Source organism: Pezoporus flaviventris, unplaced genomic scaffold, assembly GCF_033815535.1.
Source record: "Pezoporus flaviventris isolate CSIRO_AGI_PZ_B2104156 unplaced genomic scaffold, CSIRO_AGI_Pfla_v1 ptg000007l, whole genome shotgun sequence".
Classification (NCBI taxonomy): domain Eukaryota; kingdom Metazoa; phylum Chordata; class Aves; order Psittaciformes; family Psittacidae; genus Pezoporus; species Pezoporus flaviventris.
In genome coordinates, this window is record NW_026892555.1 from 17,679,803 (window position 1) to 17,823,981 (window position 144,179).

Sequence of the window (144,179 nt, forward strand, 5' to 3'; positions counted from 1 at the left end):
TGATTTAATCTGTGTGCTAAAAATCCCCAAAACTATAGCAATGGTAGGACTGCCCTGTAAATATCAAGAAGTAAGGACATTACTATTGCTCTTACAGCAATATTGTCCTCACCACACTATGCATTCCCAAAACTAACTGGCTTTCAGAACAGCATAGCTAACTACTTTTACATCTGGCACAAAGTCTGTGGGAGGTTTGCTGCAGTGTTTACTCAGATCATCAAGGCATAGTGTATAGTGTTCATTTTTAATTTGTTTTCAGCCATTATTCTATTGATGAAGAAACCAGCAGGAGGAGATGTGTTAGTTAGCACAGGAGGTTGTGTTAGTTTAACAGGCAGAAATGTGTAAGAACAGTCGGTATTGAACCATCTTTCTTCAGCTGGGTGGTGGGATCACAGTAACTGGGGAATGACTTCAGTAACCATTAGACCATTTGTCACCAGTAATGTCCCTGTGTGACCCTACAGGATGTATTAGTAATAGAAAATCCTCCTTTCATGTGCAGGTGCCTACGAATTTAAACCTGCAATGCCTTCCAAAGCTGCAATCTAACCCTTGAGACTTCTGAATACCCCCATGGCTACATTCCCAGTGTCGTGTGTGCAGGCTGAGCTTTGCAAGAGCTCACTGTGTTCTTTCACCTGGAGTCCATCCTGCATGGTAGGCTCTCTCTGAACCTATTTGTGAGAGCTGGCACAGCAGAAAAACAAAAAACAACAGAGGGATGTCTGCAGATAGCCTGAGTCCATGCCCAAGACATGCAGTGGCAGGGTTATGTCTCTCTGATTCCTGATTCAGATCTAGGATTTGAACCTCAGCATCTCACCTCTCAAGAAAGCACCAGGGTGACTTCTCCTTCTCCTGTTTTTACACTTCCTGAATGATTTTTGGAGCAGGTCTGCCCCAGCAAGCTTGAGATTTGTTCCCTTATAATCAACATTTAAGTGCTTTGTTCAAAGCAAGCCAGCTATCTCAAAGAAAAAGAAGCAGACTGTTGACTGAGAAGCCAGAAACCCAAACAGAAATATTTTCTATACCTTGTGTACAAAACAGTGCAGTTTATGGGAAGGTTTTGGTTTACCAGAACTCTCCACCAGTGTAAACAGAGTGACAAAGTGGATTTATTTTGACTGAGGTATCAGCTAGTGATATCTGAGACATATGAGATATCTGCAATGGGAATCATTCTTAGCATAGCTATGCTAATTGCTAACCTCAGGTGGTTGGCTCAAAGGATGGCTTTCTTCTACTATTTGTTTGAACAATTTACACAGTATTGCAGAATTTTTCTTATATATCCAGGTCTCATGCTGGACACGTATGATATATGGACTTGAAATATATATATATATTTACCTAAAATATTAAATTATTTTAGCTGCTCTGGAATGTCTTATCTGTTAAGCTACTACTTGCTTTTGTGAAAGCTTTCTGCTTCCAGAGTATGTTGCTGGAAGATTGAAAAAGCAAATCATAGAAATCAATAAATTTCTCAGTCAGTATTGCATGTATTGCAGTGTCAAATGCAAAACCAGTTGCAGACAATTTGGGGTTTAATTAAACACACTGCAGCTACCTCAGCCAAATTTCTGTCCCAGAATAAACTGACTCTACCAGGTTAGATAGTAAAATAACATTTGTCATGTAATTTTGATATGGCCTCTGTTCTGCTGGATCTTGGATTGTATGTTCACAACAGTTTATCAGCCCAATTACATTGTCCATAAACAGGCCCAGATCTTCTGTCCTCAGGCTTCTTAAGCAGTTTTAGGCCTGTGTCCATCTCACTTGGCCTTTCTGTGCCAGCTCAGAAGAACCACCACTCATTTCTCCAGCTCAGGAGAGGTGTGGATTTACTGGGGTGAGTTCACTGAAGCGCCACAAAGATGATTCAGAGACTGGGGAGCATCTTGCATATGAGGAGAGGCGGGGGGATCTGAGACTGTTCAGCACGGAGAAAAGAGAGCTTAGGGAGATCTTATCCATGTGTAAAAACAAGTACCTGATTGGAGGGAATGAAGAAGAGGGAGCCAGTCTTCTCAGTGGTGTGCAGTGACAGGGTGAGAGGCAGTGGTCACAAGTTAAAAACCATTACATTAAATCTGAACACAAACTCCCTAATTTTTAATCTGAGGATGATGAAACACTGTCACAGGTTGTCTAGAGAGTTTTTGGATTCTCCCGCCTTGGAGATATTCAAAAGCTATCTGAGCAATCAGCTCCAGGTGTCCCTGCTTGAGCAGGGTGGTTGGAGTAGATGACCTCCAGAGGTCCCTTCCAACCTCAGCCACACTGTGATTCTGTCATAGTGCCCTTGTACATGAGACTGCTGACTGGAAACGTGCCAGTACGAAACAGTGCAACTTGCCAACATTTAATAAAAAGTATGACATGGCCTTGCAGCTATGGCAGAGCTAAGTCAAGCCCCAGAACTTGCTCAGAGTGCATTCTCCAAGATCGGCATGATACAGTGCTTCTTGCCGTGGATGGAGGTCCAAGATCTCCACTAGTACAAACCATCCACATAAGGACAATAGTTTGGAATGTCAAAATAAGTTGCTCCCGGCAACTTATTAATAAGCAAAATAAGTTGCTCCCAGCAACATGAATGTGGCCAACATGTGGCACAGCAACATGATGAGCTCTAATGAAGGTCTGGAAGCAAGTTTGGTTTGGTGCATCCTCTGGAGACAGAGGAGAATCCTGCTTCTATTGTGAACATCTGAGTCATACCCTGGGCACTAATATGAATGGAAGGGGTTCTGGAGGAGTCATCTTCATTCAAAGATAGTTTGTGTTTTGCAGCTCTCATGAGGGAAGCATAATGTAAGAATGACGAGCACAGTGAATGAGTGAGAAAACCATCAGTGGTACGGAGAAATCTGCTTTAAGTCTTGTCAGCAGTTTCATGCTTCCACTCTATTGCTATTACTGCCACTGGTAAGAAAGATGATTTGCTGCCTTCCCACCTCATCCAGCAAGCAGTCACATTACCGTATCAGTGTTTCAAATGAAGCAGATACCAATACAAAGCATCTTGGTCTGGGCTTCCTTTAGCTTGGGAGATTTTCATGCCCCAGGGTGTTACACTGCAATCTGAGGGTTGCCTAAGATGCATGCAAGTGGGTGAGTGAAGCTCAGGAAGCACATTGGTGAGTGTTCTCTTTTTGACCATTTTCTTATCATTGACTTGTGAGATATTTTTTAAAAGCCATGAAACAACAAGTAGGTCTAAGCCAGTGATGCAGAGGCCTCTGCTTCCCCCCAGAATGCCCAAAAGCTGACCTTGTGTGTTCTATGGAGCTGCTCAGGAAACTGTTGAAGGAGTCCCACTGCGGGTTACAGTTACTGCATCCTAAGCAAAGGTATTGAGGTGGCAGTGTAGTGTCCCAGCTGCTCTCCAAAGAGCCACCATAAGCCAGATACTGCTCCCACCAGCAAAGGGTTTGGAAAAGTATGGTCACCACGTGCGCTTACCTACAGCCACTCTGTCAAAGAACAGACCCACATTCACCATTTTCTTTTAAACAAAGCCTGGAAAGTTCACGTCTTTCTTCTGGGGAACAGTTGGACTTCATGATCTTAAAGGTCTTTTTCAATCCAGTTGATTCCATGATTCTGTCATTCTGTGCAGTAATTTACAGGCTTGGCCATTCAGCCAGAGAGTACTCAAACCCATCTTTACCCTCTGTGTTTAGTCACATCCACATTTCCTGGACAAAGCCGTGTGTTTTCCTAACTGGAAACCAGCAAGAGATGCATTGTTTCTTTCACTCACAGCAACTTAATCATTATTCAAGGCCAGGTTGGACAGGGCTTTGAGCCCCTGGTCTAGTGGAAGGTGTCCCTGCCTGCGGCAGGTGGCCCTGTGGCAGGGCGGCTGGAACTAGATGAGCTATAAGATCCCTTCCAATGCAAACCACTCTGTGACTCTATGATTGATTATGGACAGAGTGTGTCATGGGATGATTGCTCCAAATGAGCTATATAGCTGTGGGCTCTCAGCCTCCTGTTCTGAAATGTTTTTGTGGCTTGACGCATGTAACATTTTATGCAGTAACTGATGAATGTATATGCACATCTTCTGGGGGGGCAGAAACCTGAAACCTGAAATCCAAGCATGGCTCTTTCCTAGGCTGTGGGTTCCTTTCTCCTGCTTCTCTCTAATTTGACAAATCCTGATTTCCTTCCTGCATAGGGGTCCCGATGCCATAGGGGTGGTATAGATCGCCTCCTCTCCACCCTGCCTTTCTGTTCTAATTACTTAGGACACATTCAGAGATGAAAGTTTTCGTATACTTGGGCAAAAGAGGGAAAATTGTTATTGTGTGGTATGAGCATATTGTTGCGTCTGTGTCTTTGCAAAGAAGTCACCACAGTTGGGTTTTGCAGGGAAACCATTCCCAGCGATTTTCTCAGAATGTGTCTGATAAATCACAGAGTCATGGCTAGGGAGATAGACTGAAGTCATTGATACACATTTTGCATTTAAGATTTGAGAATGCTTGTGTCAGTGAGGGCCTCAGCCTTCCAGATTTGCTGGTTTGAGGTAGAAGCAAAGCTTTGTTCCTCCAGGATCTTTGAAATCAGGCTAAATGGTGCCACTGAGTTCAAAGTCTCTAGATGAGAAGCAAGCTAAAAAAGGGGGGGTTTAAATTATTGTTATTTCCATTTTGGATTTAGGTGTATTGACTCAGGTGAGATTTAGTTGCAGACATTCAAAAATGTTCCACTTGACTGATCCTTAAGTAGTTGTGAATGCTCCATTCCTGACAGTGCTCAAAGCCAGGCTGGACAGAGCCTTGGGTGACATGGTCTAGGGTGAGGCATCTCTGCCATGGCAGGGGGATTGGAACTAGATGATCTTAAGGTCCTTTATAACCCAAACCATCCTATGATTCTATGATTTAGCCCTTAGTTTCTATCCCACATATATATATATATATATGTATATATGGAATAAGATACAGCATCTTATCTTTTCCTAATATTGAAAATGCATTTTAAGTTTTGAAGGTGACCCTTTGGTGAGGACACAGCAATAGCATAAGATTAATTCACTTTTAAAAACCCCTTGCCTGAAGCTTTCCCAACCACATCCCTCTGCATCCCTCACACTAAGCAGATAAAATGTGGATTTTGATACTGGCACAATTGGTTACTGTGCAAGAGGCTGTTCCCCAGAAGGACTAAACAGTGAGGAGTGGACTCAGGCCCAGTGTTATTATTAGTTGTATTTACCAAGCCAGCTATCAGTCAGAAAATATTCAACTGCCAGCTGTGGGCCAAACCAGGACTGGGGTGAAGGAAGGTTTGGGAGTGTCATGAAGGCACTGCAGATGATCAGTAGCTTTTTTTAGACTGGGGCATGTGATATGTAATATTCCATTTGTTAATTGTCATGCTGGCTTAAACCCCAAACCTTGAATTTTCCCCAGGGAAAGAAGCTGACATTCAATAATGAAAATCATCACTGAGGTCCAAGTGAGCTGAAAATATCCATTAAAGCGATGATAAAACTTCAGTGTTAAGTTCAGGGAAAGCAAAGTGAAATATCTGCATTTGGCATGCCGTCACTTACTCTCCTGTTTTAAAGGGCTCAGTGGAGGAAAAAAAAGCTTCTAAACAAAAGTAGAAATTAAAGGTAGACAACATCTAGATTACCATACGTTTCATTCTGCCAGTGCATGACTGAGTTCTTTAATTCTTATTTAAGTCTTTCAGTCTGTAAGGCGCATGATTTATAGGTTTTTCTGCTGATCAGCAGAAGATAGGCATGGTTAAAGACTACGGCTACTCACATACTGTGGTTCATGCTTTTGGCTCCAGCCAGGGCTTCTCAGCCCTTGGGGTGTTGTTGAAATGGCAGACATCACAGTTTCTCGGCCCTATTTTCTAATTTAATTTTACTCTGAAGAATGGTGACCTTAAATTTGCACTTTTTTCTGCTTATGGCTTAGCTCTAACTTACTATAAGGACAGATATAAGTCAAATTTTTGTTCCAGAAGAAAGGTATGATACACCTTTCCAAAACTTGCAATGAAGCAAAAGCTGGCATTCAGCTCCCATGGCGATTAGCAGGGTATAGAGCCCAGACAAAGCAGGATTCTAATGTGGTTTATGCACTTCTTAAAATTAAAAGCTGTATTTTGCGGCTCTCAACTTCTGAAAATATGTCCTTGGGTATAACTGTGCAGTTCTTCTGACAAAATAGGATGTAAGCTCTTTTCTTGCCCTTTCACTGGAAACCTTCATTTCTGGGCTCAGGTATTTGTCACAACAACATGTGAAGGGCTGGTAGCCTGAGCGCAATGAGATCATGCACCCGTTTCCTATTGGTGTCACTATCTACTGATCCTTTGCTGTAGGATTATCTACGGATCCAGGCTTTCTTCTGAGCTGAGCTAAAGGAGGTCACAGTGTTTTGGAGAGAATGCTCATGTGTTGCCTTTTAATATTTTCTTTCCTGAACTTTGTTAGATATATAAGACAAGGGGTAATCAATGATGTGACAGTGGAAAAGTATAATATTCTGCAGATTATGAAAGTTTCTTGAAGATAGGCTTTTATATTAATGGATGCAATTTCACTTCTGAATTTCACTGTAGATTAACTACACAAATTGTGGGATTTTATCTGGGGATTCTTAACTGTCCAAAATTCTTTTTAAACTCACTTCTTTATTATCATCTGGCAGAGATGCTTCTTGTATAATCCAACAAATATTGCAAGCACTTTATTGCTGTATAGATATGCTGAAGAAAGCATGTGCTTAGCCTCACAATATTTAACACTTAGCCTTTATTAACATTAACCAGTAAAGGTCTCTAAATTGTACTTGGAAGACACCTCCAAAGCCAGTTTCTAAATTAGAAGGTTATTCAGAAAAGATGTTCATAAAATGAATCATAGAATGGTTTGGGCTGGAAGGGTTGTTAAAGATCATCCAGTTCCAACCCCCTCCCTGCCACAGGCAGGGACACGTTCCACTAGACCAGGTTTCTCAAAGCCCTGTCCAACCTGGCCTTGAACACTGCCAGGGATGGGGCAGCCACAGCTTCTCTGGGCAACCTGTGCCAGTGTCTCACTACTCTCACAATGAAGAATTTCCTCCATATATCTATTCAACAGAAACGGTGGGAAAACAGGGTAGATGTCTTGAAGAGATATCCTTAAAACAGATGTCTGAAAGAGACATCCTTTAAAAGAGACATCTTTGATCTCAAGGATGTCTTTTTTAAAAAATATCTTAAATATGTTCTTTATCATCTGATTTATAGGTGTTAAAGAAACAGAGGAAGTGCAAATTAGAAATAAAAACTAAACCATATGTTTAAAACAGAATATACCATCAACATATAATTCAATATATTAAGAGATGCATACAACCAAACATATAAATATATTTAGATATAAAAGGGAGCTTATAAGAAGATGGGGTGCACAGAGAAAAACCAAGGTGCAATGGTCACAGCTTGTGAAGAGGAGAGTTCTCTCTGAATATATGGGACAAATTTTCACCATGAGGATGGACAAGCACTGGAATAGGGCACCCAGAGGGGCTGCGGAATCTCAAAACTCAACTGGAGAAGGCCCTCAGGAATCTGACCTCACTCTGAAGGTTAGCTCTGCTTTGAGCAAGAAGTTAAACAGATGGTATTCTGAGGTCCCTTCCAAGCTCAGTTACTCTATGATCTTGTGCTGATGGGTTTATATGTGTATCAGAGATAAAGCAGTGAGATTGTGTACATCTTAGGGCATAGGATGTAAAATCTACGTATAAGGGTGTAAAAACTTATGTAAAAACCAATTCACATTACATCTTTGCATTCCACGTTCCTTGTAAAGCCATTTTTCTGAGGCCATATTAGAGCAAATTTAAACTCATATATACATGTTGCAAACCTCTACTCTATGGTTAGGGTGCAATGAAAAGTGCTGCAAACCAGAAAGCCTGAACTGTCCTGGTATAGGTTAGTTTTTCAGTAATTTTCTGATACAAGTTGATGGCAAACTGAAATCACCATTCTCCAAAAGAAGTGAATTATCTGCAGCTGACAAGATGGAATTTGAACTTCACCTTCAGAATGTGATATCCACAAATGAGCACACTGGCTCTTGCACACTCCAAGAGAAATACTGTGTCCACCGCTGGCAGGCAGGACCTGATTGTCTTGTGCTGGTCCAAATGGGGAGAGGAGGATACATATCATTTCGGGCATGCCTTTCTCATTACTTTTTCTGCGTTCCCTTTTTTTTTTCTACAGAAAAAAATTAAACTCAAGAGAGCTACAAAAGTTATTTTAGAGATGTTACCCCTTCTTTCCATTTGCTTCTCTGAGCTCTTAATGAAAACCTCCAGCTTTAATGGATTTTTTCTTCTCCAGGAAAATGCTCATGGATACTGCTGGAAGTGTTGCATGAGCAAAGCCTGCACAAGCCTGTGAAAAAGTAGGAGTTGGATTGTGTTTCAGGGAGGCATGAGAGTTAGAAGGAAGACAGTCTTTCTATGTAAGAGAATTTAGTTAGATTTGCTTCTAGTCACAATCTCTTCATAACTACAGTCTTCCTCCATAAGGCATTGGGTATTTTTGCTGAGACAAGACTTTTTTTAAAATTAGCCTAGTTTGAAATCTCTGTAGACAGAAGAATTCAAGGTAGTGAATTCACTGGCTTAAACAGATGATAACTTTTAAAGAACATTGTAGCTTAACATTAAAACCAGACTAATTACTTCAATCATTTTATTTCTTCAAACTATGGAGGATTTTATGAGAGTTTGAGGGGTTTTTTTTTGTGCACTGCGTTGCAGAGATACCAGGTGGCTAGGTAGTGTTTGAGGGGAAGCTACGTGAGTGCCTAAAAGGTGCATGGGCCAATCTTGTTTTGGGAACTCATGGTTTTTATAGGATTGCCAAATCATCCAGACTGGCAGGGATCTGGGGAAGGCCCCCATGCAACCTCTTGCTAAAAGCAGGATCAGAAGAGTCCAGACTAGGTTGCTCAAGACCTTGTCCAAGGAAGGCAAGTCCACAACTTGGACCGGTGAGTATTCACCCTCACAAGGAAAATTACTGTCTTCTACAGCCAGTGCGAACTTTTCTCCTATTTCAGTTCATGACCACTGTCTCCCATTCTTCTGCCCAGAACCTCCATAAGGATCTTGGCTCCACCTGCTCAGTAACCTCCTCATAGGTATGGGAAGGAGCTATTAGGCCTCCCTCAAATCCCCTTGTCCTGGTTTTTGCTAGGATAGAGTTAATTCTTTCCCTAGTAGCTGGGGCAGTGCTGTGTTTTGGCTTCAGTCTGAGAATAGTGCTGATAACACACCAGTGTTTTAGTTGTTGCTCAGTAGCATTTACCCTGATCAAGGACTGTTCAGTCTTTCATGGTCTGCCACTGAGGAGGGGTACAAGAAGCCATAAAGGAGCAGAGCCAGGACACCTGACCCAAACTAGACAAATGGGTATTCCATACCACAGCACCTCATGCCCAGTATATAAACTGGGGACAGTCACCCAGAAGGGGCTGATCACTGCTTGGGTTGGGCTGGGTATTGGTCAGTGGTTAGTGAACACTTGTACTGTGCATCACTTGGGGGTGTTTATTTATTTTTTTCCTCTCTCTATGTGTTTCCTATTATTATTATATTTTAATTTATTTCAATTATTAAACTGTTCTTATCTCAACCTGTGCTGTTTTTACCTTTTTTTCCAGTTCTCTTCCTCATCCCACTGCAGATGGGGGGAAGCGAGCAAGTGGCTGTGTGGTACTTAATTACTGTCTGAGGTTAAACTAAAACACTCCCCTTCCTCAGAGTGAAAAAACCCAGGTCCCTCAGCCTTCCCTCACATGGTTAGTACTCCAGCCACCAAACATGGTGGCTGTTCATTGGTCTTGCTCCAGTTTTGGGAGACCCAAAACTGGGCACAATGTTCCATTATTGTTATTTATTATTTTAGATCACTTTTGAAAGAATTAATGAATAACATGCATTTAAACAATTTAAAGGAGGTAAAGATTATCTTGGAAATAAAGAGTTGGAAGCTGGATTGTGTATAAATTTATTTCAAGTTTAGATGTAAAACTTGCCAGGATCACTCATTTCTTCCACTGAAAATAAAGATACATCTCTTCTACTGCAGTGTAAAGACTTACATATTATTGCTGAAACTGGCCTTAGGAAAGGTCATGACTTCAGTTCAAAGGAGATGAGTTGCCCAGCTACAGAAATAAGGAGAAATCTCTTTTAAAATAAACTTTGGTATTGTTCATTTTAAGATCTTTCTCTGCTATGTGATGAAGTTAGGATACTTACAGATCACATCATATGGAGCCCAATAAAGAATGGAAAGGTTCAATTACTTTATATTGCAGAAGCAGCAGTACTTTGGCTTTAATACAGCCGAAGTGTAGAAGGTAAGGTCTTTTACAGTCAGTGAAACATCTGTGGAGCACAACACATAAAACTGAATTTTCAATGAACAGAACTCTAGTCCTATAAAATATTATGATTTTTGAACACTGTAACGAATCGTCTCAGCACTGCTCAAGTACATTAATTTGGTTGCTGAGACTTTTGAATAAACTACATAAAATACACCTCTACTGAGCTATCCCCACAGCTAAAGCTGTTGCCCAGACTCTCATCATCTGGTATTTCAGTCATTGCCACACCATCTTCTTGGGCCTTGACTAATGCTTTTTTCTATGATCATGTTCAGTGAACACACTATTGCTCAGGTAGTTTTCCCAGTTCCTCACTTTGACAAATTCCCCCCTAGAATGCACGCAGGGTTCATTAGTGCCCCAGTGTTGCATGACGGTACACATGCTGTGCCATGCCTACAGTGAACTCCTCTCTGTTGATTTCAGGGGGACTACAGGCACAAAGGCCTACCACATCCTATGGAACCCATCCCAGTGCTTTTTCCTTGTCTGCTCAAGCCCACTCAGTCCTTTCCTTGTGACTGTAAACATATTCTGGGCTCCACAGACTTTAATTTGGCTTCTGAGCCACTGGCACCATTCTTCCCAGGATTTTTAAACACTGTTTCTTAATTATATCTCAAAATTACTTTCATTCTTCTTGATTTACTGACCATCCTGAACAGCTACCTATGTGCTCGAATTCTTTTTCTACATTAGTTCTTGTTCTCTTCAGTGTTTGCTTCCTCTTAATATTCCTTCAGAAGATAACCCAAAAGGGATGCTCTGGTGATCCTCACCCACTTTCCAGCTGCCTGACAGGGGCTGACTGGTACTTCAATGTCCTGTTTATCTCCTCCTTCTACCCTCTACCTCTGGGTAGACTTCTCTGAAAACACAAGTTCAGATATTATTTCTGTAATGGTGACTAATCATCTGAGACCTACCTGCAGATTTAAGAACCAAACTATATTTGATCTGTATCTAGAAAGAAGATTCTTTCCATGCAACCTATTTTAAAACATGAATTTTCCATCCACTGTACTGTCAAAACTGTGATCCATATTCTTACTGCCAAATATCTTGCTTTTTGCGACATTCTGTGAATTTAAATCCAGTTTAGCTTGCTGTCTGTCTAGCTTTGTGTTCTTAGCCATTAACTTTGATTGTAATAAATTTTCTTGCGTACTTCCACTGATTCTTCCTCATAATATGAAGCATAAGCTGCTTGTCTTCTCTTTGAAAGCAGTTCTTGCCTATCATACCTCATGCAGTATTGAGAGTTCACCTCCAATCACCATTTGATCCAGGATGCAGGTGTCCACCACTCAAACTCTGGATCTTTCATACAAGTGCTTTCATACTGTCTCCTTAACAGTCCAACACACCTAGAAAGATCTCTTGATAAATAATTTTAAAATAAATAAATAATTATATTCCTTTAAAGTTGTCATAGCTGTGTTTCCTCCCAAAGTACTGAAAATGCCACTCCAGCTCAGATGCCTGCCTGTTACAGACCGACAGTGTCTCACTGTCTGCAGATGTTCCCTGCCTGCTGTCCCTTGATGTAAATCACATGAAACAGTCACAAGGAAGTAGCTATGTCCTGTACTTACACGGCGTGATAGGATGCTAGCCCATGGCTAGCCGTGCCAGGTATAACAGGGGCTGCCTGTGGGTGATCTAGCCTGGATGCTGAAATCCCAGCAGCTCCTGAGGCTCTGACTGCAGGCTTCCTCCGCAGAGCTGGCTTCTGCCTGGGCTACTCCCTACCCCATTACACATAGGAAAATCTCAGTGCTGAGGCTTACTCCTGCTCTTAGAATCTAAGACTTTCACTTGGAGATACCTTCCTCATATTTACTTTTCCACGTCTTGGAGCCCAGGGGGGGAGAAGGGTGACAGGCTTCCTCCTTAAGAAATGGGGCAATGTCTGAGACCTGTTTCCCCTGAAACCCAGTACTACATGTTGAGGGACTTAACGTCAGCGTCAGCAGGGCACCTTTCTGAAAGTCCATTTATATTTTTATGCATTTCAGACACATCCAGAAATGGAGTTGTGTTCATGGTGAGGTCTTGTTATCACTGTTTAAACAAAGGACTCTAAGACACATCTCCAGGTAACTGTTGTAGACAAAGCCCTGTAAATATGGGTTTGTAGACCTGAAAACAGTAAAGGAGACAACTTCCTGGAGCACTTACAAAGCTGTGGTTAATCCCTCTGATTTCCCCTTCTTCTTGTAGTCTGATGTCTCTCTCCCTTGCACTACAGCTTGGGGGGATCTCTAGGGTGGTCGTATGCTTTTTATTTCTGCATCAGAAAAGTGTAACCATGTGCTGTAAAGACAGTGCCAGTGCAAAAAGTGTCAGTCGCAGGTACCTGTGGCACACAACCTGTCACGTGAAGTTAGAGTGGATATGGGGACTACACATCTTGGAGAACTCTGGTTGCCAGTAAACTTCATGCACTAAAGTAAATTATGGCCTCTGTTGCAACAAGATATATTGTAAAGTTTCACTGTGTAAGTAGATAGGGGAAGTAAAGACCACAAACCACATTTAGACATGCCTTTGTTTTTGCACTCTTTCCCATAGCATCCACTCCAAATCCAGTCAGAGACCACTGACACTGAGCTAGGCTGACCTTGGCTGACCTAGTTCTTAGGTCTGTGTTAATTATTTGACAGGTCACATCTCTAAAATTCTTAGGTTATGACAACACTGAGAGGTACAGGTGCTCTGTGTAGCTCAGTGGGATCTCGTACACTGTAACCCCGTAATGACAGTTACAATAAATAAAGACTTGACATCAGAAGATGCTGTAATGTGACTTTACAAAACGTTTACATTTCATACTAGCGATTAAACCTGTACATCACTACTATTGTACAGTAAGTAAGTGTAAAACAGGGCAGCCAAGGGGTTATTTATAGTAGTGTCTGAGAAGTTGGGAAACTCAGGACTGAGTTTTGATGCTGTCTCATACATCCTTTTTGATTTCAAGGGAGTTATTTAGCTTCTTTGTAACTCAGTCTTCTGTCTGGAAACTGAGGGTACTGATGCTTCTGTGCTTCAGAGGGATATTATACTAATAAATACAGTCAAAATTTCTGGGGTCTCAGGATGGGATGGTAAACACCATTTATCTGTGGTCAAATTGTCTGGGCCACGGACGCAAAGCCAGCTGGGGTCTAACATGATTTATTAGCTCAGGCACAGTGCCATGTGAACACAGTTACGCTCCTTCTAGAGTCAGCTCTGGTCTGGAAAGCGTACATCTGCTCTGGTGAGAACCTACCTGGCTCTATCCTGAGGCAGCTCAGGTACTTCGGCACCACATGCCCACAATCAGAATTGTCGGTGGGTGTAAAGGAGCAGAAACACCAAGCTCAGAGCCAGTCTGGATCCAGCTGGGTTTATGAGACCTGGCAGCTCTGTCAGACCCAAGCTGCCTCCCCAGCTTCCACACCTTCTCTGTGGTGTCCTAGGTCTTCTGGGGCTCATTATGTCCAGCACCACAAACAAGAAGCCATGGTTTGTTGATACCTGCAGTGCTGGGGTACAGGCTATGAGTGAGGAGCAGAGAAATCAGATAGCTCTGTGGGGTCAGTGTAATAGATGCTATGAGAATTAACAGGCCCTCCTTCATCAGAGCTAAGTTCACCTGGAACCACTTGGATGGTCACTCGCTCCATCCTCTCTCATGTGCATTATTGGAGCTCCTGCTTTACCAGCTCCACAGTACCTTTGCCAAGTAGAGATGTGGCTAGAAACAGCTAAAAATAAAAAAAAGTTGTACTTCAGGAAGACAAGAGCCATGTTCCCAGGACAATGAAAATGGCACTTTATTTGGAAAGTATGAGCTCAGATTTTAAGAAGCCAGAAGAAAAGGAGGGGAAAATAAATGGATAAAGGTCTTAAAGCCAGGGATGAAAGAAGGAAACAGAGTTAATTACCAAACACTGCGGGAAGAAAAATAAAATAACAAAAAAGGAATAAAAAAGTGGGAGAGCAGCGCTGAGGATCAGCTTTCCCGAGGCTATGAGCAGTGCAGGGAAGCGGCGAGGAGGCTTTGCTGGAGCGGGAGAAGCGCGCCGAAGGAGGTAAAAGCCTCAGCAGCTGCCGGGGGGGGGGGGGCTCGGGGCGGGCGGGCGTTAGGGCCCGGCGGAGGCAGGGTCGCGGGCGCGGCGGCGGCGGGCGGCGCTAGGGCCGGGCAGGGAGGGTGGTCCCCCGGCGGCGGCAGCGCTACCAATGGACCGCGGCCCCGGAGGAGCTGGAGCCCGGGGGGGAGGAACCGGCGCGGACACCGCCTGCATGCGGCCGCCGCCCGCCCCGCCGAGCCCGCAGGGGGCTGCCCCGTGGCGCGGAGCCGGTGTCCGGGCCCGGCGGCGGGGCCGTGACGCCGAAGGTCGGGTGGGGGGGAGCGGCTGCGCCCCGCCGTGCCCGCGACCTGAGCGCGTGTGGGCGGGGTGCGCCCTGCGCCGCGATAAATAGCGCTGTGCCGCGGCTGACAGCCCGGGCCGAGCGGCACCGCTGGCCGCCGAGCTGGGGATAGCTGCGCCCCGCGGTCTGTGCGCGCCCCGCGGCAGTGCTGCTTCTCGTTTTGTTTCTCGGGGAGAGCCGGAGCAGGGGGCGGACCGGGAGAGCCGGAGCCAGGCTCTTTCCCCTTCTCCCTCCCTGCGGCGCACGGGAGATGCTGGAAGCTGCAGCGAGTTTGCAGCGCCTGAGAAGTACGGCGAGAGCCGTGTGAGCTCCTGCCGGTCCCCGCGGCTGGCAGCCGCTCGTAGTTCCGTACGCAGTCGCCCCCAGCCGCCCCTCGCTGCCGCCGGAGCAGGCTGCCCACCCCTCCGCCCAGGATGCAGTTTCGCCTCTTCTCCTTTGCCCTGATCATACTGAACTGTATGGATTACGGCCACTGCCAAGCCGGCCGCTGGAGACGCAGCAAGAGAGGTGAGTAGCGCCGCCGCTCTCCCGGGTCGCCCCCCCGGGTCAGTGGTGCCAGCGGGGCACCAGGACTGCGTGTGCCCGTCCCCTCCTTCCGCGCCGGGGCAGCACCGGCAGGTGAGCTGTGTCCGCTCCGCGCAGGCACGGCGAGAGGGGGCGCGGGGCTGTACGGGCGTGGGGACCCTTCCGCGGGGCTGCTTCCCGCTCTCCCGCTGGGAGGCCGGAGCGGGCAGAGCGGCGTGGCCCCTTTCTCGATGGGAAGTCTGCTCCGCGACGCGCTGCCGGGGCCGTCGAGCGGTGAGTGCAGTTCCCCGCCATTCCAGCTCCTTAGGACGTGTCGTCCTTCTCCCCGCGGGGCCGGCCGAGCCGGGGCCTCTCCGGGAGCTGCCCGCCGCGGGAATGGAGCTGCCGGCCCCTCTGCTGCCGTGAGCCGTGGAAGCGGCCGGTCCCGCCGTCGTAGCTCACGGCGGCCCGAGGTTCGCTGTTTGCCCGCGCCGCTCAGGCTTGTGTCCCCATGCGGCGAACTTTGAAGAGCATCCCGTGCAGCATCCTTGGGGTGACCGTGTTCCGAGGCAGGAAGGCGGGCTCTCCCCTGTCCGCCCGGTCCCGGTCCCGGTCCCGTCCCCGCCGCTCCCGCAGTTCTCGGCGGCTCAGCTCGGGATTGCCTTTAAGGCGGAGCGAACCGCGCCTCTCCCAGCAGTAAGGGGTGCCTGTGCCGCCAATTTTGGCTAAAGCAGGCAGATCCCTCTGAGTTAAAAAGAGAAACGGTGCGTTAGAGTTTAATCTGTTTTTCCTTAAGTGCTGGTGTCGGGATTACTGGAGTTCAGGAGTCGGAGCGGTGAGATGTGCCAGTACAGCACCCATGTGGACGGAAAGGTTACTGCAGCTCTCCCAGCTGTCAGGGCCGTCTGATGGGCTTTTCTGCTTCTTTCCTTTTTTTAAATTTTCTCTTAATTTTTTTTCCCTTCCTGTTTTTGGGCTTACACGTTCAGTATAAATATTTTAATAATACAAATATTTCGCTGACCCCTTTCCTATTATTTTCTCAGCCATGTCTTCCCATTTCTAAAGTTAGCTGAGGTTATCAGGTGTCTCAGCTGCCGAGACATTCATATTTCTGAAAGAACTGGACTTTTGGTGAAGTTATTTGGAAGGGGAAGGAGCTAATATCTCCTGTGTTAAGCCAGTACATATAGCACTGAAAGTGTGAAAGGGCAGTAGTCTGCACTTTTATACAGATGTCACCCTTCAGAGTACATACAAATAAAATTGTGAAGCAGTTTAATTTTGGTGTTTTTTCAACAGATGGTTTCCGGAATTTAATTTTTTTGTGTGTGGCTAGAACTCTAGCAGTCCTTTAAAGTGACCAGACTATCTGTGCTAACAAAGGGTGTACTGTTTCTTTAATTAAATGTGGAACTACTTAGAGTGCTGGCTAGACTGTGGAGGGTGATAGTGGTATTTCTGCTTTACAACAGAGCTTAAGGATTGCATTGTGGGAGTACTGAAATGAATAGACATCCAACTCGAGTTGTGTGAATTGTCCTCCTACAAAAACTTAAGCTGGTTTTAATTGATCTCATGTTCGCTGATTGATCTTAGACCGATTGTTGCGCTTGTTGAACAGTTGGCTTTTCCAAAAGAGATTGATTTAAATTAGGTTTTAGTTTAGTTATTGGGTAAATACCATCAGTATTGACAGTTGACTTACTGGTGCTGTTTTATGCTGTCACCTAAGGGTTCTGTTTTGCGCTTTGAAGAATGCAGTCTTTCAGCTAATAAGTCTAAAGAAGTAAGCATAGCCAGTTCTGAGCACTGAAAGCAAACCCTAAGAATGTATTCAAATTATAATAGACATTTGCTATGACACATGCAGTCTGAAGTAATGCTTTCGTACAGGACCCAAAAATTCCAATAATTTCACAATTTTTCCATATCCCATCTGCAAATAATCAGGCATTCACTGTGGGGTACTGGCAGTTAAAATTTCTCTGGCATTCTGTTTTTGTCTGTTACATGATCTCAGATGCTCCATAATATCATTTTCTTAATGAAATAAAATTTTTGGCATAGATCAAGTCTCCTGTGAGGTAGAAATCAATTGCATTCAGTGGAATTGTGGGCAACTACCATGTGTAGCTGACTTCTTCAAGCAGCTAAATGTACAGTAAGCTTCAAGTATATACGCCTATATTGGAGTTTGAGTGGATTTGTATCTGATGTAGGATATTCTAGTGAACAAGAATTTAGTAAATGCAAGGCGGTGTTCCCAGTCATCTTCAACCCTTTCCCAAACCAAGGCATGCAACTTTGCAGTAGAAGCGGAATGAAAAATTGAGGTTTAGAGTGTGGTTTCTACCTGGCATTGATTTGTGTTTTGTTAGTCAGTGTTATTTCATTAAACATTATTTGCTAAATGCATTATAATCAACAGATTCTAACTCCACTGCTGCTTTTAGTTACTTTTGCAACTCATTAGAATATTTCTGTCCCTAGCTGGCTCAGAACCTTGATTCCGTTGAAACATGCCAGCAAATTCTCTCTCTGCAAGTCTCTGTCCTGAGGAGGTAATTATGATTATTTGCTTTTCGTGCAGAACCTATTCTAAAATGGATCTAAGGGTTACTTACATAGCTTGAAGGTCAGTGGTGTAATCTCACACCTGATATCAAAGCACTTCCTTTCTCTTTCTTGTCTAATTGTACAACTTTATTTTTTAATTTCTTGTGGATACCTACTCACTTTTTCATTTCAACTAAAATTTCCTTCAGATTTCTATTTAGCAGTCAGTACAACATGGAAAAGTACATAGGGTTCACTGTAAATAGCTGTCAAAATCTAGAGGTTGACAGAATTCCCTGGGCATAAAAAAAGTCAATGTGACAGCAGTGCCAGCACTGATGGGAAGATTCAATTGTAGTACCTCCAGTGAGGCCCTTTGGGGTTGGTGAAACCAGCTCTGGAATAATGAGTGATGTGAATGGGACACATTAGCACTAGGAAATTGGAAGTTACCTATATCCAAGAACTCAAAGAAAAACTATGGGTGTTGAATACTTGTCTTTCTGTTTAGCTCATGTTCAAGGAGTGTCATAAGGGTTAAGGTGCGTACTTGTCTTCTGGATGCTATTCTGTGATTTTATGCTCTCACTCAGTATTAGATGTACTTAAAGAAAGGGGTACTATCTGTGGCAATGGGTGAATAGTACGTGACAGTGGCCATGGCAAAATATCCACAGGTGGAAATAGCAGGAATGCGTGGGGAAGATTTACCCAGGTGTTTTTTTGGAGCTCACTATAGCTCTGTGTATGGCACTCGTAGCTGTATATACATGTATGGAGGAACATGGTAGCTGGAATCAAAATTATGTAGATGAAATCTGTATCACCTTTATGTAAGATAGGAATCTTGACCACAAACAAGTTATTAATATTATATATAGGCTGTTACATGGATTTTTCAGCTACAGAAAAACCCTGTTCAGATGTTGGGGACTGATTTACCTTTCCTGACTAGATACTTATGAGATGGTGAGAATCTTGGAAACTGTCTCAGCTGGATTGTGCAGTCAGGCTTTTGGAAATACTGATGATTTGAGCACTAGGAAAAAGGAATCTATGTTGGAAGTACTCAACTGAAGTAAACATTACATCTGCTTTTATAGGGACTGTACTACCTCCAAAAGAGTAATTTGCAATCTCAAAAATCCCAAACCTAATATATGACAAAGAATATCTTTGAATTGTCCAAATATTTTACCTATTCTTTTTCCCTTTGAACTTGAAACATGTTTTACATTTGGAGGACAGTTAACTTTTTGTCTGTGGGTTAAGCCTTAAAAGGAGGAAGCTGTACTTTGAGATATCTGTTTTTCTCAGGTGTTACGTTAAATACTTTTAACAGAATTTGTAAAAGAGCTGAGACATGCTAACACTTCCTGGAGCAATTTCCAGGCCCTTGTGATTAGTTGTAAAGCTTTGGAGGATAGCTTCTGTACCTCAGCCCCTTACTACTTAGGATAGTTAGTTATTAAGCATTCTTTATATACATATCATTACTACAGCAGCAAGAATATGGTAACACTGTAACCACTGAAAAGTAAAAGCTTTTAAACTTTTTGGCTACAGCCTATGATCTGTTAAGTTTGAGAAAGTTTCTTACATTAAAATACCGGCACAAATCAGAACTTCTCTGTCAGTGACTGAGTACCAAACTAGGTAATGGTGCAGAGTTACTGAGGATAGTTGATGCTGAAGTGGATTGTGAAGTTTTGTAGAAGAGATGATCAAAGCACCAAGAGCAGATGACTCGCCATGAAATCAGACACCTAAGTTTAGGGGCTTGGTTCAGTTTCCTGAAGTACATTTCTAGTGCTGCTTGTGATATTTAAAGACAGCCTGGGCTTGGCATGTATTTGATCTTGAGCAAGAGGAGGTCAGGCAGGATACCCTGGAACAACTTGTATACACCTGACAGATGTCTCAAGGAGGCCTGTTATAGTGGAAACTAAAAGTTGGGAGTGTATGCTGGCACAGTGTTGCTGTGTGTATGCTTTCCCTCGCCTGAATCCATCCCCATAGCCTCCATTCTGGGCCACTTAGGGTCAAGATGCTGGACTCAATGGCTGTAGACCTTGAAGTCTATGCTTATGGAATCATAGAATGGTTTGATTTGGAAAGGACCTTAAGATCATCTAATTCCAACCCCCCTGCCACATGCTTATGTGCTTTTTGTTTTAAAAACTGCAGCATGATTTACATTGTGATGAAGAATTTGGCTGAAATCCGTTACTAGAGCAGCTCAAAATGCATGACAAATACCAAAAGTGAGTTTGTACTCTAATATAGGGAAGCTAAGATGCTAACAGCAAGAATGCAATTTCTTACTTAAATGTGTCATTTACAATACACAGGCCAGCATACAGCATAATTACTATGACAAAGTCTGTTTGCATGGTAGTGTTTGGATAAGCTGCTTTTAATGAAAAATGTGATGTTATTTAAAAGCTAGAAAGTGGAAGAGGTGTTGATTATCAAAACTCAAGGCATAAACAACGGTCTTTCTGCAAGCTGTATTTGGTTGTTTTTTTTTTAATTTCTCTTGCTATTTCTGCCAAGAGTCTGACTGTCCCATGGGGGTCTGCATTTCATTTCTGATCACTTAGCTATTTTTCAATACCCAAAACCCTTAGCTAACCATACAGTAGAGGGGACTGTCTAGTTAAACCTGCAGACCATCACAGGCTGCAAACTTTTCTCCCAGTGCTTTACATCAAACTCTGAAGCATACAACTGACCATAAAATCCCTTTCCAAAAATGAATCCTTGATTATAAACTCCAGGGGTGGCATTTGTGTAATATTTCTTTAATAATTGATATAGTGCTAGTTGGTACAGTCCATGGAGCTGGTGGTACATTTTAACTCATCCTACAGTAGGTACTTGCTTTTGATAAGATAAAGCATACCCCAAAATTAGTAAGCATAAGATGACTTGACTACCTCTATCTATAATTGAAGATGTGTACATCTGAACTACACTTTACTGTTAGCCCCTGTAATAAGCTGAAATGAGCCCCAAATGAGAAGGGAATCACCACATCCAATCTTATCACCTACATTAAAATTGTGTGTTGGTGCAGTTGTTTAACAGATAAGGTTCCTGAAAGTGATACTTTCTCTTGTATTAGAGATTCATTTAGTTTCAGGTATTTTTGTAAGGACTAAATTAGATTCCTCAGACGTGCCTTCTCTTTTTCTTTTCACCTTAAAGTTTTGTTTGGTCACAGTTGGAGAACTTTCTGTGTTTGCCTAGGCTCCAAGTGTTTGCTAATCCTTTTCTTGGTGAAAAGAATGACTTCATATGTATTGGCTGTTGATAATGCACAAATGTAACAGCTTAATCCTTTCAACATGGGCTGCTTTAGACACCAAAATTAGGTGCTGCCATGTTTTTCATACTCATTGTAGTACTCGTTTAGCAGATGCAGTGCTTTGGAAAGCATCAGTCACATGCTGCAAAGTCACTTGGTGCATGCAGAGTAAGTCTTGTCACTTTTTGGGACAGTCGTGTTGAGTTTAAAGCCTATTCCCAAGTAATTTTAGGTGTAGAGCATGGGATAGACTTCTAGTATGACTTCTTGATATCTGGATTCTAACTAAAACATCTTGGGAAGTGAAGTATCAAGGGTATCTTGTCTCTGAGCTCTGTCAGGGAGATGAAGAGTTTGGGTCATACAGCTGTTTCTCCTGTCTACATGATGGATTTATCCAGCTAGCTCCATACATAAAGGCCACTTGCTGACCAGGATTTGCCATTACACTTGTTGAAGTGTGTGTATTTGTGGTCAATAGTGTAGCTTGTAAACCTGTCTTGAAACCTGTCTGCATCACTTCATTCTCTGGTTCTTCCAGCTCTCACAGGGTTTAACATGAGATGCACTGTCCTGTTCATCTTCACTAATGCCTTTTCAAAACTCTGAGGAGAAATTAAGTCAAAAGGGATTGCCCTTCTGGTTTGTGCCCCCAAAAGCAGAAAATTGTGTAATACGATGTCAAACACAGGAGAAGGAAGAGTGAAAGAATGAGTCTGTTAGACACTCTGATGTCACCCTTGCAGTGCAGTTTCTGCATTGAGGTGGCAGGAGGAGAAATTCTATGGAGTTGGTGTTTGTACATAATCCTATTTCAAAATACTTAATTGATGTGAAAATCGATGTTCTGAGCATGGGCTAGAGATGACAACTGTAACTCACCTAAAATGGTGGCATATCAGAATACTTTCCTTTGTATATAATCCTCTGAGACTGCAAGGTTTTAAGACCATAACTGTATGTCTTTACTTTGGCATTGCTCCATTTGAGCACCCTGGTTAGCACATCTCTGATCTTTATCTATTAAACTGTGGATCATGGAGCAGGTGCTAGCATTTTCTGGATGTGTGCAGGTCACCCTGTCTCATCCTTGTGTTTGTACCTAAATACTCTTGAATGCAACGCTCCAATGAATTTATATAGCTTTGCTTTAATCTTATTCTATTTTGATGCAATTGCTTATTGCTTAAATGCAAACTTGTCACTTAAAATTCGTTTTTAGGTAGTAGCGTGCAGAAGATTGGTGATTAAATTTTCTGACCTTCTTGTTTATGGAATTGAATGTACAAACTGTGAAGAGCAAAAAGACTTAAAAAAAAAGGATTAAAATTGTAGCGTGGGGGCAGAAAGAGACTATTTTCTTTATTCTTTCAGGGAAAGCAGAAAAACAACTGGTGTTTGAGGTACCTCGATTGTGTGATCAAGGGGAGGTTTTCAAGATGCCACCTGTTAAGATCTGGTGAGCAGTGCAAAAAAATGTTCATGCTCTTTGTTTCATTGTAATAGGAGAAATATCTTTTGATAGCAGGCAGTTTGCAAATCTCGGCATCCAGTAATTAAGCAGTTATGTATTTCCTTTTGAAATGCAAATTTCAGTAGAGCCAAGTGCTTGATGTATCTGTAAGACTTTGTCCTTGTATGAGGGAATGGAATTTATGCTATCTGCTTTCATTCCTTTCTTTTGTTTTGTTTTTATGGGATGTTTCCATGACTGTAACAAGGGAAGTGTAAGTAATTACAGGTAATATTTAGAAGAGGCACGCAGCTCTGTAATTACGTTTCAAAATAAACACTTCTAATTGAATTATGAATGTTATTTGAAGAGGGTAATAGCAAATCTCGGGTATGGTTAACATAGATCCAGAACATTATGAAAATCCTTCTAGTATGATTTTCTGTTTAAAAAAAAAAAGTTTTTACTTTTTAGGATTTAAAAAATGTAAATCTGAAAATAATCCAGAGCATATGGTTTAGGGAGCATGAGTCTCAAACTTAACTCGCAGAACTTTTGCCTTTTTTTTTGAGAATTGTCAAGATTTTCTCCATCTTGATGAAAACCAGACCCAAACATAAATGTAGTGAGGCAGAGGAAGGGGCCTAAAAGATAAATGGTGTTTGTGATGTTGGCTTTTAGGTACAGCCTAAATTGGTGCTTTTTTAATCAGTGGGCAGTTGCATGAACACTAACTCCCAAGTAGACCATGTGCAGCAATGAAGACAATGTTTGTGCCTTCTTATATATTGGGAGAAACTTGTACTGCTTTACACTGCAAAGGGACAGCAGTATTTCTGTTAGGGCGTTACAATGGTGCAACAAAATACAAGCTTTCTGAAGAGATATTACTTTCTTTTTCAGGTTGAAATGCTGGCTGAAATATGTTACACACAAATACTCTGCACTAATGTATGGTCTCTTCAGCTGTATGGTTGCCACCTTTGAAATACCAAAAAGCCCCCCAAACTAGCCACAGAAAGCCATATCAGACAGATGGCTGTTGTGCATGCACAGATTAATCTGCACATGTATAGCAGCGCTGACAACACCCAGTGCATCCACACTGAAACTTTCTGGGCAACTTGGGAACCACTGGAACAGCAACTGTGCTTGGCAAAGATGGGTGTTAGTGATTTGCTCTTGCTTTCTTGGATTACTCAATTAAAAAAATTGAAGTGGGTATGATACGTTTTGATTTTAAACCTACCAGCTTCCCAAGAGATTCCACTTCAAATGTGTAGCTACAGCTCTTTAGAATGGGAATTAAAGCTTCATCATCTTTCACTTTATCTATATTGAGGTGGTACTTAAGAATCCAGACTGAAGTGAGGCCCAGTAATGCTGGCCCTGCTTAGACAACAACCTTTGAATTAAGGTTGCCAGAGCAGAATCTGTCCCAGATTACCCTCCACTATCAGAAATGTTCTTTGGCCTTTCATTATAGCTGGTTCATGGCTGGTTTAGGCCTCACTTTACACAGTGTGTGCCAATAACATGATGAAGCCCATCAAGGGGTGAGAGAGTAAGTCTTATATATTTTATTTCTGGATAAAATTAACTTGCATCATCAGCCATCACTGTCAAAGTGAAGTCCAGAAGAGAGGACAGCCTGATGCAACTTCCTGAGAGGAAGCCGGAATGTAAAAAGCACCTCACTCTTTAGAAAAGACTTTGTTTCGGGATCTGCCTTAAGAATCCCATGTGTTACAGCTCTGGAGAGAAGAGGCATCTGAGAAAGCTGGTTGATTTTCAAGGATTACAGTGTGGATGAGGCCCTCAGTGACACAGTTTAGTGGTGGACTTGGCAGTCCTGGGGTAATGGTTGGACTTGATGATCTTAAAGGTCTTTTCCAACCTAGCTGATGCTATGATTAGGACATTATGACATGGATTAATTTTTGACTCTGCAAGAGTAATTGTGTCTTGACAGGATCACTGCAGTGCACCCAAGGTGTGTTAGGTTGTGTTCACAGCACAACACCACAGCAGCTACTTGCTTTTAGCTTGCTCAGACCTATTGCTAAATATTGCAAAATACAAATATGCGATGCTTCACTCTTGCAAGGGACCTAAACCGAAAGAACACTTCGTCCTCATTGAATTATATGCTTTAATGCTTTCATTAGGAGCATTCTCAGGAGGTGGTTTTACTTCTAAATTTAGTGTCCTCTCCTCTCCAAAATGGTCAGTCTCCTCTCCTCTGCTTTGTTGAATGGTCACTTGTGAGGAAAGCTGTTTTTCTGAGGAACATCAGAGGGAAAGCACATTTTGGAGTAGGGCAGTTTTGTGCCTTTGCTGTTGTGGTCTACTGCTGTAGCTACAGCTGATGACAGAGCATTTCTTCAACATATAGTCCTTGCTTGAGCCATCAAAAATATACCTGGCCTGTATGAGTTTTTGGTGAATTTATGATGTTCTGTAAATATTCATTGCACATGGGCTGATCACCTGTTTTGTGGTGTTGTCTACCTGTCATGGTTCAGTGCAGGGAAGTCTGCCCTCCTGGTGAGAGGGTACCTTCAAGAAGTCGGAGGGATTGCTTGCATTACTAGTCTTTCCACACGCATAACTTTTGCTTAATACGTATGTGTGCCAATGGCAATGGTAGTAGAGAATAAATCCTCCTTTTTGTGTAAATGCTAAGTGGTGTGTGTGAAATTTCAGTGTCAAATATTAGTATTATGGCTGTATGGGAGTTAATAATGGAAGCATGTAATTGAAATGGAAGCCAAAGCACCTGCCTCAAAGCACCAGCTGTGTTTCTCACAGCACTACTGCAGTATACTGGAGTTCAGCGGCTGCACTTTAGCTAGTGAAACTGCAGAATTACAAGTGCTTACTATAACTTTTATTCAGTCCTAGATTTTGCTGAACTTGATCTTTTGTCTTTGGCCTTCAGAGTTGCTTGGAGGTTTTTTTTTTTGGAGGGGAGAGGGGAGAATTTAGTTTTAGGAAACACTTGCAATTGTAGTTTGGAAGTAAAATGAGAAATATCCCCAGCATCTTTGTAGTGTTTGAAGTAACAATATTTTTCTATAAAGCAAACTTTGATTCAAGTTTACAGTGTTATGTTTGTGAGGTTTTTTTTTTTATATATATTGTTGTAGAAACTGAAAACTAAGAACTGCTTCAATGCAGTATGTGTGCTGTGAAACTGAGAAGTGAAATCTTCTTCAGACACTTAGGTGAACAGAGCCTGCAGGCCACCTAGTGCTACACAGTATGTATCTCTACTGCTTACAGATGTGTAGTAAAAATACTTTTGAAGATTTCAGGTGAGCAAAACAGTCTCAGGGTAGAAGAGGAAGAGGAGGCACAGAATAATCTGGTGATTAAGAGTTTGGGATAAAGCTGGGTATTTGATCTCCAGTTTTGATTCTCAGTTGCCCATGTTAACTGGGTTATGTATCACCTCTGTGTTGAAGGCATGTGCTAGCACACACACAAAAAGGGTATTTCCTTCATTTCAGATAGCAGACTTCAGCCTCATCTGTATCTCTGTCAGCAAGGAAGCCAACAGTTTAACTGCTCCTGTATTTGTGCTGCACATGCTCTCTTTTTTGCATAATCTCTGTAACCCAATACCGACATTTCTATACTGTGTCAAAGAGAATCTAGTTTTGCTCTACTTAGGGTACAGGAAGAGGAGGATGTTGTCCTGCTAAAAATGGCTTGTTATTTGCATCTTGTGCCAGCAGTATTCTGGAAAGTACCCCCCACCCCATGCAGGAGGACCTCAACAAGCTGAAGAAATTGAAAAGAGCCTCATGAAGTTCAAAAAGAAGTGCAAAGTCCTGCACCCACGAAGAGAACAACCCCATGCATCAGTGTCTGCTGGGACCACCCATCTGGGAAGGGCCCTGAGAGTCATGGTGTTGCTATGTTGAACATGAGCCAGCAATGTGCCCTTGCTGCGGTGAAGGCTAATGGTGGGTTGCATTAGGAGGAGTGTTGCCAGCAGGTGATACTTCCCCTGTAGCCAGCACTGGGGAGGCCACACGTGGAGTAGTGTGTCCATCTGTGGGCTCCACAGGCACATGGACATACTGGGGAGAGTTCAGCAAAGGGTCAAACAGATAACTGAGGGACTAGAGCATCTCTCCTGTCAGAGAAGGTGGAAAGATGGGACTGTTCAGCATGGAGAAGGCTCAAGGGGGGTCTCATCAATGTAGCTGAAGAAAGGGTGCAATGAAGACAAAGCCAGGCTTTTTTTCAGTGGTGTGCAGTGACAGGAAAAGAAGTGGTGGCAACAGACTGGACCATAGGAGGTTCCCTCTGAACATCAGGAAACACTTTTTTACACTGAGGGTGACCAAGCATTGGCACAGGTTGCCAGGGAGATTGTAGAGTCCCTCTCCTTGGAGATACTTAAAAGCTGTCCAGACTTGGTCCTGGGCAACTGCATCTAGGTGTCTGTGCTTGAACAGGGTGATTTGACCAAATGACCTCCAGAGGTCCCTTCCAACCTCAGCCATGCTATAAAAGTGGTTAGAAATGTATCAGGTGCCTAGCTTGTGCCTTGCCTGGCTTTTAGTAATAGCTGCGGAGAGGAAACATGGCGATTCCATTCCATTTAGGAATCCTTGGAGTACGTGGCCAAATCATGTGCTGTTGCCATCACCTTAAATTTGTTGGAGTACTGAGATCAACCCAGAGAAGCTTTCTGATATTTAGCAGTGACACAGGACTGCCCAGCTCTGACCACTTCCCTTCAACGAGGCTCCCAGTCTAGCAGAAGTCTTGCAATTTGCACCTGCTCCACCTCTTACTTCCCTTCTCTGCTTTATACTTCCATGCAAAAACTGCTGATGATGCACAGTGGAAATGAAAGGTGAAATCAAAGGGGAGACAAAAAATCATGTTTGTGTGGGTCATCTGAGCCATTTAAAGTTACTGTAAAAATAGGGGTTTGCATTGCACTAATTTTGCATCATATGAGTTGCTTGCTCCCCCATTTCTTTTTCTTTTTTTTTTTTTTTTAATTTCCAAATATTTTCAAATACCAAGGAGTGCTTTGAGAATGTAATGATTAAGATACTGGATACAAGTCTGGTCTCACTCATTTTGCTGTAAATCTGGGGCCAGTGTCAGTCTGTCTCAGGTATAGTGTATATTTCTGAAGTGATGCTTGCTCTGGTACATCGTTGTCTCATTCAATATTACTATCAGATCATACAGAAAGTTTCAAAGTCAGGCACTGACTCTAGTTTTTAAGAGCTGTAGTTCACTTTGCTAATGCTGTATTGAGAACTCTTTAAGATTACTTTTAGTTCTTTCCATCAGACTCCTGGAAAAAGTCTTGGTACTTCCAACTTTTATTTCAGTTATTGTAACATTAGCAATGGCATCAATGTGTAGGGTTTTTTTCAGCTTTTGGAAAAGAGTTGAAATTTGACTCTGTTAAACCTGAATTTGAAGACAGACTTGGTTTCATATTGTTTTCTCTTAATAGCTTTCCAAGCAGCCACCAAGTGAAACTACTGCATATTGAGCCTCGTGTAATATGAGGCTCATTGGGTAAAATAACATTAGTCTGTGCTACTTAAACACACACTCTGGAAGGCTTAAGGAGGAGAGGAAAGGAAATATTTGAAGAGATCAACTGGATGTGGTCGAATTCAAGTAATGTCACCTGAGAAGGATTAGAATTTGCCAAAGCTTGACCTGAATGAAGACCTCCATTTAGGGCTTGTGTTCCTACCAGATCAGCTGCAGTAGTTTTTCCATGCAGTTTTCTCCTAGCAGTTGTATAGTGAAAGAGTCCAGTGATTTACTTGGCTTCTGTGTCTCAGCTGCAATAAAGTGGTGTTTTTTTCTTTAAAAAGAAAAAAAAATAATCAAATCCCAGTTTAACATTCCTTCTCCTTATTAGCTGCAGCTGGCTTTTGCTAATTAACAAAGTCTTAACATATTTTTTCATCTACATCTTGTTATTTTTATCCTTGCTGGGAGCTCAGTGTATGTACTCTAGCTGATAAACAGCTACACGTGCAGTTTATATCCTTAGATGTGGACAGCTTCAAAAAGTGCATGCATTGACACTTCAAAATCCAGGAGAAGAGTCAGTGGAATGGTTAGTAGCAATGGTACTTCCTCCACCATGGTCTTTGTTTTCTGATTGTGTAGGGTTAGCAAACCCAACAGTCTCATATCCTTACTAACCTGCCTACTGTGATATCTTTGAAAGTAATTTTTTCTTCTGTTTGTGATTGAGTTTTGGAGGGCTCAGGATACTTCCCCATGCACCTCTCCAAAGTGAGAGATATCTCTTACAGGTGTAGAAGTCTAGTCTCTGGGCTTATAATGTCCTGAGGTCTTCTGCAAGGCAAAAGACTGCTCACCACCTGCTGACCAATTCCCAGGCCCTTCCAGGCAGCAATCTGTTCCTTCTGGGTAACTCTCCCCACCTTACATACTGGGCATAATGTGCTGTGGTATGGAATACCCCTTTGGCTACTTTGGGTCAGGTGTCCTGTCTCTGCTCTGTCCTGGCTTCTTGTGCCCCTCCTCACTGGCAGAGTGTGAGACTGTGAAAAAGTCCCTGATCAGAATAAGCATTGCTTAGCAACAACTAAAACATTGGTGTTATCTGCACTGTTCTCAGACTAAAGCTGAAACACAGCACTGCACCAGCTACTAGGGAAAAAAATGGACTCTATCCCAGCCAAAACCAGGACACAGAGGAACTGCTTCATCTCATGCTTCTAGGTTTAGACTTGAGTATCTTAGACTGAGAGTACTCTTAATGGGGAGATGAATTTGCTTTTATTACCAAGAGGTTTCTTGGACCTTTCTCGAAAGCATTGTTGGCTGCTGCTGGAGTGAGCAATGCTTTTACTCAGTGTATCAATTTCCATGTGAAATTTTCATTACAAATTTTCTCTTTCTACAGAAAATGGTACTTGATTCTGTATCTTTGTGAGGCTCAGCCTAGCACTTGTCTTTCTGGGCTTGATTAATCTTAAAAATACCCAGAGTTGAGCCTGGCAGATGTGAGAAAAGAGCACACAATGAAATGCCATGCTATGGAGGAATAGCATGTCTCTCAAGAGACTTATTTTGAAATGATGTAATGTCGGAACTACTTGGTGTTATCCTTCTTTTGCATTTACATCTCACACTGCTAACTTACGAAATTGTGACTGAACGTCAACCGTTTTGTTTGGACACAACCGTAGTTGATTTGTTTGTCATCATTGCTCATTACCATGTTCATTTGTTTCTTGATTTTTGTCATTCATGCTTAGCTTGTAACAGAAACACTATCTCCTCTCTCCATGTAGTAACCATTTAGAGATCCCTATGATATTCTACTGGATGTAATAATTTCTCTTTTGTTTACATATGTTGAGCTAAGGAGGATTATGATTAGCTGAATGCTCTTGATAGTATTCAAGTACATCCTAGAGCTTTGCATGTGCTGTTTGATGTTTCATTTTACTGCTTTACTTAAATGCTCTGCAGGGATTGTGGTTTTGTGGTGAGAGCATGAAATTTGAATCCAAGGTGCCTGGTTCTCTTACCAGTAGAGCTGGTCAGTATGTTTAAAACCAGATTCCTCTACCCCACCACCCCCCATAATGGATTCCTGCATTTGTGTCTGCAAAGTAGGCTTTCCTCTCTCTTTTTCTTATAAGTCTTGAGCACTCACAGCTTAAGAAGTCACTGTAAGTCTTTCTTTTGCTTCTGCATTATGACAGCGCAATTTTAATTGTATCAGTGACTTGCATGCTTAAGAGGTCCTAGTGTGTTGGTCTCTAGGCGTGTGTATAGTTATTATGAAGGATAATAAGCACATCAGTAAGCTTCCTGCCTCTGAGTTTATTGACTGGTCACACACCTGCATGCAGAACATTACATCCATGGCAGTGATCTAAGAGACTTGATGGGGAAGTTTTCTGCATTATCATGTCTGCCAGAGATGAGACAGCAAAATCTGTGTTACTGCATCACTGCTCTGTAGTGTGCAGAAATTACTGCTGTTTTTTTTCACTACAACACGTGTCTCGCAGCAATAATGTAAATTTGAAGGAGTTACTAAGGTGACAACTGTCATCATCACAAACAGGATGCCAAGCTTGTGAAGAGGGCTTTAAATGAAAGTTGCCAGGGGAGGGGGATCTCAATCTACCCCACTCCTATCAGTCTGATATCAGTGTCAGAAAGAGATGCCCAGAGCCTGGAGAGGGATTGTGGGTCAGCAGAGGAGCACTTGAAGAGCAGCATAAAGGAATTCCTGATGCTCCAACCAATGCATTGGCTTCATCAGGCGCCTAACTTAAACACATGTAGTATGGGTAGTAAACAAGAAGCATTAGAGATGTGTGTGTGTGCCTGCAGGGCTATCATCTTAGTGGCATCACAGAGATGTGGTGGTCTGGCTAATTGGAGCCTTGGAATAGAAGGATAAAGGCTCTTCAGGAGGGACAGGCAGAAGAGAGAAGGGTGAGACGGTATGAATGCATTGATGTGTTCTTTCTCCAAGTGCTAGAGGAGACACTGAGGAGAGGTGCTATGCTGGATGTTCTTCTCACCAACATGGAGGGGCTACTGGGGAATATGGTCCCTCTCCAGAAGGAAACAGGAAGACCTGGTTACTTGGATATGAAGACTGAGGTACTCCATGACTTATTTGCCTTGATCTTCACCAGTGAATGCCTAAGTCACAGAGGGCAAAAGCAGGAACTGGGACACTGAAGAGCTGTCTGCTGTAGGGGAAGATCAGGTTCAAGAACATCTAGGCAACTGAAGGTGCACAAGTCCATGGGAGCTGATGAGATGCATCCATGGGCCCTGAGGAAACTGGCAGATGAAATGGCTAAGCCACTATCTATCATGTTAGAGAATTGTGATAGTCTGGTGAAGTTCCCACTAGCTGGAAGAGGAGAAAAATAACCCCATTATTAGAAAGAGAAAAAGGATGACCTGGGGAACTGCACAGCAGTCAGTCTCACCTCTGAACCTGGCAAGATCATGGAGCACATCCTCCTGGAAACTGCTAAGGCACATAGAAAATACAGAGGCGATTGTTGACAACCAACATGGCTTCACTAAAGGTCAAATATGGTGACCTTCTACAAGGGGGTTACAGCATCAGTGGATAGAGAAAAGCAAGTGTGACGTCATCTACCTGGTCTTGTGCAAAGCATTTGACACTGTCCTTGTCTCTAAACTGACATCCTTTTCTCTAAACTGGCATCCTTGTCTCTGAACTGGAGAGGCGTGGATTTGACAAATGGACGACTTGATGGGTAAGAAATTGATTGGATAGCTGTGCTTGGAATTATGGTCAACAGCTTGATGTCCAAGGGGAGGTCATTGAGTGGTGTTCCTCAGGGGTTTGTACTGTTCAACATCTTTGTTAGCGACATGGACAGTGGTACTGAGTGCACCCTCAGCAAGTTTGCTGATGACATGAAGCTATGTGGTGTGTTTGACATGCTGGAGGGAAGCGATGCCATCCAGAAGGACCTTGCAAGCTAGAGGAGTGGGTCAGTGTGAACCTCATGAAGTTCAAGAGGGCCAAGTGCCAAGCACAAATACAGGCTGGGTGGAGAATGGTTTGAGAGCAGTCCCAAGGAGAAGGACTTGGAGGTTTTGGTTGGTGAGAAGCTCAGCATGGGCTGGCTTCAATGTGTGCTTGAAGCCCAGAAAGCCAATCATATGCTGGGCTGCATCAAAAGAAGCGTGACCAGCTGGTCAAGGGAGGTGATCCTGTCCCTCAACTCTGCTCTTGTGAGACCCCACCTGCAGTACTGCATTCAGCTCTGAGGCCCCCAACAGAAGAGGGTGGTGCATCTGTTGGAGTGAGTCCAGAGGAGGCTACAAAGATGGTCAGAGGGCTGGAGCACCTGTGGTATGTAGAAAAATGAGAGTTGGGGTTGTTCAGCCTGGAGGAGAGAAGGCTTTGGGGAGGCCTGATGGCAGCCTTCCAGTACATACAAGAAATCTGGAGAGGGACTTTTTACAAGGTCATGAAGGGACAGGACAAAGGGGAATGGGTTTAGACTGACAGAGGGGAGATTTAGATTAGATATTAGGAAGAAATTCTTCACTATGAGGGTGCTGAGGCACTGGCACAGGTTGCCCAGAGAAGTCGTGGCTACCCCATACCTAGTAGTGTTCAAGGCCAGGTTGGACAGGTCTTTGAGCAACCTGGTCTAGTGGAAAGTGGAGGTAGATGATCTCTAAGGTCCCTTCCAGCACAAACCGTTGTATGATTTTGTGATCTAGTTGTCTGTTTCTGCTTTCATTCTGCTACAAACCTTTTTTGTTCAGATGTTTATAGTTGGAAAGACCTGTTCCTTAGCATCCTTTACCTTCAGTTTTTAGTGTCTTTATCCCACATGCTGCTTGGAAGCTTTCTCCTTAACCAACACCATGATGGTCAAAACCTCATGTCCGGAGTTTAGAGTAGTGTACTTCTATTCACTTAAACTGTTCTGTGAGTTTTTCAGGGCAAAGATAAAGGGTGAATTCTGTCCCTGTGAAATGAATAATTCATAATTCATTCATTTGAGTGGAATGAGAATATCGCTATTGATTCACCAGTACCAAGGAAATGTTGTGACAGTTGGATATGTCTGTGAATGAACTTTTCTTATCCAGTGCTTTTCCTGGGATCTAGTAGGAGTGTGTTCCTTTGCTTATTTGCCCAGTATATATTTTATGTAGATTATAACGAGGGCTTAGGTCCCTTAGAAGTAGTTGAGGTGAGCTGGAAAATAGACTGTTTCCAGTAGAGGGCCAAGCTTGCTCCTAATGCCCAATAAAAATAAGAGAATAGGATTTCCTTTAGACTTGTGAGTTTTATTTACTCAGCATAGTATTAGAATGTAAAATCTTATGGGCATGGATGAAATTAAGTAATGTATTCCTTTGTTGGTTTTGTTTCAGAGTTTGCAATAAACAACCAGTGCCATTTCCAGCCTCTTAGCAGATAAATGCTTCATATTTTATTAGAACAATTTGGTTCCTGACATGAACTTTAGGTCCATTAATCCTGCAATATAGTGAATAGGGCTGGAAAAATACAGGATGTAAGTATGTTCTTCATGCCAACCAGATATATATATAATATGCATTCTAGAACATGATAGTCAGAATCTACTAAGCAACTATCAAATTATTGACAAGGTTTATCTGCTGTTGGCTTATTTTGGGGTTAAGAGCAAAAAGACTTCAGAAATTTTAACTGACATTATACTTTGATGTCTATCACATCTTGCTGGACATAGCTTAAATAGGTAGGGCTAGTGGCTTTATTACCTTCAGCTCAGTACTTTTCATTGAATCCAAAAACAAGACAAAAAATACATGAAGCGTTCTTCAGTAAGTTTTATGGAAAAAAAGACTCATCAATTATCCAAATGATTAAGTTTTTACTTTTGCAAGAATAATGATATTAATAATTGAGATAATGAAGCAGTAAATCCAAGCTCTTCTATTTTACCATATTTATTTTTTTTTTTAATTTGGCACTGGTTTCTCTTCCCAAACGTAATCTAAGAGTTACTCAGATCACTTAAGAGGGAAAGAATAAATTCCTATTGATACCACAGCATGTACTACAAGAATCTTAGAACTGATGATCCTAATGTTCTCAGTGGCCATATGTTCAATTAATTAGTTGATGCTACTCAGTGGGGTAAAATTGACCTCCAAACTGAAAAGTATGCTCTAGCGAACAGCCTGTGTATCTTACCTGTAGCTCATCTGTGGGAGCATGCATGTGGAAAAGAAACTTGAAATCTTTGAATACAGTTTTATTTTTCCCATGAAGTATTTTCCTCTTGGACTGTCAAAGTATTAGACTTCTGCTTGAAATTTGTGAAGACCGGAATCTTGATTAGGGCCTTCACTATCTGTGCTATTTCAAATGTTTTTGAGGTTTGTAATTCCAGAAACGGACCCACCGTGTACTGTAGAGTGTTTGCATTGAAAGTCAGCATGTGTTGTTTTGTATTCTATAAAGTTTAACTATCTTCCCCATGGAGCTTGTCCTGAAGATATTTTAGTGTGTTGGCTTCCCAGTTAGACAGACTTCAAATGCATTTGTGTAGTGAAAGGACAGTCCCTTTATAAATAAAGAGACATTTGAGACCACCTAATTAATGCTTACTTAATTATCTAATAATGCTGCAAAATTCTGGTATTGCATTAGTGTACTGCAATATTACTTCCTTTTCCTTCTTAAAGACAGCATAGCAGAAATTTCAGTTCTTCAATAACGCCATTTGTAAGAACAGGTCAAGTTCCGCAGCACTGGCAACTGAGCATTAGAAGATGCAGTGAAAGACAATTTTATAGCCTTACTTTTTCTTATGTTTCAGACCTTTCCTTTAGGACTGAGATCATTGCTCCCACAGCACAGAGATGCTAATATGGAAAAAAGCAAAGGAACCACTGTAGTTGGTGGAAATTGGTGGCAGAAGTTAGGCAGAGAAACAGGGAGGAAAACCCCTTTTTCATGGCAATCAGACAACTTTCAAAGAAAGTGCCACTTAGTAAAAAGCAAAAAAAAAAAAAAAGCTAAACAAAATATCAGTGTAGAAACTTTCAAGCAGCCATAGAAAATGGTATCGAATTCATTGGCATGGGATTTTGGGGTGCAGTTTTTATTGGGTCTGACGAAGTGTGTTTTGATCTGTTTGGAATGAGACTTCATGGAAATAGACTAACAGCCTGTGCACAGATTCAGAAAACATTCCTGTATTTGAAGTGGTTTAGCAAAATTCATTTATCCATTAAATCAAGAATTGTGTTTAGGCTGCAGGACCTGATGGCCCACATAATGCGCACTGGGCTACTAGCAGTCATATGTAAACTGTCTAATCACTCTCAGCTGTGTTATAACAAATAATTGGAAACAATATCTACCAGCAGTGGTACCTGTATCTCTAACAGTAGTAGCCATTCTTCTTAAAACAGTTCCTTAAAAAGAGATCCTTCAGAAAAAATTGTTTGGTTTTCTTAATTTTTCTTTCCTGCTACTTTAAGAAGCTGCTGTTACAGCTTAGCTGCCTGTTGTCCATGTTGCATTGTTTTCTTTGAACAAAAGCCAGACCCCCTTTGGCAAGTACTTTGCCATTAGAGCAACTGTCGGTGGGGAGAGAAGCGTTTCTGTGTGGATGCAGTCATGATTTTAACAGGTCACTGATGCAGTGGAGGACATTCCAGAAACATTCCTGGATACAGAGACCCTTGCTATGAACTGTGTATTGTGAATCCCAAAGCACTGTACAGTGGGCAACTCTGGTCTACTGTGTTGACTATCATATTGGTTAAAAGACCAGTAAACCCTTTTGGAGTAGTATATGACATTGCTTCTTGTTCACTGTTTGTGATGCAAAAGCAATGGGAAAAAAGAAATACACCCTGTGTTCTGTAGAAAGATTTTCTGGTTTTGTAATGTTACCTGATCTGCTGGAATTCTACAGCTATTGAACCTGTATCTGCTCAAATGTATTACAAGACCTGGGAAAGTACCCTGATGGTAGGGTTGTGGTTCTAGATAATACAGCTGTGCAGCCCTCTCAAAAACATAAAAAACATACTGATGTGAAAAATGGTGAATAGCTGAAGCAAAGCTGTAATGAGATCACTTGAAAACTATCATTATGTACACATTCATTTTAACTCTAATATGAAATGAGAAATCTTTTTTTTTTCTTTCCATAACAGCCAGGTCTGAGCAGATGCAATGATTTTGGTGTGCTATAATTAGTCCAGTAATTAGCTGATGATTGCTTGGCAAAGAAGCCAACAAATCAAGAATATGAAGAGTCCAGTGACTCATCTGAGAACATTTGCTGTGCTATATTTGCTTGTTAATTTTTGGTTATATGATTGCTGTTTGAATTATTTAGGGACTTATAACTACAGAAAGGAAATAAGTGTAAGAGCTAGTTTTCAAAGGAAAAGTCCTGTTTTGGGTTCACACAGAGATGATGTTTCTCTTTTCCATTCAGAATAAAGCCCATGAGGCCAAAATAGGAATGAAAAAGCTGCGATAGTGTTACTGTGAAGTTGCAGATGATAGTAGATTCTTGATTAAAGCATTTAATTGGGAACCTTGCATTCACCTAAGTCCAACTTCAGCTTTGTAATATACAACAGTGCTGCTAAGTATTAACTTCCAACATCTTCCAGGACATGATCATCTCCTCTTGGTCTCCTGAGCTGAACCAAGCCTGTGATGGGCTTAGTAAGACACAGGTCTGCTCAACAAAGAACCTTGTACTTCCTTAACTTCACGGCTGTATAACACTTCACAGGCTAAAGGCTGGCATGTGAGAAGTCTCAAGTGAATGGCACTTTCTTCCTTTTGATTTTCTTCACTCTATTTAGTTCTAATGGCCAGCATGAGTGTGATATATTGTATTTATAGACTCCCAGGCTCCCTTAGAACTTGTGGCAAAAGCTCACATTTATTTTTGTACTAGATGTTGTTATGCTAAAATGAATGTGGTGGTTATATGGACTTGAAAAGTTGAAGTTTTCAGTAAGAGAATGAAGTTCCTTTACTCATATTTGTGTCTTTGAAGATCTTTCTGCTTAACTACTTGAACTTCACTAAACGTGGTAGGTTTTCTGCATTTTAACTGCATTTCCCAGCAAAAGAGGGATGAGTGAAGATAAATGAGCTTTCCTGTGTTGTTTTCTTTCATTATTAAGTCTTTGCTGTGAAGTGACAATCCATATATGCATAAGTCTTTGTGCAAAAGCTGTACACCTATATTCTTCTAAATACCCCATAAGCTTTACTTCCTTGCTGTTTGCTACTTGGGTAGAATGTTTTGCAAGAAGATAGTCCTTTGAACCTTGAGTGTGTACCCCTGGTCCATGCCTCTTGGGATCTTTTATTGCAGCTCTGATCTGGAAGTAAGGTATATGCAAGGGATTTTGTAGGTTTGTAACAAATTCCACTGCATTCAGGAACCACTTGTAAGACTAAGGCCAAACTGCTTTGATCAGGAAGTCCAAAGAACATGAATAAAGGTGGGAAAAGATGATGCTGGTGTAACGGCACAAAATGTAGCAGCAAGAGGAAAGAACAGTGAAGGCAGTTTTATTGTGGAATGGAGATCAGCTGAGTTGATTAGTTTCATGTGTGGGATTCTTTCTAAAACATTTGTTTATAGAATTAAATATAAGTTCCTTACTTGAGACTATTGTGGTTGTGTATGGTTATGCATGTGTGACAGGATAGCAATGTATACATTAAAAAACAATCTGTTCAAAATATCAGGAGATTAACGGGAGAAGCACCTTTTCATTGACTTTAACAGCATCTAAACTGTGTCCCCCTGACTTAATTAGTGTCAGAGTTATTCATTTCTCATCATATTAGTCTTCTATTTGTTACAGTTTGCTGGAATACAGTCCTTGACATTGTTTCAGTTTTAGGTGCTGATGACAAAGTTTGTGCATCTTATAAATTGCATGCAATGTATAGAACTCTTATTAATTGGTGGTGGAAGTTACAACCCATATTTTAAATAAGTAGCATAATACATCCATTCAGAATTACACCACAAAAAAGAGAGAGGTTTAATGGACTCCATATGTCTGCTTTTAGAACTGGTTGAGTAAAACTTTGCTATACCACATAATGGTAAACCATCAGTGCTATAATGTCCTTGGGGTCTTTTAAGAACCTTCTTTATAGACACTCTTCTGAGAAAGATTAATTCATTAATGGATTCAAGCCAACAGTATTATGGTTTACACTGTTGCAATAATCAGGCATCAGTGTTGGTTGCATTGTCCCTTTAAATTCCTGAAAACTGAAATGCAATATCCCTGCTTTTGAGGAAAAACTGATTTTGAACAAGCAGCAGCTTTTCAAGTACATCACTTGCATTTTAGAACAATTGTTTTAATGCATACCTTAGCTTATGCCCTTTCAGAATAAAGGCTAAAAGAGTAGATGTATATAGGAAAACATGTATATGGGATGCAGTCTTCCTGCATCAGGGATATTTTTTTTATACAGGAATGTTGATAACTAGTCCTTCATGGCTAAACATTTAAATAAAGCAGCTCTATGTATAATTTTTAAGAAGCTATAGAGCTTGGGTACTAATGGGTAGTTAGCCATCTTAGGGCCACATTATGTTAGTGGTCTGATCAGGATCTCATCCTTCGCCTGCCCACCCCAAAACAGCACTTACACTTGGGAGTAGTTCCCAGCCCGTGACCCTACAAGGGTGCTGCCTGGCCTAGCCACTCCTTTTGTAGTGAGAATCAGATCACTGGATTCTGTGTCAGCAGTCCTGTGGAAAGCATGTTAAAGTCCTTAGCAACCCCTCCTTCGCTTCTGCCCCTTAGGCATTGGCTGGTGAGGAATGTGCATACCTTCACTGTGTCAGGGGATGTGCTGCTTCACCATTCAGACCAAGCTGGGTCTGCTGCTGCAAGGATCAAAGCCATAGAGTGTTGCATGACACTGCAAGGGGGGACAGAAGCACCCTGAAATGGGAATTCTGGACATTTGCATAACAGTGCACTAATGAGACAAGCATGTTTTGGTGAAACACAAAAGCCAGGGTTCTGTTAAAAGGGTACAGGTAGGAATCTAATCTATTTTTTCATTAGATGTCTTAAAATGACTTGTGCCTTTCAGAAAAGTGTGTGTAAGTGTGTGTGTTTAAGCATGTGAGCGCATATAGGGAAATTACTGCATACTGCTGAAGTTCTCACTATGTTCTATCTAGGTGTCAAAAATAAAAAGTATTAGAGAAGCATGTTTAAGTGGTCTTTTCCAAGGCTTTTTGAAAACCTAATAAAGTTCAACCTATTACTTTCTTTTTTTTAATATTGAATTAGTAGTTGAATGAGCTGTTTAGATTTGCTTAAAAATTTAGACTGACCTTGAAAAGAGCTGTTTTAGTACTTGTAGGTGACTCCCTCAAAGTCACATTAAGAGCAGTCAGTCTGTCTGTTCAAAGGAACCGACCCACATTCAGGTAGATCTCCTGTATCCATAGTCCACGTGGATATTCACGCTTCATGCTGTGATTGTTGCAAGTATCTAAGTGGGGTGGGCTGACCTTGGTTGGCTGCCAGATAGATACCCACCTAGCCACTCTCTCACTCCCCCTTCCCAATAAGATGGGGAGAAATAAGATGAAAAATCTCATGGGCTGAGATAAAGACAGGGATATCCCTTACCAACCTAAATGCTCTTTGGCTATATGAGAGTAACGGCAGTGGGATCCATTTTTAACTCCTAGAGAGACAGAAGGCATATGGACCAACATCTTGAATGGTATCACAGCATCACCCTATGATAATGAAATAAAACAGTTTCCTCAAAACTTATTGGAATTACTGATATTTCTGTACAGCAAGGGAGATAAAGCACAAAATTAATATCTTCATGGTCTGTAAAGTAGTTAATGGATTTTAAGGCTGTATACAAACTTGACTGCAAACTTGGACAGACGCCACTGCTTCTGTCAGTCCTTTACAGTTTGTTTGGTTTTTGTTTTTACCTTAAGAAGAGTAGAAAGAAATCCTATTGTTTGCCTTCTTAAAAGTTATTACAGGAATCTAGGACCTGGGTATCTGGGGTCCCATTCTCACACATCTTCAGTATTGGCAATGCCACCTTTTGGATGCTCTGTATTTCAACAGGAAACCAAATTGCTGCTGGAAGGAAGGGAGTCATGCAGCTGTCAGAGAAGGAAAGGAGAGCTTTCAACTCATGGCAGCTGATTTTTAAATCCTCATTTCTGCTTTCTTAAAAGGCTGATAATTAATTTAGTTGCTTGTCAGCCCGCATTTTTTGATAAAGAGGTAGTTACTGTAGAAACAAACATTTGTTCATTATTTCAGATGCTGAGTTTTAATACATGCTTGCAGTTACCTTCTGCACATATGTAATATATTCTAGCTTTTTATAAGGCTGTTGGTTACAAATAGCTTTGAAATAACTACCATGCCTTCCAGCTATAAAATACCATAATAATTATTCATTATATCACCATCATTTTTACTATGCTAAAAGGGATTCCTCCATACTCCCTCCCACAGCAGAATAATATTGTAGAAGGGATTTCATTTGCCCAAATTAATTCAGGATTTTTCAACACTGCGATACAGCTATATCATCTTTGTTTTAGGGGAAACTGAATGGAGTGCGACAGCAGTTCCATGAAACTTCAGTAATTGGATTCATGTTTAAATAATGTGTGGGCAAAAAACCCCTTCAGCTTCCTAGCTTAATTCTTTTTATTATCTGCATGTAATCTGAGTAGGTTCTAACTAGAAGTTCTCTAAGAGTTAGGCTAGCTGGCTTTATAGCTATAATTTAGGCATAGTTATACATACCTCTGACAATTCCCACTTCCTGTTATATATTCAGAACTTAAAAGACAGGGATGTTGAGATGGTAATTTGTTTCTGAAAATGAAGTCTGATTCTTTTAACCCCAAATTGTAAAAGTATTTCTGAAGCTTAAGGCCATTTATTTGTGTTTTTGTTTTGCTTTGTTTTTTTTTTTTCTCTTTTACGTTTAAGACTACCAGAAAGTCTGATTTTAACTTAATTTCAATTTAGTATATGCTGCTATAACGTCCTACTGCTTAAACATATTTTAGGCTTCAAAATGCATTCATTTAAACTGCTTTGGTTCCAGAGCATCCGAGTTAGATACTTGTGCATTCACTTCTTAAATAAAGTGAAAGCATATTGTGTCATACAAGATATTTTTTTCTTCATTATCTGATCCTTATGCATTTGAACTTGGGCTTCTGTGACAAAGACACAGTTGTTTGTGTGCTGATTGAATTTAACAAGAAGCTGGTGTTCTGTAAGTACGAGTGCCTCATTTCCTATAACATAACAGTACAGTCATGCTAAATGCAGATATGTTAAAAAAAAACAACAAAAAACAAAAAAAACCACCCCAGAAAATCTCCTTAAATCTCAGAGCTGGAAATTCAACCACTGAAAGGTAATTGTACTGAAATTTAAGCCACAAGTCATTTTCTTGCATGGTTAAGGAGTTTTAAATGGAATCAATAAACTGCAATAGAAGGGGTCTTTCAGAGGCAACTTCAAGGAGTTGGTATGAATTTATGTGCATTGAGTGACTGTAGTTCCCAGCCAAATGTACAGCAAAAAGATATTTTCAAGCTTCTTGTGAAATAATAGGTAAAATAACCCTTATTTTACTAAAGCCTCTTAATTCTTTCTGTTACCTATTTATGTAAATTATATATTTTTTGGAGCTGCTGCCTAGTAAACAGGTACTACTGACAAGCATTTCTGCCTACCCCAGAAGTGTAGGACCCTTGCATCATGCTGATTGTTACAGCAAATAGTGTACAAGAATGTCCTAGATTAAAGTTTAGAGAGGGACCCATTTCCCACAGTTTTAGCCATCTGAAGGTTAGATTCAGTCTGACCTAGTTGTTAGTGAAAAGGGATTGAGCATCTCAGCAGGGATGCTCAGCCCACTTAGCTTTTAGGTTCTTCTGTAGTCAGTGGAAGAGGATGAACATCTCCAGAGAGTAATTTATCTTATCCCAAGGGGCTAACCTAAGAGTGAATCTTTAACATTTTAGCTGGTGAAGTTAGTTGAGGTGAATTTCAGCCCTAGCTTGCTAAATATTGTAGCTTGTTACAGGGCTGTATTTGTTTATGACTTGAGAATGATCCAGGATGTCTGTGGTGGAAGTTAAAACACGCTTGTTATGTACTTAGTAAAGCAGAGCGTTTGCTTTAATATAGTTGAGTAAAACCACATTTTGAATTGTGAAATTGTGAAAAGGAATACCTTTGTCAAGACTCGGAATCCCTTCAGGTGGGCTTCAGTCTGGGAAGTTCTGGTGGAGCCTGAAGACTGAAGTTTCAGTGAATTTTTTTTGGAACATCATTCAGTTATAGAACGATAGTAGGGTGGATTATAGTAGAAGAATGCTTTTTAGATGAAACTTAGAAGAATTATGACAAGTATTTCACATTTTACAACCTGCACAGGTCCTTTCCTATTCCTTATTCCTATATTTTCAAAACCTTGACTTCGTAAAAATACATTGGGGTCAACACATCCAGCAAACCTTCATGTGCACAAAGCTAACACAGTTCTTATGGGTGACATCCTTTTGCTCACAAGTGTCAATGAGCTTATGGAAATACCAAATAAAGAAATCTGCTTGTCTCTAATTCTGTTAAAGCAGCTTAAAAGTTCAGACTTCTTCTGCAGTAGTTTTTGTGAAGACTCTTGCCATGGTACTTTGAGTCTTAGGATTGCCTAGAAAGCACGTTAGGATGTTCTGCCAAGCTCCTAATCTTTGTATGTTTACTTGAATAGCAATACTAAACTATCTGTAGTATTCTGTATGTGTAAATGGGTTATTATTTTCCTCTGGTTCCTGTCTGGCTCTGCATAGTTGCCATCCTGGGCTTTTTTGTTCGGTGGGGTGGTGGAGCAGTGGTTTGCCTCTTAAATTGTTTTGCCTTTTGGCACTGGTGCTTGACTAGCTTCTGCCTTCTGTTTAGTTCCTAAATATTTTTGTCTTTGCATTGTAGTTACTGATCTTTATCTGTAATATTTATGTTTGTGGTGATGTGTTTGTTTTAGAGTTTCCACAGCGTGCTACCATTTGTTCTTTGTATCATCTCATATGCTCACTTACTGACTTGGAGAGCAAAGAGAAGAAAAAAAAACTAGAAAGGAAAAAGTATATGTACTTTTTTTCCCAACATTTGTAGTCAACACAAAATACACTGCGGAAAACACAGTTGTTTCAACAGACTCTTGAAGCTGAGACCTGGGTGAAGTTTATGGTTTCAATGAGGCTCAAGGGAACATGCATTTTCTGCCAACTCTAAAAAGACTTGAAAATGTGTTGAAATCTTATATGTATTGTATTTGTTTTGTCTGTGTAGGCAAGTGCTTCTGTGTGGCCCTGCTTTTCTCGATATTCACTACAGCTGACCTTGTAGGTAGGTTTTATGTCTCCGGTGTCGATCAAAGGGAGTTTGTAAAGTGCTTTTTAAGAGTGCTTTAAGAGTTGGTCTGACTCATGTTTCATGGGTTTGAGGGACTTATTGAAAATATGTTCAGCAAATTAATTCTTATTTCTACAAGGAATCTAAATTCAGTTTCTTGACTATTAGATTTTATTTTTCCCTCCCTTCTACAAAGAAATAGGGGTTTCCTATCATATTTATGTCTTATCTGATAGAAAACAGAATTCCCATTTTATGCTCTGATGCCTTATAAGTAAGTGTGCAAGTTTTCTCATGGAAAAGTTACTGGCTACATGCAGGTGAAAATACTCGTATGCACCTGTACTTTAAGGTAGGATTTTTAGAATGGTAGGCATGGTCTTGCTATGTCTAACACCCATTAGAGTCATTATTTTGTTTGCGTTTTTCCGTTTTTTTTCCCCTCTAAGTCTCTTTTATTCCAGTTCCACAAACACCTATTATTACTGTTAGACCAGACTCACTGCAGCTAGGGACAGGTTAGGGTATTCTGCTGTGCTGCTTCAGTTGGCAACGAGAGAACAGGTACTTGTTATTTCATGTCAAGTGGAAGAATAGCACTTGATCTCTGGATCTCATGGACATGGCTTGATTGACTGAATTATTGTCCCAAGTGTGCTTGTTTAGTACCATGTATTGTCTAGACTCCCCTATCATTTCAGTTTGAAAGTTACTTTCCATACACGTTTCCAAATTCAAATTTGAACAGATGTAAGTGATTTTAACTATCTAGTCAAATTGGCTGGTTTCAAGACCACTGGAAGTAAGGAGTATCAGTATACTTTCTATTTTGACAATGGTGCAACTGTTTTTATACAATTGCTTAATGCAGTTGATTAAGCTGGTAATGGATTCCTATTGCTTCAAGTGGAGCTGAGCAGAATTCAGCCTTATCTCTCCATGATGGTGTCACCTTCAGAAAGGTTCTGTTAAGTCAATGAAAATGGTCTGCACAGTAAGTATGTAAAGATGGAACATCTCACAAGAACATACTTGAAACTGCACCAGGGAGATCTCACAAGAACATACTTGAAACTGCACCACATTTGTAAGCAGATGTTATTTTGCGGTTTATGAAGATTAACTTATGTTTTTCCTCCAGCTGTATGCCAGAATCTTACATTTGCGCACTTTCTGGATGCAGGCAGAAGTTGATGTATCAGTTGAGCAAACCCGAGTCTGTTCTCTCATGTATTTGTGCATAGTGTTGCCAAAGATGCTTAGATACACTTGGATGAGCTTTTCCACTTTTGGATGCATTTTTATTTGTTTGTTTTGACACATGATATTTTGAGATCACATCTGTCTGCAAGAGCAGCAGCAGCAGGAGATGAGACTAATTCTCAGTTTAAGCAGTTCAGAGATAAACTGATACAGTAATTTTTCTTAGAATATCCAAACTGCTTTGTTACTAAAATCATACAGTTACCTTTCTCCTTATTTTAATAAATGCATTTTTTATTTAATCGGCATCTCCATCTGGGAGAGGGAAATTTGAGAAGTGTTTTTGGGGATTGCAGTGGGAGTCAATGTTAGTCTGGCTTCTTTTGATTTTTTTTTTTTATTTTTTTTGTCTTTAATCTTACTGATTCATGGTCGCTTCTTTTCTTGGAAGAGCACTTCTCTGATAGCAAATGGTGGAGCCACCCAGCTACAGAGATTGCACGTGTGTGTGCATAAGCTTTCCTTTCTGGGCATTATTTTCTGAAATCTGTATTAATTCCTGCTTCTAAGGACAGGTACTTTTCCTCATGCTCTCTTGAATTGCAGTGTCTAAAGGTTCCTACCAGAGGGTGGAGAATGATTAAAAAAAGGCAATTTGACCCGATGATAACTCCTCTTTATGAAAGGTGACCTTCTCAGAGGCTTTCAGAGTATCTAACTTCATTTTTCCTGTTGTAAATCCTACTTCAGCATATCCATTAGTTTCTGTTGCCTGGACAATGTATGCAGAAAAGGGCATTTGAAGGGAGATTTCCTGAGCTGCAGGAGCCTTTGAGGAAAAGCTGATGAATGGGCAGAGATGTTACAGCTTCCCAGCAGGATGCCAGTTAACATTTCTGCCCCCAAAGGAGCCTGGCAATTCCCTGCCTTTCCAGCTGAGTGCTTCCACAGGAATCTTCTTTACAGGGATGAAAAACCTCCAAGATTTCTCCAAGCCCTCCATGTGATATGTCCCTTTCATGTACATCAAACTGATGATTCCTACTGCCAAGCAAGAGGAAAGGTTTGGGATTAGTGCATTTGCAGTTAACAGTTTTAGCCTTTCTGATCTGGTTCCAAAACAGGGTTTGTGTTTGGGTTTTTCATGTTTTTTTTTTTTTTTTTTTTTGTATTCTAGTTTGAAGACTTTGAAGGCTCTTATTTAGCCTAAGGTGGTCCAGTCTTAACATGTGAACTAGAAGTCCATTTTGGGTTTCTTCTTGGGAGACAGAAGCAGCAGAAGCTCAGGGCAGCCCTGAGTTGTGCTGGAAGCCATCCTCTTCTGCTCCCATCTCCTTTCCCCCTCTGGTCAACAGAGGCTTGCAGTTCTGCTGACTCTTCTTTCTTCCACATTTGAAGAAAGCTGCAGCACTCAGGTTTCTCCAAGGCCATGACGTTGCGGGGCGGCAGATGCTCCCAGCCCAGCTGTGTGAGCAGCAGCTGGCTGTGCTATGCTGGCTGGTTTGCCTCCTCCTGGGAAAAGGCAGTGGGCCAGACTCTGCTTGTTAACTTCCAGCTGTATCTTACTAGCTAGTCTATCCCAGCAGCATGCAGAACTCGCAGCAGACATCTAGGAGGTAAGCATGGAACTGCAAACTGTTAGAGAATATAAGAAATTTGAAGCATCTCCTAAAGTATTGAGTGGACTTTCATAGGATGCAGAATTCATCCAATAATCAGTTGTCAGTTTTACAACTGGGATACGTAGGACTTGAAATCAAGACAAATTTCTTTGCTAGCTTTACCTTGGTGTTTATTTTCCCTTCCTTTTCCACAAGAGCTTTGTTCTACATCCACTCCTGTGCACACCACTGTCTCCAAGAACCTTTCCTTGAAGCCCAAGGAAGTGGTTTAACATTGGATACAGACGCATGCATGCAGACATACACAAGTGTAACATCCCATTGTTAGAAAAGGAGCGTGACTTCCTGCACACAGAGGGATTGATGGGGGTGGGAATGGCACAGTTGCTAAAACACAAACAGCAGAAAGGCAATCCCCACAGTATATAAAATTCCTATAGTTCAAATGCCTAAATCAGCTAAATGCTGCTAAATGTTCCAATGGTTCAGTACAGGCTAAATGTGAAACTTGCAGCCTTTCTGACAACCAAACTTGGGCTGTGGAGGCAAGCAAAAAGAACTGAGGGTGGATGGTAAAAGAAGATAGTAGGAATGTTTTAAGCATCTTACTACTCAAAACTAGTTGACATTTTGCTGTCAACTAGAAATAAGGATGGGGAACCTAGATGAGCATACAGAATTTCTGTATTGGAATGTAACCTAGGCTTCCTTGTTGCTGTATCTCTGCTTCTGGTTGTTAATATGGATCTCATAAAGTGTATACAGTAAAGAGCTGAAGTCAAATGCAACCTGTCCTGGAGCAAGGTTTCTTGTGGTACTTTTTCCTCTGATAAGAGGTGGAATAACATGAAAATGCTGTGAATGTGATGGACTGATTTTCCCTTTTGAACTTTTTCTTGTCTATTCTTCCCGCACATGTGTTCTTCCCCTGTAAAACTGTGCTGCACACAAATCTCCTTGCAAACTTGTAGAAATTGCTTCTGTATGTCTTTAATATTCCTACATGCCCTCAGACCAGCCAAGCTGGTGGCCCTCTGGGATAAAAATTTGATGTGTGATCTCTCCAGTAACAGAACACATGTAATTAGATACTTGGGCATAAAAATACTTGATCATCTGGGTTTGTTACTGAGGTGTTCCTAATCGTCTCTGCACCGAATAAGAGAATCTAGGCCTTTCCATGGGGATCCATGCCATGTTAGGTGGATGTTCAGGTGCTGCAGGAGGTTCTGGTAGAACAGCAGTTGTCTGGAACGTCCCTGTACGAGGAAACGAAAAGCTCAAGCTGATGGTGGTAAAACAGAGTTTTCTGATGGACCAGTTGAGGGCATTAGAGGGTTTTGTCCCTGCAGCAAACTCTAGTGACACCTCTGCGATGGGTAGGAACAAAGCTATGAGAAAGACCACATTTTTGTTTAAACAGGAAAAAGGAGATACCGGCTTGATCACAATCAACTGGATGAACTCAGACTTTAGCTGACTCATTACCAAGGCACTCCTTGCTTCCCCAGCAGCTATTTATGGGAAAGCAGTCCATTCTTGAAAAGAAGTGATATTGAAAGTACCATCTTTTTATCTGAGACACCTCTCGAGCCTTGTGGTGGTGCAGATTTCTAAGAGCACACCTTGGACTGAAAGAGTTATGCCAAGTGCCAAGTCTTTTCTTTCCCTCCTAATCACCACATTCTCCAAAAAGACTGCCCCAGTAAACACATATAGTTCTGCATTCCTTATCTCTTGTATTTTTGAATATGATAAACTGTTTTACCCTGAGATAACCCTGTGTGTCTACAAGATTTTTTTAGATGTCCATGTTCCTAAAAATAATACATGAATGAAGTGTTCCAAGCAGCAAACCACAGCTTCTTAAGGTAGCAGTGCTTGTAGTAGTTTCTAGTTCAAAGATTTTGTTTTATAAGTGATATAACATTGCAGAGTCTGCGTCCAGTTTTACAGCCTTGCTTTGCTGTGTGCTGTTTGATCGTGTTCCTGTAATGATACTTGGATGCAAAGCATGTGTCATTAGTTGGCTCATATAGCAGAAGATTGCTACAGCATATGTTTTGTGGTATGTGTGCCCACTCCACTACTTTACAAGGCTGTTTAACCTATATGTTCTTTTTAGCTCTAATTATCAAAATATTGGTCACGCATTTTAATCATCTATTTTATCACATATTCTGAAAGTGCACTTATTTCTGCAGAATATATTCAGGACTGAAAGTTTGGGTTAAATACTCTGACTTTTGGTACAAACTGTTTTCTAAAGCCCTGCTTGCTCAAACAAAGTCTTTGGTAAAAAGGGATCTGGCTGGGATTTGATTGCCAAATGTGTTTAGAAAAGGCATTGTAAATGATAAATAATGATTTCAAGTTCATTTGTCTGGGACAAATCCAGGCATGATATGTGTTATGTTTCAAAATTAATTCAGCAAAATAGAGTGCATGGAAGGAAAGGGGGGAGAGTGAAACGGTCATTTGGCAATAGCAAAGTACTTCATTTTCTTGACAAAGTTCTTAATATTTTAAAACATTTCAATCTTTTGGACAGAAACCATACACTCTCTAATTACTGGCTATAAAACTAAGGATTTAAGAGCTATGAATGTTACAGTTGGAGGAAACTATAATTAAGGCTGGCAAGACTCTGTTTCCTTAAGGAAACAGAGTTCAGGCAGCTCTTAAAAGGAGATGGTAATTTTTTTTTCCTATTGAGCATATATGTATTGATAAATGCACATTGTCTAGTCTTCAATCAGTAAGTTAAGCAGTATATATCCTAAGTAACTTCTTGTGCTTCCCAGTGTACTGTTTCATCTCTAAAATGATTTATCTAGTAATAATTATAGTTTATTCAGATTGTAAATTGGGATTCTTCAATCATGTATCTCATATCTTCTGCTGAGAGAGAAAAAATGTAAAGCAAAGTAAAATTTACTGGATATGGTTAAAAAGTAAGCTGATTCTCAGTTACTGTGCTGTGTATGTATTTGCATGCATTCTCTTGTAGCCTGTTTGCTTCCAGGGGACCAGGGAGACACTACTGAATACAATAGCAGGAAGACTGTTAGTCGTAAAATAAATGTGGGTGCACAGTAGTGTTGCCAGTCAGCAGGTCATTATATGCAACCAAGTCTAGACCATCTTGGAATCACTGAAGAAACCATTGACATATAAATCCATCTTAGTCTGGTGGGCTTCCCTGGGGCAGTATTTTGTAGCTAGGAAAGATGCTGTGGAGGCTGAAGCTGGGAGTGGTGTTTGCTGTAGTATGACCCCTAGGGCTCTCACTTTACCACTAAGTTCCAGTGCTGCCAGGACTTTGGCTGCCGCAGTAGCTTCCCAGACACTGGGGAGAGCAGAGAGGCGTGTCTCAGTGCTGGTCATGGGGGGCTTCCTTTTAGACCACTAAATCATAGAATAGTTAGAGTTGGAAAGAACCTTACGATCATCTAGTTCTAACCATCCTGCCGTGGGCAGGGACACCTCACACTAAACCATGTCACCCAAGGCTCTGTCCAGCCTGGCCTTGAACACCGCCAGGGATGGAGCATTCACAACTTCCTTGGGCAACCCATTGCAGTGCCTCACCACCCTTACAGTAAAGAACATCTTCCTTATATCCAATCTAAACTTCCCCTGTTTAAGTTTTAATCCATTACCCCTTGTCCTATCACAATCACCTGCTATGAGGTCTCCACGCAGCCTTCTCTTCTCCAGGCTGAACAGCCCCAACTTCCTCAGCCTGTCTTCATATGGGAGGTGCTCCAGTCCCCTGATCATCCTCGTGGCCCTTCTCTGGACTTGTTCCAACAGTTCCATGTCATTTTTATGTTGAGGACACCAGAACTGCACACAATACTCCAAGTGAGATGTCACAAGAGCAGAGTAGAGGGGCAGGATCACCTCCTTCAACCTGCTGGTCATGCTCCTTTCGATGCAGCCCGGGATACGGTTGGCTTTCTGGGCTGCAAGCGCACACTGCAGCCGGCTCATGTTCATTTTCTCATCAACCAACACCCCCAAGTCCTTCTCCGCAGGACTGCTCTGAATCTCTTCTCTGCCCAACCTGTAGCTGTGCCTGGGATTGCTCTGACGCTGGTGTAGGACCTTGCACTTCTCATGGTTAAACATCATGAGGTTGGCATGAGCCCACCTCACAAGCGTGTCAAGGTCCCTTTGGATGGCATTCCTTCCCTCCAGCGTATCAACCGAACCACACAGCTTGGTGTCATCCCCAAACTTGCTGAGGACGCACTCAATCCCACTGTCCATGTCAGCGACAAAGATGTTGAACAGGACCGGTCCCAACACTGATCCCGGAGGGACACCACTCGTTACTGGTCTCCAGCTCGACACTGAACCATTGACCACAACTCTTTGCGTGCGGCCATCCAGCCAGTTCTTTATCCACCGAGTGGTCCATCCATCAAATTGATGTCTCTCCAATTTAGAGACAAGGATATCATGAGGGACAGTGTCAAATGCTTTGCACAAGTCCAGGTAGATGACATCAACTTCTCTACCCCTGTCCATAAGTTCTGTAGCCCCATCATAGAAGGCCTCCAAATTGGTCAGGCAGGATTTCCCCTTAGTGAAGCCATGCTGGCTGTCACCAAGCACCTTGTTGATTTCATGTGCCTTAGCATGCCTTCCAGGAGAATGTGCTCCAAGATTTTGCCAGGCACAGAGGTGAGACTGACTGGTCTGTAATTCCCCAGGTCATCCGTTTTCCCCTTCTTGTAAATGGAGGTTATATTTCCCTTTTTCCAGTCATCGGGAACTTCACCTGACTGCCATGATTTTTCAAATATGATGGCCAGTGGCTTAGCAACTTCATTTGCCAGCTCCTTCAGGACCCGCGGATGGATTTCATGAGGTCCCATGGACTTGTGCATGTTCAGGTTCTTAAGATGGTCTCGAACCAGATCCTCTCCTGCAGTGGGCCCAAGGTCTTCATTCTCACGGTCCCTGTGTCTGCTTCCCAAGCCTTGGGTGGTGTGGTCAGAGCCTTTGCCAGTGAAGACTGAGGCAAAGAAGTCATTCAGAACCTCAGCCTTCTCCAAATCCAGGGTAGCCAGTTCTCCCGATAGCTTCCAGAGAGGGCCCACATTGTCCCTAGTCTGTCTTTTATTTGCAATGTACCTAGAGAATCCATTCCTGTTATCTTTAACATTCCTAGACAAGTTTAATTCTACCAGGGCCTCAGCTTTCCTAACCTGGTCCCTAGCTTCCTGGACAACATCCCTGTACTCTTCCCAGGCCACCTTTTATATGCCTTTGTATGTCCTTGCTTCCACCTTTTATATGCCTTTTTTTCCCCCTAAGTTTCCTCAGCAGCTCCTTATCCATCCAAGGAGATCTCCTGGCCCTCCTGCTGCACTTCCTTCTAGTTGGGATGCAACACTCCTGAGCTTGTAGCAGGTGATGCTTGAATATCAGCCAAGAATCTTGGGCCCCCCTGCCCTCTAGGGCTATATCCCATGGAACCTTACTAAGCAGGTTCCTGAAGAGGCCAAAGTCTGCTCTCTTGGAGTCCAGGGCAGTGAGCTTGCTGCACGCTCTTCTCACTGTCCTGAGGATCTCCAATTTGACCATCTCATGATTGCTGCATCCAAGGCCACCCTGGGGCGTCACATTTCCAACCAGCCCTTCCCTGTTGGTGAGCACGAGGTCAAGCATGGCACCTCTCCTTGTCGGCTCCTCTATTACTTGCAGAAGGAAGTTGTCTTCTACACAATCGAGGAACCTCCTGGATCGCTTGTGCCAGGCCGTACCGTCCTTCCAACAGATGTCAGGGTGGTTGAAGTTCCCCCATGAGAACAAGGGCCTACAAGTGTGAGGCTTTTCCTATCTGTCTGTAGAGTGCTTCATCCACAGAGTCCTCTTGATCAGTCGGTCTGTAACAGATCCCCACAGTAATGTCTCCCATCACTGTTTTCCCTTTAACCCTGACCCACAGACTCTCTGTTGACTGCTCACCTGTCCCCAGACACAGTTCCATACTCTCCAGTCCATTCCTAACATAAATAGCAACTCCCCCTTCCTGCTTGCTGGGACTGTCCTTTCTAAAGAGCCTGTAACCTTCCATTCCAACACTCCAGTCATAGGAGCCATCCCACCATGTTTCTGTGGTGCCTGTTATATCATACCCCTGTAGACCTGCACACTATGTATAATAATATGGAGGCACATGAGCACTTGGGAAGCCTTGGAAATGCTGGTTCCTCAGTGCCTGTGTTCCTGCTTCCAGCTCAGGGAAATGCTCTTGTTAGTTGGGCAGCACCAGAACTTGGCTTACCTTTGAAATATTTATTTGTAATTTATTTTGGACTGGAATTAAGACTGATTTTTGAAACAGGAAGATTTACTGTAAAGTGGGATTATATTTTTTTGTACATCCCTGCAAATGAGAAGGACCAAATCCTGTACTACAGGGTTTTGAATTATTACATAGATTCAGATAGAAACTTATGTAGTTAGAGAACAGAGTACCTTAAAAACCTGTATTCAGAAAGTCATCACAGAATGAGTGCTGAGAAAGTATACTGTGGCATATAAAATTCCTTTTATTTTATAGAAGTTATCTTATATAACTTTTATAAGTTATCTTAGAAACCTTTTCACAATTGTGATTTAATTCAGGTTTGTTGTTTTTTGAACTAGTCAGGCATTTGGGGTGATTTTATTTCACTTTTATGAGGCAGTTTATACTCTAGTATATACCAGTTTGTTCTGCAAGTGAGTGAGTTTGTGTAAGTAGATGTTTTTCATCTTTGAGTCAACTTCACTGGAAGCTGGTTGTCCCCTGTTAGAGCTGTCTGCAGATAAATGAGTTGCTGCAATGCTATGAAGAGGATGTGGGGTCAACGGCTCAATGTCTAGATGAAGATCAGAGACAAGTGATCCTTCAGGGGTCCTTGCTGGGACCTGATAACAGTACAGGATGGGGGATGAAGTGATTGAGAGTACTGTTGAGGAGAAGGACTTTGGGATACTGGCTGAAACACCTCTCCTATGAAGACAAACTGAGAGTTGAGTTTGTTCAGCCTGGAGAAGAGAAAGAAGGGTTCAGGGAGGCCTTATTGGAGCCTTCCAAGACCTAAAGGGGGCTTATAAGAAAGATGGGGTCAACCATTTAGCAGGGCCTGTAGCGACAGGCCAGAGGGTAATGGTTTTAAAACTAAAAGAGGGTAGATTCAGACTAGATGTAAGGAAGACAGAACAGGTTTCCTAGAGAAGTGATAGATGCCCCATCCCCGCAAATATTCAAGGTCAGGTTGGATGGGGCTCTGAGCAACCTGATCTAGTTGAATATGTCCCTGCTCATTGCAGAGGGGTTTCACTAGATGACTTAAAGATCCCTTCCAAATGATCATATGGTTCTCTGAATTTGTTCATGCATCCTTCTGTTTCTCCAAATACAAATTAGCTAATTTTTGAAAGATAAAATAAAATGAATATGTTTTACAGTGGTTGCAGTAAAGCAGAGCAAAGCATAGCACAATGTCTTAATGTAGGTTGTGGCACAATTATGTTTTTCTCTCCATCTTTGGAGATGGAGACAGCTGTTCAACAAGAACCATAGTGGAGGGTTGTGGAAATCTGTGAGGAAATCTGTGCATTTTTTGGCACTTAGGATTCTTTTTCAGTTTCTAATTTTCACATTTAACCAGCCCTAAAAAGGCACACAAAATGTTAAACCACGAAGTGTTAAAAATTACTTCTCAGGTCACAGGTTGTGTTTTAAATCAGTCTTGTGTTGTTACGGTTCCTGCTAATATTTCTGGAGTTACAAACCTGTCAGTGTTTCCATTTGGAGAAAGAGAGCTGTAACTGCCTATAAAAATATGTTCCCAGCCAAAGCATGCCATGTGAGGTCGTTGCTGAAAAGCAATTAAAGTCTGGCAGCTTTGAAATTACAGACAAATCAACAAGGCTGGGAAATCTGCTGCTTTCTGACTGTGCTGCACTCCTAGAAGTCAGGAAACGTACAACAATAGGTGTGTGGTGGCTGTTTGGAGTCTGCTTTTACAGGTCACTCTGTGCATTGTCAGGTCTGCATGGATGATTTTGGTTTGTGTAGATGTCTTTAGCATTAGGCTGTTATGCTTTCAATGTTGTTTCACAAATTATGCTCTTGATGGGTGTTTTCACACCTTCTATCCATTTCCTAAGTCTTTTGTGCAATTGGTCCTTTTCCTCTGGTTCACCACAACTTTAAGTAGCTCCAGCACACTCTTCCAATTTACAACGTCTCCCTGACTCGCCAGCTGGACTCCACACGTAGCCTTGGTGCTCCAGGAAGGAAGACTTGGCATTGAGTGAGTCTGGGGTTAATGAAAGCCTGGAGTGGGAAGTTATAAAAATCAGATGGTTATAGTAATTGTAAGGGGCTATATGTTGAGTTTAATAGCTCCATGGGGAATGCTGAGATTGGTGATATATGAGGAGTGCAGGAGGAGAGAATGCGCATAGGAAGGTGCCATTATATAAATATATATATCCCTTTTCCCCCTCCCCTTTCATTCCTTCTTTGCAGGCTATTTTATATCTTTTTGCCACCGATTCATCAAACAGTCCCTGCAGAAAGCCTGCAGAGAGGGGAAGCTGTTCCCAAGATCCAGTCTTCCCCTCTGGCTACAATGAAATACATAAGTCTGATAATCACATGTGATTATCTATCCTGCATTTTCCATGGTAATTTTTAATCATCTATTTAACTTTTGGCTTGAATGGCTACTTACCTGTTTTAGTTTACATTCAGGCAGATGTAAGGCAAGTTTTTTAAAGGAAGACAGCCACAAAGTTAACATCACCTTGCTTTTTGGTGGTGGCCTGAGTTCATGCTCAGTCACACAGGCCACTGCTCCTGCTCAGGTGGAAAGAGGGAAGGCAGGCCTACTATAAAGGGTTGACTGCAGTCACAAACTTGCCATCACAGGCTGCCTGTGGTGACCAGCATGTAGGCAGCTGTGGTAAGCCAGGAGTTTACAGCTCTATACAGAGGCACTGGCAGTTGCTGTAGGTACAGGGCTTGGTGCTCCCATCCTTCTCCCTTCATGGAGGTAATGCTAGGTCCTTCATCTTAGTGCATTGGACCATTGCGTGTTGTCCAGTGACCCCAAAAGTAAGGAGACCCTGCTGGTGCTTAATAGGCATAAGAGGACACTAAAATTAGAAGCTCCTATATCTGGATGATTGAAATATTAGCAACTGAAAATGAGTGTTTAAGCAACAGTTAATAGGACTAGATTGAGACATGATTATATTTTGAATTAAAAAATTAATTAGTCTTGAAAACATTAAAAAAATCTTTTATAAAATAAAGTGTTTTCTCTGTGACTGCCTTGCATGCGTTCTCTATCATTCTTGCTTCATAGAGTTAAACACTTCTTGTTTGTCTTGGCTTTGCAAAGCCAGTGCTGTGACAAAAAATGCTTTTGATTCCAGCTTGTACTCTTAGAATAATGAAATAAAATTACACTGGCCTTTATTTACGTCTCTCTTTTAAGTATGAAGGCCATGTTTTTTATATGGTTTAATAGAAAGCATAATGAGTACAAAATCTTTGAGGGTGATACAAGCACCTTTCATGACAGAATTTAATTAGTTTTTATCTAGGCTTGGTTTTGGCATAGAATATGTATGCCTGTGTATATGTGTGCATGTACACATTTACATGTGGAGCTCATAACTTGGGCAAACTGTTCTGTAAGAAGTCCTTAAGGTACAATTGTGGAACATCACAGTGCTGGTTTAAAAGTCATGTTTTGGAGAGGAGAGGTGCTTGGAAGAATATTCAAACTGCATGGTTTATTCAGTTTTTAAAGACTCTTTCAGGTCAGGATAGCATGTTTTCTGTATGCTTTACAATGCCAGAAAATAATAAATAACAAAAAACCAGCACCATAGAGATTATGTAACTTGAGGTTTCAGTTTAAGTATCTAAACATAAATGTAAATATCAATGTGTTTAATGGTATTTTTTTTCAGAGGCAAAAGTAATTGCCTCTGGGAAGGAATGCCATCCAGAGGGACCTTGACATGCTTGTGAGGTGGGCTGATGCCAGCCTCATGAAGTTTAACCATGAGAAGTGCAAGGTCCTACACCTGGGTCGGAGCAATCCCAGGCACAGCTACAGGTTGGGCAAAGAAGAAATTCAGAGCAGTCCTGCGGAGAAAGACTTGGGGGTGTTGGTCGATGAGAAACTGAACATAAGCTGGCAGTGTGCGCTCGCAGCCCAGAAAGCCAACCGTATCCTGGGCTGCATCAAAAGGAGCGTGACCAGCAGGTCGAAGGAGGTGATCCTGCCCCTCTAATCTGCTCTTGTGAGATCTCACCTGGAGTATTGTGTGCAGTTCTGGTGTCCTCAACATAAAAATGACATGGAACTGTTGGAACAAGTCTAGAGAAGGGCCACGAGGATGATCAGGGGACTGGAGCACCTCCATATGAAGACAGGCTGAGAAAGTTGGGGCTGTTCAGCCTGGAGAAGAGAAGGCTGCGTGGAGACCTCATAGGAGCCTTCCAGTGTCTGAAGGGGGCCTATAGGGATGCTGGGGATGGACTCTTCATTAGAGACTGTAGTGATAGGACAAAGGGTAATGGGTTAAAACTTAAACAGGGGAAGTTTCGATTGGATATAAGGAGGAAGTTCTTTACTGTGAGGGTGGTGAGGCACTGGAATGGTTTGCCCAGAGAGGTTGTGAATGCTCCATCCCTGGCAGTGTTCAAGGTCAGGTTGGACGAGGCCTTGGGTGATATGGTTTAGTGTGAGGTGTCCCTGCCCACGGCAGGAGGGTTGGAACTAGATGATCTTAAGGTCCTTTCTGACCCTAACTATTCTATGATTCTATGATTCTGATTCTAATTTTCAGAACTTCCTAAAAATTTGCTTCTGGTGGTAGACATGAAAACGTGCTCGTGATTCTCAGCTGCAGCTTTGTGTCACAAACACCTCCTCAAAATCTTAAGGAATTACAAACTCAAGTAAATCTGAGAGACAAAGTAAGATGTGCATTTAAATAATTTACTTTCTTCATGTGAAAGAGCTGTGTGAAGAAATCAGGTGTACTAGGGCATCATTTGAGTACACTCTCCTCAGTGCACGCGCTTGCATGAGTGTATACAATGGAGTAAATTTGTTCTCGGTCATTTTCACCTCTCATTTTAGAGCCCAGGCCAAGTCCACACCAAGACTTTATTTACAGATATTTACGTGAATTAAGGTTTTTACTTTTTTAACTTTTGACTCTGGATAAATATATGTGACAGCATGCTTAGTACTGCTAAGTTTTAAGGTGGCTTTTGTTAAATGGCAGTCTGGCTAGGTTTTTCTTTATTCAGATGATGGGTTTTGGGCTCACCATGGGCTTTCCTGAAAGTCTAATTCTTAAAGACTTTTTGCCTATCTGTACAGAAAACTAATATCATTTATTCTCAGTGGAAAGATCGTTTTCTTTCTTCCAGTCAATTTCTTCAAGTCAAATATCCAGTAGTGAGGGTTGTAATCATGGTGTGAATTAGCAGGCTGAGTTAAAGACCATAGGTGCACCAAGGCTGTACTACACAGTCCTTTCTTTCTGGGAAACTACCAACAAATATTTATCATTCAGAAAACTCTACCAGGAGACCCATAACTGGAATGGTTCTGGCTCCTGCTGACTTACTTGAAATTATTAGAGACTGTTAATGTACAGCAGCATAAAAAACAAAGCCCTGTTCCAATATCAATGTATTGATTTAGCTGCCAGGTTTCAAGTGCCTCATTTGAAAATACTGTTCTGTATTTTTCAGTAGCTGTTTTTTCAGTGGCTTACACAATTTTTACTTCCGGTGGTCTCTAGGATGAAGTGTTTTAAGAGCTGAGGGGAGAACTTTGGAAAAATAATTTCTACTTTATAAAATACTCCAGAGATGAAGTTTTGCATTGTATCAATGGCATTGATCTCTTTTTTTCTCTCTCTTTTTAAAGTGAGATGAAAGCCCATGTAACTCCTTACTTTAAGGCATTGACACTCCTTGACACTCACTATCCTGAGATAGTGAAGTGCAATAATCTCAATTTTAGGAATGAGGAATTCAGAGTATGAAAAGGTAAGGTATTTGCTGAGGTCATGAAATCAGCAGTAGCTGACTTATTCCTTGAACCTAGGTGTGCTTTACCCTAACCTGAGGACTCCCTTGAGTACTTCATTCCTCCTCTCAGAGGTACAGCCTTTCTAATAAAAGGGAATAAAAATTAAACTGTTTTACTCAGCATATCCTCATTCACTTTTTAAGACGAGGAAGGACTGTTTTTGTAGTATATTGCCAAGTCTTACTACTTTATACTCAGATGTATGTTGTCTAAAGACTCAAATTGGCACAAACCAGTTCAATTCACAGGTTACTCAACTATGTTTCATAGACCACAGCAGTGACCAAGCAGCCACAAAACACTTCAGGTCGTTGGAAAGGCGAGACATTAAATGAAAATTGCCCAGACAGTCCCAGCAGCCAACTGTGCCACATGCTGCAAGTCTATGCTGCTTTGATGGGAGAGAATTCCTTTCTGAATGGAATATAATAACTAGGTTGACTCTGAGTATATGGGGGGCATATATAAACTAGACACTAGATTTGATCTAGCGTGTTACTCACACCTAGATATGGCCAGTCTCTGATTGTTCCAAGGAAGAAAAACAATTTTCCCTCGTTCTTGGGAAACTAGATCTGCCAGTTGCACACTGAAGTTGGTAAATTTTTCAGGTTACTGGCTGGGCCCTGAACTGTGACTCTGTATATGATCTATAACTGATGCCTTAACAGGCATGGGACTACTGAGAGCAATATGGGCCTTTGTGTTCTGCCTGGGATTGGAAGAGACTCACTGACCATGTCTACAAGAGCAGGAGATAAGGTCCACTGGGGTGCAGTTGTAGAACTAAGCAACTAGTACTGGGGGACCTGATGCCCGTGCTTTACGTATTTCAGGGTTTTAATTTGGGCTAGCTCTAATTTGGTCCTGTGAAGTGGGAGCATACTACTTCCTGAAGAATGTTAGGTGTACACTTGGAGCATGTTTTCCAGTTGAGGTTAATTTGAAGGAAATGAAGCTTCAAGATTGTTCCAGCTTGTAGAGCAAAGCTCAGTCTTTAGGTGATGGTTTGGATTCCTGATATAAAAGCACACTGATGACCCAAACTGTGACAGACATGAGTCATGTATTCTGAAGTTCTTGCATGACACCTCCAGGTCATGATCCAAATACTTTATACCACAAATGCCATTAAAGCATATAACTTCGGAAGAGAGAGAGATAGTCTCCCTAGCAAGGTCTTACAGCATGTAAAGTTATCCTTTAGGATCCCTTATTTGCAATTACAGCATGTTTCCAAAATGCACTGTTTCCATTTCATTCATTGATACTTGTTGCCTCCCTCCATGGATCTCCTGTGAAAAGGAATATATCTGGACATCCAGAAAACTTTCTGTATCCCTGTGTGCTTTGTTACCTGTTCCTCCTCCATCAAAAGTGCACTGCACATCATGTATGTAGCTCAAGCTGCTGCTTCCTTCAAGCAGGAAGTAGTACTTCAGATGCAGGTCATAGGACCACAGGGTAAGTCAGTCTGGAAGAGACCTCCCTTTACAATCTGCTATTCAAAGAAGAGTCAGGTGTGAGGCCAGACGAGGTTAGTCAGAGCTTGAAATGGCTGTGCATTCCTTTAACTGTTCAGGAGTCTTGTGGTATCATTTGTAGTCCTGGGCTTACTGAAAATGGATAGCTGTTGGTGTAACCACACTGTTCATCTTGCTTTGAATTTTCCTCCTGGGCAAGGAAGAAACATTGTCTTCTCTCTGCCTACTGCTTCAATAGCATTGAAATTGATTCGTCCCAAGTACACCATCTGGGACCTTGTAAGCACTAATGGTATTCTAGCACAAACGTAATCATTCACTATTCTGTCAGCTGCTGTTGCTGGGGGAATGCTGAGCTGTGTCTACACACTACCCAAATGAGTTTCTCTACAGGCTTGTTGCATGTACCTGATACCAGCCTACTCCTCTGCAAGGCTGTGGGGAGCAGTTTTACTTCCGTGTTGTCTAAGCTTCATTCTTAACTTAATGCCTAACCTGAAACTCAGGTTGCCTCTGTCAGGCTTGGACACATGGCAGATCTGCTTGTACAGAGCCCCAGGGAAGCTTTGTTCAGAACTAGATTTTGCTCAATGTATGACAGACTTGTACAACATTTCTTGTGTAAAACATGGTACGGTGAATATAACCTTACATGCATTTTAAAGTTTCCTACTCAGCTCCTTGTGTTCGAGGCAATTAGATCTTCCAGACTCTTCCCAATTGTCTAAAACCTTGCATTTCCTCATTCTTAGGGGGTACGACTTTCTTTACCTTTCAATTTAGGATTTTTTTTAATTCTTTTTTTTTTTTAAAGCCAAAAGATCTATTTTTATGCTGTTCTGTATTTTCAGAAGTTTGGTATTTATGAAATACCAAACCAGTGTGTTCCCTGCTTTACAAACTGGAGAAATAAGGCATGTTCTTCACACTGTTACAGATTTACAATTCATAGTCAAATATTTATTTGTTTGGCATTTCCTTTGCATACCAGCTCCTGCTATACTATAAAACGTGATAGTAAACAGTAGTTAAGAGTGTAGTCATTAGTTTAGTGGTGCCTAATATAACAATGAGAATAACTATATAGTCTTTGCCTTTATTTCTGTTGGAATTGCTGCATCAATTATCTAGCTTCAGAGTCCAGATTTGATACCTATCACTTAATCATGTATTGAATTCAGTCTTCCAGGAACTGAAAAGAAATACTTGAGCTTCTTCTCTACCCACTCTTTCTCTGTTCCTCAATCTTTTTTTACCCTTTTGGAAATTGTTTATTAAAAGTATGAAAAGGCAATGTGAAATATCGTACATCATACATAAAGTCTTCCTGTATGCCATTGTACTTTGTGTCTTAAATAGTGCCCTGGATCTTCATCTACTTAGCTTTAGTGCTTCCAATAACGTTTTGTCTTCAGTGATTTGGGTGGATCTGGTTTGGAACTGTGTTTTGGTTTGAAAAGCCAGTACATTGGATTCCTGCAGTTTTCGATGCTTGGAAAAGTTATAACTTACAATAGAAGACAAAGCAAACACACCATCAAAAGGGAAAAAGTTAAATCTGTGTTTATTCACCTGCATGCTAGAGAAGAATCTTACAGAGCTAGCTGAAATAGTCTAGATATTAAAAGGCTTGGAAAAAAGTGAATTGTTTAAACCCTGGGCCTTTGTTCCAATAGGATTTGTGTCCCAGATGTTGATTTGCAGCAGCAATATGCTGGATAAAGTTTGCTGTTGAATGTGCTATCAGATAGTGGCACACGGAATATGTACATGGGAAAAATGCATTTCTGTGTATTTCTGTGCTGTTTTGTAATTAAGAAGTAGGCTGCGACAGCCCATGCGCTTCTGGAAGGCTATAGCATGAAACAGAAAGTCTGAGACTGCTGGTGGTCAAGAGACTTTTAACCACCTGAGAGGTGGAAGTGCAGCCTTGTGGACTTCACTGACCAGGCCTCTCCACCCATATGGTGTTATGAGGAAAGAAAGGATTATTTCTTCTTTAAGTTTTGTTTCTCTTTGCACATTAACACCATATATAAAGAGTTGGTCCCAGGTATAGTGAGTATCTGGAAGTGCCACAATTATTTCTGGAACTACCAGGCTCTGGTTGAGCACCTGCTCATGCTTCCCAGTGGAATTTATTTTTAATGGAAGGCAAATAAACTTCCCACTTGAAATGAGCTGGGAAATGTGAGGCTTGTCATGAACTGTCTGCCCTGCTTACTTCTTCCTACATACAAATTCTAGAAGGCGCTCTGATGTCTCATATGTAGATGAGGTAAAGGAGATACAAGTGAAGAAGAGCTAAAACTTTAGCTGAGGAGATTTTTCAATAGTGTGTTCGGGAGGACACAGGGATTGGTGTGTCAGGAAATTGAAAATTCCCTGTTCCTGCTGTAGATGGTTTAAAGTTGGCTCTGTGCAGGCGCAGAGGCTGCAGAGTGCTCACACTGTTTTGAACTTGAGTGCCTGCTGGAGAGCTGTGACTGGTGAGTGACAGAGAGGTGGCCTGGTGGGAGGGAGCTGTAGATGTCCCTTCTTTCAAACCAGCCTGCTGTGCCACTAAGGCAAAAGAGCCCCTCCACTGCATGAAGAGCATGCCGGAGAGAGATGGACATTGGGTTCGATCCTAGGGGTAGAGCAGACTGGGGTTCTGGTCTCTGTCCCATCAACTGATTTATGCAGTTTTCATCAGATGTAATCAATGTGCTCTTGCCAAAGATACTGACTTGTGGTGTTTGCCTTCATGTCTGAATTGCTGGAGTTTGTGGAACAACCCAGAACCTCAGATGCGATTGTTTTCTTTTTTTAAGTAGTGGCTTTGGGGATTTTCTACATTTTACTCTACAGACCTGCATAAAAGCTGGACGGCTAATTAATATAGCATCTAAATAAGAGAAATTGGATGACAGTTTATTCCTCAAAACTAGTACATGTCAAAAAATCTCTTGGGTTTTGTGTTTGGAGTTCCTTGAGGTTGCTATACATGAAACTACCATCATTTAATCAAATTCTCTGGGGCATATAAAGTACCCTAAATAATAAAGCTACCTGATGCAAGTTTCTTGAAAGTTTACATCATGGATAATTTTACAGAGACTGAAGATGCCAGAAACGATAAAGAATTTTGAGATTTGGAGTAGACAAAAGTTTCAAGTGTTGGTGTTGAATTATTCTGTCAGTGGAAGCAGGAATACCCAGTGTAAAACTGGTGAATCTATGAGCAGTGAACAGCAGTAAAAGCTAACATTTCCTAGGATATCTGAGCAGGGACTAGGACACTTTCTTCTCTGTGTCTATTTCTGTACTTGAGTTTTAGGATGGCAGGTGATGGAGTGGTGTTTGTAACCTGCAACAAATGTTCCATATTTTTTTTTTCCATCTGGTAGCCAGAAAATGCTTCTTGTGCATAACATGCAAATTGTTGACAGCACTGGACTGAAAGGATGAGTACTGTCACTGGGGAAAAGAGCAACCAGACTGAAGAAACAATGCTACTCCATTTTCAGGGACAGAGAAAGTGTCCCCCAAGGAACTGAACAGAGGGAAAATGTGGAGGAAGTTTCACATCAGGAGGAAGCAGCATTGAGTGAAGTTGAGGGCAAGTGAGGACAGGTAGGCTGTGAACAGCAGGCAGAAGAGGACAAGGGGAGTTAAATGTTTCCAGTTGATAGCAGGTATCCAGAAAGTGACTGAGAGATGCCTTTAAAAGCTCCAGAAGGTTGAATGAAGAAGGATGCCTGAGATCTTTGAACTACCTCTCTGGCACTTCAGCCCAGCTGGAAAGAACATCAGTAATGTTCTCAAAATATCTACGCAACCAAGGCATCCTGAAACCAACATGCATGTCATTTTATTGATAAAGTAGGCTTCTGAATTTGGTAGTCAGTATGCAGTGCTGTTAATACATGTACTTACTAAATATTGCAAAATATCTCGATGTGTAGGTGATTTCTTGAGACTTGCCAGGGTGCTGAAGGAGAATAACATCTAACTGATCTTCACAGTGATTCTCCCTACTTTCAGAAAATTCTGAAAGTATTCAATAGGATACCCATGTAGGAAAAGTAGAATGTTTTGATTTAGGAGTGGAGTAAAAGTCCAAAACATTCACTGTCTGTTGAATATAGGTGGAATGGCCATAAATCTTCTGAGGCCTAGATTAGAATAATCAGAAGGACATATATCAATAGTGAGAGAATGAAATGAGCTGAAAAATGGGATTAGTTTAAGCATAAAATTATGATATTGAGAATACAATTAAGACTTCTAAAGGAAGTGAAGAAATGGTTTCATAATAAGCAGGCAAAATTGTTCATTTACGAGCATAAATTTCGTGAGATTTATACCAAACTCATTGAAGTGAAATGCCACTTTACAGTTAGTCTGCCTCCAGAAGAAGGGTGGGAAACGTGGATTTTCTGACATGTGGGGAACTTCAGAGAAAATAATTCTGAGTGGTTAAGGCCCAACATCTTGATAAAGATAGCACTGAGCTGTCTTTGTAACTCCAAAAAATGACGGCTTCATACCCAGACCAGCATGGAACTTGGGAAATGGTGTCTTTGTGGTCAAAAAACCTTATATAACACATGAATGTTTTTGAGAGTAGTATCTAGGAAAAGTAGAGAAGTTATATTGCTTCTGTCTTTGGCATTGGTACAATAGCTTTTCCCATGCTGAGCAGTTTTTTTGGTGCCCATAAGCCTATTCATAAAATGGTAAGGAATTGATCAAAGGACTGGATACTTTGCCTTGTGGTGAGACATTCTGGAATCTTGCTCTGTTTATCTTACCCATGAGAAGGCTAAGGCTTGACCTGATCAGAGTGTCTGCATTGGGGAAAAAAAAACATTGAAAAACTGTTAACAATTTGGCAGGCGAAGATATAAAAAGGTCCCGTGGTTGCTATTTGAAGTTCAAAATTCCACCACAGATTTTCAACAGTGAGAGTGATTAGCCCTGTGATATCTTAACAAAGGTTATGGTGGTTCCCTACCGCTGACAGTTTAAAAATCAAGATTGAATGGTGTCTTAAATTATATGTTTTAGTAAAGCGCAAGTTCTGTGGCTTCTTTATATAGGACATTGGGCTAATTGTTCATGAGAATACCCTTTGACCTTGATTCTCTTAATTCTCTTGAAGGCGATGACTAGAGTCAAGCTAGTAATTCCACCCCCACACCTCCCCCCCCTTCTTTTTTTGTTGTTATTGAAGTTTTCTGTCCAAAACTTACTTTTTGCTTTTACACAGCTCTAATGACAAATAGGTGTTTTTCTTGGACAGCATCTGTTCCTAGCCTGTCAGATGTTTTTTAACTATAATGACCTTGCAGTCTTACAGTGTTAGTACATTGGTACACTGTGTAATATCGGTGTACCTGTAAGGCTGTATTCTTTGTTCTATTCTTTGGTGCTCTGAAGATATATGCCAAGCATATTTTATTTGGTTTTATTGAGATGCGTGGGATATCTTTATAACACTAAGTGAATTCTTTCTACAAAAAGTGCAGCTTGCAGTAGTCTTTTAGTTGCTTCCCTCCTCTGAGTCCTGTCTGCACACCTAATGTTTACAGTGATGAATGTCTTAGAGACATTACTGCTAGATCTGAACTAAAATCCAGGTACCAGCATTTATGTAACTGCAATTCCAGTTAGGGCAAGTGTGCCATTAAGCTGGCCATTGTACCAGTAAACCTGGTTTCTGACTTCAGAGAGTTCGAAAGACCAAAGATTGCCAAAGTGATACAGAGACCAGGCAATGAGGGATGTTAGGCACTTAAAGAGCACATTAGCCTGTCCCTCTAAAGAAATTATGTTTAGGTAATGATGTTTTCTATTGCTTGTTTCTCTGCCAGGCCCTCCTCTTTCTCTAATTGGTTTTGTATTCATTTGTCCATTTCAGTTGGGATTTTATGAAAGTGTAAAAATACCAAATCTTGTGGTCAACTGAAGCACCAGGTTCAAAAGATGTTTGTGACACCTAAAAAGTGGGTACGCAAGAAAGACACAAATTAGTAGCAGTTGTTGTGATATGGGCGGCAAGACAGATCACAGAAAATCAAATGCTGTTAGATCTGTTGCTTACAGATCAACTTGTATTCTTGTGGGGAATAGGCTAGACTCATTTTGTACTATTGATTCTCTTGTGATTTCAAACAGTCATAACAATTCAGTTAAAACTGCTTCAGCAATATAGATTAAATACTTTTGATCCAGACAAGAGTTAAAGTAATTAGCTGACATTTGATTTTACTTGGTACAGATCCAAACCATGAAACTTTGAACACACTTAGAGAGTTCATTCAGTGTTTGGGTACTAGTATGTGTTCTGAAGTAACCTTTTCAAACTTGGCAGCTTTAATCCTAGATCTAAAATAAAAAAGGACCATAGCGAATCTAGCCTGTAAATGCTTTTTCTTTATACTCCAGATATTTAGTTGTAGAAGCAGCAGACAGAAGTAATAGAAAAATGTGTTATCTGCATAAAGGTGTGTGTTTGCGTGGTGTTCACACCCATGCACATACTTACGTGGCTGTGCAAAACATTAGTCCTTCTGCAAAGACCTTACAATCTTAACAGACATCCAGGGTAGTCATGTACTGTGAGACCCAGAGGATGGTGATGACTTGGAGCATGTGTGCATTTTCAGTTTTATGATGTGACGACAGCAGCACTCAGATGCTGGTTAACATTTGTAGGCCCTGTGGAAGGAGCGAGTTTCCATGAGGGATTTTGTTGGAGGAAACCCCTCTGCCTGGCACACATAGTTGAGGGAGGAGGGTGTTACAGGCAGGGTCAAAAAAGGGATGAGTAGTGTGATATTCTACATTGTGTGTGTTGCAGCTGGATACTTGGAATTTGATTGACTATGTTTTGTAAGTTTGTTATTTTTTCTTACAGTCTAATACAGAAAGAAATAGAAAATTATGAAGAAATTTGAAAGGAAGTGTATAGGTGTTTATGTTGAGCACAGGCACTGGCTTCCTCCTTCAAAGAGGAATCATATGAGAATTGAAGAAGCTGTATGTGATAAGAATGCATTGTATTTGCTATGTTAAGAAACCAAGATGGAAAGGGAAGACTTTGGGGCGGGGGGGATTCAGTAGGATTTAATGATAGCCTGCGTACATAGGGGCAAAGAGAGGAAGTTAAGTTGGTATCTTCAAGATGGCTTGCTGATGTGACACCGAAACCAGTGCTGTGATACTTGATTTGTTAAAGTATTTGTTCAGTATCCAAGTAATGTAGTAGTAGACCGTACCATGATTTTCCCTGCATTGTTGAACTGTCACAGAAGTCAGTATGCTTCCCATGAAGGTCTGAAAAGAATAAAGGCAACAACAATGTGGGAGACCACCAACTTCACAGTAACTTACTGTATATAAAATACTTGGAAATTTTTCAATGTCATGCTTGAGCAGCACAGTGGAAAGTTTTCAGATTATTTCATAAAGTTCACTGGCTGTATTGCATCATATAAATCATATTATTTCCTCTTACAGCCCTATCATTGTATAATTCTTTAGTGGTTTTTTTTTTCCTTAGTGTGATTAAAAAAAAGAAAAATATCTGATGCATTTTTAGTTTTTTGTTATAACTTAATCAGCTAGATGAACAAGGAAGGTCATCACTATGTGAGCATTAACTGTGTGACCATCTTGAACTCTGTTATCCAAAGTCAATGAGTGAGTTAAAGTTCTGATGAACTGACTCTCCCAGTGTTTCTGTAACAGGGAAAAAAGATGCAAGCATAGAAATGACAAATAATTTTTTAAGGCTGGTCAGGAGATAAGAGAGTCTAGATGTCATGGTCTGAGGAACCTCCACACACGTGAAAATTTTGGAATAAATGTATACAACTTACAAAATTACTGTATTATTCAATTCCTTCGTATATCTTGTGTTGACCTTAAGCTGTGAAAGATGTGCCATCCCTCTCCAAAAAAAGGATAACACAGGATAATGGAGGATCATTTTTTGCTGTTAGCTCCTTTTCATATGAGAGTATGTTAGGACAAAGCTATGGCTGAAGCTCAGAGAAATCAGCATAATTAAATTTGTCTGCAACACCCCCAGGTCCTTTTCCACTGAGCAGCATTCCAGCCATTCTTCCCCAGGCCTGTAGCGTTGCACAGGGTTGTTGCGACCCACGTTCAGGACCTGGCGAGTCGGTTGTCTTCCCTGCTGGCTTCTTTTTTGGCACATGAGGACAACCTGCTCTTCCACCTTTAGAATTTCCTTCTTGAAGAATGTTCCGCCTTCCTGGACCCCTTTGCCCTTCAGGAGTACCTTCTGAACAGGCCAGAATCTGCCCTCCAAAAATCCAAAGTAGCAGTTCTGCTGGCCCCCCTCCTTACTTTTCCAAGAGTTGAAAAGTCTATCATTTTGTGATTGCCATGCCCAAGATGGCCTCTGTCCATCACATTACCCACAAGTCCTTCTTTGTTCATAAACAACAGGTCCAGTGGGACGTGTTCCGTAGTTGCCTCACTCACCGGCTGTGTTAGGAAGTTATCTTCCACACGCTCCAGGAACCTCCTAGTTTGTGTTCCCTCTACTGTATTGTATTTCTAGCACACATCTGGTAAATTGAAGTCCCCCATGAGAACAAGGGCTAGTGATTGAGAGACCCCTCCCAGCTGCTTATAGAATATTTTGTCTGCATCTTCATCCTGGTTGGGTGTTGTATAACAGACTCCCACCATGATATCTGCCTTGTTGGCCTTCCCCTGATTCTTACCCAGAAATCCTCAACCCTATTGTCACCATCAAGTTCTAGACTATCAAAACACTCCTTAACACACAGGGCTCCACCACTGCCTCTCCTTCCTTGCCTATCCCCTCTGCAGAGTTTATAGCCATCTGTCACACCACTCCAATTGTTTGAGTCATCTCACCATGTTTCCATTATGGCAACTATGTCATGATTTTCCTACTGCACAGTGGCTTCCAGCTCCTCCTGTTTGCTTACCATGCCGTATGCATTGGTGTGGAGGCACTTCAGTTGGACTATTGATTCTGCCACTGTTCTGGGGGGAGAAGCCTTAATCGCTATGTGACCATTCTCAGGCACTTTTGTGATTTCTAACACATCATTAAGACTTGCTTTGCTGTTGCCTCATGGATCTCAATCCCCTACCTCCACTGAGATGGTGGTACACTGAAGGAGCTCGGCTAGCACACTGTCCCATAAACGTTGGTGTGCTGCCCCCAGACTTATCTCTAGTGAGCCTGGGTTTATCCTTTTCCCTCTTCAAATCCAGTTTAAAGCTCTTTCAGTGAGCCCTGCTAAGGCCTGTGCAAAGATCTTTTAACCCTTTGAGGCAGGTGTACCTTGGTACCTTGTCTGTTGCCAGCAAGCCTGCTGTTGTATAGCTTTTAGTTATATCTGTGTATATATGTGTATTCATAGTCACCTTTAGCTGTAACCATGCTGTTCAGTGGTTGGCCTGGCCCTAGAGTCATAATCGTGCACATGCTGTATATGAGATCTGACTTCAGCTGATTGAAACTCCAAAGAAAAGTGTTTGAGTGACAAATAAAATCAGGCATCTCGCATCTTCACTCCTTTGTTCTATTTAATTCTTTGTATAGTGCAGGCTTCTCTTAGGAATCTTGAACAAGCTGGAGGTACAGATTTACGAAGAGTGAGATCCAAGGAGACTAAAAAGGGATTCAGAAGACTACAGGGTTGCCCACCATGTGTTAAGCAACAATTGTTTCAGAGTACATGGTCACATTATTTGATGTGGTTACAGATAGGCAATTCCCTGCTGACAGTAAGATGAGGGATGTATCCACCAGGCCTAGCTCATCATCTGTTTGTTTCTTATATGTCTTTGAAGATGTGGATTGTGAATGAGAATAGTAGCAACATGAAGTGTAGGAAAAAGTTATATCTGAAGTCTTGTGGGCAACAGGAGATGGGAACTGGTTTAGTAGTATAAGGCAGTTGGTCTGATAGGAAGCCTTGTTACGTAAGGGTTATCAGAGAGGCAAAGAATCATACATATACCCTAGAGGGTAAGGATGCCATTCCCATCAAGTGGTTCTCATTGTGTGAGCCTGGTGTCAGAGGACTTCAGGACTCGAAGTGTCCCACAGCTGAGCTGTTTCACACTGCTTGCTTGCCTTTTTGTCCTGCCTGCCACCCACTAGGATTATTTTGTACAAGATCAGAGTTGAATGCTGTTGGGCTGAATTTGGTGTGGCATGTGTGGGGGACGGGAACAGAGAGGGAGTGGGAATGTGGTGTGCAGATGTGTGAAGGTGAGAGTAAAGCTTATCAGCTACCGGTTCCAGAGGGTGGTGGGCTTTTTCTTTTCCTGGCTCTGCTGACCAAGTCTTCCATTGAACAACCTCAATTATCCATCCATACAAGATAAAAGTACCAGAGTACTTTGTTAGGGTGTGAATACTTATAAGTTTTTAAAAATATAACCATTAGACATAGTCTTTGTTCTTTTGGCTAGCTGCTCTGTTAAAAAGCTCGTGAGACCCCGAAGACACTTTCCTTCTGTTGCATGGTATTTTTTTGTTTTCTTTCCAGTAAACAGAGTTTGAACTAGCAAATTTCTGTGAAGTCCTGTAGCCAATTTAATATTTAAACCAGACCTGTTAAGTTATGCTGTTTCCAGGAATGTCATGAGCCATCCTCCCTCTGCTAACCTGCTAGTGCCGACTTGGGGCTTGAGGAGTTGACAGCCTATGGGGACAAGGCAGTGTTTGGTGACTCTCTGGAAAGGCGGGATAATAAAAGCTCATAAGGGCAAAAGTAATGCAGCTGAGGTTTGTGTTAAAGTTATCAGCCAAGTAATTAAAAAAAAACAAAAGGGGGGAAATAAAACCAGAACTTGAGAATAGAATTGAAGTCACAGCAACTGGTGATCTAAAATGGTATCTCCTTCAGTAATGTCTGCACATATTGTTTTCAGCCCATTTTGGTAGAAACTTGTAGAGAAAGGCGACTGGAAGTTGAAATTGCTACTCTTTTATTGGAAATAATTGTCTCGAGATAAGGTTGCAAGAAGAGAGTTGTTCTAGGACTGGACCCTGAGAGCTATGGGACAGCATTGCTAGTGCTGTACCTGTTTCTGCAGAGAATTCTCTACTCTTAATATTGCTTTCTTCACAAGTCAGAAACTACAATAGTGTGTTTGCCAGATTTCCATGAACATGTCATTCCAGGTGCATGTATCAGTGTGCTCTTGTTCATATATTTTGTTGTTGTGTGCTTATGTTCCCAGCTTCAAACTAGAATTCAGCACCTGGGTTTTACTTAAGTTATACTGGTGAACTTTATATAGCTTGGTCTCTGCTTGCCGATACTTTTATTTTCAATGTGTGTAAATTCATTAAATTGCCTTATGTACAATAAAAAATGTAGAGATTGCATTTCTCTTTATTCACTTGCCAGTGCAGATGTATGAGAGTGAAGTGCACTTTCAGAAACTTCCTCTCAAAACTATTTGTAACCATGTGGTAGATAAGTAACACTTTAGAGAGAAGAGGACCTCTAGCCAAAATAATTTCAAAATGATCTCAAAGTGCAATTTATCTTCTTATTTTGCAGCTAGCTATGGACCAAATCCAATTTGCAAAGGTTGTTTATCTTGTTCAAAGGATAATGGGTGCATCAGATGCCAACACAAGTTATTCTTCTTCCTACGAAGAGAAGGAATGAGACAGTATGGTGAATGCTTGCATTCCTGCCCATCGGGGTACTACGGACTCCGAACGCCAGATATGAACAGATGTTCAAGTGAGTTGTTTTTTTTTTTTTTTTTTGAACCCTTACATTCACTGTTGTAGGAAGGCCATAACTCATGCTCAGTTTTTAAAATGATATGTTGTGGAACATAGTGATATTTTCACAGATGTCTCAAGATCATCATAAAACTTCTTTGCTAAAGAACATCCCAACTCATTCCAAGATATGTAACATTCAGCAGATTAAATAGTTGATGCATTAGCGTAGTTTTTATTGTTGTGGTTATTTTTATTGGTTTTATTGCTTTAGTTAGAAAGGAAGTTGAGGAAAGAAAGATGATCTAAGCAGATAGTCCTAATTTTAACAAACAGATTCCCACTATATGAAAATAAAAAGCATTAAGCATTAATTTAACAGTGCCTCATGTAGGAACTTGTCAGTACAAACACTAATATATGGGTGGGCTTCTTGTCATGCTTTTTTGTTCCCACACAAATTTCATGTGACCAGACACCTCGCACCAGACATACTTTAGTATGTAAGTGTTGCTATTTTAATAAAACAGATGTACTATTAAAACCAAACAAACAACCTTTCACTTTTAGTACTGCATTTTATTTGGAAATTTACAACCTGCTAATGTGCAACAAGATTCCCTGTTTGCATGTTTGTGCCTAGAAGCACAACTGTTAAAATCAACAAGTGCTCTGGTATCTCTGCACATTATTTCATTGCTGTCTGGCAGTTGTACTGATTCATATCGAGTTTTCCATATGCTCATATGTGCAGTATTACCCATATGGATTATTAATTGTTGTTACTACCTCTAATTCATATTTGTTTTTTTTTTGTATGTGTGTGTATGTCATAGTCTAACCAGAATTAAGTCACTGAACCTAGGAACCTGAAGTGAGAAATAGCTTTACTTTGCTTCTTGGAATAATCAAGTGTCTGTTCCATGAACGACATTCTCCCCCTCAGTACTGTAACATGTCACTGGGATATGCACCACATTGTGAGAAAGTGGGTGAAGGCTTTCACATCACATCACATATGATCTTCAGACCTGTGTGAGGTCAGTCTGTGGCAACCTGAGCTGGACGATGAGCACTCATAGCCATGCTTGGACCTGTCCCAGCCCATGGAATGACATCCTGCCTCTTTCCCCATTCCCTGTGCAGGCTCCATAGATATGGTATTCTTCAGGTTGCGTCCCCAACTGCTGTGTAATATTGCCAAGTGCTGCCTAATCTATACCAGATGGCTAGGTTTTGATGAAAAATTAAATGAGACCAGTATATGGTTTATGTATCCCTTCTGTAAATTAGTTTAGGATTTTGGCCTTCATTTTCATAACATGTTTATGAATTCAGCAACTTGTCCACTTTAAACCTTTCAAAACCATGCTGTAAAAACTTGCCCATATAAAAATGTTTTTGAATATAGTTACAACTTTGGGAAATAGGTTAATTTATCTGTATTAGCCTGTACTGTGCTTAGGAAATAGAAAAAGTAGTCTGTACTGGGAAGTCTTTCTTTACTTTAAAAAAAAACAACAAAACCCAAACCAAAAGATTATTTGCAGAAGGTGAATTCAATATAACTTTTCTCATTTTTACCACTTACTGAAAGTGGCCTTTTCCCTGAATTACAGGATTAGTTTTTAAAGCATAAATGTGAATTGTGTCCAACCCATGTTGGCATGTGTTGAGCACTGGATACTTAATTCACCTTCATGCCTTTGTCAGTCTCCCCCTGTGAGACTAATGATGCAGTTGCATTTACCGACCAGTTCTGGTTCTCCTCCAATGACCTTTGTATTGTATATTTTTATTTTAGTGTAACTGCCAACTGGTGTATTTATAAATCTCATCTTTTTTTTTTTTTCAATTTGGTTTGGTGATCTTGCATGGCACATACATTGCATTGTGGACACACAGACATTTTGAATGTGGATTGAAGTTGAGTTAAAATAAACATTCTTAAGAAGTAGAATAGGTTTCTTCCTACTTGATGTTAGATACTTTTAGGTATGCTTAGTTACAGACTCCATTGCTCAGATAATACTGTCTCAGCTAAAAATAAGAAAAATTCTGGCTGTTTAAAAATCCTTCTGGGAGTTACAGGGCTTGAATTACATAAGTCAAAATTGCCCATTTTTGTTAGACAAGCGATAGAACACATCTTTGTGGAAAATGTTGACATGATTTTAAAATCCAAACATATTTAGTGCCAAATGTAACACAATAAATGCAACAGCCAAGTGCAGCAACTCTAAAATGATGGAAATTTTCAATTTCAAGATTAGCTTTCTTTTCTACATGTAAGCTGTATGTGTGTGTCTTGAATTTGCTAAGTGGTTCTAGACCTTTTTTCTAGTAACAGTGAATCATGTAATTTGAGACTGCTTGTCTCTAGAAATCGATGTAGAGTTTCCTGCTGGAGATATTTTTCATCTTGAGCTCTGCAGTATGAGAATGCAGTACATTTGGACATGAAATTGGAAAGTGTTGAGTCTCTTCTGTAGAAGAATACCCAAGAGAAAAGCTACACTTTGTTAGTTTTCCAAGAAATTTTAATAATTACTGACTTTGAACTGAACTGCTCAAAAAAAAAATCACACGAGAAAAAAAATAAAACTGAATTAAAGACTAAGATGAAATCTGTCACTTGGGTGGTTGGTTTAACATTGGTCTGATTAATGGATCAAGCCTATCTTGAACCTTTCAACTTAGTCTGTATCCATAGTAACTTCTAAAATTTTAGGGGGAGGAAGCACTCAGTGTTGAGAAATTACAGCTCCCTTCAGCTTTGGTTGGCTATTCCATTTGTTTAGGTTCACCTTCTTTCTTCACAGGAGAGCTCAACATTGCTAAAAGTGTAATTTCCCCTTCCATGTGCCTTCAGTAAAATCAAGATAAAGAGAAGCTTTTAAATAAATTGAGCATTTATTAAGTACCTGTAGTAAATTCACTTTATTAAGAAAGTTCTTTTTTTTTTTTTTTTTTTTTTTAAACTTTGTTACAAAATAGCAAGGCATCATTAATATATCATGGCTCGACTATTTCTAATGTAATATAGCTGAGCATATGACTGTCTGAGACTACTGTAGTCAATGCAATTGTAACGGTCTGCTGAGGGGCTCAGTTACCACAGGGACAGCACTGTTTGCTTTAAATATTTTTTCTGACTTTTTAGAAATAGTTTTCATTACTTTTGCATTTGTTTTCTTCCAATATGGCCTTATCTCTTTAAAACAAACTTAATATAGCATTTGGGATTTGAAAATTAAGTTGAATGGCCAGAAATTGAGGTCTATCTGTCAATATTTTATAGGCTTTTATATTTTCCTTCTCTCTTTCAATGTCTTTCCTTCCTTCAAATAGTTCTGTTTTTGTTTGTTTTTTTTTTTTTTTTTTTTTTAATTTGGAGTATTTATTTATTTATCTATTTGTTTTTAGTTTTGGCCTTTGTGTTTTGATGGAAAAGTTTTATTCCATCTGTCTGGCAACAAAAATCATGACAGTGTTTTGAATTAAGATTTATTAAATCTGTAGTCAATTTAGATTTTAATAAGGCAATTGTGTATATGTGAAGTAATAATTGAAAACACTGTGGTTTGGCATTTATTTAAAAGATCTCATCTAATAATGAATTGAGATTAGAACTTACTGGAAATGTATCACTAAGTCTTTATTAAGTGAATTTAATTTAAAAAATATCCTCACTAAAGTATTTTATAATTAGGATGTTGTATTCCAAGCATTGCTTTCTATGAAATGGTAGACCTGTGATAAACTTCAGGGCCTGTTGTGGTCAAGTGGCAGTGTGTGTCATTTTCTAGAATTCATGTTTGGCCCCAGCCCTGTAGCTTAAAAATCTTTATTTGTATAATAATAATAACAATAAACCTGTAACTACCTATGCCATAGCTGCTTAGGAGGTTAAATATCTAATACAGATACTCCATTGTAAGCTAAAGCTCTTTTACTTACGGTTTTCCTTCTGTTCTTACTGTTTCCTCAGGGACTTTTCTGAGAGTTTTGGTCTCTCTTCTCTTTCCATTGGTTGTACAAATGATACTCCATCCACTTTAAGAACTTTTCACATCATAACTTTATTCAGCATCTTGCATCTGTCTCCTTCTTTTGTTAGCACTAGCACAGTCTTTGCCCCTCATGCGCCCTTGTGTCCTCAAGATTAGCTACAAAACCTGTAGTCTGTCTGGATTTTTGAAGTATCTCTCAGCTCAAGAAATTCTGGAAGGTGGTGCTTGATCATGACAGATTGGTGTGGAATGCCAATGCACACGTGAGGATGGCAGCATGAAGTCTGTAGCACCAATGCTGTTTTACTGACCAGCAGAGGTATGGGAGCAGCAGTTGGAAGGAGTGAGTGTGATGGGCATGAGGACAGTCTGGGGACAGGTGAAATTAGGAGGTTGTAGGGTAGAAGAGGCAGCGATCTGAGGAAAGAAGAGTGGGGGCTGTGGGTCAGAGTCCATGTGAAAGACTCAAGTATTTAATGCTTTGGACCAAGCAACAATTGTCACTCCCCAGGATAACCAACCTCGCAAGTTATGGGCCCAGAGGCTCCTTTGGAATGTTGCCTTAAAGACTGAGTTTGACCTCCAAAAGTAAAACACTAGCTGTAGTGAATCATCATCTGTTACTTTGACTTCTTAAATACAAAAGAATGCCTCAAGCAAAGATTACCAAGCCCTTCAATTGAGGAATGCCCTGTTTCCTTCCACAGCTTCAGTCAGCAGCTTCTCTTTGCAAAATATGATCATTATCTCTCCACCTTGAAGGTGTTCAGTGCAGTTCTCTTTCTTACACTTGTGGTTGCTGGTTTCCACTCATGCAGATCCCCTTGCATGTTCTCACTTCCCTTCCCTATAGTCAACTTCTCTTCACTCGTGTCCAAGATTCATATGGAGCAGAACTTGCTGTGAATTGTTATTAACATTACGAGAAATTGACCAGCAATCTTTTCCACTATGTGTACCTCAAAATATCTTTGTTATGAAGGGAGTTATGGATGGATAGTCACATTGATTATGTTTAGGAAAGGACAATATTGCAATGGTAATGCTACAGAATCTGATCTTTCACAAAGGCAAAATAAGGCCTGTGTAAAATTTTCAAGATTATGCATATCAATAAAAGTACAAGTGAATCACTACTTTTTTTATAGTGGAGGTAGACCTTTTTTGACCTTAAAATTCATCATATTGTGCTTCAGATAAAAAAATGATATAATAAACCTTGTTAAGGTATGTTAAAATTCGAAGCACATGCATCTCAATATTTTGAGGCATATATTCAAAGGCATATCTTTCCCTACAATTCATCTGATTCTGCATCACCTTATAAGCTGGTGATAAATTTACTATGGAAGTATGGTATTTGTTTTGGTAATGTTACGCTAGCTCTAATTTTAATACAAACAGATGATGTTTACCAGAGCATGTACTATTTTTTTTACAATAAAGGCATATGTACCTGAGTCTATATTTAATTCAATATCTGAATTTGCATTTTGAACTCCTGGGCTTTTGATTCTATCTCTAAAATGTAAGACTGTCAATTCTTTAATGCTCATTTTAAAAGAAGAATGAGTAGGACTGGCTTATCATGACTGTCAGGAAGCAAAAACAAGTCACAAAAATCTTTTAATATCACATTTTAAGCAGATAAACCCCAGTATCTCTAACTTAGACACGATTTATAATCTGGGCTTTCTCCTTCCAGAGTTCTTTAATGCACTATTTATATAGTTTTCTATAAATATTAAGTTTCATCCACATCAGTCAGATTTGTTTCTTTTGTGATATTTACATAAATATATGTGGGTCAACATAAATGAGATCATAAAGCCTAAATACAAACTTACTATTCCTGGCCAGCTAAATAGATTTCTTACACATCTAATTGTTGCCCTAGCCTTGACTGAAAAATGGCTCACAGCTATTACTTTCTCAAAATATCTGGTGCATGTGCAAAATACTTCAGAAAAAAGTTATTTTTTTCTGGAGGGAAGGAATGCCATCCAGAGGGACCTTGACATGCTTGTGAGGTGGGCTGGTGCTGTGCCAACCTTATGAAGTTTAACCATGCCAAGTGTGAGGTCCTACACCGGGGTCAGAGCAATCTGAGGCACAGCTACAGGTTGGGGAGAGAAGAGATTCAGAGCAGCCCTGGGGAGAAGGACTTGGGGGTGTTGGTTGATGAGAAAATGAACATGGGCCGGCTGCCGTGTGCGCTCACAGCCCAGAAAGCCAACCGTATCCTGGGCTGCATCCAAAGGAGCGTGACCAACAGGTCGAAGGAGGTGATCCTGCCCCTCTACTCTGCTCTCGTGAGACCTCACCTGGAGTATTGTGTGCAGTTCTGGCGTCCTCAACATAAAAATGACATGGAACTGTTGGAACAAGTCCAGAGGAGGGCCACGAGGATGATCAGGGGACTGGAGCACCTCCTGTGTGAAGACAGGCTGAGGAAGTTGGGGCTGTTCAGCCTGGAGAAGAGAAGGCTGCGTGGAGACCTCATAGCAGCCTTCCAGTATCCGAAGGGGCCTATAGGGATGCTGGGGATGGACTCTTCATTAGGGATTGTAGTGATAGGACAAGGGGTAATGGGTTAAAACTTAAGTTTAGATTGGATATAAGGAGGAAGTTCTTTACTGTGAGGGTGGTGAGGCACTGGAATGGATTGCCCAGAGAAGTTGTGATTGCTCCATCCCTGGAGGGATGGAGCCAGGCTGGACAGAACCTTGTGTAACGTGGTTTAGTGTAAGGTGTCCCTGCCCATGGCAGGGGGGTTGGAACTTGATGATCTTAAGCTTCTTTCCAACCCTAACTATTCTATGATTCTAAGTGTCATAGGGGTGCTAGAGCTCACTGAAAATCAAGGAAAAGGGGACTTGGACTCCTAAGTCCTGTACATAACTTCTTTTTTGCCACTCAGTTTCAGTCAAAGTCAAAGATGGTTTAAATTTCTGTCTTTGAATTCTTTTCTGACAGTGGCCTATTTTAAGGGAGATGATATTATCCTTCTTTTTCTGCTTTTTCTCTCTAGAACCAAAGATGTCCTTCAGTTTGGTAGATTTCCTGCCTATTGACTGAGCAGTGCAATATTAGCTTATGGAGTTTTCTTTCTTGAGCATATTCTGTAACTACTCTCAGTCATGGGAGCACTTTTACCTGCTATAGTCTACCCTTGGGCTCTACTGAAATGTCAGTCATACACATTCTTACTCTTCTGTCAGCCTAAATTAAGAGATTGCACAGTATCAATAGATTTTTCCAATGGAAAAGTTATATATATTGTCCCATAAAGCAGCATTTTAAAGCTCTTGAAGAGGTAAGTTTCTGTTTCGCTTTGTTTTGTCTGAACACCAAAGACAGTTGAGCAAACCACTTCTGTCTGATTTCAGCCCAGCTCAGCTTCACCAGACAGAGTAGTGACTTCTCTTCCACCCTTTCCCCTGGGGGGTGAAGTCATGGAGCTGTGAATTTATAACCACTCCTGGGACAGCTTGTGATTGAAAGTAATCTACTAGAAAGTTTTTCTAACTTTTGGAGTACTGCTGTTCTCCAGTTCTCACTTTTCAATTTATAAATATGTTTTTATCATGAAACATTATACTCTTTATTGTTTTATTATTACTTTTTCCCATTAATTTCAGTGGGGTCTGGTCAATTTGATGGGATAAGAAAGTTACTAGTTTAAAACAGCCTTTGCTGAAGCAATTAGGACCTTTGCCATGGGTTTTGGTGAGGTCAGAATGTTTTCCTTTTAGCATTTACATACAACTCTTGTGGGAAGTATGGTGTGACATTTTAAAAAGTGTCATCTGTTTAGAAACAGTGTGGCTAATCAAGCATACCAGTAGATTTCTATGGGCCTCCCTGAGTGCTTTTTGAAGTCCAGTTATATGTGAATGGTAGGAAAAAAGCTGTATGGTCTTCACATGGGAGTGGCTTTCAGTGGTGCTTTATACCTTTCAAGTGAAAGAATGGAAGCATGTATTTCACTTTCTGGCTTTCTCAAAATAGAATCACTGGAAAGAATACATGAGATTGTGCTAGAAGAGTTGCAGTAAGTGTTATGATGTCTGAGAGGTCCTGGTTATGAATAGAGGGCAATAGGGCCAGGGGGATATAAGGAGACATGATGCTGATCAGGAACAGGAGGGATTTGAGGTCTAGTTGGAAGCAGACCCTTGGTGAGATGCTGAAAATTGAATACAAGTGAAGGAAGGAGTCAGGACTCGAGCATCTAACACTGACCTACAGACTTGTTGCTAGCTAAATGGAAGCTGCACCAATGAAGCACCCTTTACTTCTTTGCTTTCACGTTTTGATGATTAGGTTTCTGTCATTGTTGCCCTACAAATATGGTAGGCCTGCCAAAAGTACGTGATTGTTCTTTGGGGTTCTTCCGCAGGACTGAATTTGTCAACTCTTTCTCCCCTTTAAGCCAAGCTTATCTTCCCTGCGCCCCCCAGAGTTCTAGGCTTCTTACTGCTTCTCAAGTCTCCCAGGCACCCTTGTCTATCTGAAAACCTCTAGTGGGCACCATTTTCTACATATTTTTAAAGATTTATTCATTCACTAATTTAATGTCTAAATATGAGATATTCGCGGGTTTACTAGCAATACACAATAGCAGTTTAAATAGCAGTAGCAAGCTGCTAGTAAGCAGTGGCAAGCAGTAGCAAGCAGTAGCAAGCAGCACCAAGCAAAGGTGAGGCAGGCTTTTGCCTGCTAAGCATGTTTATATGTTATAAAAAGGCAACTTTTGTTAAAAAGTTTTTCATTTAATCTCTCTTTCACCCAAAAAAGTTCAAATGGATTAACTTTAAAGTTTAAACTTGTAACTCCCCAACATGTTTTGAAAGCAATAGTTAAAACGATATTTATTTCAGAAAATATACTTGCGTCACTTGGATGTGAAGAAGGGTTAAATGATGCTAATTTTTCTTTTAATGTTCTGTATTATACCTCATCGTTGAACTACAAGATCTGGAAAAACCTTGATGTCTTTTCACACTGTCTTGTGTGGGTGGGCAAGAGGCAAATGTTCTTTTCTGAATATTTACGCACACTAGGTGTTTGATTCAAGCATTGCAAGTAATAAAGTACTTGCATAGTACATCTCGAGTAGATAACAAATCTCAAACGTAATAAAATAACTTGCAATTAACTATTGCAGTAACTCTCCAGAGCAAGTCACCATATCATTTGTGCAGTCAGATTAATCTAGGGAAGTGATGTTGCAGGGTTATTGCTTGGGCAGTGATCTTCTCTTCTTTGGAGAATGTTTCAACCCTTGTTCTTGGGAATTTCCTATAAAGTAAACCGTGGATAAGAAGCCCAGCTTGTGCTGCTTGTGTGAACACAAGTTCTTAAAGCCCCTTTGAGAGATGCTGGACACAGGAGTCAGCAGCATACAGGTTATGTGTGGTTGTGTCTAAACAGAGCCTGCAGAGCTTATCTTTGGCAGTGCAAGACTTCAAACTGATATTCGCATTCCTTCTAACCAAAGAAAGGAGTACCAGCATTTGATTTTTTTATTTTCATGCAATATGCCTGATTTGTTGTCCAATGCCACAAGAAACCTGATCTAAAAAGCCTCATATTGCCCTAATTACTAACAAAGAATAATTTTCCACCACCACCCAGTTTAAGTGTTATGTTGTGCTTTACTTAGGCATGTTGAAGTTCAGGAATAAATACTAAAATCTGTTTTATAAGGATTACCTAAATTTGAAATGTTGTTAAGGGAAGGGCATATTTACCAATAGCTATTTCAGAAGTCATTATGGTTTGTATTTTTTTTTCTTTAGAAAAGAATGAAGAATAAATTAATTGACCAAAAATACTCGTATATTGTTGCATGACCTGAGTAACAAATGTTTCCTTCTGTGACTTCAGATACCTGAAGACAGGATAGTTAACTATAAATTAACTATGTTAGCTGAAGGATTAGATTATTTTAAAATAATTTTGAAGTGTTTATTACTTTTCCAAGTAAAATCGCTTTTCCTTTTTAATCTTGGGACCATTTTTCCCTGGCATTTTTTTTTTAGGTATGTGTGACTGACTTTCATAAGTCTCCATGTAAGTATTTCCACTTCTCAGGTGTGCATCTGAATGTTGATATCTAGCTCATTTCCAAGTTGCCATGTTTTAGTATGGAATAGGATGTTTCTGAACAGTCTGCCTCCGAGTCTGTAGTCTATCATGGATGTAGTCTATCTATTCTCTTAAATTTTCAGAGAAATCCAGTATTTCAAAACACAATAGTATATTTAATGTTGGGGGATTTTTTGCTAGTGTTTATAGCTTTATGTTTTTTAATCACTTAATGTTGGGTTTTGTTTTTTTTTATGGGTTAACTGCCTTAATAACAGAGAGGAGTTACATCCAGAAAAATTGAGGCTTTTTGCGTGGTAGCACGTATCTGGTAGATATGGACATCAGATATAATACATGAAAGCATTCATTCAACTATTTACAGGGTCAACTCATGAAAAGAAAACATATCCTGCTTCTGATGACAAATAGTAAACTGAAGACAGTGCATACAATACATGCATACTTCCCAAAAATTTTGTATCATTGGCTCAAAATTAGTTAAACACAAAAATAATGTACAGTGAACATTTTTCCTCCAAAAAGATGTAATTAACTCAAATGTTACCTAACTATAGAGGTTTTAGCTATATTTTTGATTTAAAAAATATGACTAAAATGTTGTACGGGAAAATGTGGTAAATAGTTACAGTTAATTTCTCTTACAGAGCAGATGAATTTCAGGATGACAATATTCCTCATTAGAGTACTTCTTGATTTTTTTTATAACAGTTGTTCAATTTTTAGTCTGACCCTAACTTAGCTGTTTCACTGTTCCTTATGACCCTTTTAATTCAGGATGCAGAATAGAAAACTGCGACTCCTGCTTTAGCAGAGACTTTTGTACCAAATGCAAAACTGGCTTTTACTCGCACAGAGGTCGCTGCTTCCGAGGATGCCCCCCTGGATTCGCAGCTTTGGAAGAGCTTATGGAATGTGTGGGTGAGTCTTCTAGTACAGCAATGCTGCTAAAGCAGCTCTTTTTCCAGTTGGCAAGTTCAAATATGGCACTGTTTGTGAGCTGACATTTCCTATGAAGAAATACTGACTACTGAATTGGGTCTGCATTTTTTTTATCAAAAAGAATGATTTTTTTTTTTTCCCCAGACTTTGAAATACTGCATTAATGGGAATGGCAGTCTGTTCTGCATCAGAAAGTTCTTTCCTTTCAATTGTAAATCACCGTGTATGAGGATTTACAGTTCAGAACTTACAAGATTTTAGGAAGGCCATTTTTTTGCATTAGAACTGTAAATCAGTGATGTACTTGTTGGGTCCTTGCCCTCACAAAACTACCTGCTCATTTGGCCTTTTACCAAGGCCAGAACCCAGGGGCAGGGCAGGTTGCATTCCTGTAATATATTCACTTTCAGTTTCTTTGCAGCCCCCCACCTTTTTCCAAGGGAAGTACAAATATAAACCAAAAAATAAGGGTGTTGGTTTTTTGTTGGTTTTTTTTTTTTTTTCATAGAAATTACTATGTAATTCCAACCAGCATTGGCAGTTCTCACAATATTTCTCAAGTCTCACAATTTGGTGTTTTAGCTTGAAGCCTTGGAATTGTGCCAGAACAGATTGTCTTTCAAGAGTATCCTTTGAATTTCATGATGGCTAAGGTCTGGAAATGTGAACTCTTAAACTTTGCAAATCCTGGTGACAACCAAATGAGATTTATTTATTAAAAAAAAAATTAATAAACTGTGATTTTAGAAGGCTTTTTGAGTATTTGGGAATAACATGATGTCTCTACGTTCAGATTGATAGTCAGATGGTTTTATGCTCAAGTTGACGCTGGCTGAAATGATTTTCAGAGATTTTCTGTAAAAGATTTTAATTTTGTTTGGAAGTTTTTGCCTGTTAACAGTAAAACTTTCAAGTGATGCTTTATAATATTGTATTCCAATAAAAAAAGCCAACCACAAATTAAAAACAAAATAATTGCTTACTTGTGTTTTCTTTTGCTTTATCAGAAGGCTGTGAAGTAGGTCAGTGGAGTGAGTGGGGAACTTGCAGCAGAAATAACAAAACATGTGGATTTAAGTGGGGCCTGGAAACGAGAACAAGACAAATTGTGAAGAAGCCAGCAAAAGACACGATACCATGCCCAACCATTGCAGAATCCAGACGGTGTAAAATGGTCATGAGGCATTGTCCAGGAGGTACGTGTAAGTGTAATCCATGCCACAAAAATCTGTATGAGCTTTCTTTTAATTGAAATCCTATTTCTAACTTGAAAAGATCTATTTCATCCCAGCCAGAGGGGAAATCCTGTCCCTACTCTGCCAGCTAAGGCTGAAAGGCAATACTGCGGCAGCCCTGATTTGTGCAGCAAGGCTCAAGGGAAAGGTTCAACATGATTAGTGTCTTAGTATACTGTGAAACTATTTTTCCCGGTGTGGTACTGAGGCTTTTTCAAAGAGGTGCCCCATGGAAGAAAATAGGTTGCAGTTTGAGCTTCAGCATTGAAACAATAGTGATAGTAGAATAACTAATTGCTTTGCACATGGGAGGAGAGATTATGATTCTAAACCTTTCTGCAAGCAGCACACCCAGTGCTGGTGTGATGGGGATTTAAATTCAGTAAAGCTAGGTACACATGGCATTGTTAGCTGGAATGTTACTTGTTCTGAATATTGTAGATCAGGGCTAAACTTTGATAGATGTGATATTTGCAGAACAGTGATATATATGAAGCTTTTCATCAGAAGACTAGCTTATGATAGTTACCAGAGGTAAATTTACTAAGAGTTAGGAAATTTGTTACCTAGACTATATCAAGATCATTGATCAAATCTCTCCAATTTTTCACTAAGTATCAGGAAAGACATTGAATAAAAATTCAGTGTGAAAGGTTTGAAGTACTCCCTCAAAACTACGGTCTCCAGTAAATCCTAAATATAGCTGTTCTCTCCTGTCCTTCTATAGTGTGGATTCCCTGCCTGTGTTTTTGGAGATAAAAATAGATTTATATAAAACTGCAGGTTTGAACTCCCCACACTACATGCTGATGCTTAATAATGCTTCTGTACCATCAAATAAAACACTGGCCAGAGTATAAACTCTCTTCTCTCACCTTAGAAACTGCTGTGAGAGAGTGTGTTAGTGGTATTTTAAGTACCTAGGCTAAGTCATCTCCTGGTCTGGTTATCTCTGCAGGTGAGGAAGCCATAGGATAGGCATTGTCCTGTTTGTAATGCCTGCTTCATAGTATGTTTTAATTATGATTATACACATGGCTGGTCGAAGATCCCGCTTCTTTATCATATTTAATTTAGATAGCAAGTTGCTGCATTAGACACTCAAAGTGTTTTGTTGCTTATTTAATCAGTGTGAAGCAGCAGGAGACAGAGACACTGGTTACAGGGAAACTCAAATCAAGCAGATCCTACCTCCTAAAATATGGTGTTTTCTTAATGTCAGAGATTTTGTAATTGAACTTTTAAACTGAGGAAATAAGAGGAAAATGTAAGATTAGCACTACTGGGGGACTGAGGAACCATAACCCCTGTAAATGCAAGTTGAGAGGCTGTTAATAAGTGCTTTTTTCCTAATGTTCTCAGTATATAAACTCACACAAATGTGTAGGGTAAGTATTGGATTGTAAAGCTAAAAGAGTTGTAGATTGTGATGGATGAAACCGAGCACAGGCAGTAAGGTTATTTTTGGTAGAACAGGGTCAAACAGTGCTTTTGTCACATGCTTTTCTACTTCTGTACAGTTTACTGTTTCTATTTATGGTCCTCACCACAGAAAAACTTCCGAAACAGATTTTTACAGATTTGCAGAATTGGAGTTAAATTCAGTTTTCCTACTAAGTACTTCAGTTTCATATTTATCAGTGATTTATCAGATGTTACCATCTGGCAATGGGTTTGTGGTACAAATCTAGTGATGAAGAAGAATTCCTTATCACTTTCCCAGTATTTGCGGAGTTGTAGAGGTTCAACCTGGAATGCAAGTGAAAGATGATTTAATTTCTTTCCTACTTAAGCCAGCAACATTAAGAGGATACTCTACTTGATTTCAAATATGTTACTGTGTGATATTTTCTTATTGTCAGTACTAATTGATTTAACTGTTATTACCAGGTGGGAATGTGACATCTGTGTATCTGTTCCTGTTATGTATGTTACCCTGTGGCTTGGGTGTAACATGACTCATACTATGAGAGGCTGGACTTAGAAAAAGATTAGTTTGATTGTTCAGGCTACCTCCTGCCCATGCTGGTCTTTTCCTGATAAGAATTTTTCTTCTCTTTATCTCAAAAAAAAAAAAAAAAAAGAAAACAAGAATTTTTGAAAAAGAGTGGTTATGTTAAAAGCAATGGGGTAATTAGCGGCAGAAATGTTCTGTGGACTGATAAATCTTGTGGTCTTGAAGTTTTCCCATAGATTTATTACAAGTATTCTCTTTTTACCTCTTATTTTACATGGTCGCCATGTTCACCGTAGTAGTTACTCCTCTTTTATTTTTACCTTTGAGAAACTTGCAAATTGCTCTCCTTTTGTATTAAGTAATACATGAATATTACTCTATGGCAAACTCATTAATTCTAGTACAAATGATGATGCTATTTATGAATGCTTATTTAAGACATGAATCAAGAGAGATGAAGATGTCATATATGTATGCATTAATTTCCTGAGCTCAAAAGGGGGAAGGCAGCAGGACAGGTCATAAGGCTATAGTGGGAGGGACTGCTCGCCTTGACTCTGGCATGTAATTGGACGTCATGCTGGTTGACTGGGTTTTTGTGCAGTAATCTTTTATCTAACAGTAAAATGACCCAATCAGATTTTCATTATTAATATTTGGAAATTATGACTAAAAAGACTAAAAGATAAAAGAATTTATAATTAAATACAGAAAGCTAATGAATATGCAGACTGTAGTACATAGAATTTACAATATACAGCCTACTGCATCTTTCTGTTAATTTTGCAGTGGCATTGGACCAAATCTGCCCTTTTTTCACATCAGACAGGTAGAAACTGCATTAAGTGTAGCTCCACTGAGTTCTGGCTCTGCTAGGCTATTGTTATCACCAAGCAGGCTTGCCTCCTTTGCTGTATTTTGCGACCACCAATTAACCTCAGACCAAGAAGACTTGGCTTTAGCATGTCTGAAAATACAGCCGGTAATTTTCAGTTACAAAGCGTAACTCAAAGCTTCTGCAGGAAAAAAGGAAAAACTCTTTCAGCATCAGCAGACAGCTGACAAGAAGTAAGCTCCACCAAAGACACTTTGCACAGTGCAGGTTTGGAAAGTAATAGTAATAGCAATAGTAATAGAGCAAGTATTTCTATGAGTATTTTAGTTGATGGCCATTTTGCACATTTAGTGAAGGAGCTAGCAGTTGGGAGCAGGAAGGGGCAAGATGAATGTAGCTTGGAGTATGGCTTAACACTTGGAGCCTGGCATGCTTATTAGTATGTTTGCTCAGGAAACAAGCTTTTCTCAGCTGCCGAATCTGCTCGTCTGGATTGTCAACATCTGCTTTCGTACAGGGAGTGTTGTGCTGAGAGTATTAAAATGTTTGGGGTTTTGTTTAGCTGATTATATTTAGAAGGGATGGCTGCAGGAGAAAACTAATAGTAAAGGAAATCTAAACCCTATGGAAAGAAATTCCTAATCCTGCCCATTTCAGTAAGAGTGCCTGCAACTAGACTTTGAGTCTAAATTTAAGTCTCTAGTCTAAATTAAGGGGTATAGGCAAGAAATGTAGTTATGTTATCAATATAAAATCAGTTTGTGCCAGCTCCTTAAAAAAGCACAAAGGTTGTAATCTCTGTTTGGTAATAATAATAATAATAATAATAAAAAACCTGAATCATAAGTAGCTCAGGTTGGAAAGGACTGCAGAAGGTCCTTTAGTCCAGCCTCCTGCTCAAATCAGGTCAGCTGTGAGAAAAACAGGATTAACAACTCTCAGATATTAAATATTTTTTCTTTTCTGGACATAGCTCTGTTCCTCTTCATATACTTATTTGTGCATTAAAATATAGTATTTTACTCTTTTTTTCTTAGAAGCAAAAAACCAGGTACTAATAATTCACGTGTGTATATCTTCTTTTTCCTTCCTGTGGCAGGGATAGGCAAATTAGGAATCTGTTGATGGAGGAGCGTTTTTCTCCATATTTTCATATCAAAGCAGTAAAGAAAATTAAGGTGTGTTAATGATGAAATATGAGCAGATATGTTCTTTTCTTAATGTTGATGAATAACAAATCTGTTAGGTCCTCACAACCAAGTATGACATGTTGATATACACACACATAAGACAGAGTTACAGCATGATTCATATAAATGTTATTTTTCATGTAATTTGTGTGTTATTTGGTCATATGAATAGGAAATACGGGATTGAATGAATCTATGAAATCCTGTTCTGAAACTTCCCTTGCACACTAAATGTTTCAACTGAATTAGTGTTGCAGCACTTGGTGTTTTTTTTTTTTTTCGGTTTTAATTCTATTTTATTTTAGTAGGGTTTTTTGTTTTTTTTTGTTTTGTTTGGTTTTGTTTGGTTTGGTTTGGTTTGGTTTCATTTTTTGTTTGTTTTTTAAAAAAAAACACACCTGAGCAAGAAATACCCCTGAATAAATGCAGAAAAGAAAATGCCTACATATATGAGCTAAGAGATGAAATAGCTGTATTACGTATGCATTTGATTCATATTCATTAAAATTAGTTCAACTGTAAATTTAGTGTGACTTTTAAAAAAATGCTGGATTTTTTATATTACATTATTAGAAGTGATCCATTCTTTAGTAATTTTCTAAAGGGAAAACGCAATCCAATTAGACTCTTATCTGAAAAGTATTTAGAAATAGTTTTTATAAACTATATAAACTTGTACATCAGCTTGAGTAGCAGTTAAATTTAAAGCCAAGTGCTATCTGTCAAGGACCAACACTCAGGTTTCCTTTGCAGATTTTACAGGAATGATTGCTCTGTTACTAAACTGCTTGATGCTTTAGATGTCTCTCAAAGCTCTGTGAGCAAGGTATGGCTGTTGACTCGTACTCCTGCATTTTCTGTGTTTGAAATAAGTAGGTTAAATTAAGCAGCTAAGCAATTAAGTGTTCTGAAAAATATCAACACTTATTGAAAGTCATCCTTTCAATATTTTGGTTCTTTAGGTAACTATTCAATATTTGGGTTGGTATTTTCCTTGAAACTGATATGGTGGATCATGCATGGGACTTGAGGCAGCTTGATTTTAAGTCACAATACTGCTACAAAACTTTTTTGCTGTTTCATTCCAGATAAATATAACTGCGGGTTATAATTGTGGTTATTAACATTTGTGGGGTGTGTGAATATGGTGAAATAATACTTATATTGAAACCTTTAACTTAGCTTGGATAGATATAAGTAGCCTAAATTTCCTTGGAGTGCTGTTGTGAAATGTGGTTTTGGTTTGTTTATTTAACTGATGGGTCAGGTTTTCGAAGGATTTTAAGGGGCTTAGTTCTCTTTGACTTCAGGAGAATTTAAAAATGCATGTTCTTTTTAAAACTAGAAATAAAATCTTTCTAAAATGACGTTTAGAATGTACCTTTTATGACATGAGCAAAATACTTTTGTGGAAAAGAGTTGTCATCTGATTTGTTTTAGTTTTCCTTCTTCAGGACAACTGCCCAAAGCACATCTTGTCATGGACTATATATTTCTAAGTGCAAGGGTTTAGCTCTATGTATCTTATCAGGACAATTTAGTCTGTGTAATTTTATGTAGTGTTTTATCATATTGTAGCATGATACATTTTCAACTTATTTAAAAAGATTACCAGGGAATTGCTGCAGTGCAAAAGAGCCAACTGAAGCATGTTTTACCCTTCCTTCTGAATATAAATTATCCTTCAATCCTCCTTTTTAGTTAAAGTAACAGGAAATATTTTCTTGGGAAGTCTTTCACACAGTTTTTCCAAGCATTAAAAGGTTGTACGCACAATATATTTATTGCCATTATTATATCTTAGGCCAGATAAGTACTTTCAACATATGTTTTTTCTTAAGTATATTGTATTTGAGAAGTATCATGAGTATCATGTGAGGCAGTATCTCTTATGGGAGTAATCTTTTTTAATGAATAACCAAGTGTACCAGTGTGTAAATCCTCATAAATGACCAGTGTGAGTTATAACCGTCCCATGGCAATTATGCAGTTCAGGGTTGTTTAAAAATGCTGAAGGAGAGCCAGCTGCTAATCCACAAGGACATACAAATACCGAAGAGTGCTGTAGCTGATCCAAGTGCATAAATTGAATTTGTCCATAAAAGTGACTTGACAAATTTTATTGTGATACCCTTATGAAGTTACTCCTATTGGTTTTTGTCTTTTGTTCATTCTGTAACTACAATTCACCTGAAGGAGGAAAAGCCGCATATATACTCATTTCTGCTTCTCAACTGGGGAGTTATTTTTGTTACATTGTAGTCAGATGTTTCAGTCACAGCAGAGAAATCGGCAAACACTCTCCTACCTGAGATTGTTTTCTTCCCTGGGGATCAATCAGTAAGGCACATTTCTACGGATATCCTCTCCCATACCACAGGCCTAGGAAATGGCAGGTCTGCAGACCCATCTGCTACAGATACGGCATCATCAGCCTTGCTCATTTTTAAGGATTCACTAAGGCTTTCCTTGCACAGAAATCTCTTTTTAAAGTAATAAACCTATTAGGCTATACAGACATTATTTGTTTCTACAACGTTAATACAAGGGCCACATCCTGACATACTCCTGGCAGAATTTTTGGTTGGGTTCTTCTGATACTCCTCAGCTTTTTTACTGTTCATCTTTCCAGCAGAACATGAACCAACAATGGCAGGGTTTGGATTTTAGAAGTTACTCTGTGAATAATGGCGACTGTGACTGAAGTAGAAAGACTTTGCTGTACTATAATATTTAGAAAATATGCAATATTTTTATGCAATACTTAGATTCTGTCCCCCTCATCACACTTAAGGATACTGTAAGAAAATGTGTATGACCCTGAATGTTGGGCCTTGCTCTGCCGCACCGGCTTGGTGATTTCTAACCAACCGTGACAGAAATTAGATTATTTGGATGCACATGTGATAGCCATCAGTTAAATTATCAGTTTAAGTAGATAAAGTTTTTCAGACATAACTGGGTGCATACTCCTTGCACAGTACCAATGAAAGTAAATTATCTAAGTCTGCGCCACCCTCTAAATACAGCTGCTTGGTTGTTAAGCTAGGAACTCATTAGACTGCTGTAACTTGATTGATTGTAATGAACTGTCCAAACCCTCTATAATAGCTTTCTGCTGGAGCATCATTTTGAATGCTCTGCAGCCTGCTTGCTAGATACTGTAGCAAGTACTGGCAATCTAAGGTAGCCTAAGAGAGGAGCCTCATGGATTTGGGCTGAATTCAGCAGAGATAGTTTGCCACTGCCGGAGGGTGCAAGTCTGGAGAGTAAAGAATCCAGCGAAGAGGAGAAGAGGGGAAAGAATCTGAGAAATAGACAGTTATGGCTTCTTCCTGTTGTTTGGCTCTTTGGACAGAAAAAACATATATAGAGATATTTGGGTCCCAATTAATGGCTTTGTTAGCAGACTACAAAAGGTAAAGCTGCTTCACTGACTGGTTTCTAGTGTCCTTTAAAATCTGACACTGAACAGACGTGTCTGGTGCTGCACAAGGTAGCTCATTGTCAGCATAATGGTGTGCACAAGTTAGTTACCCCTGCTGAGAGACAGGATTTATTAGATCTGGCTCAGTCCTGTGCAGGCCATGAGGTATTATGTTTGTGATAAAGAACTGTGGTTTGCTGTATGGATGCATAGTTCATGAGCGCTAACCTGGGGGACTTATTCTCTTGTGGGGTTTATTCCTGTTAAATAACTGCCACAATGCTCAGAGAAATTCTGGACAGGGACACTGCTCAATTCATAAATGCCACAGTTTCCAGTACTCTGCTGTAGACCAGATTTAATTTAATTAGTTTTCACCAGCTGGCTACAAGAGTCAAGGGGGAATGCCAAGGGAATAGGTGAAGGAGCAATCCCCCCAGCTGCTCTCACTTCGAGTTGCTGCCAGTGTTAGAACTAGGGTGGAGTCAACTGCACACTCATAGAGAGTTTCTAGACATATCTGTATCTTTACATGTCATGAGCAGCACAGGAAGAGGGGAATGGGGGAAAAGATCTGCTTCTTTTTGTTATTGTTGCTTGGTTTTGACTGTTTATGTGGTATTTTATTAGAGCTTTCTGAAATAATTTGAGATAATCTTACCTCAGATTGGAAAGCTTGGTCTGATTCCCATCGTTCTTTTTGCTTTGCACCTCAGAAGTGAATGAAAAGAACTTACTCTTGAACAGTTTGAATATCAGGTTCATTTTGAAGAAATTCAAACATGACTGCAGATAATGTTTGGAAAAGGAGTGAGAACATGAGCAGAGAGTAAGACCAATAGAAAGCAGGAACTGCTCATGTTGAACAGGGCAGTCTTTCTGTGCATTGATTTTTATATGGTGTTATAGCCTCACATTAAAAACGGGCAGATTTGATAATGTTCTGGGCACTGTCTTAATAATGAATTAGCCTAAAATGAGTAGTAACATGTAAAATAGGAATGCGATACCACAGAGATAATCAAGTACCTGTGTCAGTCTGACATTCTGCACCAAATGATCAAGCATAAAAGCAGTATTAATTAGGACAGACACAGTACTGCACCAATGTTTGGGTCCCAAATAGGCTCCTTTTATGCAATAAATCTTCATCCTGAAGAGTATTTATTTTGTGTTTCTAAGCTGGCACAGCTTTAATTCTGAAGAGGCCCCAAAAATCTGATGTAAAGTGTCTTCCACTGAATTAGAATCCTCTATCATCTTTGCCATTTAATTTGAGAGTTTATCAGTGTGTTTCTTCATAGAGTGTCAATAAGGAAGAAGGCTATTTGAGTTCAAATAAAGGCTGAGTTTATACAGCTTTGCATATCACCTCCAAGTTTGATACTTTAATCTTGTGTCATGCACATCTATTTAGTGCGTATAAATACTGCAGGCACAGTAGCAAATTGTTAGCTCATCTTTTAAGACTATTATTTTGAGATATTTCTTGTAGAACCTAATTAGCTTAGCTGTTCATATATTTGTGCATTTTAAGCCTTTTTATTCAAATTCTAATTTATTGGTTTCCCATGAGCATTCCTTGGCATTCTTAGCTAATCAGACACTTAAGTCTGATGATGTCTGTGAACCTTGTATCAAGTCAAACTGCTGGAGAGCAGAGAATCATGCAGGTATCTAGCTGCAAAGAGCCACTGCAGTAGGACACCAATGAGAGCAGGTGCTTTACGGCATGTCGGATTTGTTAAGAACTTTGTTTAGGAAGTTCAAACAAGGGGCATGACTTTTAAGCACCCATGTTTGAATTGCACTGTAACGTTTCATAAAAATCACAGGTATTTCGAATGGCATTAATATCCCATGATAACACCATGGCACACATTAGAGTGAGCTCCTGGTGAAAATGACAGCCAGCTGTTAAATCCTGTTTCTCTGACAGATACGAATGTGAACTTCTCTGTCAGATACAAATGTGAACATCTTGAATGGATTGCCAACTCTTCCTATACAAAGATTTCAGCACAGTAGAAAGAGTACTGTAAAAACTGTCAAATGTTTTTTTCTCAATTCATTGCTTTTAAAGTTGCACAATGAAACCTTAGCTGTTGACTAGATGCAAGTGCCAAGCAGCTTTGATCAGGTGGAGTGTAGCTGTCTTGAAGCTAGATTGCATTTAGCTTTAATGTTACAGTATCTTCAATACTGAAAAAGTGCCACATTTATCTGGTAGTTGAAATGACAAATGCCTAAATGATTCCTAAAACGAAGATAGGTAAAAACTACTACAGGGATGGTTAAATTCCAGCTTTGTGCTTTTGCTCTGAATTTATGGATCAGATTATTTTTTTACCTCCTGATTTACTGTCTGTTCCTCATAACATCTAAACTAGAAGAAACGACGAAAACCCACAATTTGGCTGAACATAGAGAATAAATTTTAAGCATTGCAAAAGACTGTACAGGAGAGATGCTCTAAAAATCAGTGCACAACTCTGTCAGATAGCACTAGGAGTGATATATGAGTAGGATTATTTGAGTATATTTACAACAGAAGAAAAGAGATTGTATTTGATAACTGATGACTGAAGAAATTTCTGGACCATAAAGACTCCACAGATAAAAAATATCTGCTGAGCAAGTCCTGTGTCAGGCTTCAAATCATTGCTCTGGTTAGGAAACTAGAATAGCTGATGGAAGATTTCTAGATCATTTCAGACTCTCTCAGTTTTATAAGCTGTAATACTGACATTCTGATGTAATGGTCAGAATCAATTTTTCATAATCATTGAAGGTGATTAAACATATATTCTCTGCGGGACTTACGTATATATGCTATCAGCTATAATTCACAGCACACAGTACGTGATTATTTTGCCACCAGACTTTCTTAATCAGCTCTGCAGCCCAATGCCAGCTTGAGCGTAGGCTGCAGTAATACCTCTTGAGAACAGGGGAAGCCAGTGGAACATGAGTCCTAAACACAGAAACGGAAAAATCCTGGGAGATAAGGTTTGTTTTATTCTTGCAGCTGTGGCAAGGAAAAAAAGAGGGATTTATCATTTCTGCAGAGCTCAGTAATAGAGGTGGCCCAAAAACCAGTGAAGGGTTTCGTAAGAAGTTTTATAACATGCTGAATATTTCTTTCAACTGGAGTGTTTTTATTAAAGAAGTAATTGTCCTTAAAGTTTCAAGCTTTAAAAAAACTTGATTCATATGTCTTTTCCAGAATAATGTTTTCTGGGTGGAGTATGTTGTGAAAGAATAATGTATTACTTTCTCTTACTTTTCTTCCAACCATCTGAATTATTTGTTCAGGATGTTAAAAAGAATTCCATTTTTTGGGAGGGGAACTTCCCCTCATGCCCCTTTTTATTACAGTGTCATAGTCTTACAGTATCTCAGACTGTGACTAAAGCTTATAAAGCATTTGCATCCTAGTTCTTTGGGTGTGATACCTATCTGGAGTAGGTCAGTGTTCTATAGATGTGTTCCTGTTGGTCTTTTATAGCATTGATGAACATGAGCTTCTTTATGGTTATTGCCAAAAGTCAGAATTTCTGCCGAAGCCAGTAAAGTTTCATTGATTGATTGGTTTAAATGAGATGGCACTTTTGTAGCTGTTACTTGTTCCACAAAATATTAGGATTTCAGAACTTAAAAGTGAACTGAAAATAGGAGCCAGAATATAACTACAGTCCTCCTCAGTTCATGGAACAGTGTTGGAACCTCTGTCTAATTGAGGGAAGGTTGTCCAAAAAAATGATTAAAAAGAGAAAAAAAAAAAGGGGGGGGGGGTGGCGCTGGGGAGAAAGATGCACTTTCCCCAACCAGCTGAGTGTAGAATGAGAATTCAAGTGGTGTTGCTGGACTTGGAGTTGTAACTGGTTGTATCAGTGCATACACTTCAAAGCTGGGAGCAACATGTTGCAAAAGAACTACTTAATTTTTATTTATTTATTTATTTTTTAACAGTTGTCTAAGTCAGCTCTCCATATCATCTTTCAGGGCTATTAAAACAGGGTGTGGATCTATTGATAGGGCTATGATTTATTTTTCTGTGTGAACTAAAATGTAATCTAATTACACAGTCAACTGTGTAAAAACTCTGTAACTGTTCAGTATGTGGTTAAGACATCATGTCAGGTCACTAGCAGTTGATTTTTTTTGTCTACCTTTTTACCACTTACACTAATTTTTATGCTGGTTTTATTCTAAGATAATAGTAAAGAAGAGAACAGGGAAAGGCCTTTCTACTGAGAAGAGAGTGATGTGGAAACTTTGGGCTTCTCTCTGAATCAAAAATGGCACATTTTGGAAAGACACATTTTCAGGAAGTGAAACTCTGATACTTTCAGCATGGCAATGCTTTATCTGCAAAAAGAAGGAAAGGTACAGATACCTGAAATCTGTAAGAGTATTCATCTCCTGTGGACACTTGGAGGATGTTCAGGTTCCTCCTTCAGCAGAACTCTTTGAACTGTGAAGTTACTATGCGGCACTTGCAGGAACCCTTATAAAAGGGCTTTACCTATTACTTGCTAAAATGATTTAGTAAAGAGAGTAGTGTAGTAACTAGGGCATTGAGAGCTCTTTGTATTGTTTTCTCAAATGATTTTTGTCACCAGTTTTCTGATTTCTTAAAGCTAAGCTGCTGGAACCAGCACGTAACAGTTTTCATGTTTTAGCTGTTTTTCAAGTCTTTGTTAGCTGCAGGCAAGAAGCTGAAAACATGGACACCCTGAATGATTCAACACCATAAATTAAATAAAAAGCACTGGAATTTAATTGTTGTTTTAAAATCTAGTGGTTTTGAATTTTACTTGTGACTGGCTCATGATTAACTTGGTTGTCAAACTTGTACCCAGCATCCAACCCCAAAAGGAACATATTTAAAGGTTCTGATTTAGTTTTCAGTGTTTGCTAAAATGCTGTGTCTCAGTTATTCATGTGAAAACTCTGATATATTTTAGTATGAAAACATTTGGCATATAATTTCTGAAGAAGAGAATGTTGTTGTGTAGGGCTATACCTTTGGTGTATTTCCAAAGAGCTTGCTTTCATAGTATTTACGTAAAACCTAGTCAGCAGCAAAAAATCAAGTGTTATTAGTGAAGGAGCATTTCAGTGCAATGATCTAACATGCTAATTTGAGAAGATAAAAATTCATATTCTACTTTAGGCTCTGAAAAATGATCTAATGCAAAGCATTGTGACCTAGCAAAATAATAGCTTGTAATTTACTTCCTTGGTTCCTGTCAGCAGTTTCATTTGTGTTGAATAGGTATAATTGTGTGTCCTCAAAGAGATTGCACTAACCCCGGTTATGATGTAGGCAGACTTTCCAAATCCTTTATTAAGCTCAGCAGTTTCCTGCTGCAGATAAAAAATACTTCGCTTTTATTTGCATTCTGCTGGTAAAAAGTAGCTTTCTTTTAAAAATGTGTCACTTGTGATCCTCAAAGTTGAGTTGACTGAAGGCTTCCTATTTACATTAATGTTCATGTGAATACAGTGTTTAGCTGAGCCAAATTTAAAGTAAAAAAGCACATTTTGAAAGGCCGTTGACTGATAGTGATGCCACCATGCTACCACATGCATTAGATTTTGAAAGCAAGCATTTTCTGATTGTTTAACAGTCCAGAGGAGTTGCACTGGGAAAGTATGGGAGGTTTCAAGCCTAAGCCATTTTATATTAAATGAAGTGATAATAGTTACTGCCATTAGCCACATGACTCAGAGAACTCAGAGAAAAATTGTTTATGCTTGGCTGAAGTTAATACTAAACAAGCTCCATAATGTCATTTTTGCTAACAAACATATTTTCCCATTAAAAAGAAGCTAAAATGGTGTTCTTACAGTTCTGAAGGTTAAGTGTAAGAGGTACTTTTCTAATTTGTAAGTTTTGGGGTGTTCTTTTGCAAAACTTAAAAAAACTAATAATAAGATCAAGATCTTCCTTGCCTGAAGCTTCATATAGTATTACTTCAGCCTAGCTTTATTTCAGTGGAAAAATAGCAGGAAATTATGTATTTAATCATGTATATTATGTTAAAATTTGGAAACATTTTTGTTTGAGCTACAGTAACTTAAGAGCCAACATTTATTATTCTGTTTTGATTTTTATAACTCTCAACCTAGATTTTGCATGTGCTTAATTTTTTTCCAAATAGGCTTGACATCTCTTGCTATTCATTTATACCTAAAGGTTACCATGTTATCCCCAAAAGCTAATGCTCCATGTTAGAGACATTGGGATAATAGTTGTTTATATATAATACAAATATTAACACGTTTGCATATACACATAGAAATAAATTGTTTGTAGGTTTCCAGATTCACTAGTATTTGCTAAATCCAGAAGATACTTGCATCTAGAATAACTTGAGTCTTTAGTTATTGGTACTTCTTTTAATACACAAATGTAATTATTTGTTTTTCAAAACTTTGTTCAATGACAATGGCAGGTCCTACTGAGTGCTGAGCACTTTTGAACATTTGCTGAAGTGTGTTCTTTCAGAACGATGAGTGTGTTTCAAGAGATTCCTTCATCTATTTTCAAAATGCCTTACTGATTTGTAGTTGCACTTGCTGGTCTGAATCCCTCGTTGTGAAAATGTCCATCATAATGTTAGTCTTTTCTGCCCAAAGTAATGGTATTGTAGACCCCGAACTTGGGTTTAGAAATTGAGTTTGAAACACTTTAGCAATAAAACTTTTTTTTTTTTTTTTTTTTTATTTTGCACAATTCTTGGAATTGTCTGGTATCAATAAAAATATACTAAATTTATTTTCAAGTATTTAAAACCTTATGTTTACAAGATCTAAATCAAGGGGTGAAATAATGAAAGAAAGAATGAGGGTCAGGGATTTCTTCAATGTAGCTACCTGTGAATTACTTATTAGTTTGAAATAATGGTAGCACAGTGTGTCTTTGAATACAGTCTGGATATTAACTCTCATCCCTAGAATCCTACCCATGACCTCAAGAATATTTAGCTTTCTATATCATTGCAGAAATTCTTGACCATTATTTAATTTATTTTACCCTTAAAAAGGGATGTAAAATCTCTCCTTGAAACTATGCCATAGGAACAGATTTTGTTGCTTCCAGTACTGGCTAAAAGTAGGAATTGAAGAAGCATATGAAAATATTCCAATTGTGATTAATGGATTGTGTTTTGTTTTGTATGATTATATTGCTATTGTACTGTGTATAATTGTGTTACTTGATATACAGCTCTTTTTCTAAATGTCAAATTGTGGCTAGTAAATAAACTTAAAACTCCTTTTCATGCTTACTGCATACTACATTAAATGATTTTCAATGATGTAATGGGGTTTGGAGAGGAGACATAGCTGTTGTTCACACTGTGCGTTTTTTGTTGTGACATTTCTACTTCTGATTTTTTTTTATTTTTGTTCTCTAACATAGACACAAAAAAATGATTTTTTTTTCTTTTTTTGAGGAAAAAAAAGGAGTCTGGTAATATTTCGTAATATTTGTCCTGGGTTCAGCAGTAGCAGTCATTTTTCTCCTTCTTAGTAGCGTGTGCAGTACTGTGTTTTTGACTTTCAGCCTGGGAACAGCGCTGATAACACCAATGTTTTTAGTTGTTGCTCAGTAATGTTTACTCTGACCAAGGACTTTCTGAGTCTCATGCTCTGCCAGGGAGGAGGGGAAGCCAGGAGGAAGCAGAGCCAGGACACCTGACCCAGACTAGCCAAAGGGGTATTCCATACCACAGCACGTCATGCCCACTATATAAACTGGGGACAGTTACCCAGAAGGGCTAGATCACTGCCTGGGTCAGGCTGGGTATCAGTCGGCCGGTGGTGAGCAGTTGTATTCTCTTCCCTTGTTATTTCTCTTATCATTATTATTATTATTGGTGGCAGCAGCAGTGGTTTGTGTTATACCTTAGTTACTGGACTGTTCTTATCTCAACCCTTGGGACTTACATTCTTTTGATTCTCCTTCCCATCCCTCCAGGAGCAGGGGGAGGAACAAGGGGTAGTGAGCGAGCATCTGTGTGGTTCTGGGTTGCCGGCTGGGCTTAAACCACGATAATATTCCATTCAAATCTTATGCTTGTCAGTCCTGTATTGAGAAGAGATTTGATATTCTTTGATGGAGTGACTGCTCTTGGGATGTTTGTACAAAAGTAGATCTACTCTTGTACACGTGCTTGCATAGTGTATATTGAAAATCACACGAAACACTGGAACATCTTGCCCAGAGAGGCTATGGAGCCTCCCACCTTGGTGACAGATAGTCAAAAGCCACTGGGACGTAGTCTACATGGTCCTGCTCAAGCAGGAGAGCTTAAACCAGATGACCTCCAGAGGTTCTTTCCAACTTCAGTCATTCTCTGATATGCATAGTTTGATTTCAAAATGGGATTTGAAGTAACCATAAATAATTACACTATTTATCTTTAAAAGCAAGAATGATGCCAGCAACATGTGCCTTTGTGCTATGTACCTTAGAACACCATATGTTTTAGTCCAGGTATGGACATTGCCATACTGGAAGGGGCAATTTCTGTGGCTAGATGAGTGATGGGAAACTGTACATCTCACTGGAACACAGAGGGTGATTGTGGAGAAGATTTCTGAACCCTTGGAGTGCTATGGAAATAAAGAATTAATGACAACTTACCTAAGATATAGTAATGCCAGCAAAATATCTGCAGCTTATTTGATGTATTTGAAGGTAGAACATAATTCTTTGTTTCACTGTACATGTTCTTTCCTTAAAGCTGAGACACTAGCGCCGTTTTTGTCTCTTGTACTATCCTAAAATACTTCCCCTAATCTCGTGTCAGTATTTCGATCACTATCTCTCTGCTACACTAATAATAATCATCATCAATATATGTGACTGTAGAAACTAAAAAGTTTCCTTCTACCTTGAAATATCAACATTAAAGTCTGAAATCCATTAGCCACTTGTTCTTTCTTTTCTGAGTCACCCTGCATCTTACCCTTTGCAAAATAAAATTAACAACTGAAAGTCTGCAGTTTTGGTGGTTGAGGCGGGAGCATTGGCAGGAAGGCATTGTGCTTAAAGTATTCTTTCAAATGCTTATTGAACTCACCACCATCTTCTGTGTGTAGTTTCTTACTGCAAAAAGTCAGATGATTTGGCTGCATTATATTCACCTACAAATATGCAACTATTAGGATTTTCATTAGGACAATAGTTGGCTGAACAAGCTTTCTTCAACACAGTTTATTAACAGGCACTTTTCTCTTTTCTGACCCCATATAAGCACAGGAAAACAATTTTCTGTTTCCTTTCCCAAAGATGATACAGCTTTTACTTCAGAGTGTTGTCTCGTGTAGTTATAAGAGAGAGAATCTTAATCAGTCATTTTATCAGAAATTAGTTTCTCCACATCTTTTGTAACTACCATTCTGGACCAGTCTTTTGAAACTGTGAATAATTTGAAGCCATATGCAGAAATACCCATCACTTTTTCTATAGTACTAAACCTAGGGACTCTTCATCAGGGATTGTAGTGATATGACAAGGGTAATGGGTTTAAATTTAAACCAAACCATTCTGTGACTCTGTGGTTAGGATCATAAGGTGGTGAAGAAGTTACTGAGTGACAGGAGGGCAGTAGGGCTTTTGCTTCTACCAGAAAATACATTCCCCAGCAAAAACCTTCTTTGCAAGGCCTTCCACCACATTCAGGGCTTCCTTATGGCCATGTACGTGCCAGGGCTGATGTGTGGTAGTGAAGTTTCTTGTTAAGGGAAGCATAGAGTTTTGTCCTATTCTTGAACTGTTACTGGCATGTTAGTTTTGGGCTACAGTTACAGTAGTGGTGTTGATGGATCCTTGGTTGACCCAGATCAGCCACTTCCATGTTTTTTTATTCTCATGCTACCAGCTGACTATCTCAGCCTGTAACATTATGCACAGAGGTTTTTAAGGATCTGTGAAATTTGATGGTCAGAGTGTTGTACACGACTTACAGCCAGCATGGAATGAACAGAATTCTGATAGCAATAGTAACTTATATCTGATCTGTTGTTTGAAAGCTCAGTTATGTTCCCAAGCATTAATTCTTGCATGTGAGAAGGGAATAAATCATATCTTCAAAGATGACTGTATTTTCATTTCTGGATGAAATTTCTGAACAGAATCACTTATCAAAACAATGCTTTGAGAAATTATAAGATTGGGCCAGTGAAGTTCTTCACGATATAAGTTATGGATTGAAATCAATCCCATCTATTATAATTTAGACAAGAAAAAAACTACCCAGTTTGTAACATACTGTATTGTTCAGTGTTAGCTTTAGCTTCTGTTCTTGGCCTGTTCACAGATCTGCAGCCCATTACAGTGGTGCCTGTTAGAGCAAATGCTGTGAAAGTTTTGCCAGTTTTTCTATGATAAACCATGTTTTCCAGGAATTCATACTTAAGCATTAGAAAATCCCTTGCAGTTGAGACTTGGCATGGAAAGTCTTAATTCACAACGATTTCACTGGTATATTTCTCCAGATTTTCAAAAATAAGTCAGTCATCTAATTTATTAAGTTGGAGGTATTTCAAAATAATGTATTGTTTCAAGATCATAGGATTGTATTTGTTGGAAACAAGTAATATTATGATCGCTTAATCTAAATAGACACATTTCCTGACAATGAATAATTGCTTTATTACTGTTACCTCACAAATCACACTTAAATGCTTCTGTGTGTTTTTTTCTGTTGGGTAGATCCATGCTGAAACTGCAGTAATTTAAACTGGTCACATTATTTTTGGTATTCTACAAATATTCAAATAGCTAAGCTGTTTTTCTTTGAAAAGCTGTGTATCAATGAAAATTCAATGAAAATTTAACTGTATAAACTCTAACTTATAATATCAATATTACATCCTAATGTACATTTTAAACTTTTTTTTTCCCCATATTTTATAGTTGGCAGTATTTTTCCATTTAGTTAATTAAGAGTAAATAACTATTAATGCACATTGTGAATGTTCATCACAGAGAAATGAGAGTCTATATACTTTGTGACTCTTACCTAGGATGTTTCCATAGTTGTGATAGAGACAAACTATAACACTGTTGAGTTCAAACAAATAATCTATGTAATTGTGCATATTTTAATTATCTGCATAATTAATATTATTATTAATTAATAGAATAATATTAATTAAAATAAGGTGAACCACGGAGAAACGTTTATTCTGTATTACAACCATTTATTCTTGACTGCATATTAGTACTTTGGGTTTTTTTAGAATCAGGTTTGGGAAAAGAACTATTACTTGAAGTATATTTACACAGAAAATAACAACAGAAACCACATGTTCAAAGCCTGTATGCATGGAAAGAAGGTTAAAGAAGAATAACTGGATAGTGTTAGGGAGAAAGTAATTATTTGGCTACACAGAAGGAAACGAAGATGTTAAGCATAAGTGAAATGAGAATAAATTCAAACAGGATTTTGAAAGGAATCTGTTAAAGCCAGCAAATGTCAAGAAGAAAATGCTATCTTCCAATCCGAGTTAGAAGTGGCTGTAATAGTGGATTAATTGTCTCAGTAGAGAAAATAAACAATTGAGTGGATACTGGTAACTAATTTGATCAGTATGTCACACCCTAAATGATCCAGTTGTCACCCCCTATTAATCTTATAGGACAGTTTAAATCAACACATGGAATAGATTGTGATGAAGGCACTGGCCAAGAAATGAGTACTTGCTAACATAATGAAATAATTAACATTCAGTAGAGATCAACTATATTTCAATGTGAGAAGCTGCTAATCACTTAGCTTAGCTTGGTTCAAATAAATAGTTCCTTTCAACATTCAAAAAAGTATCAGCCAGTTCAAGTATGTTGCCAAAGTTTATATGTTTGTGTCCATGAGTTTTACCTTTTTTCCCAGTTCTCTCCCCCATCCCTTAGGAGTGAGCCAGGGCTGTGTGGTGTTCAGCTACCTACCAGGTGAAACCATAGCAACTTGAATGGGTTTTAGGACCATCTATTCCAGCCCAGGGGCTTATCACATAAATATCTAAAATTAGGATTGTAAAAAATATCCAGTTTGAAAAACAGCTGCTAATTTGAAATCAGTGAGGTCCAAAAGGTCTGGGTAAATGTTTCTTTTATCATCTTTTGATCTTCTGCAAAGAATGTGCAGACAAGAGTGTGCCATTCGTGAGAGAAATACTAGTTGGCGCAAGTCAGAAGTATGCCAGGAGTCCTGCTAGTGTTTCAAGGCACTATTCAAACCTGTGCTCTGGCTCTTTGTATTTTATTAATGAGATGTAGCCCTTGCAGCTGACCACCAGTTTAGCGAGGTCTGTGGTTTGTGCTACTGTACCCACAGTACCATACAGTCAGATGGACTATGACTGCCAGCCTCAATATCTACTGGTGGAAATACCTCTATCCCACAAAGAATTGTTAACATCAGGCACTTTTAAGCAAAAAAATAAATAGATCTCGAGCAATTTCAGTTATGCAATGACTTTAATACTATTACAAAATAACAAAGACAAGATCTCATACCCATCAGAAGCTCACCCAAAGTAGCCATCAGAATGTGATGATGTGGAGCAGGAATAGCACATACATTTATATTTTTCATATGGTTAATTAAACCCATAGAATCATTCTGTACATACTAAGCTTTTATTGGTATTAGAATAAAGAATTTCTTTTTTGAAAGAAAAAAACCCATCCCAACAAAAAAACCTGATAATTACTTCTCTCTGTGCTTCTAATCAACAGTCTTTGATGTACATCTGTTTTTTAAGTACAACTGTAACTTCCAGTCAGGAAAAGCCTTTTATGGCAAGTAGTCTTTAAGCTACATGCTGTGTTTGTTTTACATATTCTTTTCCCTTTTCTCTTTAAGAAAGCACCCACACATTTTTCTTCAACTTTATCAGTGAATACATACTTTAAAACTTTTATGCAGGAAGAAACTTTAGTTTTCAAGTTAATTTAGACTGATTGTTTAAATTGATGGTGGAGATTTTACTGATTTCTTTCTTGCAAATGTGTATCAGGATAAGAAGACAACCTAATTTGTCCACTACATGTGTATTATTAGATATCATGTTATACTGCTTCTTACATCATGTGATGCCAAGGCTGTTTCCAGCTACTGTGTAGATGAGAGGGAATGAAAGCCCCTGTGGGCTAAGACCATCTGCAGGAACAGGCTGGTATAAGAGAGCTGCTGCAGAGCATTCATTCCCTAGCAAATCAGTGTTACTTACCTCTGGGAAGGGCAAAAGTATGTTTGTTGTTGTTCTTCAGGTCGTATGTGAAAAGTCATTTCCTTTTGGATTAGTATTTACAGCTGTAGAGATGAGGCTAAAAGAACTGTCACAGAAGTCATGGCCAGGACTAGCTACCAGACTCGAAAATGTTCAGACTTGGGACTTTTACAGATATATAAAGTTTTATCTTCACCACATATAAAATTAAAGCACAAAGGGGCTGAATGTCTAGAAAAAGTGGTGATGGTCTTAATATAGTCCTGTAAGCATTGCTGTTTGTTTCAGTCAATTATACATTTTTTTTTTCCCAAAATAAATAATCTGAGAATAAAGGTAAACAATATTCTAGACCAAAAGAAAAAATCAGCCTCCTTTGTAAAGTGGTCCCACTCAAAAAAAAATTAATTTTCATTAAATGTAAAGTTATCTTGGAGGATTGAAGAGTTACAGAACAAGGAATGTATACCTGCAGGATGAGGAATGGCATCTAAAAAGCAGAGTTTCTCAGAACAAGTCACATTAGTCCACTACAATGTAGAAAGAAAATTTTCAGATGTAATTCTTGGCTATATAACTTTGGTAATAAGCAAAAAGCACAATAAATCAACATTATCTTATGTATGAGAAGAACTCTGGCATCCAGTCTGAGACCTATATTTTATAGAAGATATTGGATCAGACAGTTCAGATGGAAACTGCAGATAAGAGTCAAAAACTTCATTTGAAGACTACAAAATAACTTTAAAGAAAGGTGCACAAAGAGTTCCATATGTTTAACTTCTCAGAAAGATGGACAAGTAAAGATTTATCTACAATGCATGAAGAGAATTGTCTGATTTAGGACAGAAAGGCTCAATGAGAAATACTAAGTGGATATTAAAATTTAAGTTGGGAATCGGGCAGACATTTCTGGAGGTGGAATGATTAACTGCTGGGAAAATTACCAGAGGAAGTGGTGGATCCTCTGTCTCCTCTTGCCTTCAGTTCTAGACCAGATTTGTTTCTGCAGCAAGCCTCAGCAGCAGAGCAGAGAATAATGTTTTATTTCTGATATGTATGTAGGAGATCTCACTGGAGGTTCTATTGACCCCCACTTCTCACTTGTAATCACTGTATCATCTTCAGTTTTAAGGAATAAAACATATTTTCAATGATATTAATATAAAGTGTTAGTATTCTTAGAGATATGCCTTATCTAATTTTACTATCTTGGGTTTATTATTTAATCCAAAAACTTTGAAAAAGAATACCAGTTTGAGAAATCTTGGTACAGTTAATTTCGGATAACTGCTTCAGCTGGCTTCAAGGCAAACAAGACACTTTATGTTATTAAGTCTAATAGTAAACTTGGAGAAATCACAGATTGGTTTGCCTTCGGGTTTGTCATTACTATGATCCTATGTGCATCTGCAGTAAAATTTAATATAGGATATATTAGATCTGATACAGACTTGAATTTATTAGGAAACGTTGTAGAGTATAACTTTAAGAAAGTACAGAGTAAATTGCTTGTTTCTACATGAATTTCCATTTAAAATAATCATAACTTTGAAACTACCTCATTTGTTGTCTTCAAATGTGACTTTTTCACTTTGAAAATCTCCAAGCATGCCAGGCTGAATTTTCTGCTTTTGGCTGTTTAAGACTATATTCTGATTAATATTAAAGAAAACTTTGCCAATCAATAACTCAATATCTGCAATACCAAAACCAAATAAATTAAATATTTTGCAACACATTCACTGAAACCTGTGAACTATCATATTTTTAAGGCAAAATTATTTTTCCGTGGAACAAAAAATTGGTGAGTGGTATGCACCCATCTAGTGCCTGAGGGCAAGGGGGGGGGTGGGGGGGTGGGGTGTGAAGTTAGGTGGCCCCATGGTCTGGTTATGAGTTGCTTTGGAGAAAGCCAAAAAGAAATACTTTAAACTCAGTTTATCTTAGGTCCTTGATCCCAATTTACTGATATTTCCTCCTGTCCTCCTCCAGCTCGTATTTAAGCCTTAGTTGCTTGTTGGTCAGAAAACTTTAGTTAACACTTCAGAGCAACATCGGGACATTTAAGGAGCTGCTTCTGAGGGGTGTTGTGGGGATGGGGGTACAAAGTTTTTCCTGTGACAAGCATTATGCAGAGAGTTGAACAAAACATTGCTAAAACGCTCAGAAAAAAAGTCCATGAGGAAGTTTGAAGAGAATTCATTTGGTAGTTTTAAATTAATGGTGACTGTTTTTACAGTTTCATGGTCCAGAGTTCAAGATGTCTGTGTGCCAGAATCATGGCCAGGCTTGGAGCCAGAGTACAGCAAAGCTCTAGGTGCATGGTACATGAAAATGAAAATAGGGTTAATGGTACTTCTTTTTGAAATAAAATAGACAAAGCTACAAAGAGCTGATGGTCATACAACTTGCTTTTCTTTCATGTTCCAGGCCAAGTCTGACAGGCAGCATGAAACAGTCGGTATCTGATATTTTAGTCTGAATAGGTCTCCTTTAAAACCAAAGTTACACACTGTGCTGACGAACACATGGTAGTTGTGTACCTGTTTGAATACCAGCTTTGGGGTAGGGAGGAAATTTTGTTTTTCCCTGAAGAGTAGAAACTCACCTTTTAGTCCAGCTGTGCCTTTCTACTGTTCTCTCCATGGCATGTTTGCAGTGGAGAAAAAAATAGCTTTAACATCCTGGGAGAGCTGTGCTGCCAGTTACTGCAGAGGCAGTGGGCAGGCTCAGGGGCAGCATGAGGACCATCATCCTGATGTCTTTTAGCTTCCTTGCAGAACTCCTTGTGCACTCCTTTTCCAGAGATAACAGCAGAGCTTCAAAAGCTGGTCCGGATCATAGTTAGCAGAAGCCAGTTGGGTGATTTTATGTTCCTTATTTCATCTTAAAGTAGACTCCATACAAACAACAGACTTCCAAAAAAGTTCCATGGATCATAAAGGTGTTTCTACAGTTTTGACAGTGGTTTGATGATACTAGTGCACAAACAGAAGCTTTAACAAGGCAAAGTGCCATATTGGGTACTGTATTTCTCCATTTTTCATAAACAGTGCAGTATTAATATCAATGAAAAACTCTTGTGTGACTATTAGGAAACAAATAAGATTTAGTATGCGAAATGCCCTCTCTCCAGCTTCTGATAGTGAATAAGCTTCCTGTAGCTAGTATATGAAGTGGCACTGAGTAGTTACAGCCTGGCATGCATATAAATATTAGGTCCTCATATGCAGCCTTGGGAAAGTGCTTCTCTTTAAGCCACCAAGAAAGCTACTGTAATACATTTATGGATAAAGCCACGTAACTCAGGACATCTTTTAAATCCTGACTGGCCACAGCACAAAGACAATAACTGTCTTTATAGTTGCTAACTAACGTCTGGCACTGTTAATTGCTCTCCTCAGAGGTCCCACGACAGGGACATACCTGCAGGAGCAGCAATGGCCTGTGCTGTTTCCCTCAAAAGGCAGGGGCTGCCCCAGGTGAAAATATGACTGAAGATTGAGGGATATTCTCTAATACCATTTAATTTAGTAATGCAGGGGCTCTGGAGAAGTCTGTGGCCATAGTGTGTAGGTGGGATGTACAGGTAAAGGGAAGTCCAGAAAGCTAAGTTTAGATCATTAGGTATAGTGACTGTGTTGCACTCCATCAGCAGAGGGGAAATGTCAGAAAAGGTAATATCCTAACTAGAAGACCAAGACAGTAACTCCGTCATGACCAGAGCACAGATAATAGAAGCTATAATGGATGGAGTGCAGTTCTGATTGTGGGTTTGGTGAAGAAATCAAGTGTGAGTCCATCACACTGTATGAGAAAAATGTTGGAGGAGAAGGGAAAAGTATACACAGTATGCACCGAAGTAGTTATGAATAAACAGAGACTAACCTGACCAAATTTAGATAGGCAGTGTGAATACCTTCTGTTTCAGCACCTTCTTGAGTATAAACCAAATGAATAACAGCAAGCAATGCAGGTGCAGCTGTTATTCTGCTACACCATTCCTGATGCACGTGCTGAGGGTAATCAACTTACATCATATTATTAGAAATAATACATTCATCTTCACTTTCAGTTGTTATTCAGTAGGAGTGTTCCTGCTGGATTGTACTTTATTATCAGGTGTTCACTTTCGCCTCTTTTCATACTGAACTTCAGTAATATTACCTATGCAATACTTGAAGAGAGGCAGAAATGGTAATTGAAACTATATTTTAAGCTATTTCAGTTAAAAGAAAAAAAAAAGAGAATAAGGGCCTAGAACAAAATTGTTCCTCTGTTCTTAGCCAGAATCCCTAAGGGGAATTTAAAAAGACAAATCCTTTATAACATGAACAAATAGTGTTTTACAGAAGAAAAAATCTTAATAAATAAATAAACTACAGAGTATTATGTCTCTCTCTGTAAGACACCCATGAACAAAATGCAATTTCTAGCATGAAATTAAACCTTGCAGGTGCTACAGGTAAAATACTGTCTCAACAGAATTTATTTTCTATTCCCTATACGATGAGATAAAAATAAAATTAATTAGATCAGCTGGAAAAAGGAGAAATGGAAGAAAAATAAAGAATATGGTTTGAAAACTGGACAGAGGGAGTTTTAAGTCAGATTAATGTTCAGTCAAACCTAAAGAAGTTCAAAGCCAATTAGTTTTTAGCTGTTATTGTTGCCCATGGAGTTAAAATGTATTTACATGTGTATGTGAGCTTTTGACTATGAATATTTTCTGTTATTTTGAAATTTGCTTTACATTGCACTGTGAAAGAGGAAAATAAACAAACCCAGACTTTTCACTGGAAATATTTTGTTTGGCTCTGCTTGCAAAGCATCTGATCTGACACGGTGTTGATTAAGATGAGTGAGTACCCTGCATGCAACTGATATTCATATCTTTTGAATTCTGAGCTTGAGCTACATTAGATGATAAACATTTTGACTGCAATGGAGATCCACCTGTTTTTACACCACTGTGAGTGAAAGTATAATGGGACCCAACATTTAAAAATCTATACTATTCAGGTAAATGTAGGTAGTGACAGGACAAGGGGTAATGGGTTCAAACTTAAACAGGGGAAGTTTAGATTGGATATAAGGAGGAAATTCTTTCCTGTTAGGGTGGTGAGGCACTGGAACAGGTTGCCCAGGGAGGTTGTGAATGCTCCATCCCTGGCAGTGTTCAAGGCTAGGTTGGATAAAGCCTTGGGTGAGATGGTTTAGTGTGAGGTGTCCCTGCCCATGGCAGGGGGGTTGAAACTAGGTGGTCTTAAGGTCCTTTCCAACCCTAACTATTCTATGATTCTATGTAGGTCTTCTATCGGAGTTTTCCGAGTGCTTCCATGTCAACTTGAATTTGCTAGTTTTCCTCTTCCTTTGGTGTCCTTTCTCCCTCTTTCTTCTCTGTATCCATATGTATGAATATTTTTTGTACTTATTATATTCTTTAATTAATAGAATAGCTTACGTTCTAGCAGAATAATGGGTACTACATATTCTTTGAAATGATGGAAATGGAAACCAGTTTTCAGTTAATATCTCACTGCCACCTACTGTGTACATTCAAAAACTGCACTGTGGGAAATGCATTGCATTTCAGCAATGTAAGATGACTCTTTTTCCCAGTGAATTTGCCCTAAAGTTGACGAAAAATTCCACTGAACTCTCAATAGGCTATGACATGTAAATTCTATTCTTGGTGGAGTAATCTGAATTTCTTAAACAGATAACAATGTCTGATGGTACTCAATATTTTCCAGAAGGAAATAACATAAGATTTTAGTATTGCTTAGTTAGTTTGTATTCAGGCCAGGTGAAAAGTAGATGTGTACTTTGAGAGAAAAAGAGTACCTCACTTTGCTTATTCTTGCCCTGAATAGTAAAGCCTTTTATTTCTGAGTGGATATGTCAAAGTAAAAAAAGCCAGTGGCATTAAGATTCAGAAACTTGAGATAATTTGATATTTCTGTTAGTTGAGGGAGTATTCTTTGATTCTTTTAACTCAGCTGTCATCTCAGTAGCTGATGCCTGGTGTATATAAACATCAAGTAAACACAACATTATTTGTTGTTTGAGATATAATAATTTACCCAGAGATATGTAATTATTAAGTTGAAAATAAAGTATCAGGATTCTGGGCCTCAGGAACTGAATATGGTATCATGCAGGTTAGTTTTGCACTAACAGTGCTTTTGCAATGATTTGTATAGAAATTAAAAGGTTTTACTCAAGACAGAAATTTCCCTGATTTTCATCAGGAAAGCTGACATCAAATAGACAAGAATGTGTGAAAAACATCAGACTGCATTTACATAAGGGAACTCATTTTCTTAGTCTATTATTAATTTCAGTAGGCTGAGAATACATATAGTTTTTACCGTTAGCTGTTAGTATTGCACCAAAAAGTACAAACGAAGACCAGTAAACTTGCAAATTCCAGCACTTCAAAGCTGAAGAAGTGCTTTCATTTGCTTCTTCTTCATATCAGTTGTGAGAAATTCTGTAATTATGGCATGCTTTTTTTCCCTGTTTTTATTCAGTAATTGTTCTAAGACCTCATTTGCTCAACATTATTCAACCTTTGCAAACAAAGAAAGAATGATAAAATAATTCATTACTTTTCTTTGATCTCTGTTGTTACTATGTTTCTGTGCTTTGCAAACATTAATTAACCCACCTTTACAACTTCTGGTATTTTGGGAGTTGAAATGGTATTGGGGGCAGCTGATGTACTCTATGTGATTATACCATCACTTCTGCTGTCTTCAGAGGCAAAAATGTGTTTGCAGAACTTCTTCAAATTACATCAGAAATTTACCCAGGAAAACGAGGACCTGGTTTCTGTCGCATCTCCTTGGCCCTTTCTGTCGCATCTCCTCAACCTTATTACTTCTTCGCCAGCGTCACCATCCAGGTCCCAATGTCTTTCACTCCCTGTCCAAAATGTTCTTTTACTAAGGACAGTTTCCCCCAAGTCACATTCCTCCTGCACCTAACATTGAGCATAGCCAATTTCAGCCTTAATTTAATGGTGTTAAAAAATTCCATGCAAACTAACTCAGGAAAGCTGTGGTAACATTGGTAGAGATGCCCACAGCATGATATTTTCTAAGTTATTAAAGCTCTTTGCATCCTCTTCCTGTGGGCCACTTGTCAGTGCTGGTTCATAAATCATGCTTTAGGAAGAAGTTGACTTTGTAGAACTGGGGAACTTTTTTCTCTCACTGAGTGTGTGCTCATAAGATTTCTGAGCAATTTGTACATTTCTCTGGAAGTTTCACTATCCAAAATTTTAAACCTGACTGAAAGCCCCAGGAAATAAATGGCCTCTGGGGAGTCATTTCTGGACTGAATCTTTTGTTTGGTTGGTTGTTGGATTTTTTTGCGGTCACTGCTTATGTGTAGTTTGATGTGTGGTATAAATGGGGAGTAAATGATGAGGCATTCATGGGTCTGAGTAGTATAGAAGCTGTCCTGCCAGAGAGGGCTCCTACAGCAGCTTCCATCTGCCATCTTTCTCCTGAGTTGATCTAGCTGGTTAATCACTGAGTATCTCTGTCATCTTTCCAGTGCTATCCTTAGTTTCCCTGGTGTCTCCTATCCTTCAGTGATGTGACTTGAGTGTAATAACTTTTTTATTTTACCATGCAGATGGGATTCTGCCGCATGCAGGGCCTATGGTAGAACTGCAGCCACAGACTGATGTACAAGTGTACAACACTTAGCTCCTAAAACGACAAATGGAAGGGAAGAAAATATTAAAAGATGTATTTAGCAAGGAACCATGCCATTATCCCAGGAACCATGGTGCCTTCACTGCTTGTAATGAAAGTTCTGCATATGAAAATCCAGGAAAGGGGCAGGACATCTAAGCCTCATTATTCAGTAATCATCACTAGAAGAGAAAAATGCTTTAAATAAAGAAGGGGGTATTAAACATTCTGATGTCTCTAAGGTAATAATTGGTGTGTAAGAACACCTAAAATTTTTGAGGTGATTGCACTATGAAATAAAGCTGCAAATAGTTTTTGCCTTTTTTTTCCTGGATGAAATGTTTTAAGTTTAAATCCTTGCTGCCCTCGTGTGGATGTATACTGTGTTTTCTCCATCTGTTGAAATTTGCAATGGACAGATTTTGTTAGAAGAGCAGTACATACAGCACTGTTTATACAGCAGATTCTGAACTGATGCTGTCAGTCTGAGCCAAGGTTCTCAAGCAATGTAGCTGGGAGTCCCTGTGAATACATTGGCTGCATTTTAGTTCTGGATAAGCAGGAGTGTCTTGAGTGTTAGGAATCTGCTGCCCAAGCTCTGTCTGGAGAAAGCTGCCTTTGCATCTGACAGAAGGTGATGAAGGCTCCTTCTGAACCAGGTAATACATATCCTGAAGGGACCAGGTGGATCCATCCAGAAGGAGCATGCAGTATTTCGAAACACATTCATACTCAGGGTACGAGACAACTGTCAAACTGAGCCCAAGTCTCTAATATACCAGCACACAGCAGCTGTAGGAGCAACACTGGTCAAATGGTACAAAAACAACAAAAAAGGAAGAATAATAATCCATCAAGAGCCAAGTTAAATAATTATTTTTGTAGCTGTTACTCTTGTCTACAGACTATTGCTGTGTATATTATCATGATGTTTTTTCAGGAGTTCATGTTGAAACTGCAGTATTACCTATATGTTACCATACCATTACCTATATGTAATCATACCCTCCGAAGTTGTGGTACATTGTTCAATAATGAGAAGATTTCATAGCATACTGTATTACTTGCCCACTCATCTGTCAGAACCAAGTGATCCAAATAAAAGTTTAATGAATAACACTGTAAAGATACCAAAAATTGTGATAAGTTACTTAGAAAATTAGGATTAACTCATTGGTAATTTCTGAAACAAATAGGAAAACTGAATTTTATAATATTGCAATAAAGGGTTCGAATGAATGGCTTTGCCAGTCTTGCTTATGTAAAGTAACCTGTGCAGAAATATGAGGTACAGAATGATAAATAAGCTTTTAAGGTTTTTATCTGCTGGATAATTGAACACTGAATCCAGCTAAGTTTCAGGTCTTTCTTAGGCCCTATACATTACAATGTATGAACACAACTTTACAGCGTCTCAGAGTCCTGCTGCTTCCTATGGAGAGAAGGGCTTGGGGTCAGGGCTCTTGCTGTTTGGAGTATTGCGGATGTTGAGGTATGGGGGAGGCCATGCAAGGCTCCCTGCAGATGAGGTTCTCCACATCCAGCCCATGTCACAGAGCAGAGGAAGCTGCTACCATCTCATCCCCAGGGCAGCATCTCCTCCATTGCCTATTCTCACCCCACTGTCCTCCAGCCGGGGAACTGGAAGAGTTTGGCTCCCAGATCCTCTCTGAGGATCAACTTTCTGTGTCATAAGCATCTTATTCTTCAAAAGACATCTGTAGCAAGATATTCAGAAGTTACTTCTGTTCACTGCGCTTCTGCTGACAAAATAAGCGCTGTAATTGAAATCTGTATTTAATTAAAATTCTCAGGAGTGTGGACTTCAGGAGCATACTTTGAACTCTCTAATCTTTACAGTCACTTTTTTCTTGCTAATCTCTAATCTCTGATGCATTCTAGTAACAATATAGGAACCAATGGTTAGCCAAGAATACCTTTTATATTCAGTTTTCTGGTTAAAATAACAGTTGGAATTTAGGACTCAGCATTGCCAGCCATCTGGATTTTCTCTGTGTGGTTTAATATTGTCCTGAAAATAATGAAACTTATTCTGTACAACAGGGTACTTGGAAATATAGTGAGCAGCCAAAATAGTCACAAGAGAACAAATATCCAGATATCAACAGCTTGGTGGTGCTGCCTCAGGTTACTACTCCATGGCATGTGTAAAAGAAGGTAATTTGTCTTTGGTGAGCCTTGGGGCAAAAGTAGGTACAGGGACAATTGCTGTAGAGCAGCAGAAGCACCATAATGTGTTCATAGCACAATGACATGTCAAATCTTTGAGTCCAGTTCATGTCTATTTTAAGGATATTGTATGGGGGTTTTGGCTATTTGATTTGATGCTTGTGTTACAGAAGCTATTTTGTAAAGCCTAGACAAAGATACCAAGTGGGTTGTGGGCCATTTTATTTGTGCATCTCAATGTTTTTAAGGAAAAATAATAGGATCTTTCACTACCTCAAGCTTACAGTAAAGAAGTTACTCTTTCTGAGTTCTCTGGAGGAGGTTGTAGAGAAAACTAAATGGGCAGTGAGTGGAGTGTGTACAGTGAAAAACTTCAGAAAGTAAGATCATTGAGCAAACCTCCAGTAAAGCTCTGACTGATTCTGTTGGTCTTCTGACAGTCAATTGACCAGCAGCATTGGTTACTCATTTCAAATTGTTTCTCCTCATCTACTCCTTTCTCAGTAAGTATTTTGAATTTTTGGTTTAAAAAATAGGATATTTAAAGTGCAAGTTAGAATTCAGTGTTGAATTATACATTCATCCCAGTTCTCTGCCTTACAGTGTCCCAAATAGTAGAATCATGTAAGGAAAAAAAAAAAAGAAAAAAAAAGAGAGAAAATAATGGAAATCTCTATAATTGAAACCATCTTGTTGTAATGCTATTTTGTGTCAAGTATTCCTTCCTTCTGACCTCATTACGTGTGCCTATTCATTAGATACAGTGTTACTAAAGAGTTTTAACTTAAAAGCTGCTTTGATTAATGATTGGTTAGACTGAGGTTTTACTGTGTAGGATTAACTAGATTTAAAAATGGCAAAATGCCACAGTAGCATTAATTCCAGACTTTAATGAGAAGCAGAAGTAAACTCCAAGGACCCTTATGATTTTAATATGGACTAAACTCATGTGCTCGTTACCTTAATGTCCTGTCCTATTCTATATACAAGTATTCCATTAATTCCTAGCAAGTTGTAGCCTGGATGGCATATTACAGATATATAATCTGAAATATATTACCCTACATTTTTAATTAATCATGATTTTTGATACTTTTAGAATCTGATTTATTCAGTACTATTATCAAATAGAGATAAATGCTTCATGCTGATTTGGGCTTTTTAATTAAGAAACAATATGGAAGTAAGAGGAAGCCAATCTGGCAAACATTTCCCCCAGTTAATAATGTACTGAAAATGTAGATGAAAAATGCATTTTCACATTTTTATATTGTCTGCTACTTGAATTGCCTTTCACTGTCTTCTTATGTTCATTTAGTTCTCCTGAAAGTTTATGAAGTTAGCAGCTCTAGAGATTAATAATCTTATTTTTTTTACCATTGATCACATATTTCAATATATGATACTGCCAAGAAAACTCATGCTGTTCTCACTCCAGACAGCATTCAGTCATCTCTTTAAATCCTACTAGACTCACTAGTATTTAAGCATATATTTAAAAGGTAATGCATTACTGAATAAGGGCCTTTGTATTTGAGATTTGCAAAAGATGCAGATTTATTGTTGAAACTGAACAGAAAGAAAACATTTCCCATCCCAGGAGCCTGAGAATTTTTTTTCCGTGCATTGATCCTGATTTCCCAGTTTTGGTTATTTTTCAGTGAACTTCTGATTGTAAGAAGTGTGTAAGGAAATTTTTGTTTCTGCACAGTAATGTGCTGTGAGAATTAGGCAGAGTGCACTAAGAAGCAGTAACAACAGTTATTTGCAGAGGCAGCACTGTTTGAGCCAAAGCATGTAGGATGACATCCAACCAAATACGTGGTCTGTAATGCTTGATTTCTTATTGAAATCACGGATGTATTGGACTTGACTTAAATAGGATTACTCACTCAAGCAAGTTTACGCAAGGGTCTAAGGCATGTATCCAGCTTTCAGTGAGTTAGGAGTCTATGTACTTGCTTGGCTCCGGGCCCGAGGCACTTGCATAACGTTGTTTGCATGAGTTACTCTGCCGAAAGTGAGACCTACATCAACATGGTTACTCATACCAGTGAAATGTGTCTGTAGAAAAGTGATGACAGTTGGGGATCCTGCTTCCTCTTGTATCACATTGAAAACTTCTGTTTTCACAGATGATCAAAGCTCATTAGCCAGGATTACCTTTGCATTCCCCATTGATAATATCTGTGCCACTGAGTTTTTCAGCTACAGTCTAATGTCACTTCTGTATTCTTTACTTAGTTGTCTCATTGATACTATTTGCTTTTCCTTTTTTTTTAGGGAGAAGGCCAACAAAAACAAAGGACAAGAAAAAGAAGAAAAAGAACTTAATGGAAAGAGCTCAGAAGCAGCACAGCATCTTTTTAGCAACAGATAAAACAAGCCAGTAAAGACTTGATTTTCTTTAATATATTTTTTTTGCAAAGCGCACAAAAGCTGCTATATGCTCCTGCCCATGGATGCACTACGATTCAGCTGCTTTGACAGTATTGGTGGCAAATACCTTGTGAAAAAGTAAAAAAAGTCCACAAGCTTCTTTGTTTTATTTATATATTTTTTTATTTTATTTTTTCTTGTCATTTTTGACCTGAAGACTTCAAGGTCAGGAGCTCACTGAGTTGAGTCAGTGGAAGTGGTGCTGAAGGGCATCAGAGATTTTGTCCTGGGGGCACGGTCAACATGCTGACATGGAATGGAAGCAGGAAAGAAACCTATATATCACCATTAGGCGGACTTGTGCATATTTAAATAAAAAAAAGAAGGAAGTCTTGAAGGTGTAGGTACTATTGCATTTATGGCTCTTGTTTCCTATATTTGAACATTTCAAGAGTAAATAGATATGACTTACCTACTTAGTGTTAATGTACACTGTTCTCAGCACCTGCTACATTGAAACAGTTGTATAATAAAAGTGCTTTAAGACAACATAACATGAGAATTACTTACAGAAGCACAGCAGACTCTATGTGTACATATTACTCTGGCTACATATAAATGAACATATTTACTGTACATCTATGCATTTTTATGTATAATACTTTATACATGTTTAAAGTTATGTCCTGTTGGTTCTAGTAATATACTTTAATCCAGTAAATGTTTACTTTTTACTATGTTTTAAGTATCTTCTCATATTTCTCAACAGTTATAAACTGGATTTTCTTTCAAATTTGCAAAGCACATTCAGATGGCTAAACTACCTTGTAGTGACCCTCTCAGAGTGTCAGCTCTGAAGTAGACGTGCCAGACTAGTAAACAGCAAATCTTTTCCACTCTTCTGTTCTCCTATCTCAGTCCTGGTGTTTTTGTCTCAGAAAAAGAAGTGTAACTTTTTTTAAGATGAGGCACTATGACAGTAGATGTTTTGAGTGTCAGGAGAGAAATTATATGGGAATTTCTTGGTATCTGAGATTGTATGTGTAGGGTTTTTTTCAAATATAATGCACAATGTTTTATTTCTTCTAGTCCTCATCCAGTCAGATACATCAAACAAATACCTGAATAGGGGAAAAACACAAGAAACAGCTATGTGAGTTCAGTCATTCAAAAGCATAGCAAACACCAGTGTCCCAGTATTGCCAGTTATCTGTAGAAGTTCAGCAACTTTAATCTGCATCTGGTGTTTGTTTAGGTTTGGGAGGGAGAGGTGGAGACAATTTTCTTTGTACAAAGTCAAAATGACTCAGGATGTATAATTTGGTAATCTAGCATTATTGGACTTGCATTCAAAGAAGGTTTTGAATACCTGCTGGGAAAAGCCCACACTAAAATGGCTGTCATTTATGCTGTCAGATATGTTATTCCTGTTCTAGGGCTAAAACTTGCATTTGACCTACACAAAGCAAAGAAAAAGTAAAGCTGGCCCCAGAACCTTACAAAACTCTTCTTGGCATACACTTCAGAAAAATCCCACAAGTCTCAGTTTTATGGGTTATATGCTTCACATTTAAACTAGGGAACTACAGCAACTATAAGCACAACTATATTCGTATTTAGCTGGAACAAGTGTTGCTATGAAAATGTGCAGTGGTTAGGCATGTATGAATGTTCCATGAAGACGCTTGTGGACTCACTTAGCCATCTTTCATTTAGAATATGTTCATATTTAACTAGAACATAATAATGTTAAGGACAGTAAAATTGTTCTGTTCCTGGGCTGCTATTTTGGACCTTAAATGCTCACTTACAAAAAAAAAAAAAAAAAGACAGTAAGAACTGTAGCTGCCTGTTCGCTTATTGGTCATCAAATTTGGCTGTAAATTCAGTGAATGCCCTCATACAATCCTTCTAGTAGTGGTTACAAGTGTTGTATTAGGCATGTCATAAAAAGAATGCTACAAAATACAATAAAATTATGTCACAAGATTCTGAGTAAATATTTTTGGTCCTTGTTAATTCAAAGAACATATTCCTTTAGATAAGCATATGTGCATAAGAATTAGAGTAGGTGTGTGGATGCAGATTTTCTCCCATGGGAGTGGAAAATTTGAGGGTTTTCCAAACATCTGTTTTGTTGATACTTACAACATGTTTGAAAAAGCACTGTACATTCGATATACATTGATTTCTTTTGTTCCAGTCACCTTTGTTAAAGAGTTTCCTTCAGAGTGTAGATACAAGCAAGTCACCTCTAGCAAGTGCCCTCATGTGTAGTTTCTTCTTTGTCCTAGACATCTGTTTTCATCCTGGCTTTGCGTGGTGTGTCCTATCAGTATATTCATAGCACCGGTGGTTTTGTAGGATCATACTTCTGAGGTTAGAAAGGACCATTTGGACATAGGAAAAGGTCCTTAACTGAGAGGGTGATTGGTGACTGGAACAGGCTCTGCAGGGAAATGGTCACTACACCGAGTTCAGGGAGCATCTGGACAATGCTCTTAGTCATTTGGTTTAGTTTTAGGTAGTCGTGTGAGGAGCAGGGAGTTGGACTTGATGATCCTTATGGGTCCTTTCTAATTTTAGATACTCTATGATTCTGTGATGTCGGGAGATGATCATCTAGTCCAAATTTTTGCTTGACAATGGATTAACCTTGAAGTTATATCAAATCTGCTACTGTTTCAGGATCTTCAAACAGATATTGTTACTTGGTAAAGTGAAGATCCTGTTTTCAAAGCTGGATATCATGAAAAAACCCTGCACCCACTCTGCCTCTTACTTCTTTTAAATGTCACCTTGTTAAGGTCTTACTTCTTTTTTTGGTAAGCAGCTGACCAGGTAGAGATGCCACCTTTTTCTCCTTTGACAGCTGACATTTTTTTTTTGTTTCTCTCAAGCAGTGGAAGAATACAGAGCAGTGGCATTTCTGTGTTCACAGGATTTATATAACCCTAGTTTAATGATCAGCTATTGGAAATCTGTTTAAAAAAAGAAAAGATTCAGGTTAGTAGGATAAAAAGCTTTCCATGCTGTTGGTTAATCATTGGTTAAACAACTGTTACATTGCTATGATGGACAAAGACTTCTCTTTGGAAATTGTATGTTCCTTCATATCTTAGCACTTGTCCCAGAAGACACAATTGCATAATCCCACTCTGCATTTAGGATCTCTCTGTTCTCAGTATACTTTACCTTATCCTGACCACCCAGCATCTCTCTCTTTAAATTAAATAAATGAATCCCCCCCAAAACCCAGCTATAAGTTTAAAACAATTATTTAGCGGCTGACTGGTCTTTACTGCATCTCAGGTGTTCTTGCTGATAAGAAATTATTGTTACATGTCTGTTTACTTATTCCTGGGGAGAGGAGGGGGGAAACAATCGCATTCCACATTACAGCAATGCAAAACTTCCCTATTACTAATCTCAGTACTAGGAAGCTGTTTATACCTATGTGCTTGACATGGTGATGTCTATGAAAGGAAAGTGAATACTTTGACAACTTATATGTTGTGCAAGCATGCTTTTATTAGTATGCTCCCTTTATTAGTATGAGTTTTTATTACAGAAAACTGCAGAGCAGAAAAAAAAATCAGATTTTCATTAGAGTCAGCTAAAAGTAAAGCAAAAATCAATTAAATGCCATGTTCACTTTATTTTTTCTTTTTAATGAAAATAAAAATGTTAGTAAAAAATCTTGATTGAAAGCTTATAAAGCTTACAAATGGAGAAGAATTTTTCAGACAGATTAAGATCAAAGTTAGTGTTTCAACTTTGTTATGCTGATGAAATAGAATATGGAATCAAAATAAGTGCCATGTTTTTAAGTGGGTGATGCTACTGAAGACTGATGCTACCACTTACCAGAGGGTATGAGATATTTTTTAATTCAAGCTGCACATCTCTTTTCCTTCACCACCAAAATGTATTCGTCTCTTGACACTAGTTCACTTTCACTTCCGATGGTGTACGCCAGCATAAATTCCAGTGAAATTTAGACTGATATTATTTTGGCCTGACACCAACAAGAACAAAATGTACCCTTCTGAGAGTGCAACCCACAAACCGCTGTCGGCTTTTTGTTTAGTGTTTTACCAAAAGCTCTGCGCTGAACCTGGCTTTGTTTCCTTCATGAGAAGCCTCTATCCAGGAGCAAGGAAGGGACATAAACTCTGAAAGTGTTAGAACAGCCTGATCTGGAGAGATCAGGGAGATCACTGAGAAGAGGACAGTGTTTGAAGTGCAGCTCCTCCCAGGAGTGAAAAATGCCAGAAAGAAACTAGGACTAGAAAGAGCATACAAACTGAGCCCAGCCTTTAGCCTGTTGTCTAACTCTTCTAAGACCTCAACTGTTGTTTGGGGTTTTTTAATGCAAACTATCTCTGTTTATGACTAATGAATATATGTCCTCAACCCCACTGCAGTTGGATCCTTACTTAAACTGTCCACTCGTGTATCTGTAGTCATCTCAGCTGTGAAAGAGCTACCCAGCATACTTGTTTTCAAATTGTGTCGTCAGTGACACTCATGTAATCTTGTTGATTTTAACTGGGCAATACCAATGAAACTAACTAATAGCTCATAGACCACAAATGAATAAACACTGAAACTGAGATGGTTTTGTTTTTCCCCAGTCACTTTTTGAAACAGAAATTCAACTCAAGAGGACAAACAGAGAATATGTCTTGGCTTGCAACTATGTCTTAGCTTCCCTGATTTTAAGGGGGCTTTATGGGAAAGATAAAAGTTGTGGTGGGTTTTTTTTTAACCCTAAAGTCCTCTTTTTATCAGAAACTGTCAAGAGATTATGTTTGCTTTCTCTTTCTGAGTGGACTTGGAGGTATTTGTTGCCATCTACAGAAGCTAAGGCCCTTCTGCGGGGGGACTCCTGATCTTTGCTCCAGGATTGATTTGGTCTTTTATTTAGTTGCTGTCTGGTGATAAACACAAAAAATCTCAGGGACATGGAGAGACAGGATTTCTCTGTCACAGTTTGGTACTCTCCTTTCATCCTTGTGCTCCTTGTTATGTTGTGGCCTGGCTTCGGCAGGAGCAGTGAACAGCCCTTCTACCACAGACATCTTCTAGTCTACCTGTTCTCTTGGCTACAGCATGTGGATTCAAACTCTAAGGCTAATCCTAGTAATTTATTTAGTGATCAAATATTTTCTCACTAGAGAGTTAAATAGAAGTTCATAGATCTGATACTATACAGATGATGGATGAGAGAAATAGGTAAGTATGTATCCTGTCACATCCATCATCTAAACCAGGAATAGGTAAGTATATAGGCAAGTATAATGACCATCCCTGATCCAATGATTGCAGCTACTGAGGGAGTATGAGATGAATGAACTGCAGACAATGGCTCATGCTCACCTTACATAGCATTGCCCGTTGCCACTGTTGGAGGCAGAATATTGAACTGTTGGTTTGACTCATTAGAGCCTGTTTTTAGATTTTTATATAAAAGTTTAGATTACAGTTTTTCTACCTTTTTTTTTTCTTCATCATGCGTTCATCGTGAATTTGTACGTTCACATCGGTTCAATCCCAGTTCAATGACATTGTTCAGAATCAAAGTCTTTGATCAACTTTGGTAGGACAGTTGATAAAGACAGTCATTGACTTTGTCAGGGAAGATGGAAGGTTCTTATCACCTAAAGGTATACTTGACCTTGAAAAAAAACATGAAGGATTTTCTACTTTATGACAAAGTTCATAGAAGATGGGCAACAATAAGAACAAATGTAGAAAAAATATTTTCAGTCTGAATTTTGTAGGCAGTTATGAGGATGATGCATGAAGGGTGAATGATAGCATTTATAAAATCTATACTGAGATGACTGAAATTGTATTTCTTCTGGTTATAAATAGGTTACAGTTCTGCAGTGCTGATTACTTGAATTAGGCAATCATTCTTCATTCTTAATCTCATTTTTTTATAATTTTTTTCTTCATGCGAACAGTGCAGAACAAGGATTTGGTTTTTTTGCTTAGTCTTTCTTCTCCTTCCCTCCAGCTTGCTGGTGCTCCCTATACCATAATTCAAGGAATTCCCATGAGCTCTAAGCTGCAGATGCTTTGCAATATGTAGCTGGCTTGCAGATGTTTTGGCATGTATTTCCAAGTTACACAGCCAGCCACTCTGAAGAAAATCCAGATGTTATTCAGAGAGAGAAGTAAGTAGAACATGCAGTCTAGAGAAATACATTAATTCTTATGATTTCTCTGGTCAGCTTCATTTTTGAGGTGTACTATAAAAAGAAAGGTCAGATGTATTATCTGGGAAGCCCCCAAATCCACTTCTTTCTTAGAAAAGTGAGACCTTTGACCATATTACCACTAAAGAAGATTGGTGTTTTTTTAAACAGAATGTTAACAATACTGTGCTGAATACACAGAGGAGATGGAGTACTCAGCTGTACAACAGAACTTCCTGCCCCAAATAACCTTATCATAAATCCAAATTACCTTTTCCCTCTTAAAATGGATAATTAGCAGGTATAAATGGGTAACATGGTTTAGTAAGAGGTGTCCCTGCCCATTGCTTGATGATCTTAAGGTCCTTTCCAACCCTAACTATTCTATGATTCTATGATTCTAAATATAAATGAAGGCTTCTTGAGCAGATAGAGGTCATTTAAGGCTGATGGAACCTTTACTAACAATGAAGTTGTAGTGTGCATTTCAGCCTAGACTATTGTATCTCCAAGGCATTATTCATACCAGTCTTCAAGCCCAGAATATGTTTTTTAAGATACGGAGTAAGACTTGAAACCTAGAATAGGACAATTTTGATTCCTAAGCAGAATTTTTTCTCTGGAAAATAACAGGTTGTAGGACACAATTCGTGAAATGTTTGTTTTCCTCCATCTGAGTTGCTCTCAAAAAGAACAAGCCATTCATTCTCTCCACATCAAGCTTCTGATGGGCATGCCTTCCTTCAGCCTGCTTTCACCTGCCTCGTTATTCCAGCAGCAAAACTGTCCACCAGCTGTAGCCCATTTTGAATGTCACATTTGCCAAGCAGAAGTCACTTTCCTTTCCTGTAGAAAACTTTATGCCACCTCTGTCCTCTATATAAATAATTTAAAGGTTTTAGGAGTAGATCATGATCCAGATAGCTGCAGTCCTGAGGCTGACATAAGCAAAGGGGTCTTTTGCATACATGGTGTTCTGTGTACTTTCTGCCTTCTTGGCAACTCAGCAAGGGTGAATTGATTAGGCAGATTGAAATGTCTGGAGAAACCTGGAGTGACCAAGATTCTAAATTTGGCTAAGGTGGTGTTAGTTTTAGTGACCTTACTTCTCATTTATAAATTATATTCAATGCTAAGCATATCCATCCTCTGCTCTGTTGGTTATGTGCTATTCTAGTTCACTTCTGTCACACTAATTGAAATTCTTCTGATGTTGCTTTTTGCTATCTTTTGTTTGTTAAAATGCTTTTGCTTAAGCATTCACTGAAGAAAAGAGTTTCACTGAAATTTTTGTTGATGAAAGATCTCACACAGCACCGAAATGTTCTAAATATGACATCCATATGTTTTCCACATGGCATCTGCTATGCAAAGTGCACCTAGATCAGCAAATTGTTGTTTAAAAACTTAAAATTATACAGTTGCTTCTGTATGAGATGAGGAATATGTGTCCAAGTGAGTCTTAATAGAAGATCCATATATATACAATCCTAAACTTGTTACAGTTTTGCTTATCCTGGCCTAGCCTATTAACAGTTTTGCCATCTCTTGGACATAGAAACCCAACTAAGTGTGAGCTAAGTCATTTGTAAGGGAGAATACCTACCTCAAAAGAGTGTGATAGGTCTGCATGCATTTGTTGTTCTGAAGGACTAGATGTGCATACGGCCAGAGAGAAGGGCAGTGCGCAGCCAGTAACTAATTTTTAATTCTTGTATAAATGTGTCTGTATGGTTGAGGTGGTACTGCTGAGGACTCTCAAGCCTTCCTTAACTTAACTGTGGCAGCCAGGCACTTTGGAGTACCCACCTGACTGCCAGGGGTCATCATCACCAGCCTTCTCCTCAGCTATGTTTGTTAAGAGCATGCATATTCATCTAAATTGAAATAGATGGAAATATATCTGCATTTAGGAGGTTATAAATTGCAACCACCCAGAAACAAGAATTCTGCCTTGTAACATACTGCTATGTTGCATTAATTTTCAGAGTGGAGCTGAGACAAACATGTAGGTGCTGGAGCTTCACCAGACCTTAGAGCTGAATCTGTAGGTCTTGCTGAGCTGTCAGACACAACTGTTTTCCTCTTGTTTGTGAGCTGCCAGAAGGCCCATAAAGTGCATCACTATGAGTTTGAGCAGGCACAGATCTGTACAAATACAGGCTTGGCTGGTGTTTAAAATGTCATCCTTGGGGGGGGGGGGGGGGGTGGGTTTTTTTTGTTTGTTTGTTTTTTGAGAAAAATCATATTGGTTTCAGTCAGATGCAGATAAGAACAAAACCAAGCACATTCCAGAAATTCGCTGCCCAAGATGAAGAGCAGGGTAATCTTAAATTAGCAAGAATACTACCCTTAAACTTTCTGCAATTTTGTATCAGATGTAATCAGAAGCACAGGCTCACAAATGCTATTTGTCTGTGAAGCCTGTCCATGGGTAGATACTATTCGGTTTCATGCTTTCAAAGCAAAGTATGTCTAAAATGTGTGTTGTGTGTATACCATTAATAACTGTTTAACAGCAGTAATAAAGAGGACATGATATTGTGTATATGTATTTATTAAACTAAAACATGGCAGATGCACAGGACTCAGATCTTAAGAGGAAAGGAGGTCACCTCAGAGGCTATGACCAGCTGTAGAGTTGTTCAAAACTATATGCCACATGGGATAGCATATGACACATTTAGATAAGTAGTGAAGATCTGATACATGGATGAATCTAGGCAGTTTTGTGGTTTTTTTGAAAATGGGAACATAAAAATACTATTTCATTTTTAAAAGCCAGCCTTAAATGTAAGACCTTCTTTACCTCTTCCCATTCAGTGTGTGTAGCTAAACCTCTTGCTTTCTGGGGAATATAATTTTTCTGGTCTTCATGAAAAAGTATGACTGCAAAGGCAGTTTTTCATCAGTGACGGAGAGCAACAACTGAAATACTAGTATAAGCCTAATAAGCTCTCAAAATTCTGAAAATGCCCTCATTCTTCCAAGAGTATTATTTTAACCAACTCTGGTATCTCTGTATCCTCAGAGAGATAGAAAGCATGTGTGCAAATATGAACTTCTCAACAACATGGAGAGCTGTCGGCTTGGACCCAATGTCTTGCATATTCAATGCCAGAAAATGCTCTTTTGTTTAGAGAAAAAAAAAATCGTTTATTTCAGTAAATGATTCAAAGGGTCTGCACATTGCTAACCAGAATTGGGGGATGACTGATATCTGTCAATTGGCAAAACTACTTGTTAAATAAAAACCCCCAAACATTAAATGCCTACTTTAAATACAAATAATAAGTTCAAAGGATTCTTTAGGTAAGAAATATTTGGTGGTGTGAAGCATAAGAGTACAACATAAATATCTGAGGTATTAGAAATTCAGTTCTAGTTTCACACTACCTTGTCAAAAGCAACCTTTTGTTTTTCAGGACACACTAATTTTTTCTGAATTTTTATTTGTCATGCTGGCATAGTGTACATAAGTTACAGGTTTCAAGTCTCAGGGGGAGGCAGTGGTGACCAATGTGGAGAGGCCATGAACTTAACCTGTGGTGGACACAGCTGCTTCCAGCTGGCTCTGAAACAAGTGTCAACAGCAGGAAAACCCATCCCTGATCTTTAGCTGAACTCAGAAACCCCCAGTGCTGCTATTCAAAAATGTTCTAGAAAGACAATGGCAACTACTGTGACCTGGAGACACACCCTTGGAGCAGAAGCTGTTCCATGTTGAAGGGAGTATGAATATGCTGATGGGTCTGTGGGAGACTTACTCTGGGGACCGTACACCTCTGGGAGACTGCAGCTGTGGGTGACTGATACCTGGCATCTGTGGCTTACCGTCTCACTGGATGGGTTTTGATGGATTTTGTGCAATCCACAACAGAAAGAAGGAAAATAGAGACTGAAGATGGAAGAGGATAGGGATTTATATGAAGGTGAATTTTTGTGTTTGTGTGTTCTTCTTCTCAATACCAAACTTGTCAAGTGGAGGTTTTTGTTTGTTGGCACTCCAGCAGATTTCTTCAAAGCTAGACTGCTTTGCCCACAACAGTGCCGGCTGAATTAGACTGATAGTGCTGGTAGTGCTGAGGTCCCAGTTTCATACGCAAAATTCTCCTTTATGTAGTATTTGTTTTGCAATATCCATGAAAACTTTTTTCACATTTGTTGAGTCCTGTTGGGAAATGATGAAGGCAGTCTATGTAGAAAAATTAGTGCCCATGAGATGAAAAGAGATTCATAAACCTCTGGCTCATGGTGTTATGTCAGCCTGGAAGAGCTTTTAGGAATGGTCCTGCGGTGTGTGGTCTCTCACTTAAGATCAAAGAAACAGAAATATATATCAAAAAGGCTGTAGCAGGAGAAATAAGGCAAGATGAGCTACCACTGTGATGCTACAGAGAGAATCATCGTGGAATGTTTTAGTCAGGTTTCAACTGAACTGAGCACAACTGCAGTTTAATTTTAAAAAGCCTCCCTGCCCTCAGATGTTGGCATGAGAAATAGTGCCAACTTGAGGGAACTGCTAACAGCACTCAGGTTAGAGAAGTAATAAATTGGTCCTGAACACATTAGAACTTTATAAGGAAGGAGTAAAGGAAATGAACTCTGTCAGGTTTGTCAGCAGCTTAACATTTCTTTTTGGTGTTTTCTTCCTTGAAATTGTATCAGAGGTTGTGTGCAAATATTCCCAGGTAATATACTGTCTAAATGGATGCATTTAGCAGGAGTGTTGAAGAAAAAAAATAGTTTCAAGCTCTGATTGGAATTGTAACAGCAACACTTAAAAAAGAGAAGAATTAGAGTGGTCTTAATAAGGAACTTGTTTAGTGGTTCCATTTCATTGTCTCATACCTTGTGTAAAGTGGTAGCTAGTAATATTTTTTTGCAGACAGTAATGGAGGCCTAGAATAGAAACAGATGGTTCACTTCACAGAATTGGTGTTCTCAAATGCCCCATGTTACAGGATCTCTAATGTTAACCTTCTGTCTCTTAGGTAAGAGTCAATTCAAATCCATTTAACCTATAAGCCTGGGTTTTTAGGAGGCCCTTGACTGAACATGATGTACTTGAGGCATACACAAGAGCAGAGCCAGTCCAAATCAGTGCTTCTGCAGTCAGCGAGCAGTCATTTGAAGATGAGCTGATAGTTCAGGTTTTGCTGTCTCAACAAGTAGGAATTACTTTAACTTGTCACAGCTGTGGGGTATTGCAGTGTTAACCCTCTTCTCAAAAACAAGCCACTCAAGTATGCACTGAGGCCACAGTGTTCTGCAGGGAATCCTGCTTGCATTTTGTTTAATAGTCTCCATTAGAAAGCAGTTAGCGAGAGGTGTGTCAGTAGAGGGAAACACGTGAGGGGAAAGTGGTTTTCCCATCAAGATTTTCACAACTGGCATTCTTCCTCTGCCCTGTGGGTGAGATTTTGAAAAAAAAAACCAAAGCCAAAAGAAGGGGCTTACAGATTCACATGGCTGTGTCCCAAGCATTGTTCTCTAGCACTCTTCCAACTGCTTGCTTGACCTCTGTGCGTGGATCACTTTGACTAAATGTCATCATTCTGATTAAAAACTGGTGAGAAGACATGAGTTTTTCTCTTCTTGATGTTAAGAAATCCTAACATCACACAAATAGTGTTGCAACCATTCTCTTGCCTTCTGCTACTTCTGTGGGGAACCCTTCGGAGTTCCTTAGCCTAGTGCCTTTGAGGCAGAGACACAAGTTCAACTCTAACTGGAGAACTGTCAGAGAATGCCCATATCTACATAGAATCATAGAATCAATCAGGTTGGAAAAGGCTTTTAGGATCATCATGACACTTTTTTGCCATGCACTTACAAGGAGAAAAGGCAGAGACCAAATTGTCCTAAATGCTAAATCAAATGAAAGGATCACTGGCAGCAATGCCTTCAAGAGAAAAAGCCAAATCAAGGCCTCTGGTCATTCTGCTGTCTTCTCACCCAAGGATAAACTGGAGTGTGCTCTTGCATGTCTGTGAAGAGGAAGTGGATGGTCATCAAAATGTTCCAGGCAGTGTTTTTCATAACTGAATCTCTACCTCTCTCTTCCATGAGATCTGGAGGTCTAGACAGGATGATACTTACCAAAGCAACAAGGTATGTTTGAGGAGACTGCCAGTTGGGCACCAGGAGTTCAGCCACTCTGGAAGTGCTGCAGAAGGAATCCTTTGTTCTGTTCACTTCTGCACAGGCGACATCAAAATTACCCTCTTCTGGATATCAGCTGCCTGCTACAATACTTAGTAAAGCTTGGATCCTTCCTTAGGATTAATGCCACATATTCAAGAAGCTACAAAGTCTGAAGAATTTAAACTTTTCAAAATCTCCAGTTTTTGCATGAAGTCCTAAATTACAGCTTATGTTTGTTGCCTTCATGCATTTTTCCTGACTAGCTGTCTGCTCATAAAATCCTCCTACCCCATGCTGTCCTTTAATTCAAGCTCTCTGCACAAAACAAATGGAAATATTCAGGCATTGCACAACAAAAATGCTTCTAATAGTGAAAGGTACCAAGATTGTAACTAAAACAATAACAAAGATATATTAGCTCAACGATGCATTAATGAATTTAATGTTAAATAAAGCTGAACCTTCAAGAGGTAAATATTTAAATCAAGCCACAGAGATGGCTCAAATTGTACAAAGCTCTGGGGAAATAGGGAGTGTTTGTTGAACAGAGTTCTGCGATACAAATACTAAAATTTACATTAAATTTTATGCAGATTTCTGTGTATCATAAAACTGAGTAGAAGCCAAAGAAGATGTTTTTCTTTTTCTTTTTTTTTTGGTGTAAATTGGAAGTCAAAGCAGCACTTAGAGGGCTTGACTGACTGTTGTTTGCCCTCCATGCCTGTAATAAATGTTGCCAAGTGAATAGCAGCATTTCTTTCTAGCTTGTCCAGACCTTTCTGGACAAGCCCCTTGAAAGAGAAGCCACCCCAGAAGAGAGGGAGGGCAACAGCATTCCAAAGCTGTGATCAGAAACATTTTCATCCTTCTTAGCATGAAAACTAAGAGCAGCCCAACATGTTCTTGGGCTTTTTATCATTTCCCTTAGCAACGGCAGAGCTACAGCCCATATGGAGAAGGGAACTGTTATCCAGAGAGCGACTGACAAGTCTTGAAAGAAAACTGGAAAGGGAATAGAGGCTTCAGCCCCATCGCTGCAGAAGGCCACAAATTGTCCAGGGACTTTGGTGGAGCGTGTGACTGGATTGGGGCATGATGCACATAGTGTAGCAGCAAAGAGCTGTACTGGAGCCCTTTCTGTTGCAAATGTCAAATGGCGCCCTCAAGAAACATGGAAAATGATTCATTTTTAATAACCCTCCTCACCATAACATTCTCCTCTGCTGCTTTCAGAGAGATGGAGAAAAGGACTGCTTTAAGCACATCACCTCCTAGGATTTTCTGAATACTTCTTTGTCTGACTGCGCCTTACTTCCTCTAAACTTAAATTTTACCATAACTTTTTTTTATCACTCTTTTGTTTCAAGAGTAGTAAGTTGCCTGCCAGTATTGTATTAATGCAATAGTATTCTATTGCTGAAAGAACAGTTTGAAAAGTTCAAAATTTTATTATTATTTTCCAGTCTGAGCAAGCGTATTCCATACAGTATGTTCCTTACACATAGTCATCTCTGCTTATGTAGGAAGAGAAAACACTCAGTGTTATTGATTGGCTGGGATTTCTTCCTTTGTCTCAAGCCCTATGAAAAATACTGCTGTATCCATCTATCGTACAAGGCTCTTATTTTGAAACATATTATCTCTTAGTAAAATATTATCATTACCCATTAATAGCTCCAGTGTTTTTCTGACCATTGCACAAAGGGAGAAAATGTTCCACTGCCTTGCCTAAATTTCCTGTGGAAACTGGGCATCACAGAGCAGGAACTGTGATGTGCTAATATTTATGGTCATCATAACAGTAAACTTAGATTTTGTCAACACTTTACATTGGACAAAGGGACAAAATTTTTAATGTCAGGCAATTTTCTGGCCCACACCTAAATGTGAGATCATCAGGATCTAGGACATGTATACGTTGGCATGTATGACTCGTCAGCTTGGTTGCTGTTACATCCTAGTGAGGGTCCTTTTTTTGACAGGGCTCCTCGTGTTACCTGCCTCCCATGTGGTTTTATTCAAGCATAGATGGAAGATACAGTGATAAACTTTCTTCTACACATTGTGCTTTATGCACTTACGTGTGTTTGCTGAGGGACAAAGCTTACCAACTTTTCTTTTTCTGGAATCTCTTCAAGGTTGCTTAAAGCAAGGTCTGTGGCTTGTGTCCATGCCGTGTAGACTTCAGGCTCTAATGTCAGCTCTACATTACTCTTGAAATACCATGCTACTAGATATAGTACTGTCCTGTTCATTTCCATTTAACTCCCCTGCTTTTCTACATACCCTTTTATCATACATTTTTCTGATCAGTTGCCCCCCAGCCCCACAGTGCTGATTTGCTGTTATCATCCATAGCAATATATCAAGACTAGCAGCACTGTGAGGAAGACACTAGTACTAGTGTTTCTAGTCTTTCAGGCTTAGTCAGGAGGAGTCAATTGCTATATCATCTTCATCTCATCTGTAATCTCTAAACAGTCTGTCACTATTCAGGAGGATTTCATAGAGCCTTATTATCTAACAACTATTATGCTCATGTATGACTTCTTGCTAACGGTTTAACAGTTTTGCATAAGAAGAAGATTAACAGATTAGATTTCACAAAGAAACCCCATCACACAAATCTTCAAAAGATCTTCTCAAAGGAGCAAGAACCAAAATAAACACTTTCTGAATGTAAGACAATTGATCAAAATTGACCACTGCTTCCTTTGAAAGTAATCAAATGAAAATTTCTGGGTAAAAGGCATCTTCTGGAGGCAATGAGGTTGATATTTTCTATAAAAATCTGTTAATAAATAATTTAAAGTACTTAATTCTGCCTAAATTCACAGCAGAAAGGGCACTTCATATGCAAGTAATGATAAGTACAGAACACTTTTCTTTCCTTGTTCATCACATTATAAAACATACTTTAAAGACAGCTGCTAAGTATACCAAAGGTGGTTTAGACTTTGGATTTTTTGCTAATTCAGATTCAGTTTATGCACAAACTAAAGGAAAGTTTCATCTTCCCTCATATTAAACATTACCTAATTAAGTACTATTTGACTGAAGAAAAATGGTGTTCAGCTTGAATAGAAGTGAGAGATTTTGCTATCATAGCTTTTAGTAACAAAAAAGTGTCTCACTTCCAAACCGTTCTGATGCAGAACTGTGAAGGAAAAATCAGATCCACTAAACCTGGAAAAATTCTCAAAGAAATCTGAACAGATTTTTGGCTTATTGCCTGAATAAAAAATCCAAGAAACCTCATCTAAGGAATTTTATCCAAGAAATTAATCAATCAAACAAACAAACAAAAAAAACCAAACCAAACAAACAAAAAAAAACACCCCAAAACCAAACCCCAAATTGCATGTTCATGCCTTTTTTTTTTTCTTGTGGATTAGAGTAAGAGCATTTTTAATAAAAAGGAGCCTGATCCTTCAGATTTATCTCTGAACAAAATCAGAACAGTAATATGCGTGTGTTTCTTTTAATATTCTCATCCAGAATTAGAAACACTGACTTATTATGGGCTGCTATTGTTCTCTTGGCACTTCCACCTTGGCCAGAGCCAAGCATAAGAGTTATTGCATAGATACCGCATAGCTCACCTTTAGTTTTCTAGGGGGAGTTCTAGGAAAACGAGATTAGTTTCTTACGGGAAATGCCCTTGCCGCGTAGGAATCAGAGCTGCAGCTCCAGGGAGGGCTCTTGCTGCCGGCCGCGGAGCGCGAGTGCCGCCCCGAGGCCACGGAGGAGAACTGCGGCTGTTGCTGCTGCTGCTGCCGCCGCGGGAGCCTCGCAGGGCAGTCCGCGATCGCGCTGACCGCGGCTCCCGCCATAACAATAGGCTGACGGAGGGTTTTCATCCCTTACGATCCCGGTGTTATCTTTATGAGGGGATGCGAAAAGGTCGTGGCTCTCCTGTTCTTTTCTGTTCTGTTCGGAAAGGAAAACCAGGCTGAACTGAGTTTAATATTCTTTGGAAGGTAAATTGATATGATGAGGCCTATAGGGATGCTGGGGAGGGACTCTTCATTAGAGACCGTAGTGACAGGACAAGGGGTAACGGGTTAAAACTTGAACAGGGGAAGTTTAGATTGGATATAAGAAGGAAATTCTTTCCTGTTAGGGTGGTGAGGCACTGGAATGGGTTGCCCAGGGAGGTTGTGAATGCTCCATCCCTGGCGGTGTTCAAGACCAAGTTGGACAAAGCCTTGGGTGATATGGTTTAGCGTGAGGTGTCCCTGCCCGTGGCAGGGGGGGTGGAACTAGATGATCTTAAGGTCCTTTCCAACCCTAACGATTCTATGATTCTGTGATTCTATGATATATTTTAATCTGAGTTCAGATTGGATTCAAGCAGGAGATCCATTCACAGTCTTAACTTTCTCTTTTCTGACTTTTCTTCCTCTTACTATTATAGACAAATGGTAGCCGGCATATTTTCATCTGACATAGAATGGTCACAGCTTCTCTGGATGTACTGATATGGCTTTGTCATATACATTCTATTTTTTCCCTGCTGATGTTGCCTGTGGTATTTATATGCACAAATATCATGGGTGCAATAGTTAAAATAAACGAATATCAATATTTCAAAGGGAATTTTTTTTTTTTGTGGACAAAATTAATCTAATGAAAAATATAAGGCCCTCCAAATCTTGCCCATTGTTTAATCTATAACTATATGTAGGTCATTAGCAAAGGCAAAGGCAAAGTTAATTTTTTTTGCGTACTTTACTGTGTGGGAAAAAAGCCTTACAGCTAAATTCAGCTTTTTTTTTCAAAAATAAAATATAAATTAGGTATATATATATAAAATATATAAATTTAGCATAACTTCCTTTCTTTACCTGTTTTCAGTTTAGCTACATGGCTTTAACACACATTACCAATCCTTTCTCATTGTCTTCACATATCTCATGAGATTTAAGTCCAGATGGATATGTCTTTTACATCCCTGCATGCTCAGACAGTTTTTATATTCCTCCTGGATCACCACCTTCTTGCTTCCACCTCCTGTATGATTTTCTTTTATGTTCGAGTTCTGTCAGGACCTTCTTGTTCATTCATGCAAGACTTTTATAAACTGCCTTTGCTTGATTTCTTGTGCATGAGGATGATCCATTCGCTTAGAAGAGGTGATTCCTGGAAATAATCAGGTATCCTAGACTGCTTTTCCCTCCAGGACAATATGAAATGGGATTTCTCCAAGCAGATCTCTGAAAAGGCCAACGTCTGCTCTCCTGAAGTCCAGGATTGCGATATTACATTGTGTGATCCTGCTTTATACCTTGATTTCTCTTCTATGGAAACAAAACACACTAGAGAAGATGGATCTTATGCTGGTTCCTGGACAAATATATGGTACCAAACTAATAATATTCCCTTTTTTTGTTCAGGATCCGTCTATCTTGAGATCTGTGATTCACCTGCAGTCCAGCTATCCTAGTTCTAGCTAATGAGACTATAATATTAAAGGAAAATAAATTACCTCCATGATAAATGATGGATGAAAGACTCCTTTTGTATAATTTTACACCCCCATTTACTTAAATCTCAGTTTCATTTCAAAAGTCAAACCCCCAATACAGAGGTAAAAGAAAAATGTTGCCTTTCTCTTTAAGGTGCTGTTTATTCTTGGCAGCCTGACACTGAGAGCTGTCAATGGAAAGCTGAAGTTGATACTTTTACCTCACTTTCTACCCTTTTGACTTGTACCAAAACCTGCAGTTTGTTCATAGCAGTACCTCAGGGTGAGTCCAGAGGGGACACATGTTTGTTTTATATATATATATATATACACATATATATATATACATATATATATATATATACACATACATATATATATATATATACACTAGATAAATTTGTTCTTTCAACTTAGGCCAGAACAGGCAGATTTAACTACTCTAACTAGCTGGCAATAATTGTGATATGCAAAGATGTACCAGTAGAAAACAGGAAAGTTGAAGTTTTACTTCATACTGATCAGATTTGCTTCCTTTTGCCTAGACAAGCGCGTATAAATGTACTTAAGGTAGTAGAAAAGTGCCAGAGGAAAGTTAAAAAAATCCTTTCTGTCCCCTCTCTTTTTTAATGTCAAGGACATAAGAAAGTCGCTGGGGAGAGGAGGGAAAGGCTGGCTTCAGACAATGAAAAAAAACTTTGTTTAAGAATGCTTCTTTCATATTTTCCCTTTCAAAATCATAGAATCGTAGAATCATAGAATTGTTAGGGTTGGAAAGGACCTTAAGATCATCTAGTTCCAACCCCCCTACCATGGGCAGGGATACCTTACGCTAAATCATATCACCCAAGGCCTCGTCCAACCTGGTCTTGAACACTGCCAGGGATGGAGCATTCACAACCTCCCTGGGCAACTCATTCCAGTGCCTCACCACCCTAACAGGAAAGAATTTCCTTCTTATATCCAACCTAAACTATCCCTGTTTAAGTTTTAACCCGTTACCCCTTGTCCTGTCACTACAGTCTCTAATGAAGAGTCCCTCCCCAGCATCCCTATAGGCCCCCTTCAGATACTGGAAGGCTGCTATGAGGTCTCCACGCAGCCTTCTCTTCTCCAGGCTGAACAGCCCCAGCCTTCTCAGCCTGTCTTCATACGGGAAGTGCTCCAGTCCCCTGATCATCCTCGTGGCCGTCCTCTGGACTTGTTCCAACAGTTCCATGTCCTTTTTATGTTGTCTTATATAAAGTTGAGGAGAGAATATAATTCCTCCCATCTCATGCCAGAGACAGAGCCCAGGGAGATCAGAAGTCTAAGAGCAGCTGGACAAGGAGATTGTTACCAAAGTCACAGAACAACCAGGGATTTTCCAGAGATGTGGAAATTTGCTACAGTGGTGTGGAATATCCAAAGAGGTGGGGAGCAGGGGGGCAGTAACTATTAGAGAAGAGAGAGACAACATTGTTCTAAGCAGGCAGGTATCAAGAGAAGGACGACACACTTAAATGTTAAGATTCAGGATCCAAATCAGAATTTCTTAGAGGTCAGGATAAAATAGATGTTCCAAATACACCATCTTCTTCAGAGACTAGCTTATGTATAACCTGAATGAGAAGACACTGGTCAAACCTGGAAATTCTTACAGTCACATAGTTCATGGGATGCGATGTTTTCAGAGAGAAGCAGTTGGCTGATGAATTTCACCAAGGTGTAAAATCAGAGGACATTGTTAATCTCTCTTTTCAGCACAGGAAGAAACATTTTGAAAAACAGAAGGTGCATTTCCTGCACATTTTGGTCCATGTCTCATGTCAAGCAAATGTCTGTAGATACGCTGGCCAGCTTCCTCATTTCAAGGAACTGGAGTCACAAGAGAGCCCTTCACCCATCTCCCATTAGAAAGTACAGATATGACCATTCCTTCCCTCTTTATAATATTGCTATTCTTATAGATTGACAAGACAAGTGCTTTCTAGCTCTGCTAGAAGGGTGGCGGGGACAAATGAGAGACAGGTTGGACTCTCAAGTAATAACTCTCCATTAGTTACAGGCAGGTGAGAGTCGCAGAGCACTGAAATTTCAGTAAGACATCCATCAGAAGAGTCAGACAGGGTCTTTGTCCCTTTATTGCTGTCAGGAATACAGGAGACAAACTTCATAGGACAGCAATGGGCAATGCAACCTGACTCTGTAACCAGAGTAGATGTCCTGCAGACTCTTTGTACTAAAATGTTGTAAGAGAAAGGAAACAAAGATCCCCAGCTCCCTGTTATTCACCAGAATTATAGGATTCTCCTACAGTTTGGGACTCTCTCCTGCAAACTGACCATAATAAAATCATTGACAGGTTTGTAGACCATTGAGTATTGTGCTTGCTTCATCTCCCTTGAACAGGCAGTTCTCTGAAATATCCCAGAAACCTTGAAGAGACCACCTCCAGGAAGCACAGCAGACTGATGAATGGCTCAGGAGAGGAGCACCCCATGGAATACACTATAGACAATAACAGATTCAGGTACCGCACAGCAAGGGAAGATCTTTTCCTGCAGCAGGCAGCATCCCCGCTGTCATACTTCACCAGAGCTCTTCAATGGCAGCTACATGCTGTCATTCTGCCACTTAGAGAAACAGCCATACCTGTAAAGTATAAAATAGCACACAGCTGGAAGTTACCAGGAGAAAGACATGTTATGTGGTGAGAGTAGGATTATCTGAGGTCATTGCAGTAGGTATGTGTGAAAACTCTGGAGCCTAGCAGGCTAGAGAGCCCTTACAAAGCCAAGTAAGAAAGATACTGCTGCAGGCATGGCCTTGTTGACAGCAGGGTGATAAGTGCTTTAGAAAGATTACCACATTTCTAGAATGCAGCTAGCATTGGTGCAGTCTATGGCTACCAGATTTTACTTGCAAATATTTTCTTAATGATGTAACTACATGCAAAGGAGGCAGCATCCTACTCAACGTCAACTGAAACAAACTGCATTTGTTTTGCCTAATTTTGTTTTCATTGACTTCAATCAGCTTTGCATTCTACTGCGTTTCCAGTTTAATAGTGCACCTGGTCTCACAAAACAGTACTAAACCGGGCTTTTCTTGAGGGAAAAATCAAGACAAGCAAGACAATCTCAGAATAAATGGTAAGAACAGGCGAATTATATTTTAAACACAAAATGAAGAAAAAGTATAATTCCCAATACAATGAAATATATTTAAATTGGTTTAGATTATATTACTGGTATTTAAATCAGCTTTAGAGACAAAGTGATGATCAAATACATGTGCTGGTTTGGGATGGGGTAATTAGTATCTGTCAGAATTAGCTGTATAAATAATAAAACAATATATACTGCATCTTAGCTGTGGTTGTATTAAACTATTTTGCAATAAATCTACAAACTCTTCAATGCATAACTTTCTGCTTCTTTCTTTCCTTAAAAAGTAATCTGGTTTCAACTGTAACATTAAAGTAATATTTACACTTTTAATTTCAAATAAACTGACAGCTGACCCCAATTTTTGTGTTTACAGGAGTAAATAAAAATAACAAAAAATGTGCTCTTCAACAGCCCTTCAAGGTATGAAATGCTATTTTACTTACATTGGAATACTTGTTAGAAAAACTAATTTTCACATGATCAATATTGTACTTATAATATAATTGGGGATCAGAGATGATGGAGTGGAGACTAAATGAACAAAGGAATAAAGTGGCATTTCTAGTGCTCCAGCCCCAGTGCAAATACTGGGTTTTAATATAGCTCTTGCACAAGTGATGTAAGACCCATTTCCAGTAGTGTGCTCCGACAGCTCCACGTGAAGGTTTTTGTGAGTCCTTGTTGACATGATGACTTTCAGAGCTCAAATCTCTTGCCGGTCTGTTGGGGTCTGGCTTTTCTAGCTTGGGATTGTGTTCAGCTTTGGTAATTTGGTTCATTTTTCCTTTTTTTTTTCCTCATTTATAAAAGCCAGGAATTCTCAACAACTCACTTTAATGAGATGTTACTCATAGAAAATCTTTTTTTCTTAGGTAATTTGTTTAACAGTGGAAAAAGCTGGAAATGTCACATACTAAATGAAAAGCATTTGACATGTTTGCACAGCGGTTAAAGGAACAGTTGCACACTTTTTCCTCCTATTTCTCCTTGTTAGCTTAAGGGGAAAACATAAATATATGCAATTATTTTGCTACAAGGGGTTCCTTTCCTGAGTTCTGTGGACGATCTAATACCCAAATGGGAAAAGTCTCATGCTTCAGACTATCTTTTTAGACTCTGCAAATATTGTCAGATAAAGCATTCAAAACATGAATCTGATGAAAAATATTGAATCATAGAATTGTTAGGGTTGGAAAGGACCTTAAGATCATCAAGTTCCAACCCCCCTGCCATGGGCAGGGACACCTTACGCTAAATCATATCACCCAAGGCCTCGTCCAACCTAGTCTTGAACACTGCCAGGGATGGAGCATTCACAACCTCCCTGGGCAACCCATTCCAGTGCTTCACCACCCTAACAGGAAAGAATTTCCTTCTTATATCCAATCTAAACTTTCCCTATTTAAGTTTTAACCCGTTACCCCTTGTCCTGTCACTACAGTCTCTAATGAAGAGTCCCTCTCCAGCATCCCTATAGGCCCCCTTCAGATAATGGAAGGCTGCTAGGAGGTCTTCACGCAGCCTTCCCTTCTCCGGGCTGAAGAGACCCAACTTCCTCAGCCTGTCTTCATATGGGAGGTGCTCCAGTCCCCTGATCATCCTCATGGCCCTCCTCTGGACTTGTTCCAACAGTTCCATGTCTTTTTTATGTTGAGGACACCAGAACTGCACACAATACTCCAAGTGAGGTCTCACAAAAGCAGAGTAGAGGGGCAGGATCACCTCCTTCAACCTGCTGGTCACGCTCCTTTTGATGCAGCCCAGGATACGGTTGGCTTTCTGGGCTGCGAGCGCACACTAAAGCCAGCTCATGTTCATTTTCCCATCTACCAACACCCCCAAGTCCTTCCCTGCAGGGCTGCTCTGAATCTCTTCTCTGCCCAACCTGTAGCTGTGCCTGGGATTGCTCCGACCCAGGTGTAGGACCTTGCACTTGGCATGGTTAAACTTCATGATCAATCTTTCCCATTACATGGTTTAAATTTTATTTTTTTTAAAGAGAAAACTATTATTCTTCTAGAGCATAATATGGAACACTGGAAAAGAATAGATTGTTCCAAAACTTGTTATTCTACAATTTCAAATTCATTGTCAGAATTTCAGACCAGACGGAGTAAGTTAAATCAAGCTGCTGTCACTTCTCATTTTTGCTTACCATGGAGTTAGAGCTTAGCTAGCTTTTTGATATTTCTATTACAGACTTCTGTTGAAAAAATCCATCCATCCATCCATCCACCCACTAATTCATCCCAGGATGAAGCCTGACAATTTGAAGAAGGATGCCTGCTGATGAATGCTGGTTGAAATCTCTGTTGTTTCCCTTTTGTCCTCAAACTGATACTGTGAGAAAAAAATGCTCAGGTCTCCATTAAGCCCTGGTCTCTCCTCCATATGCAGGACACTTCACTTTTTCTTTTGCCATTCTCTCTTTGGAAAGAGATGCTGATGTTCAGGTATAGGGAATGGATGGTATTACAAAGCAGCAGTTGTTTGAGAGTCATTTGGTCAGTTTCCTCACTCCCTATGCATCAGCTAATACTTGGCCAAATGATTCCAACCTCAGATTTACTATTAAAGTGTGTGGAAACGTCTAATGAAGAAATGAATCTGCCTCTTCTTTTCTTAGATTAGAGTTTTAAACTCCCTAGGGGAAAATAAGAAGACAATTTTTTTTACAACTGGAAAATTAAAGGGATTAGAATATCCAGCACATTTTAAAACTGCTTTAACAGTAGATTGTTGATTACCAGATGCATGTCTTACATAAATAAAGCAGTTTTAATCCTACAAAAAGTACTAAGAGTTGAGAGACAGCAGGGAATCTAACACTTATATGCAATACTGACAGCTGTGAATAACAAGAACTGTTAAGCCTCAAGTAACCAGCCCATGCAGTTAACTCCAGCATCCTTTTAATTCCCTTCATCAAGCAAATGCATGCATTCTTTTTGATGCAAAATTCTGTGAACAAGGCTGTAATATCTCTACATGGCCTAATGGGAAAATTAGTGATTAAAGAAATCCTAGATGTACGGATCAAACTGGAACATGCACCTATACTTGACTCATTTAAAGCAACATTGAGAATTGTAAGAAACATGCATTTTGGAGGGAAAGCCCCGAGAAGGGAAAGAGTACAATTTAGAATGAATTTTAGACTGACACAGGAGATCTCTATTAATGGTACATTTCATCATGCGTATATTTTAAATGACCCTTTAAAGAAGTAGAATTTAAGAATGCAAAGCACAGCAACAGTTTTATGATTACTCATAAAATCAAAAAAATTTTTTAAGCATTTCAGTTTTCAGGGTTAAGGCTTTCAGCAGTTGGCTTAGAATCTCCCAGTTACAGTTTTGTTCAACGTTCTTTACAGGTCTTAAGAAAGTTAAGTCAACCCTTTTCAGGCCTGTACTGGTGCACCCTTACAACTTACACTAGATGTTGAACAATATTGCATCTAAACACATTCTGGTCTTCTGATATTTCTTCCTGATGTCAATGAACTTTTTAAGAGAGACAGACACACATGAATGTAGTCAGCCATTTGGGTTTCTAGACATATTTTCCAGATTAGTTTATTCTGAATTCAGAACAGTGCATGAGCATGAAATGCACTTAGAGACTTTTTCCTGCACTTATTTTCCCTCTCACAACTTCCCAACTTCTGAATAACTAGTGGCTTTGTAGGTGCCTGCCTCAATAAGATTAGGTTTGTAAAGCTATGTGAACCTTTCAGCAAATACAGATCATCAGGCTTTTCTGTATTCCTACTCATTTAATTAGCTACTGACAGGTATTAATATTGTGATCTCAGCTGACCTACCACTAAGTCATTAAAAGAGTTGTGCTCTTTCTTTGGTTTACGGAGCAGCAGACCAAGGTTTTGTTTATCATTGCTTGTCAGGGCTCATGACTTCTGCTTGAGAGAAAGAATCCAAATGCAAACCACTCTGGTAATTTTGCAGCACAAATTGCTGGTCCATACTTCCAGGAGCAATGCAGGGACCTGTTCAGTACAAGATTCAGTACTATCTTCAACCATTTTAAGAAAAATACTGTAAAGGCTGAGAAAATGCTCAAGTAATTCTGTAAAGATATGGTTAAGCTAGTTTATGTTACTCATGAAAACAAATATTTTGCTCAGTCATCTGTATTTTTCTCTTTTACAAATTAAGGGAACTGGGGATGGAAAAGACATGAGATTTACCACAGATTTTACTAATTCTGGTAAGTGGTGTATTTCTTTTATAATTCACTGCATGTGTTCAACTCAGACCTTGTTAACGAGAGGTCTGTGAATAAATGTCATGTTCGGGGACAAAATATGACAATTTTGAGAAGCAGCCCAACCCTAAGTTTATTTAAAAGTTTAATTCTAAGAATCAGTGTTGTGAAGAAAAAAATATCATGGGGATTTTCAACAGTTAAAGCAATTTTTAATAATAAAAAAAGTCAAAGTACTTTTTAAAAAATATAAACATTAAGAATAGGTGATCATTTTGGAGCACTTTTTGTGTATTTCTAGTATGAGACAAATGATTTTGCTTATTGGCATGAGGAACACTATGCTACTAAAAAGCCATTAATTCTAGTCCTTCTATAGCATATTATGGTTCACCAACAGGGGAAATGCTCAAGAAGAATGAATTTGATTCAGGAGCTATAGGCATGTCCAGAGTGGATGGGGCAGTGTGTTACAGAGATACCTGTGTTCATTTCATAAAACTTATCCTACTTCTTATCTTCTGCTTCTAGACTCAAAGGTGTCAGGAGGGCTGGCTCTCAAAATTACTCAACCACTGAATAGTTCAGTTAATTGTCTGGGTTGTACCCCTGGCCAATGCAGGACCACATCATGATTTCTAGGACAATTTTTGTGTAATGTAAGTGGATCATGTTCAGTTAGATATCAAGAGTAAACACATTTCAATGTTTAATTTAAGTTTAGTGTAAACTAGATCTAAGATCCTTCTGATGAAGTCATAAAATTCCAGTCATCAGGCTTTGAAAAGGAAAGCAAGTGTGAAATTGCCTACAGCTTTCTTCTGATATGCATCATGACAAAGTACACTTTATGAATTACAAGTCCTAAGAGAGTTTCCTTTGTTTATGGAATTTTTTTTCATTTTGTTCTGACATAAGAGAGGAGTTAAGCTGTCATATTATAAGAGGAGAAAAAACACCACATGATTTACAAAAAAATCCAAATAAAACAGTATGCCTGTAAATCACAGATCTTAGAAAATGTTATTCTGTACTTCAAAGACTGTTGAAACACCAAAGGTTCTTTCTAAAATAATTTCAGGGGTTTTTTTGGTTGTTTTTTGTGTTTTTTTTTTTTTTGTAGCAAATTGTTGGGAAACATCTGTTGTAACATCTTCTAATAATAATATTTTGTATTTCTCTAGTAGTTTTTCCAAAGATTTAAACATGTTTTACAAACAGCTGCATAGGAAGTTAATCCTGTGAGTCATCACTGTGTATTGCTGATGTTTCAATCACTGCACCAAAGTCATTTATTCATATTACTTTACTATCTAGATACAATATTTTTAAGGGTGAGGTAAGGCTCCAGAATTGGAAAATAAGTAAGAATTTAATTAAAGAAACACAAAGTATAAACATATTAGTGAAGCTTCAAAGTATATTCTAAATATTTTTTCAAGCTGTCTCATTCCACTGTGTTTGCTTATGTAAACAAAAACATTAACGTTGTATTTTATTGTTTTTTTCCTGAGTAAGCATAAATAATGCATGTATCTGTCTCTTACAATTTCATTAAACACAGTTTTTTTTTTCTCTGTCCTAAATTTTTCAATATTTCCATGTTTTTTAAAAATATCCAGCTTCCCTTCTCTCAGCAAGGGATGATTTAAGATCCCCGGCTTCCATTTGTAAATTGGTTTTAACGTGTTTATTTATTTTTAAGATAGTAGAGTCCATGAGATTTAAGGCTATAATTTTTACTAATTTTTTTATTGTTTGTTTCTCAATAAATGCACTACTGAATACTTTTTTAATTTGGCATTTTTCTACATCAATTTAATG

The 144,179-nt window shown here is 39.4% G+C and overlaps 1 protein-coding gene across 2 annotated transcripts; it reads left to right on the forward strand.

Moving 5' to 3' along the window:
* The first annotated feature begins 14,849 nt into the window (after positions 1–14,849).
* RSPO2 (R-spondin 2) lies at positions 14,850–119,156 on the forward strand. 2 transcript variants are annotated; one of them, XM_061447873.1, is made up of 6 exons: positions 14,850–15,382; positions 71,736–71,924; positions 82,813–82,956; positions 83,985–84,173; positions 88,948–89,020; positions 117,061–119,156. In XM_061447873.1, exons 1-5 carry the CDS (start codon positions 15,289–15,291, stop codon positions 88,992–88,994), a joined length of 663 nt encoding a protein of 220 aa, XP_061303857.1. In that variant the 5' UTR covers positions 14,850–15,288; the 3' UTR covers positions 88,995–89,020; positions 117,061–119,156. The 2 variants fall into 2 exon arrangements, with proteins under 2 accessions (XP_061303857.1, XP_061303856.1); XM_061447872.1 differs by lacking the exon at positions 88,948–89,020.
* Positions 119,157–144,179: the final 25,023 nt, after the last annotated feature.

Bases quoted from the DNA above. Each gene is read 5' to 3' on its own strand.
- RSPO2 (XM_061447872.1), top strand. From the start codon at position 15,289: ATGCAGTTTCGCCTCTTCTCCTTTGCCCTGATCATACTGAACTGTATG. The intron at 82,957-83,984 runs GTGAGTCTTCTA...TTGCTTTATCAG, and splicing joins AGAGCTTATGGAATGTGTGG to AAGGCTGTGAAGTAGGTCAG. The intron at 84,174-117,060 runs GTACGTGTAAGT...CTTTTTTTTTAG, and splicing joins CATGAGGCATTGTCCAGGAG to GGAGAAGGCCAACAAAAACA.